At 38.8% G+C, this 110553-nt stretch overlaps 1 protein-coding gene across 4 annotated transcripts; it reads left to right on the forward strand.

The window, feature by feature from the left end:
* The first annotated feature begins 13743 nt into the window (after positions 1 to 13743).
* On the forward strand, positions 13744 to 71635 carry LOC121911432 (cilia- and flagella-associated protein 46). 4 transcript variants are annotated; one of them, XM_042432903.1, is made up of 59 exons: positions 13744 to 14037; positions 14118 to 14239; positions 16366 to 16497; positions 16865 to 16929; positions 17807 to 17971; positions 18858 to 18981; positions 19480 to 19574; positions 21156 to 21308; positions 21492 to 21591; positions 21982 to 22080; positions 22251 to 22441; positions 22679 to 22904; positions 23304 to 23421; positions 25265 to 25394; positions 25653 to 25777; positions 26157 to 26275; positions 27379 to 27491; positions 28956 to 29168; positions 31573 to 31774; positions 33876 to 34025; positions 35949 to 36059; positions 36855 to 37036; positions 37441 to 37572; positions 37673 to 37838; positions 38837 to 38909; positions 39224 to 39359; positions 39478 to 39661; positions 40046 to 40199; positions 41115 to 41338; positions 41462 to 41584; positions 41898 to 42059; positions 42316 to 42464; positions 44294 to 44392; positions 44466 to 44517; positions 47137 to 47289; positions 47607 to 47807; positions 47897 to 48003; positions 48245 to 48427; positions 49131 to 49269; positions 50507 to 50704; positions 51604 to 51792; positions 52329 to 52445; positions 54010 to 54192; positions 54541 to 54714; positions 55500 to 55597; positions 55943 to 56019; positions 56680 to 56846; positions 57120 to 57226; positions 57866 to 57942; positions 58398 to 58571; positions 64900 to 64979; positions 65377 to 65437; positions 65621 to 65653; positions 66010 to 66112; positions 66246 to 66358; positions 69879 to 69960; positions 70198 to 70334; positions 70513 to 70617; positions 70927 to 71635. In XM_042432903.1, exons 1-59 carry the CDS (start codon positions 13989 to 13991, stop codon positions 71028 to 71030), a joined length of 7800 nt encoding a protein of 2599 aa, XP_042288837.1. In that variant the 5' UTR covers positions 13744 to 13988; the 3' UTR covers positions 71031 to 71635. The 4 variants fall into 4 exon arrangements, with proteins under 4 accessions (XP_042288837.1, XP_042288839.1, XP_042288838.1 ...); XM_042432905.1 differs by having other exon boundaries at positions 70513 to 70602; XM_042432904.1 differs by having other exon boundaries at positions 57866 to 57936.
* Positions 71636 to 110553: the final 38918 nt, after the last annotated feature.

Below are 110553 nucleotides of genomic sequence, written 5' to 3' on the forward strand. Positions count from 1 at the left end.
ATAAACTTAGTCATCTCAGCATTTGAGCACAAAAACATCCCATTCTCAGTATTGTTGAAACATCTGAGATGGCACCTTGCACAACAAAAAAACAAAAGTACACATTGTAGATTTAATAGGCTATAGCCAGCAGTGTTTCCATTTTGATGTCTTTGCATCTGCTGTAAGCAGCAGAGAGGCGGTCTGTTCACAGAAGGTGTCTGCAATATCCCTCCACAACATCATATACATCAAGCTGGGATCTGAGCCTCTGGGATCTGTGGGGTATGGGTGCTAGTTTCACATGTTGAAAAGGATCTGAAGTAATTCTGGGAAGAAGAAAAAAGCTGAATCAGTTCTCATCAAAAAGATAAATGCTGTGCATGTTTTTCTTGCTTATTTTTTGCAGTATTCCCAAACAGAATAATGTTTATCACAGTGAATTGCAGAAAGTGATGCTGATGCTACATTTTAGGTGTTATGAGAGCATGGTAGTTACAGTATATTCATTTATAGTAAATATCCTGTAGAATAAGATGGATGAAATTATGTATTTTTAGAACCACACCGCATGCCAAGTTAACAAGAAACTTCTCAGAAAAACTATGATTTACAAAGGAAAAATACAACTGTCCAGCAGCTGAAAAAACAACATTTTCAACACTGCAGTCAACATTTATCATAGGAGTTTGCCTTCCTGGATGTCTCTTTAATCTGTCACTGTTTCTATATTGCTGTCAAGCCTGCGTATGCTCTGACTAAAGCCTGAAAGGGAACTGCTGGATGTCCGGGTCATGACTGGACTTCTCTGGCAATATGACAGGACCGTGACAGCTTGGCCAGCGTAACCCTGATGCAAGGAAACACTGACAGCATGACCTTCAGATATAAAATTGGCAAGGGTCGCGGGATGAAACAGGCAGTCAGCACTTGGCCACCAAGGTCAGTGTGTCGTCGAAGAAGGAGGAGGAGGATGGAGGGAGTAGTCTTATTATAGGGCCATGCATGCTTCAGAACACTCACAGCCTACAGGCTCCTCAAAAGAGTCAATTGAGCGACAGAGTTATGGAGAATGTGGACATGGGAGAGAGAGACAGGAAAGGACAGGGTAAGAGAGAGAGAGAGAGAGAGGGAGGGACAGTGAGATGCGATCTGGATAGTCTGCATAAGGTTGAACTTGACGTCTTGGTTCATAGGGGATAGATTTTCAGGAGCATAATAGCCCATCTGTGCCCTTACATAAAGTGTTTCCCTCAAGTGGGATTGTGAATTGAAAAGGAAATGCCCTAATCTGAGCCTTTCAGTATGGTGAAAAAAAAGTCATGTGAACTGTAAGAATGCCGGGACCAACCTAAAGGGCATGTGATGACAGAGAGGTATCATTCGTATCATAAAAAAGAGTACTATTACCTTGTTAAAATCCTTAAAACAACAGCTCCTCCTTCTCCCTAATTGAATCCAGAATCTGAGTATGTAAACATTTTAAAATTTTAACTGCTGAACACTGCCAACAATCCTGCTCTCCAATGTGCAGTATATCAAGTGTAGCAAGGTAGAGGAGCTGGAAGCGTGGGCCAAATTCAAACACGAAATGAAGGAAACCTGTCTTCTTGCCTCCACTGAAACATGGCTCAGTGAATCAGACCGGGAAGAGGACCTGACAATAAGTGGCTTAGTAGTCCACTTCAACTGGACCAGTCATTGGGGATTACCAGTAAGAGTTGAGGAGGGGGAGTGTGTTTTTACATCAACAAAAGTTACTATAACACTGTTGCGGTTCGGGAGAAGATATGTACCCCAGATATTGAACTGTTGACCATCTCACTCCGCCCTTACTACTTGCCTCGTGAATTTCAACAGCTGTTTTTCACGATTGTGTACATACATCCATGAGCCAATGCATCCACTACTGCACAGCTGATTGCTGACGTAACGCACCGGCTAGATTCAATCCTTGGAGATTTGAATCACTGTAAATTAAACAAGTCTTTGAGGACGTATGAACAGTTGGTTCAGTGAGCGGTGCTTACAAATCTTTGCCCAGTGCGTCCTATCACAACAGTGTATACCTTATGCCTATACAAACCCTCCTTCAGGCACCTCATGAGTGTGGAGAGAATGGTGGAGACTTGGCCAGAGGACAGTGTCTCTTCTCTTCAGGCATGCATAGACTGTACAAACTGGCAATGATTTTATGATGCTTGTGATGACATTGATGAACTATCTAACACTGTCTCATCATACACCACATTTTGTGTCGACCAATTAAACAAAAGGAAGCAAAAGGAATTATCAGCCAATCTGACTATGTTTCATTGAACTCACTGTAATGCCCTCAAGCCAGGGTTATAATGCGCCCCTTAGGAAAACAAATCGCTACTCTAGGTCCTTGATTCCTTCTGCTATCACACTGCTTAATGCCATGAGTCACTTTAAATGAATGCCACATTCTTTTAAACTTATGTGAATTATAACAGGTGTTTTTACCCGTGTTTGCTTTTCACCAGGCTCCTTGCGTAAGCCTGCATTTACAGGGTGACCTGAGGGTGCCAGAGTGTTGCTGAATGCTTCATTCCTTAAACTTATGTGAATTATTTTTGTTTTGTCTGCTTTTCGTCTGGTTCCTCATGTAAGCCTGCGGGGTGACCCATGGGTGCTAGAGTGTTCGCTGCTCGTGTTGTACCCATGTGCTGATCTGTTGTCTCTGACGTGTTGCTACTTGCCTGTGCATTTTTCTTTTGTGTGTGGACTGAGTAGGCTGTAGAACTGAATTGCCCTTCTGGGATAAATAAAGTCACCTGAATCCAAACGTATACTACCTCACTGTATATTCCATTCTCAGTGTTTGTGCACTGGAGGCTTCAGGTTTCCACATTGCACTTGTGTAAGTTGTGTACTGGAACACGATTGGCTCTAAACTAGTTGTGATATCACAAATCGTGCTTGTAGGTACCTGCCTTAAACTCAAATTTTAGGTGAGCATGGAGAAAATTTCCACTTCAGCAGATGAATGTGAAAGCAGCCTTCTAGTGTCAAACTCTGAACATACATCTTTCTGCACAGTGAAGCCCAAACATCCAACTGAAGGAACAAGAAGAACACATTTTTTGAGTGGAGGGGGACTTTAAGTTTAGTTGCTCTATTTTGAATATTCCATGTAGTGAGGGCCAGTGGGATGCCTTATTTTGGCATGTGTCCTGAGGCCAGAGCCAGTCTGTTGGGCAAACAGCCAAGGAGGAAATGAGAAACGACAGAGCGTTAAGGAAGTATTAAGAAACATAATGAATGCAAAAATACTCCTTCAATACATGTGCATACAATTTATGATGGACTAAATAAGTTTTCCTTCAATTCTGTTCTTTGGCACACTTCAAATCTTATTTTCTTTCAATCATATTGTGACAAGATAACATTATGCTTTTTTCAAGCACATGTTACTTTTCTTATCATCAAAGAGAAAAGAAGAAAGAGTAATGAGTGAGAGAGGGAGGGGGGGGCTGCTCCCTTAGAAATGGCTTTCATAATGTGACCGTGATGTGAACTTTGTCTTCAATATAGCATGCCAACAGTTCTCTATCCATCTATGAGCTGTAACTTCATAAGTTGGGTACAGCTTGATTCCCCGTTGCTCGCTGTCACATGTTTATGTGTATCTACAGTTTGTTTTTAAATGTGGGATTAGTGGAATAGAGGAAAACAAGATAAAATGGGGAAAGTGTCAGAGGGAAGGAAGCAGGGAGGAGGGAGGTTCTGGCTGGTTACCATGGTACCTGAGCTCAGTGATGTTGCAGAAGTATTAAATATCACTGAGGGTCCTTTTGCTTTTGATCCAACTCTTGCAGACGCAGGCTGCTCCTCCTCCACATCCTGGCAGGACCAGCACCTGGCTGGAAAAACATATCAGCCACCTGAGGAGAGAGATACATTCATACACAGTACCACAAATTTAAACAGATATGTAGGTCCCCATTAGCCAGGGGACCTACATATCTGTTTATAATCCAAGAGGAATGACAGTTTATATTTCAAGAGGAATGACAGGTTCCTCTTGAAATATTCATAAAATGTATTATTTGTCCTGATTAAAAAAAAAAAAAAAAGATCAAGGAATGTTTTCGACATTTCCAACTGTCAGGAATTTGCATCTGGGAGTTCTTGAAATGCACACATAAAGATGCCAAAACATATTAAAGTGACATGAAAACATTCATCTATCCAAGTAATCTAAACCATGGAACACTAAAAACATCTATTTATCCAGGAAATTTAAAGCATGGAACATTGAATCACACAAAAACAATTACTGAGAGCAGAGAACACCTAACTTCAACTGACATGCCTATGCATCACTGTCTATATCATTTATAATTTCACACATGGTAACACATATCACATAAGCAGAAGACGGTGAAGTGAAGCAGGCTGAAATTCCATGAAAAAACATGAAATGTAATGAGACATGTCATTCAAGTAGCATTGGTGGCAATGGTCTTCTTTAAAACTCAAGCTACAGTTCTAGCAAAAAATGTGTCTTCTAACAAGCATACCAGAGCTATCAAACCAAAAATATGATTATAGAGATCAGTCACAAATAAAAACCCATGTAAGTCCATGTATTGTAGCAGCTGCTAGGTGACAAACAAAAGCAGAACCAAGCCACCATGCCAGCATGCTAACAAGTCAGTAAACATGGTAATAAACAATCCACCTGCAAGTGTCACAGTCAAATATGTAAGGTACCAGACATCATAGGTAATATTATTAATTGCTTGGTTGTCTGCCTGTGTAGCCCTGGAAGTAAATATATTTATTATGCAGCAGCTGTGGTGTTTTAAATACTAACATTAGCATGCAAGCATGTTCAAAATGACAATGGCAACATGCTGATATTTATAAGGCAATGCTTACCATGGTCACCATCTTAGTTTAGAGTGTAAGCATGCAAATATTTCCTAATTAGCACTAAATACAAAAGCTTTGCAGGTATTTGGTCATATAACAAAGTATTAGATTAGACATTAAAAATTGGACCTGATGATGGACATGGGATGAAGTTACCCAATGTTATTACAATTCATCCTCAAGGGAACATGAGTGTCTGTTGCAAATGCCATCATCCATCCAAAAGTCGAAATTTCATTTTTCATGGTGGCGCCAGAGGAAAAGTCAGGGATCACCAATGTCAGTGGGTATCCTCTATGGACCATGAACATACCAGATTTCATGGTAATCAATCCAAAAGTCTTCAATCTAGACCAAAATGGTTAACCGACTGACAGACTATTATCTGTCTTGTACTTTCGGCTTGTACCTCATTACTCTTTTCCAATTTCAACACACACGTCTTAGAAAATCACGTACCACTTCTTTTAACAGCAAAATTCAAAGATTTCAAATAGCAATCCACCACCAGACCACTGATCTCAACCTATGGGTTTTTTTATAAATACACTGTAGCTTGTGCATTTACTGCCCACAGAAAATAGCCTCTCCTCATCATGAGTTACTGTTTCTTGAGTTGTGCCTCTATAGAGTGTATTGCTTTCCTGATCGTGGGCTGATATGGGGCTTTTTCCCTATCTTTATTAAAGAGCGGCACATTCGCTTTACACCTTAGAGCATCCCATATGGGCGTTTACTCTTTAACCGGGTTCATCCACTCCCGCCCTCCTTTGCTTTCTTATACGACTTTTGGAATAAAAGGACAGTTAATGTAGATACTAGCATCCATACTGGCTTACCCCCGTCAGTGTGCTAGAGGAGAAAATGACATCACCTTCATGACTCAGGAGTGGGAGTCTAGCAGATCGCCAAAGTCATCGACCTTGTGAAGTCGATTTTTTATTTTAATGGTGCTATTACTTCCTTCAAAATGAACCGGTTAAGTCACATTTGTGACACAAGAATACAGCCATGATAATATGTTTGGTTTTCAAGTCTTGAACATCATGTGAACATCGTTGCTAGGCAACTAACAACAAAATGGATGCTGCTGTATTCTTTTTTTTTTCTTAATCTGTATTTCATTGTTTAGGAATGGGAAAAGTACCAACAGTAACAGTAACTAATGCTAGCTAACACATTCAGACAGTAGAAAACTGAGAAATGAGCTGCTACATTTTTAAAACAGTGGTGAGGTTGTGTATGGTGTAGTTATATCAAAGTTTGCTGTTTACCATAGCTTACTGAAAGTTACTTTTCCTAACCAATGAAATACAGATTTTAAAAAAAGAAACACAGCGTCATCCATTTTGTCGTTAGTAGCCTAGCAACAGTGTTCACGTAACATACAACACTTGAAAGCCAAGCATATTATCATAGATGTACTCTTGTGCCACAAATATGATTTAACCAATTCAATTTGAAGGAAGTAATAAATGGTAAATGAGCTGAATTTATATGGCGACCTTCTAGCGACTTTCTGGCTGACCACTCAAAGCGCTTTACACTGCATGTCAACATTCACCCATTCACACACTGATGGCACAGGCTGCCATACAAGGTGCCAACCTGCTCATCAGGAGATCTAATCTAATACTCATTCGCACACACTCATTCAGGGTTCAGTATCTTCCCCAAGAATACTTCAACATGCAGACTGGAGGAGCCGGAGATCGAACCACTATTCTTCCAATTAGTGGAAGACCCGTTCTACCTCCTGAGCCACAGCACCATTGAAATTAAAAACTTACTTGAAGTCCTTGAAGGGCTGAAGCTGGAGCAGGAAATCTGTGCAAGCAACTATATATCTGAGTGCAAGGATACAGTTTGAGCAGAAACAGAGCAAATCTGTGCGCAAGCAGGGGCTATTTGAGTGCAAGGGCAGACTTTTGAGGGAAAGAATTACAGAATCTGAACGTGAAATCAATAAATCATGCTGTCAAATTGATAGACCACACTCTTGAATAAAGATAGGGAAAAAGCCCCATATCAGCCCACCATCAGGAAAGCAATACACTCTGGAGAGGCACAACTCGAGAAACAGTAACTCACGATGACGAGAGGCTATTTTCTATGGGCAGTAAATGCACAAGCTACAGTATATTTATGTCAGTGAGCATGAGTGATAATCCCTTGGGTGAAGTGACTCAAGGTGCACTTCTATGAATATGAGATATGGTTTATGCAGGTCAAGCTGTACTGAAGCACTGTCAGGCGACAGAAGATGAAAGGTAAAAATGCAACCAGTATGTGCCTTTAAGTGGTTTATTGATGCCTGTCAACGGGGAAGCAGAGCGTCGCTAATCATAACCAACGCCCTCACTGTATTCGGAACCGCCTACTAGGCCCACATACTACTGACAAATGCAGTATGCAGTATGTAGTACATATTGCAAGACTCAAATGCAAACAAAACTCAAAGTCTATGGGCACCCTGCAATTCTGTAAGACTGTGCTGCTCATTACACATCAGATGAGAAATGTTGCATAGATGACAAATAGAGAAACAGCTTTGCTATTCTAAGATTATTCCCATTAGTGGGACAAAAGTTTAGAGTCAAAAGGATTTATTTTGTTTCCATGGATACCACTAGCTCTAAAATGTTGACCCTATCCATCTCACTGAGTGAGACTTTTCTGAACAGCTTATAGGCTACTCTAATAAAACTGTTTGCACAGTAAAAGCTCCCATTACTTTGAAAAGCTTAGTAACACTGCTATTATTACCACGTCAAACCCTCAGCAGAGGATTGCCGCTACAGTAGGTGGTCAGATTATTTTTCTTTGTAGGATGAAAACCAACATTTGTCTAACTGACTCTGCAGATTCAGTCAGATTATCAGGTTGAATTGCTGTGTCATTTCATTTAATCATTCAGTCTGATATTGTGTTCATGCCATTCATTTTCTTGCCATAATTATTTTTATTATTAGTAGTAGTATTATTATTAGTTGTAGTAGTATTAGATCACATGTATCATTAACTTCTCATTTCCATTTAGGAAGAGACTGCCACTTGCCTCACCTGCAATGTATTGTTAAACTATTACTGTTTTATTTGTATTAGGACATCTTATATTGTTTGTTTTTTTAGTCCTTTTTATTGGTTTTATTTATTGGTTTATATTTAAATCTGGTTTTAGTTATATTCTGAAAATTTTATGTAGAACTTTTTAAGATAATTCCTCTGATTAGAGATTTTATTTACTGTGGATACTGGTTTTAGAGAAGGCTACAAACTTCAGTTGATATTTGCAGATTGTTGAGAACTTATTGTGAATAAACCTGTATTGGCTCGTGGGAAAACTGTGTAGACAAGTGCCTCCTACCTTAATTATATATAATTATATATAGTTTAATTATTAAATAATCATTGATTTAATTTATTGGTTTATGCTTGTTTTATTTATTTGCAGTGTTTGTGATTTGGTGACCAAGTTACCAAAATCATTTGATGGTGATCCATCCAATACGTATCCAATATAAAGTAGATACAGTATGTCACTCTGGAGCAATGTATTGGACCAATAGGCTGAGAGACAGTCTGACCAAAATTTTAATACTGAAAGTCACACCTCCACTGAGGCAAAAAATACATCCGCTGAATGAACAGTGTCATTTATCTTCCATGCATTTGACTGCATAACTGATTGATCACTTCTCAATGAATTCTCAACCTCCATCACATACGTTTGGGCTTTTTAATCAGTCTTTTGAGCAACTGCAGTAAAAGTAAACACTAAAAATGTCTAGTGGGGATTTAAGGACTTTAGGAAAGATCTCAGCAAGGAAGACATTTTTTTATTTTTGCAATGGCTATGAGATAATCACATCAACAATAACACAACCAACAAGCGAAGTACATTGGTTTTTGGTGCAATGTTTATGAGCACAGTGATCTTAAAGTCATCAGCAGAGCTGCCTAAAATCTGTAAAATTCATCTACCATCTTACTCTTTAGTCTTTATAGTACTTACAGCCCACCTATATGCATTAATACATACATTAACAACTTACAGGATTTATGTAAATTATATGCAGAAATGCAGCTTGAGACTAATGCTTTCCTTCCGTTCAACTTGATATTAATGACTAATCTGTATGGAGTGCAACCAAATCAGCAAATACACGCTGTAAAGGATTGGGCATCGTGTCAGTTATTGCTAAGTATCTATCCAGGGAGCCATCAAATCCAATCCCCACACAGATGATGTTCAAATAAATCAGTGACATCCGTCATCTCCAATGAGAGCGTGAGCAGCAAGTCAATACCCTCATTAGCTGTTTGAACACATGCTTGCGTAGATAAGAATGTGTGTGTCTGACGGTCCAGCTCTGACAGTCCAGATTATTTTCAAATGTCGAACTGTGTAAACTAGCAGATTGGGGAACCAAGTCATCCTAAAAGTGTGTATGCCTATTGTGCATAAAGTAGGACACTTGAAGAGTACAGTACACATCAACTGCTGGGTACAAATTCAGAGGAGATGCGACATTAACTCGCTCAGTGTTACAAAATCGGATTATAAAAATCTTGAGGGAATCAAATGTCCAAGCAAAGAACCTGTAAATGATTTATTGCTCATAATGACTTAGCCGTACTGGGGGGAGGGGGGTATTCTGTGCCAAAAACTGCTATATGGTGTATCAAATGTGTGCAAATGCTCCACAGCATGATTCACACCACTAATTACCCCTTTCTAATAGAAAACCTCATTCCTAAGGGGAACTGAACACTAACATATACTGAATGAAAAGAGACATCACAGGAATACTATAGTTTGCCAAATTTTGCTTGGACAGTCTGTTGATTTCACATTAATAACCAATTGATTTAGTGCCTGAAAGGATTTGAAATGGGCACTCAGGAAGAGCTTAGAATTTAGCCAGAGGCTCATTATCCAATCAATGACTGTTTTTGCTGTAAGTCAATTTTTTATTTTTTTTTTTTTAAAGAGGGCTTTGGTTCATGAAAAACTAATTATACCCAGCTCAATGTGGGCTTTCTCAGCAAATGCACAGTGAATTTTGGAATTGATTAATTAATCAATTAATTCAATCCCCTAACATCTACGCCTGCTTAAAATTCAGTGCTGATTAATTTACATCTTAAACGTGACTGGTCCTGCTGATTAGCCGCAGACAACACAGTGGTGCACAAAACACAAGATGTTACAGCTCTCTGTACACCCGCAGGTGTATGGCTGTACATTACAACTGTTACAGTGTTTTTTAACATTTCTGACTGGTTTCTATTTCCTGATGTATGGTAGAACAATCATTTACTTAAGTAAAAATATCAATACCACAATGTAAAAACACTTAATTACAAGTAAAAGTCCTGCATTTCAAAATCCTTAACTGTACTTAAAGTACAAAAGTATTTGTTTTGCAAGAAATTGGGTTGTGACTGGTATATTAAATAAATTCAACAGTCAATGCATACTGTAAGCAGCATTTGTAGCTGGACGAGTCGGAGCTAGTTTGAACTTCTTTATAGGGGTCACAGGATAAATCTGAAGGGCTGTGAGATGTTAGATTGGGTTGGAAAGAACATACTGGTAGTTCTGCTACATAATTTGGTTACATTTTCCTCAGTCTTTATGCTTTTGTAAAATATTGGAGAGATTTACCTCTGGGCCTCAAACAGTCAATTATTTGAAACCATGTGAGGGGAAATTTAGAGGGGAAGTGGCTCTTTGGTGGAACTGCTAGCAACTCTGACATCTCAAACGTGACAAGGAGGCATAACTAGACACTGATGTTGTGTAAGGGGCCACGAGCCAAAAAGTTTGGGAATTAATCTTAACAATGCAGTGTAGTTTCTAACCTCATTATTATGTTATTTTACATACAATGTTAATGTGAAAAGTAACTAGTAACTACAGCTGTAAAATAAATGTAGTGGAGTAAAAAGTACAGTGTTTCCCTCTGAAATGCTGAAAAATGTTTCGTGTACATACAGATAAACAAATCTCTCTTTTCAATCATAGATGAAGTGTTTTGGCTCTGAGTCTAAACGCATGACTTCTTTAAATAGAAATATAATGGGACTTACATGTATGCAGAGGAGCAGCTAGTCTGTATAAATTGAGCTTATGTGATCGCTGTTTGGCTGCTGCCATTCTTGTGTATGTGGGCTTCACATGTGCAAAATGTTCAATTATTAATAACAATTTGTGAGTTGATCAATAATTTATTACATTCCGCTGGTTTAACATCTTAAGGAATGTGGGGATTTTCAGAGATGCTGAAAGTTATCCCATCGAGGGGGGGTCAGATAATGCAAAAGAGTTTACTTCACACAATGGCTTTGATTCATTATGAATGAGAGGTGAACTGTGCATGTGTGTAGCTTAATGTAGGCAACTTTTACAGAAGACATGAAATGTAAATCAAAATCCCACCAATTCTCAGTGGCTCTAGATTTTGATTAATGCAGGAAATGTCCATGAAATATATTGTAACTTTAAAACTTTCAGATTTATCAAAGGTTCAAACAAGACACTAGGCAGAATACTTTTGTCCATGGCTCTCCATTCAGCACAGTGTGATACCAACCACCTGCTGTAAACATAGATTAGCCTTACCAGCATGCTCCTTTTATTTCTTAAAATAATACATTAAAAACTTCTAATAAATCTGTTATGACTCATTTTGTTCATCTATGCATGTTGACAATGAGCCTCCTGCTGAGAATCACAGGAGTCACAGTTTGCTTCTATTCATCTCTGGAAAATGCTAGAGTGATTAATATAATTTCACCACCGGTGGTGCATTGTTCATCTTTGTTCTCCACCTTGGTGTGCATCAGTGCCACTGATGAGATTGTGTCATATGATTATATCCTCATTCAATGTGGCTAGAGTCTGTGCATTAGTCCAAAGATAAGTCATAGACGCAGCTCGTGGATCATCACTTAATGGCATTTCAATTTCCCTTCTCATTTTACAAGAGACCATGATCCAAATATATGCTGCATTTCAGCAAAATTGTATTCATGAAACTTTATAAACAGACACCGAATGGAATCAGAATGCTGCTATTGAGGTAACTGGAGCTGAACATTTATTCATTGGATTGAGTTTCAACTCACTCTTCAAAGCTTCAAATTAAATTCTAAAAAAAGAGTCCAGACTCTTGTTATTCATGTAATCCTAGACAGTTAAGTCTTTCTTTGTGAGTATGAGCCTTTCCTGGAGCAGCTCCAGTGACAGTGAATTAAAGTCAGATATTGTGGACACAGTGAAAATGCCCTGTTTGTTTTTCCTGGGATACCGGCGCATTTTCTGTCTTATAACTGTTAGTACTTCTATTACTGTAAATAAAGCTGATTTGGCTGCATGTTTCTCCACTGTCAGTGAAGTTTTGCCTTGACATTACATGTTGAAGCCATGGTCCTGGTTTGTAGATTTTTATGAAGAGTTGCTCATGATGACAAATTTTATTTGAAATACACAGTTTTATAGCAATATAACACAAATACTGTAGAAAAGCATAAACTCTATTTAATTACATTATACAACAGTAAAGATTCTTCTAAGCTATATAGTAGGACAGGTCTATTGTTGCAACAGACTGTATGACAGCCTGGACAAACATATTTTGCATTTTCATAGCCTATTCATCATCATATAGCACCATCTGTGTTGGCCAGATTGCCTGGCTACTTGCTTTATCAAGACAGAAACATCCTCTTCTGCTTGGAAGCAATGATATTACCAAAAAAAACCCCATCAAAATGCAACTTATAGCTACATATGGACTTAAATAAAGTACACAGTATATACTTTTGTACACTGTTTGGACTCATGAGCCCTTACAGTGACCTAAGAAAAAGCCAGCAAGCCTTTGTGCGGTATGATGCACTACTATGATTACATAATCTCAGTAAAATGAGGCATGTTTCAATGGCAGTATCTGAGCACATCAGACCAAATCAATCCTAAATTGTGACCGTAAATAACAACCACAAAAAAGCCCACAGCTCCTCATCCACAGAGATTTTGTTCTACCTATTACCTCATAGAGCACAAATCAACAATGGATTCAGAGTAAAACTCACATTTACCCACTTTTATAAGCAAAGCACTGTAAATGACACGGCAGTTACGCAATTTCAAACAACAAATTAAAGTATAAACTCAAAACATTAAGTAGGTCAAGTGACTGAGGAAAAATCTTTTCCAGAAAATAATTATATATATCACATTTAAAGCCATTCCAAAGGGTGAATATTCTCTTTGTGTGTATTTTTAGACATGTCCCATGATGAATTGCTTAACAAATTTGCTCGAGGGCTGCTCCGGAGCTATCTCTGCTGCTTTGAAATACTGGCAGGTAATACATGATTCTGTCAATTAAACCTCAAACTAGGAGCCCCAAGTCCACTTTAGGGAGAGCCACAGTGGCTTGCCTTGCCTGATTACTTTGTCCCCTGTCACATCAGTAGCGGTATTTGGTTTGACCAAGTTAATTGTATTTCCACACTGAGTGGCCTGATTTCTAATGATGCACTTTGAAGTTACTAAGATGCGTTGGACCCACAAGCATGAAGAAGTGCTTTTTGTATGCATGTGTGTGTATGTTTGTGTGTCATGTGCACGCTGCCACACACACACATCACACACACACACACACACACACATATACACATTCACAGAAAGAATGAGATGGAGTATGGGAGGAGGGGATAAATAGATAGATAGATAGATAGATAGATAGATAGATAGATAGATAGATAGATAGATAAGTATATGCATTGGACTAAATGAGAGTGTCAAACCCTTTTGTACCTTTTCGTTTACCGTAGTTCAAACCTTCTCTCCGGTTGCTAAGTAACGCTCCCTAACTACAAACGCGGATGGTGGGATATGCTAAACCAAACTCTTAGCATTTCTGTTGACGTATTTGGTTGTTGAAACTAACTACTGGCATATTTACCTCAACACCTGAGTTAATGACCAGACTTGTTGTTTTTCTAACGGTTTAACAATTTCGCATTTTGTTGTTTAGCTAGTTACACATACCTGTACAGTTTTAATGGGATAACGTTAACTTTCAACCGACATGGACCTGGATATACGTCAGTATCTCACCAAGGCCAATGAGCAACAAGGTTTGTCATGTTTTAGGGGCAGTTACAGCTATAAAGAGTGGTAAACGTATTCCTTCACTGTTTTTATGTATTTTTTGCAGACTCTGGAGCTCTGCAGTCAGCGTACAGTTTGATCACGGAGATGAGAGCAGCTGGAAGCAGCGGACGAATTCCACGTAGTGCCCCAGAGTTGTACGTCCTGTGCGCGGAAGCAGCACTACAGGTAACGTAGGCCTACAGGTGTGTAGACCTGGTCAACATGTCAGCACGATCGTAGGCAGGATTTTAGACAGTTTTTATTGAGGTCATAAGTGGCAGCTCCTGGATAGCAGGCTCTGAGTCAGTTGAGTCAAGTGTATGGTTAAGGACAGGGCATACTTACTGTGTTTTCTAAGACAGTGGTTTCTTAGAAATAATGTCAGTCTAAAATTATCCCTGAAGTAGAATAATAAAAGTCACAATACTGTATGGAGGTAATATGGTCCCTCTTCTGGGTACCTGTCAGGAGCCTGGCTGCAGGTGGGACAGGGACGACTGACTAATCCCAGTATACAGGGAGTTGCAGTAGTCCAGGCTGGAGGTTGTAAAGGTGTGGATGACTTTCTTGAGATCTCTCAAGAAATGGCTTGATTTTGGCAATAGTAAGAAGCTGGAAAAAACTGTCTGTCACTACTGCATTAACTTGCTTGTCAAACTTAAAGACGGAATCAAATATCACACCAAGGTTTTTGACATGAGGTCTGACAAAGGTGGACAGGTTGCCATTACTGTTGGTAATTACTTTGATGGAGTCAAGGGGGCCAAATAGGACAACTTCAGACTTGCCTTCATTCAGCTTAAGGTAGTTTTGTGCCATCCAACACTTTATGTCCTCAAGGCAGTTCAAGCATCAAAGTTCAAGCATTACAGCATTAAAAACATACAACATAAAGAAAATAATAAGAGTTAAGATGAAAAAGCCTCCCCGAATAGAAAGGTTTTCAGGCCTTTTTAGGCTTTGATTAGTACAAATCACAATGTTAAGGGAATAACAGCTGTAGTCATAATGAATATAACGTATGTACATTCAGAATTCCAGTGTCTATACCATTCCAGATATGTTTGCCAAGCTCTTCTGTATACTAGTCAATGGAAAGGAATTCAGTTACTATATATGCTCCAGTATAAATGATAGTCTGCTGTAAATTCTGTCACAAGGTTCATACTGAAGCATCTGTGGACGTACATTAAGGGCAGCCAATGTAAGCCTACACATTGGCCCAGAGTCAGTATCAGACTCAGATGAGGAGTCAGCATTAGACTCTGATGCTGCAATCTTTGAATGAATGACTGATATGAGAAGGAATATGCCTGCAGCCATGCCCTCCAAGTGCTATGAGGAGTGTTTTCATGTTGTGAGGATTTCGTGACTGCTGAGATGTCGCATAAGACATGATGCTATAAGCAGCCCCCAAGAATAAAAGATACGCATCTGACTGGGAAGAATAGAATTCACTCTTATTAGCACAGTGAATATCTGCTGCTGTGAAGACATGCGAGCGTCATGTTCTGCGGAGGTTGCTGAATAATTCCTGACATTATTGGCATGTAGAGGGGATTTATTGGGTTTTACTGAATAAAGCAGGACTTTTGTGGTTGTTAGTTGACGTGAGACCAAATCAGTAAAGCGTGGAAATAAAACCTCTACAGAGCAAAGTCTGATCATAGATTTAATTTTTCATTGTTTTAGTACAGTAACTTTTGTTAGCTAAATCTAACTATTCTCCCAGAGGGGAATAGTAATGAATATTCACTAATATAGACCGAACTGTCCTAGGGCAAGGGAAACATATTTGAATAATGAAACACAGTGCTATTCTGTAATGTGATTTGTTCTTTCGTCTATATCATACAGCGAGTTTTCAGTGAAAATGCAGCTTGCCTTGAAGTCTGAGGCTTAAGTGAATGCTGAATTAGTCTGCATCCTCAGTAGGACTACATCACAGTGTGCTTCTGTTTTCTAGAGAAACATGAATATTCCAGTCACATAAAAAATCACAGTGATGCCGAGTTCATTACTGTAAAGTTTTACTAGTTTAACTGAATTATAACATGATTAAAAGCATACAGTATACAGGTAAACTTTCTGTTACAGGATCATCTTTTCCCTGACAGTTCTGCAATTCCTTGAATAAAAAGTAACAATGAGATTAGACTTTTTTTTGTCATTTGTATAAATGTGCATCACACATACATTTAGTCACATCTGACTAGTTTTAATAATGCATCAAACTAAGGAAACTGCTGATGAAATAAGGTTGAAATATTTATTTTGGTTGGCCTCTGTATGTCTCTTTTTCTGTGTTTCAGCTGGGTTGTTTGGAGATAAGCGCAGCGTGTCTAAAGATGTACTTTGAAGGGAATCCGCCAGCCAATCAATTTATGTGTCGAGCCTACCTCTGCCAGGGTCAGCAGAAGACTCCGCCGGCCACTGGGAGTGTGGTGAGGACAGTAAATTGGACACATTTCCTCGAGGGGGTTGTGTGTGTTTGTGTTTCTGTGCCAGTGAAGCACACATACACACACACACACACACACACAGTTACTGTAGAGATATACTGTACTTATTTAGACTAAAAATGGAGCAGTTGCCCCAGCTTCGTAAACAAGCACTTGTGGTTTCACTATCTCTTATTCAGTATGAAAGGCACATCATTGCCCTTTTTCTTTTCATAGTTTAGAGCACTTTAAAGATTGTCTTTGCCTTTTGTCAAACTGAGGCCTTTATTGAATTACCTGTCTAATCTTTGTATGTTTATATGATGTGGCAAGTTTTCACTCACCCTTTTTGCATTATTTTCTATTTTAGGAGGACTTTGAGGAAGCTGTGTTGTATTTTCTTAAAGCAATTGAAATTTCAAAGCATGAGCCAAGGTATGTTATCTTTTAGAAGCATGTTTGGCTTTCAGTGTCAGGAAAGTTGACTTAATTTGTACTATGTTCAGTTTATCATCTCTGATATCGCTTGGCAAAACCAGTGCTCAGGTGCAACTGTAAAACATAATCAAAGTAATATGTTCACATCAGGGAATGCCTTTAAGCTGAAATAGGTTATGAGGGTTCAGCCTGCTGCTAGATTATTTTGGGATATGAATGTTTGATTTGAAATATAAAACAATTCTTCATACTTCACCCCGACCCATTATTCACAACTGGCTGATCTGCAGCATGTATTCTTCCTCATTCTAACAGCTGACTGGAAGTCTCTGTGAGCAGGGTGAAAAGGGTAATAAATATAGATGTAATAAAATGAATCATATAACATACATTCCCATGTTTCTTGTTCTGAAAGATGTGTTTTGAAATATAGGCTTAGCCTTTGCAAGCAATCAGCGCTGAATCTTTTTGCTAATGAACTCATAACCTGTCAATAAAGGGGCTGAATGAGCAACCCAATTAACACCAAAGGGAATACATATCTAATCCATCCAGCCCAGACTAATGCACAACACGCTCTCTGGTGAATAAATTAGAAGCACTCTCTCTGTTCACACAGTTTTCTCTAAAACAGCGCTTTGAATTCATAAAAATCACTTATTTCACATAGAATGGCTGATACGAGGTGCTCTCCTGTGGCTCATTGGACGGTGGTAAATCCACACTCATTTACAATTCACAGGACTTTTGTGTTCAGAGATGACACTTGGTCTGAATTGAGTTGTACTGAGAGAGGAAATGGCTTGCGTGTGCATCGTATAAATAATGCAGTGTTCTCTGTTAACTTGTTCTGTATGCGGTTTGTTTCTTGCAGATACCACTTCATGGTTTTCAATGCCTCCGTGCTGTACTTCCAGACAGTGCGTCCTCTCCTGCAGCCAGGGCGGTGCCTGCACCTTGTTTCCTCCCTCAGGCAGGTGGTCCAGAGTCTGGAGGAGGTGGCAGACCAGGACCACAGCTGGAGGGCTGAACTCATGATGTAAGTGACCCCGCAGTGCCCCCCAAGTCTCATGCTGCTTTCATGGGGATGACGTACAGAGCTAATTAACAAGCAGTTCATGTGTGACCACAGCTTTCTGGCTCCCAAGTTAATTGAATACTGCCTTATTCTCCTATATGGAGTGGAGAATGTGTTCTAATGTAAGTCATCTTCTCATGTTCTCCCATGTTACCACAGGCCTAAATGTTAGTTCGTCTTTGTTCGGAGGACATAATGGATCATGCATGTTTAGTATAAAGCCGGTGATAGTCAGGGTACTAATTGGATTAGAAATTTTTGGCATGACCAAAATCACAACTGAATGTCATTCATATAAGATACGGTGGCCAACATGCACGGCTTCCTTTCAAAACTCACTGTGCCACTACAATAATGAATAGCATGGTGAATGACTGACTGACTGAAACAACTGACTGACGTAATCAAAATATTTGCAGCATGGCATGCCCCAGTAGCCTACTGGTTAAGACACATGCCATGTAACAGCGTGCACGGTTCGATTCCAGCAGCAGACCTTTGATACATGTTACCCCCCCATCTTTCTCTCCTTCATTTCCTGTCCAATCTCTCCACTGTCACTGTAATGAAGGCTTGAAATATATTTAAAAATATTTGAAACATTGTTAACTATAATGCAATACAGTTTAACAGCAGCTCAAACTGAAAAAGACCATATAGACACAGTGTAACAAAAACAAAACACAAGCTTAAAGATTCCTTCCAGACACATTTTAAGATATATAAAAATATTCTTCTTGGAACTACTTCAATAAAATCCTTAAAAATCCTTAAAATTGACTCACATCTCCATATATTATGGAAATATCCCAGTAAATGTTGGAGTTTGCTGTCTGCTTCTGTTCAGGCACCTGATTGAAAGTCTTGTGGACTCTGGGAAAATGGAGGATGCTGGAAGTTTTGCCAAAGTGACAGAAGAATTCATCAAGACACATACTCCACATCTTTATCCAAAACTCTTTACCTTGCTGGTAAACAGTGTTTTTTGCTACATACTAAAATGAAAACATTTTAAGAATTTTGTAATAGGATTCCTTTTGGGAGTTAACATATCAAGTGAGAACTTTTTGAAGGTAAGAAAAACAGCCTTGTTTGAAGCTCTACGTTTTTTGAGATAATTCAGTGAGTTTTGAGATGTATTTTTAGTATAAGATTGAGGAAAATGATCTGAACCCACGAATGAGAATTTTATCCTTCGGTGTATCTGAATACCTAAAACTAAAACTTGGTAAGACTTTATGAAAGTAGTCCAAACATTATACTTAACTAACAACAAGGTGTACAATGAATTCTCAGTAGATTATGTAACCAGAGTCCTGACTTTACCTATAACGCTATCCTGGACAATAAATATCTGCTGACTATTTTTAATGCAATTTCAACTTAATGTTGAAGACAGTAGGCTTTTAGTGAAACATTTTAGGAAAAAGAATAAAGTATGAGTTCTGACTTTTCCCCTTTCTCCTTAGGTACAACACAAGCTGTCTGAGAATGATATCCTCCTTGAAATGAGCAGGCAGTGTACTACCTTGGCGATCATTTACAAAATACAGCAATTTAAAAGGTAAGGAGAGTTTTTGTGTTTCATTTCATTAAATGTTTAGTTTTTTCTACACCTTTTCATTTTTACATGTTTTATTGCGCTAAAAGTGCTGCAGGATTAATTTTGCAGAGAGCATTGCTTTTGTTTTCTGTAATGATGACAGTTCATTCCATGTATTCATAGTTAAGGCTGTGTTGCACCAACAAGGATTCATTTTTAAACCCGATTAAATCATTGTTTAACTTTATGTCACACCAAACTTTAAAACTTAAAATGAACAAAGATTCAAGTTAAACCTCTCTTCAAACCTCAGTTTAGTTTTTGCTCTTAACCTAGATTAAATTAAATTCTGTTGCACCAAAACTTTAAACACCAATTTAAAATGTGATCCAATATTAACTTTAAATCTACGCTCGAGGAGGTTGAACTTTTATGGCTGCCTTTTTGAGATGGATTGAGCAAAATAATCTAGTTCTCGAAGAAAGTTAAGGGACAGATTCAACCCAATTGCTGCTGAATTTCTCTCAAGGTACCAATTCGGCAAGGAAACTGTTATGAAGCTGAACAGGAAGATTGGATCAACTAAACATGGCAGTGACAGAAATGCAGCTGTAGCACTATTGCTCCAACTCCTGGTAGCCTTGAGATTTTATGCCATGGTTTCCCCCTTCTTTTATACTTACTATGTCCTGACAGCACACAAATTAATTTTTATTGTCTAATTTGGGTAAGCAAGCATCTCCATATTGATCAAAGTCTATTTAATATCAGTTTACATCAATAAACTTGTACAACAGAGCTCTGCTTAATTTTAAATCTGGATTTACTCATTTTAAACCTATTAGAACTGATCTTAGTTTAAATTAATCTTTGTTGGTGCAACTCAATCTAAAATAAACATATTGTAGTTCTAATTGTCCAGGGAAGGATGCCCTTGATCTGCTTTAACAATGTAACAATCTTTGAGAAAACATTTGAACAACTAGGGAGGCAAAATTATGTTTGAAAGAGTTTGCTTTATCTTTTCTTCTTTAGAATGAAGTAGAGGCAAATTGAGTCATAAACTTTAGCAATTATGACCTTGTTGATGGTCATTGCAAGGTTATTACTTGTCCAAAAATTTTCAAGTCTACCATTCTGTATTTGTTTTTATATTTGCTCTGTTTTTTAAGCTACAGGACTTAATTTAATAATTAATTAATTAATAATTAGTGATCCACTGGCTCTCAGTTCAGCCTGTGGCATCCTATAGTGGGCCGATTAATCAAGCTGCCTGCGTACTTTACTTGTATACAATAGCTTCTGGTGTGGCATTACACAAGCTCAGTCCCAGCCCCCACCCCCTTTCTGCAGGCATGTACTCAACATGTCAGAGCCCCTTATGGCTCTTAAGCTCAGCCATAAACGTCGACAGCATGACTCAGTCTGACCCAACCGTCATCAGCATCATATAGGTTATTTTGCCTAAGGTTTATGTGCTGTTTGGTGTGAGTATATTAAAGAGGGGGGGTGAAAAACAGATGCATGTGTATTCTTGGACACATAAATGTATGTATATGTATGTGTATATTAATGTGCGCAAACACGTTTTCCTGTTTGTAGTGGGTTGGAAGAAATAAAAGAGGATGAGCTTGCAAAAAAGGATTCGGACAAGCTTGAGGAGATTTTCCATCTCCTGGTGGATTGCACAAAAGCATCGTCTATGCCTGTGAATTCGATTTCTCTACAGATTACACCCATCCAACCAGCCGACAGGTCTGTGACCCAGAATGTCCTGATTAAATCTCCCATCCAACACCTTTCTTGCTCCCTGTCCTCTTCATAAATCTCCCACTGCTGTAAAACCACACATGGATATCCCGGGGACAGTACATGGCTCAGATTACTGTTCTGAAGTATTGTGAATTGTATACATTAGGTTTTATCTGGGATTTGCAGAGTTTCCTTCCTCCTGGAGTTGGCTCTGCTGGCCTTGCAAGCGAAACATCAGAAAGTAGCTGCCGACTGTTTGAAAGAGCTCAAGTCGGTGGAAGAGGCTGTGAGTGTCCGCTACTCTCTTAAAACCTCAGGCAGTAGCAAAGCTCCTTTCTGTATCTTTACATATTTATGAATGGATTTTGACATCTTCTCTTAGGTAGGCCCTTGACAATACATTAGATTAATTAGCTGAGCACAAATCCAAGAGCTGAACTTTTTTTTTTTACTGGAAGGTTGTGGATTTTTTCTTAGAATTTTGCCCTTATTTGCCCTTATTTTCTTAATGAATCAAGTGAAATTATTACACAAGTAGCAACATCGCATGTACAAGATTTGATTGGCTGTAAAACATGGCTAACTGTTTGTATATGTGTCATCCTCTCTTCCATACACTGCTGAACACTAACTTTTGAAACTTTTGAACTTTTCACGTGTGTATTTCTCTTTTTAGAGTATTGGCCAACGCATAATAATGGAGTGTATCAACTGTGAAATCAACCTCCTGAAGAAAGAGGCGAAGATGAATGACTATTCCAAAGCCAGTGTGGAGGTGCTCCATCATATGCCATCTCATTTGATGCCATATCGTACTTTGCAAGAAAGCTGTCACATTTAAGGATTGGCACAACCTATTCAGCCCAATTCAATCCAAGTGATAGAAGTGTTTTGTCTTATCAATACTACAAGAGACATTCTCAATCTGTAGTTGTTATCCCACAGGCCCGGCTGAAGGAGATAGGAAAGCTGGATCAGTGGCTGCAGACTGCAGTGAGAGAGGGAGATCCCCGGGCCGTGCAGGCAGTGTGTGCTACCCAGTGGAGTTTCTGCCTACCCCTCTTACAGCACAACCTCAGGAGACACATTAAGACACCTTTGCTCAGAGTGGCCCAAATACTGGAAGACACACAAAGGTTTCCAGCTTCTTTAAATTCATCAATAGTCAGGGTTATGTGTGCATTTCTTAGGACTTCTCACTATTTTTGTTGTATCTGCACTTTACTGAACATACGTTTGGTTGTTTTGGTTGTATCATAGTACACACTTATGAACCTACAGGAACATCCCTTGTGTTTGTCCTGTAGTGTGATTTTTGTACTGTCATAATGTGTTATTTTATGCTGGAAATGTTTATGTGTTATTATCAACAGCATGTTGTTGGAAACACGCTGTCAGGTCCACTCAGAGTTGGCAGTGATTGAAGAGGAGGAGGGACGCCTTGAGGCTTCGTTGACTCACCTTCAGAAAGCCATGCTGTTGGATAATGGGACACAACAGGAAAGCCTGTCGTCAGCTTTCCGCCTCCTGCAGCTCAGAGGGACCCTCTACCAAACACCCTCCCAGACCGAGGATAAAGCGGCTATGCTTATGCAGCAGGTTCTCAGCACTTCTGTGTCACAGTCTAACAATTCAAAACATAATGGTTCTTTAAAGCTACGCAAGGCAGGTTTTTTATGTTAGAACAAACTTGGCTTATCAGTTGCAATCGCTGATAAGTACAGTGAAGGAAAAAAGCCTCCTATTCCTCAAAACTGAGTTGTTGTATGATTTCAGGGTATTGAAGTTAATTAAAACAATTGTGTGCAGCTTTAATGAGACAAGATTTCAGTAAGTGTAATTGTTGTGCGATGAGATTAAAATCATTTAACTTTAAAATATTGTTACCAGTCTTTTTGAATGTATGGTGCTTCACCTGGAATCTTAGCGTTCCTGAGAGTGTAGCCTACAGCTACAAGTTAACGCTAAAATCCCAAACCTTCTCTCTCTTTCTGTCAGGCTAGGGACCTCAAGCCTGAAGATAATACAGACAGTCGTCCCATCCTGGTGGATGTAGGTCTACTCTTGGCCCCTGCTTATTTCCAGATGGTGCTGGATGCAGACAACACCTCCAAAGGTACAGATTTCCCTTCCTTCCTTTCAGTTTTCACTTAGACACGATGATGTGCTCTTAACACATCTCTGACTTATAAATAGATACAAAACAAATGTCCACATTTACAAAGCCTTTTGCCTCTTTGCCTTCTACATGAGGAGTGACGCATTTCATTTATCAAACAGGCACATCAGCCTGAATGTCAGTTTCCCTCGTATCTCAGACACAATCTGATTGCAGAGAAGTGCACCTTCTCTTCTTTATTCATGGACATTTAAGGAAGGAATGTGCAAATAGCAGGATCATATATGATATTTATGGCTGATTGTGTGTTCCCTGGATTTACTAGGGTTGATACAATTGCTGTGCTTCTGTAGAGCAGGTGGAAATTATGCTGGTATGTTAAAAACGAAGGTTGTGGTGGGAAAGAGAAATCACAGGTGAGCACATCACAAACATATCTGTGGAGAAGTGTAGAATTAGTAAAGTTAGAAAAAGTAAATGTATTAATGAAAAATGAGTACAGATTGTATAAAATTTTTAAAAACTTTTTAGAGAGAAAATCTGCAGTAATAACAAATGAACACAGTGTCTGACTATTTTATAGCATCAAACGATGAGCAGCAGTTATCCCATCATGGATGACTCAGCCTGATAGAATAGTAACATCACTTTCTGCTCAACGCCATGGAGCCTCAGTCTTCGTAAAAAATACAACAAAGGCAGATTAAACGCAGATTTTGAGTTTAAATTGAATGAACTTCACAGAGCAAAATTGGTGGGCACTGTCATATCGTGGGTGCTATCATATCTAAATTTGTGTCTCATTCCAAAGGTCTTTTAATGGCAGTGTTAAACTTTGTTGCTGCTGAAGGTAGTGTGTGAGAAACAGCTTCAGGGTGTATTCCAGTGTTACTCATAGTGAAATCCTATTGACTGTATGCAGTGGATCATGAAGTGGAGCTCGGAGAGAGCCTTTGATCTCAGACTCATTCCAGACTCCTTGGTCCACAGCATCAGATGAACATTCAGCAGTCCTAATGATGCAGGGAAGATCTTGCCTCTGACAGCTGAGAGACTTCTGCAGGCATGGGTTAAAACCTTTGCTCCCTACAGGCACTTTTGTTTTTGCCTATAAACCTCATGCGACGCCCAGATCATTGTGTTCTGAGCTCCAAAGCCAGCACACCAAATAACCCTTGAGGCTGGAAGATTTAATTAATTACAGTGTGTAATGTTGCTGCAATTTTCTACTGTCCTGCAGACGTTCATCAATTAGAGGTGTGTGCATATGAGTGCGTGTGTAATTGTGTGTGCATGAGTATCTGAACTCTCAGGGTGAGTACGCACGCACTGGAGCATTTTGCTTCTTAACAACATTGCAGTCACAGACACAGACCTCTCTTCATAATCCAATCCCTAAAACAAATGCTTGAATGCCCCTGGTGCTGCTGACACAACTGCAGATCTAAATACAAATCTGCAACATGCTTTTTTGTTTTTTGTTTACTCTAATGTGTCTATTCTGATAGAACTATAGCCAGTGACATCACTGTTTGAGAGCATTGGAAATGGGCCATTTACTCCTGTAGCCCCTTTGTTATGTTTCCTGATGCTTACATGGAAATGGCATAATAGGGATAATTATGTAACTTCCTCAAAAGGATTACACTCAAGCTATACATATGAGTGCAGATTTTTTTCCATGTTCTATAAATTATAGTTAGGCCTTAAAGCTGTGCAACAAAATGACTAGACTTTTTGTTATGCATAATAGCCAGAATATGTTATTGATTCAGTATTTGGAGAAAATGCAGAACAGCATTAATAAACTTATGTATATTTTACTCCAAATATTGTGTAGTTCCTGTAGGCAGTGTTGGATCTGGACCAGCGGCTCAGCTCTCTGCTGAGGCTCAGCATCACTCTGCATCTGTACAGATGGTGGATGGACACCTGGCTAGACAAGCAGAGAACACAGACAACACAGAGAGGTGTGTGCACATTTACACATGTATGTGTATGCATACACGTGGATGCCTTTTTATGTCTATCTTCTTTCCAGGTTAAAGTTTTCTTCGTAATTATTTTTAGTTGCTAAGCTTCCCAGGAACCCAGTTGGAAAATTGCCTATATAATAAGCCTTTTATGCCTTGTTGAATTTATAACTCCAAGCTTTTATTGAGCATTACATACTAATGAATCTTTGATAATATTGGTCCTCTCTCTTCTTTCTTTGTTGGCTGTTCAAGGGTGAAGTTGTGGGCAACACTAGTAAAGACAGCCAGGAAACAGGAAGTTTGGGATGTGTGCCGAGCTGCTTGTCGATTCTGTTTGCTGTATGATGATGGGAGATGGAAGATATCAAAGGCTGACAGTGAGATGATAAATGATCCTCAGACTGACTGTAAAATGATAGAAATATTCTTAAAACTGAGAGAGGGATATTATAGTGATAAGAAGACAAAACGCAGGCATACTATGTAGATGTGTAATCTACTTTATAGAACTGTTCTGTTCATATTTCAGGATTTTGAAATGATCTTATCTCATTGTTCATATGTAAATCAGATCTGCAATAATATAGTATGGATGTGATTTACATGAGGTATAATTGGTTTTAGGTGTTGCAATAAAGACACAGGTAGGTAGTGGTAATAGTGACAGTGTTACTTAACTAAATGACTAAATACAAGAAGGAGAAGATTGCTGTCACTGAGAGAATTCATATCACAGATTTTGTCTATTCTATCCAGACTGTAGATGCTCAGAGGAAGAGAGCTGCGCAGAGTGTCTTCACGGTTGCGATGGAAGCCAAAGCTCCGTGAGGAACTTGTTGCGCCTTTTGGCTGAAATTTACTTCATCAGTGCTGAGGTATTTGCCCCAATTCATACTTCCAACTCAACACACACATACACACTTAAGTTCTTGAAGTGGGAATCCAATAAAACTGCTTTTACATCACTTCTATAAACTTGGTTAGTTTACTCGCTATTTGCAGACAAAACAACAAAACTATCAATATAGAGTGCAGAGACTTTGTTCTGTAATGTCTTTTTTTTGTTGTCCCAATCCATTATTGATGAAAAGAGGGCAGAAGTTCAGTACAATGATTTTTTCTGGGGATTGTCAAGGTACAACACATTTGTCCATAAGAGGATCATACTCTGGCAAATAATCAGTTATAATCTAGTCAGACACAAAAACCTCAGTCTGCCTGGCCTTTTTTATGACCCTTTTCCATTATTGATGCTTATGTATAAGACAAACAAACACATTAGGAAGACAAAACTCACATTTTATCAAATGTTATTTGGATGCAGATGTTGTTGTAGTGAGGTGCTATCTCTTTATTTTAATATGAGATTAGAGACCAAGACTGCTTGCAGTAGCAGACATGCATTATGGGAGTTTTTTAACAAGCCCGTGAGGTAGATGTTGATTGGTCAGAGTCAGAGATTATTGTGCTTGTCATATGAGCTTGTCGTATTGTGTAATCCCACTTCCCATCAAGCCTCCAGCTCCATGTCTTTATTAAGTCCATAGAGATGTTAACTTGACAGCACTTTGAAGAAAATGGAGATAACTCTCCACAGTGACTAGATGACCTTGCCAAAACACACTCACACTATAGCTTCTCTGTGTGCTCCTCTCATGTAACTCTCCCTTTGTTCTATGACACATGGGTATTTCTTTTTAAGAATTCGGTATAGTTAATTAATTAAAACATATCTACCTCTCAGTCTGATGATGAAGACAGGTTCCTGATGTCTTACCTGAGATGTCTGCCGCTGGAGTAAAATGCTCCCAAGTCATTTCTTTTTTCTTTGATCTGCTACAGCTCCAGCTTTAGAAAACTGCCATTCCCATAGTGGGAGGTCTTCTTTTCTCCTTTTATTATAGAGTTGTCAATACAGGAAGTCACCTTTAATATTATCTTTTGAGGTTGAGAAATAAATGGTCTCTCTCTTATTTAGGCCACCATCCAAAAGCTGCAGACCAAGGGGGTGCAGCTCAACAGCCCTGCTGTCCCCCAACAGGAGAGAGGGGTTTGTGTGTCTGAGGAGGATCCAGACTGGATTATTTACAGGTGAAAACGCATAAGCACACACACACATGCAGCGTCACAAAACTAGAATAAAGATCTTGTGTCTGTTTTCTATATATTTTGTCTATTTGCAGTGTCTATATCTGCTCTTATTCAATTTTATCACTGATTTAATACATTTTTCTCATTTTAAGTAAAAATGTTTAGTATGAGAGACTTTTTTTTAATTTTACATAACCATATTTAACAATTGAATATTTGTTCTATTGTAACATTTATTAAAATAAATATTATACTATTTATATGCAATAGCAGCATTAGGAGACAGCAAGAAAAGAAAAGACAAAAGTAGCTTTCAACAGCCATGTTTCCTCCAATGTTTTATCATTTTTATTTAATTTTAATTTTACTTTTGTTATGGCATGCTGTCATTAGATAAACAGTTTTGACAAAGTCATTCAATTTATTAAAAAAATAAAATAAAATAAATACACTATTTGTTCCAAGAATGTCTTCTATGGTTTGAAATCTGATCTTCCTAAAGTTGATATAATATTTATAATTTATAATGTGTAAATTAAGCTGCGATATAGCATTATACAAAGTCTACAAAACCTTTACTTGCCCAACTGTGGCTTTTAATAGATTCTGTTAGAGTGGAGGGACGACATATGTGTGTTTCAGTGTCTGTGGCGCTCTAAACCAGGCAGTGAATATGCTTTTAAAGTGAATATATTTGCATAACTGGTCAGAAATTCTGATGGGAAAGACAGGTTTTGTTTCCTCATCTCCTCTACCAAAACCATACATCGGATCTGAAATCATCCCCACACCACTCATGTGGTATGAAACAAAGTTTAAAACATCAATGATGTGATTATCTTTAAAAGATAAAGACCATGATGTTGTAAATGTAGTGTATGCCATAAAGCTCCAGGACCAGACACATTTCATCACCTGTTTCATCATTAGCTATTTCCTCACCACTTCATACTTCTAGAATCAGTGTTGTGGGAGTCAGGGGGGTTATCTTGCTCATCATAAATTATGCCATTCATAAATGAACATCAAACCCAGATGGAGTCTAAACCAAAAATATAATCTAGGTTTTATAAAGAGTGCTATAATAAAGTAAAGAGTAATAACTAGTCTCCCTGGATTGAAATCAGAGTTGAATAAAAAAACAGAGGAGGATTCTTAACAGGATCATTTTAAAAGGTTTATCCAGCACATACATAGACTGACCTTACATATCACATTCAGCAGTATAACTACTGGATTACTCTGCTTATGCCCTGCCATGATTCACAGGTGGCTGGATGAATAAAAAATAAAATGTGTGTCATGCAGTAAAACTTGGCTAATAGCATTCCACTTTTATTCAGCAAATTAAACGATGTATGTAAAAATAGTAGCATTATACTTCAATATCTTTCTCTCTCACACACATAACTTTCTCTTTCCATTCTGTGCTCTCTACTGTACTTCTCTACCTCTTTTACCTAGAGACTGGATCCAAGCCCTGTCTGCCTACGCCACCTCCAACTTCTTGCGGGCAGCAGAGCTCGGAGCAGAGATCAGGGAGCCGTGGGTGACGGCAAATGCAGCCATTTACCTGTGGAACTACAGTAACCACTTGCTGGCAGCTGGGGAGTACCAACGCCTCCTTCCCACCTTCCAGAGCCTGGTGGAGATGCTCCGAAAGACAGAATACACTGGGTAGACCTGGTCTCTAAATTAGTACTGCTTTTATTGCATGGTAGAGCTGCTGTAGTTAGGTCGCAGTTATTCTTGCTGTTGACATGTACATATAGCACTGACACCTGCCCACAACCCATAACTTTCACTGTTTGGGCTGGAGTATTTACAAAGTTGGTATTTCAGTCCAATGGTAAAAAAAAGAGCCAAGCTGCTCCACTGGCAATGAATAAAAGACTAATTTTGTGCAGGTGCTGTTGGTGTTATTATAAACAGGTCTTGAATGCACAAAATGTAATTTCTGCCGCTAGGGGTCTCTCAATCAAAACAATAACAAAAGACATTGTGAGGTAGCGTGGGATCATAGCAGTTGTTGTCTTCATTGTTAAACTACCAGCTTCTCCTGGTTACGATTACTACAGTTTTCATCATTCAGGATGTTTTTACTGGGAGCCAAATTATCCGCAGAGGTTTCCTTCTCTCCAAAACAAATGCACATGGGGATTAAAACCAGTAAAAACACTGAATAAAGCAGTTTGTGTTTCTCCCACACTTAGTGGGCACAGGACGTCCGGGAGGGGCTGCTAGCTGAGCTGCTGCTAACGTTTGCTCAGCTTGTTTCTCTGATAACTTAAGATCCAGACATCCGATGTCTAAAACTGTTCATCCGGTTAAATATATACTTAAAAACGACCAAGATCTAAAAAGTTTATTGTAAAAATGTGTCTTAAAACTGATGAAAAGTCAATTTATGACAGTTTCTGGCGGACAACCACAACACCGACATATTATCTTGTATGCGTTAGGGATGTGCAGTGTATCTGTATTTTTTGAGGCAGAAAAATTATTTATATTTGTATTTGTATTTGAATAAAATAGGAAATAGGTGTAAAAGTCCAGTTTTTGTTTTTATTATGCTTCTAATTTTAGGATATTAAATTTTAAAATAAGTATTTATGAGTAAACTATCTTACAAAAGAGGTCCCCAAACTGGGTCTCAAACCCAAGTCTCCCAGATCATAGACGACTGCGCTGACTACTGAGCTAAAACTTTACTCATCACCTCATTGCAGACAGACCTCTACCTATTTATACACCCATAACACAGAGACAGCACATCATGTAATGTGTAGGGAAGAACTTCAAAGGCAATTATTGCTTTGCAATTTACATTTATTGCCTGTTTTTTACAACCTAACTTTGTGGAAAAGAGAGGAGGAACAACAGGTTTTTGAGAGTCTCTTGTAAGCACTTCGCTTGTGTCAGTAGCTCAGCTTTATCTTTGGGGAACACTTCCAACTCCGGGAGCGGAGCAGAGGAGAGAGACTGAGATAGTAAAGTAACCGACCTGCGCGCTGGTATTTGAAATGTTTTGTTTTTTTTCTTCCGGAAAATAAATAATTTTTAAAAAATTTGTAAAAAACCCACTATTTGTGCTTTGCTGAACAACATATTTGGATTTGGCCACACGCCTAGTACGTGTATACTCTTTTGTAGACGCCATTTTGGTGGACCCCCACAACACCAACGCATGCATCTTGTGCGTGTTTACTCTTTGGTAGAGGGATGTGACGCCATTGACAGGCGACCAAATGAAACGGAGCGTTACCTTGATTAAAATTATGGATTTCTCTGGGTTTGAAATTTGTTGGAAACACTTGGGATAATGTCATTACACAACTCAACAAAATATATAACATTGGTCTAGTTGTTTTTAGACATTTTAATGCAGAATAGTTACATATTATAGCTTTAACTGGAATATCACAGGTGTTTGATGAAAACTCATTCATAAAATGTCAACATTTCAAGAAACATGAAGCATATGTCCTTTGTGAGGAGTGATGAGTGATGGCTGTACATTTTTTAAATTACTCAGTGGGTTTTGAATGACTTTTCTTAGCACTGCAGTAATTAACCCACAGTGGATTACACAGTCCTTCAACTCAGGTGAAACCTGAAAATGATTACTTTTTCATCTGATGACAGCAATATCTACATTTGTCCACCTCAGAAAATCATGTTAGACACTATCAAAGTTGACTTTTAAAAAATTGTAAATGTTTGCAAATTCATAAATGTTTGCAAATTCATTGTCTATGGCACTGTACCACACTCAGAGGATAAGAGACGGTTATGTGTGGCTCTTATTTTTGGCTATGGAATGAAGCTGTGAATGTTCATGAAAACAGACCAAACTGTCCTTGGGCGTAGCAATAATTATGTGAATTTTGGGAGTCAGTGACATTCACATGCAACAATGTGGCCAAGGAAACTCACATTTGCTGTCCAAATCTGTGGGAAAGTTTTATACTTTCAGAAAGAACTAAAAGATAAAAACATGTTGGGCCTTCAAGCTCAACTTTCAGTCCTTATATTTCCACAAAATGTCAGTTTAGAGCATTCTTTGTGTTGTATTTCTCAGGAATCGTGCTCTGTTTGTGCTGCTGTGTGATGCTGTGGCCCGAGGGTTGATCCAGCCTCTGTGTGGACCAGACAGCGGTGAGCCAGCCCCGACAGGAGACAAGGGCAAAAACAGAACTGAGAAAGGGATGGAAAAGGCTGCCAGTGTCCAGGGTGTTTTCTTAGACCCTGCTGCCCTGCAGGATGTCCGCAAAGCATTAGAGGTATGTCAGTGTGTGTATGTGGGAGCATGTGGCACCCTTGTGGGCGTTTGTATGACTAAATGTTTTAATTAGTGTAATAGAAGTATTTGTGAAGAATTGTTACTTTCAGTTTTGTCAAAGCTTCTACTTTATTGTTGCATTAGCTTTTCATCTCTTTTCATTTTTTTTATTTATTGATTGTTTGGTTTACAGGTGTGAGCCTCCTCCAAATCATGTTCCCATGATAAAAAAATCACACCATATATTTTTATAAAATCTCCACACTTCACTATACATTTGCATTAGAATGCCCTCTCTTGCCATACATGTATAATAAAACTCCCTATATCACCATTCATTTCCACAGCAACTTATGTCACCATATTTGCATTAAGAACATTAAAAAAAATGAGATTTGCACAATTGCACATTTGCTGATTCTGTCCAAAACTTCTGTAGAATATAAAAATGAATGCTGAAGAAGGGTAAATGAGGTTGAATACAAAAAGATACTGTATAATCCTGCATTAGGGTTCAGAAGCCTCCATGTATCATGTGACATGTAAACGCCAACAACCGGGAGCTTTTATGAGAGCTGCATATAAGACAAATTGCAAAAATGACATGCAAAATAATCAGAACAAATTTATTTGGAAATCTGTTGATTAGTTGTATTATGTTGCAGCACCGGCCATTCCTTTATGAGTCAGGGTGCTCTGAGTTGCTTTTTTTCAGTTTCACACTTTCCACTGTGAAAACAATGTCTGAAATCCCAGCATTCAGAACTGAAGAACAGATTGCAATCTCTGACAGGAGTTGAACGGAGTGTGTTGAGATTCTGAAAGGAGAGTGTGCATGTATAATCTCTGAATGGAGTTGAATCTTTGCAGGATGTGTTCAGACACTCAAAATGTAAGCTTTTGCACAGATACTTCATGGCAGACATAATATTGTAATTTTTTCACTTTTCAAATCACAGTTTAAAGTTTGCTTTGTATCTTTCACACCTTTTCTTTTAGTTTTATGAATCAGGAATGTGCTTCTGCTTCTTACAGATATTTAGTTGTTTTGTAGAACAGATGGGAAGCTTTTCTCATGTTGTTTTGGAGCTAAACAATCTTAATGTCACCCTCCATTACATGTGTAAACCTTTATTCCTCCATCCCTCTCTTGATGAGTGAACTTGCAACTATACTTTGGTAGAGTATTATGTCAAAAAGGTTATGGGGGACACTATAATAGACAATAACACAAGGAACAAAACCATTTTGTGTATACGTTTGTAACTGATGTTCATGGTGCTGATTTGAAACTCTCAGCGTAGACACAGACATTTTCCAGGTTTTATATCTGCACATCAAGAGCATGATGCCTTTCAGGAAATCTTATTCCACCTTCATATGATATCATGACAGATATCACAGACAAAACTTGAAGAGCTCTCAGGATACATTTTGTTCTTTTCTTTGCCCTTTTGACACACATTACTAATCTACATGTAGCTTTCATGACATAACGCCTTTGTGCTGCTGAAGTCTTATTTCTCTGTTCTGTCTGCTGCAGTTGCCAATTAAATCCTTTTTCCTTTCTCTTTTTCTATTCAAAGGCGCTACCATGAATATCAGCTTTAAGTCCAGATGAAAGTCTCTTAATCAGTGAATTATTAACTAAATTTCATCATATCTATCTATCTTTCCTTTCTGAAGGAAAGACTTTCTTAAAAGTCGCCCTGTACAATAAATTTTTTATTAATAGTCTACAGTAAAGTAAGGCCAGATACAGTGTCTGACTTGAACAAAGCCATTTTGAACTGTCTGAAAGTCTACTGTGTATGTCTGTCATGCTTGCAGCTGACAGGCTGGCAGTAGGCCTTGGGCTAAAGAAAGTTCAGGTGTGCAGAGTCTTACAGAATCTTACAGATACATAGCACGTTTTACAGTATTAAATAGACCCTTTGATCCACATAAACATATTTAATATCATTTAGGATTATCCAAAATCCTGACAGAAATATGTTGTGTGTCAAGTTCTACTCATCAAGCTTTTCAGACTGCTAATACTGCACCATACGCTTTCAGCTGAAGAAATTCATGCTCAGTTTTGTTTTCACACTTCCTCCAAGCTGTGTGATTACGCCCTTCGCATGTCCAACTGCAACATCTCAGGGGAGACTGTTCCCATCGCAGCGAGGAAACAGGTGGTGGCCACATGGGTGCAGCTTAAAAGGCTCTTGCAACAACAGATTGGATCAAAGATGGACACAGATGATGAGGTACTATTCTCTCTATCAGCCCAAAAACAATCAGTGGTTATTAATCAGTGTTTTGGGTTCTTATCAACATTTCAAAGCACTGTTCATATGACTTTACACTGTAGTCAGTATACAGGCATATTTTGCATAGGGTTACAGTTAGAATCATAACGGAAAATGATGCAAAATAAGCAAGCTATATATAGTTGTTCTCAGTGGCTTTGTACCTAGACCTGGCATAATAAGGTAGTGTTTTTTGGTAGAATTGTTTGGATGCTGTGTATTATCAGTGAATTACAGACACTGACTTGTAGTCTCTGCAGCACCTTTTACTTTGAGTTTTTCTCCATGTATCTTGATGCAATATTGGAAACAAAAGCCTGGCTTTGAGAGATAATGATACAAACACCAGAACTCTGTTTCAATTTCCAAAAGAGCAAATACATGCTCCAAAAGTTATTGTGTTGTTAAAACTCTTCACACAGTCAACAAAATCACAGACTGGTGTCTGAAAGGACAATACTTTAAGATAAAATAAAATAAAATAAAATAAAAAAAACTCCTCAGTCAAGATAGCAAAAAGAAAAACAACCGTCGTCAAAACAAAACTTAATACCTGCTGTCACTTTATGGTGAAAAACTGTAAATAAGAGTAACAAAACATTTTAGGCCATCTGTTCACTGCTCCACATCTGGCCACAATAATCCTACTGTGATATTCTCCCTGACCAGATTTCATAGGTATAATAGTTTGTGTGACAAATCCGACTATGGCATGACCTCAGTGATTGTCTCCAGGACTGGAGATTTGTGACTGGAATCTTTCCATGACCACACTGAAAAAAATTGTCACTTTCACTGAGAAATAGGAGACCTTTGATTTTGTTTCACAGGCTTACATTGTAACAAACAACTGTTGGTCCTCCACAGATATTTACCTTCTTCCAATCACATACCTCTACTCATTTGTGTCAAAAGTAAAGATAATTGTCTGAAAAGAAGCAGAGACAATCAAAACTTAGCTGATCACTGCATTTGCATTTTTAGAGCACAGCAGAAGTGCATCAAAACAATGGAGAAAACAAAATTGGCTCAAAATAACAACAAACAACAGAAACCCTCATGTATTGCAAATTATGGGATATAAAAAGGAGGATTAAGAAGTACAGTCAAATTATTTCCATATTTTTTAATGCAGTTATATTCTTTTTCACTCTATGTATACTATACCTGAGAAACCAATGGAAACTTTCATAACATCATCATGTCACATTCATAATATATCCTGTATTAAGGTCTATCCACAGCTCCTCCATAATGTGCTTATAATATTGTAGGCTTATGATGCTTGACATTTTTAATAATCTCTCTGATGTTGTAGGTGTTATTTCCGCCATATCCACATAACAGCATTGTATCCACTGGTATGTGATCAGGTCCGGATGTCACATTTCCTGATTGTACTCGTTTACAGTGGGACAAAAATGTAGAGAGAGCACTCACACAATTTGTCAGTTAAATGGACTGTTTGATTAGTCACCATAATCCTATGCCCATTTGTCAGCCAAGAATTTTCCGCCCTTCATTAAGTCCCTTCAGTCTGATATGCTTTGAGTCACAGCTAAATGATGTTTGTTTCTTGCCATGCAAATGAAGAAATGCAACGTTAATATAAATGGGGTTTATCTCTAATTGCAATCAATAAATCATTCATCAACTCATTTTCCACACAATGGCAAGTCATACATTATCAACGAGGCCATCTCCCCCAGTATTTGGGCCACATACAATATGATAATCATACTGCAGGTTCATGTTTAATTTATAAGCAAATAGTAATACGTGTATGTGTCTTTTCTATAATTAAACAAGGGCCTGCTGCATATTCAGCAGAGGACTACATTGAAATGTTCACTAAGTATTGTTCTTTTTCCCCTCTTGCAGTGTAAGAATGAGGAAGTGTTGGCGATGACACGTGTGCTGGTTGGAGTGGAGATGCTTCGGTGCAATAGGAACCCGAGGCATATGGAGTTCTCTGTTCCCAGCTTCTCCACAGTATGTACTTCTATGTTCATGTTTTCCTACTGTCGCTGTGCCCCAGATGGCAACAACAGATGCCAAGATGACCCATGTGCCCTACGCATCACATCATGTGTCAATATCTTCAAATTACTGTAGCTGTCTTGATTATCATGCTTTGGCCAATTATCAGTTGTGTTTGTCCTATGTAGTACTTTTTTTTTTTTTTTTTTTTTTTGAAAATTGCTCCCTCTGACACGCAAGACCCTTTGTCCCTTTTCTTCACCGACATCTCCTTTCATTCTGTCATTCATCCATCCTTCTCACCTTGGTTCTCTTTTCTTACCCCCTTCCTTTCTCCTAATTTTCATTTACTTCTTGCTTCTCTCCTCCATTCTTTGCTCCTCTTCTCTTCTTTTCCATCCACTCTTCCCATGCATGGCCCCATTCATTATCCTCATTCCTTCTCCATCCCTGATTCCCTCCTACTTTTCCTTTACACTCCTACTCCCTGCCTGTGGCTCTCTCTTCTCTTGCTTTCCTTCACTTTTTAAAATCTTCCTCTACTCCCTCCTCCTCTCTTTTCCCTTACCAATCCTCTCTTCTTCTTCTTCCTTCTTATCTTCTCTGCTCCATCATTTTCTTTGCCTATCCCCTTGTCACTCACTCCTCCGGGTTTTCTCACATTCCCTCCCTTCTTGCCGCACCTCCTTTCCCACACTCCCTTTTTTTTCACGTCTTTTCCCTCACTCCCTTCTCCCCTCCTTCCTTTTCCCTCATCACCTCCATTTTCCTTCCCTTTCCTTCCCTCTCTTCTCTCCTCACCTATAGCTGGTGAGCATGGCATCTGAATGCAGCTGGAATGATGCCGTGGTGGAGTTGCAGGTGTGGTGCCAGCTGGCTGCCTTCTGTCACTATGCCAAGGACCACAGCTTGGTGTTGCTCTGCACCAAGAACGCTCTGCAGCTGGAAGAAGCAGCAGCAGAGTGCCTCAACACCATGCCTTGTGTTTTGTGAGTGTAATTGGATGAGTACAGTGTATTTGAACACTAATGGAATTTGTGAAATGCTGGGTGGATTTGCCATATTGTAAAGTCGGTCTGTTTTAGTCTGATTCTTTAAAATACGCAAGAGCATTTGATATGAATGTGTGTGCTTTGTTATGGAAAACACTCAGGTAGGGGTGGGTGAGATATTTGCATGCAAAGCCCTCTGAGGGCCAGGTGACATCTTGTGCACATTCCAGAGTATTGCAGTTCATATCAATGAACAAGCATTTCTTTTCTTGGTTTTGCTTGAAGTTGCAAAGTTTAAATTGAGTTGTAAAGTTTCAGGTTTTCCTAGGGTATCAGTATTACATTTGGTTTGATGGACTGATTGATTGACTGATAACTAAAGCATTTCTTCGTATCCCTAGGTATGGCTTGCCTGCAGTGAATGAGATGCTGAGCAGTGCAGCCTGTATGAGCGGTTTGAGCTTAATCCATGAGTCCAGTGGAGATCTGCAAAGTTACAGAGAGGCTATGAACATGCTTCTGTTCAGTGTCAGGTGCTGTCCACAGTTTTTCAGTTTTCCAAAAACATTCTTAACCTGCTTTCTCTGACATGTAGCAATCTTATGTCTGCTTGCTATCTTCTCTTATCCATAGCTATGCAGAGAAGGCTGAGAATCCAACATTATGTGTAGCAGCTGCCAGGCATTACTGGAACACTTGTCTACCTCTGACACACACTCCTGAGGAAAGATGCCAGCTCAAAGAGCCCCTGGAGAAGATTCTGAATGCACTGGTCCATACCAACACTAAACATAAAAATGTATGAACCATTCTTTAGCCACATTTAATCACATGTTTAATCCATATTTGACTGTATGTTCTAGCAATTTTTCATCTTGGCATCATGTGTGAGCAGGGGCCTGAGTTGATTTTTTTATGATAGTTACTCAAGGCCTGGTAAGATTTCCATAACTCTTCCTCCAAACACACAGTCCCCCCCTCTGCAATGGGTAATGGTCCAGCCCCATGCAATTATACACTGTAAGGACAACATTAACTCTTATCACAGCATCAACATTAACTCTTATCACAGCATCAGACAAGTCTTGCCTGAAACGTTCGACGTTTAGTCATGCCAACTGCTGACAGGACAAAATGTCAGCCAAAAAGGGTATTAGTAACAAAATCAAAGGACAGCCAGAACCTACCTTTCCTGACCTTTTTTATTTTCTATTTTGTCCTATATTTTATTTTATTTTATTTTATTTTTTGAGCTACATTAGTTTGGTTGCTATAAAACTGAGTAAAATAGGCAGCAGAGTTCTCAAACACTACTTTGTTGTATTTAATTAATGATGAAATTGATGGAAAAAATGTTGTGAGGGTGCTACAGGGGAGAACTTGTTGGTGTGCTCCAGAGTGAGAACACATCTCCCCAGTGCTGCCTTGTGGACAGCAATCCAGCCAGGGGGCTAAACAGTAGTTCAACTGCAAAATAACTTAAAATCCATAATTAAAGACAGCGTATGTGAGAATTCAGAATGATTTTCATCTGTGATGTTTTTTTCCAACTTGACACCGTTCTTCAGCAGTGACAGTACCTCACCTGGAAAACTAAACCCAGTAATGTTCAGCCACTGAGTGTAAAAGGGGCTTTAAAGATAAGGGGGCAAGGTCACATACAGGGCAAAGTCAGATGGTAATGTATCTTGTACATCAGTGAGCTTTCACTATGATCAACCATCCACAACGACCGCAACATTCTCCTATCACTCTCGTAGCGACTTAAATATTAATCTTTTTCCCCTTCTATTCCAGAAACATGGCAAAGTGAAAGGCTTGCTGACCTTGACAGCACTTCGTCTTGAGAGTTCAAAACCTGAAGCATCAAGTGAGTGCTAAAAGGACCCTGAAAGGGTTCAATTGTAAAGTGGTTACTTTCCATGTTTGAGGCAATTTACACACCATTTTGCATTTTCCTCTGTACCTCTATACTGTAAATAGTGCATGGCATTAAAAATTGTATTTATTCACGGATAAACAATTACACTTTGGGGCATGTGTTATTTGCATATGGATGGTCTATTTTGACAGTTTAATTTCTTAGATCTACATTTATAACTACATTATCAACATACTTGCTTACATTGAATTACAGATCAATGGTCTAATTATGTGTTTCTGTGTGTGTGCCTCTGTGAGTAGAAGAAGGCGACCTGATCCTGAAAGTAGAAATTTACAGTTTGTTGCTCCACATCCACATTGATAGAGCAGACTGGAAGGGTGCCCTGCAGCTGCTGGATAAAGCTATTGGAGACCTGCCTCACACCAGACACCGGCTGTGAGTAAAAGCAGATAACACAATGAGGACTGGGTGAAGGATATGAGAGGTATCAGACAAGGTAGATACATACAGAAGAAAAACAAAAAACATCTTATTGTTTTCTTTGTTTTATCAGACCTCTGCTGAAACATCGTATACAGGTGAAGGCGCGACTGGGGGAAAGCGTACTGATGGACATGCAGAAGTTACAACATGAGGGAGAGCAGTGCTGTTCATTTATGTGGCACCTGGCGGCACTGTGTGCCAGCAATATAACCCAACAGCTGACCTACTACCAGAAATCTATCACCTCTCTCTTGGTAATACCTCTGTTCTTGCACCATTTTCACATTATTACCAAAAGCAGATGCTTCTGCAAATTAAAACAGCCAAATCACGTTATAATTTGTCATTTGGGGAATTCTAATCCTTAAACATATAATTTTTTTCCTGTGTTGTATTATGGCTGTATCCAAAAGCAGGAATGAGGCTCTAGCACCATCTTGTGGAGTAGTAATATCATTACAGCTACTTTCCAACAACCTCTGTTGCTGCAGCCTTGAAAAGGATAGAATGCCTGTATTAACCCGTATCACCCCTCCTTAAAACTGTAAACTGCTGTATAAAGCAAAAGAAAAATGTAATAAAAAGGCAACTTATTTTTTTTTTCTTTACTTTTTTGTTTTGATGACATCTGTGAACAGAGTGCAGAGACTCAGTGTCAGAAGGTCAGCCTCCTGCTGGAGTTCGGAGAGTGGCTGTACTGTCACAACTTCCCTAAAGCAAATGCTCAACACCAGGTTCAGTGGGCCATAGACATCCTTCTGCACATGGAAACAAAACAGGCAGAAGGTCCAGGTAGAACTTATTGGCTCATCTTGTTCATTGTATCATGGCACAACTGTGTGAATGACCAGATAGTTCTGTTAATTATGCCTCTGTGCACCCTAAACTCTGAAACTGAGAGAATGAACAGATTGTTAGAATTTCCCGTGAGGTGACTAAGCATGGAATGCAGATTTCTCAGGGGCCCTCTGCCATATGGGTTCGGTTTGTGTGTGTGGTTGCACGGGTGTGAATGTGCCTTTATACTTTTATTTTAGATAATGCCTGATGTTTCACAGCAAAGCACTGTGTTTTCATTGTGTTAGTCAAAGGGAAATGACATCTGATTAGGAAAAAGAGTTGTGCCACAGCTTTTTGATAGTCGCAGCAATGAGATTTAGTGTATCTACGTTTGCTTCAATTATTACTATGTGTAAACATTAAACCAAGCACATATTGTTCAGAGGACAAAGATCTGACCAGACAAAGAGACAGACTCCTCAAGGTCCCATGTTGATACCCACTAAGAATAGCATAACACTTTCTAAAAGATTACTGTGAGCAGTCTCTTTAATTTCCTGCTATGAGCCCATTAGATATTCCCTGAGAGACAAACTGAACATCCAAATAAAAGAAGTGGAAGCTTATTACAGAGATCAGTCAAAAAGAGAAAGAAGTGCAATTTGTTTTAGTGGAGGGTCTAAATTATCTCACCGAGATAATGTAGGAAAGGTGTTCTCTCTACAAAGGCTGAAAGCTTGATGTGTACAGATTAAAAAATCAATTCTGCTAGCAAATATGTGATATAAACAGGTCAATATAGTATAAATATTTTTTTCTCTATGTTTTTCTACAGTATATGGCCAATTATACTTTCAGGTTATTATTTATATCTGTCCTCTTTCCTTTTTGTCACAGTAAATTACATAATGTATATTTTCCCTCTAGAGGACAAGTCAGAAAACAGGAATACAAGCTCAGTGAAATGCGAGTCCCTGGTAGGAGTCCAGGGATTGTCATTCACACAAAGCTTGTCTAATCTGAGGGAGGTGCAGCGCCTTGACAGCTTGGTACGAGCACACACTCTGCTGGCTGTCATGGCAGACAGAACTTCACCTGAGCACCAGCTTAACCTACTCAGAGCATACACCTTTGTACTCCTAATATGGCAGGTATGGCATCTTTGCTTCTACATTGCCCAATTAATACAGAAGAGTCTTCTGTTCTTCAAATGCAAACCATGCTTGAGTTGAATGTGGAACATGCGTCTGTGTGCTCTGTGTGTCACTCTGCAGGTGTCCATGGCAGTGGTTTGTGAGATTTCCAGTGAGTTGGCAAAGAGTCAGCCATCCCAACCTCCTCCCTCTGCTGGATCCAAAAAAGGCAAAGACAAGGGCAAAGGCAAAAAAGTGAAAGATGTAGGTTTTACTGCAAGTGTATAACAATCAGTATAGTAGGAGTTCTATACTTTTAAAGAATCATGCAGTTACCCATGAATCATGCAGTTTCAGGGTAAGCAAGTTTCAAATTAACACATAGCACCTGATAATACATGACACAACACGGAAAATTTGCATATTATTTATATTAACTATTTGGGGCAATAAAAATATCCTTGATATACAGTATTCGTATTTACTTTAATTAATTTTTCTTCGTTTTAAGTGACTGCACATTTGTAATAACAGCACAATAGAAAATATCAATTCCCTTTCTCATCTGTTTGACTAGCCTCCACCTGCTGATGAGAAACCTAAACCTGTTGTCTTGGATCAGGCACTTCCTTCCACCCCGGGGGACTGGGCTTGCTACATCTGTCCTGATCAGGCCAGGGAGATATTCCGAACCAACAGCAACCCCCAGTGTATCAACATACACAGCATTACAAAGCAGGCAAGGCTACACGTGTCTCTTTCACATTTATATGAAGTGGTCTCTGATTTGTTTTCAACATAGGTGGGATTGTTTCTATTGGCTATATAGGATCAAAGGCTCAGCTGCTAAAAGTATCAACTATTACACTGACAGTCTCTCATTTTGGACAGTGGATAGTATTAATATGTACATTTATTTGGGTGTCTTATCATTTAATCTTTCCTGTAAATATCAGATTTTTATTTCTTTTTTTTTCTCATATGCTTGGCTATAGACTCAGAGCCTGTTTTATCTGAACCTGCTGGAAAAGGAACTCCACTCGCTCTCACTCAGCCACCTGACGCTGCCCATACTGCACCTAGCTGAGGCCTTTGCTCATGACCTCTTGGACAGGAGGAGCCTCTCTGACCTCTACCGACTCAGGTACTTTGTGTATTTCTTACACTGAGACTCATAGGTCTGGGAGATAGGTCTGGCTAAACTCACATATGAAAAGGCAGATTTTTTTAACTTGTCAAAAACAAGGTTAGCACAGGCACAGGTCTCCAGACTAACTTTTTCAGCACCGTCCTGGAGCCGTCCCGAAAAACAATTTTAACCGTCCTGAAGTGAATGTAAACTGTCCCAAAATCAAACATTGTTTCTTTACTTTGTTATTATCGTCTATAGTTGTTAGTTGTTAAATTAAAAATGTTGAGGAAATAAATAATTATTTGATTGTGCTCCATTCAAAGAAATGGGTTTAAAACAAAACTGAAAAGTTATCTATAAACTATAAAAAACAGAATTAAGAAAAAGTAAATAGGAGAACACAGAATTTGGACAAATTCTGTGTCTGCCTGGGGCCCCCAACTGATAGGGCCCCAAACTGCTATAGATTTGTTATGATGTTTAGATATGAAAAATATTTAATTATGTTACTATTCTAACTCATTATACACCAAAATAACTTACAAAAAGCCCCCGAAGAACTTAAAAATATGCACCTGTATACTTCTACTTCAGAGGAAAACATTATATCACTACATTTACCTGAGAGATAAATGTTACAGGTTACGTTACAGATTCAGATTTTACTCACAAAATTTAACAAATAAAATATGATGCACTATTGTTCATTAAACTATCCTACATGAAATGGTTAGAATCAAAAGCTCCACCTTGATCACTGGTTAAGTAATTTTAAGTACATTGTGCTGAAAACACCACATTTCACTCTTCACTTTTAAGTAAAATTTTGAATGCAGGCCTTTTACTTTAACAGTACTTTTTACTGTGCGATATTAATAGCTTTACTAAAGAAAACAGATTTGAAACATTCCCAGTTAGAGAAAGGGTGAAAGTAAGGCAGAGTTTGCTTAGAGCCCTCAAATCACTAGATCTGCCCCTGTTGATGTATGAGTGTTTTCTTTGACGATAAAATTATAAATATTTAAATATTAGAGATGCTGCTTTCAGTAATTGTTAACGTTTCCATGGTGAACTATGCCTTTGCAGCACAGTTTCATATTTATTCAGCCTACTATGTATACTGCCTGTTGCAGCAATCTCTCTTGTATAATCATTATCAGTGTCTGTATATTTCTTAGTATTCCCCATAGTTAGTTTAATTTGCTTAGTTGTGAGTCTGTAATTGGTGCCTGATGAAAAATGAAGCTGTCTGCTGCAGAGCAGCAGCAGACCACAGCTCTGCGGCTCTGTAGCTCTGCTCTGCTCACTGCTGTGCTCACATTTTAGAGTATGTAATTAATATTTTTCTCATTAATCATGTATTATTTCTCCACCCATGACCCATCTTCTATTAATCAGAATGTTAATTTTTATGACACCTGACCTGCCTGATCCGCAATCCATGCATCAGTAGTAACTATAGTAACAGCATGAGAAGATGTGCTCTGTTGTAGTCAATGCTCGGTTCAGTTTGTCATTTGCTAAGCAATAGTTTAAAATAAATAAATAAATATAAAATCCCTTTCGTTCCAGAGGCGTCCTGGGGAAGATCTGTGTTTGTCCCAAACACATTTTCTACGCTGTTAGTTCTGGAGCCCTACACAGGCAACTGGGAGACTGATGAGCATCATCCTGTGTGGCCATTATTTACCATTAGTTTGACAAAGAATGAGTGGAAGGATAGATGGGATCAGATTAATTAAAGCTAATTGTTTTGACCCCTGGCTAGATGTTTAAAAAATCTGTTTACTACTCAATGGTGACTCTCTTTGTCTCTGCTGCTCTTCTCTTCTCCCAATTAGAATTGTGAGGACCTGCTATCTGCTGGGCATGGAGACTCATTCACCATATCATGAGAAGCTCCTGAATCTAAGTAGAATCCAAGAACAAGAACAAATGGGGTACGTAAGCTCAGATATGAAGATTTAATGTTTGTACTTTAATGGCTTATGATATGACATATTATGACTGCAGGTCCCACAAAGCCATGGCTCTTTCACAGGAGAGGAGAAAACTTCACAATCAGGTTAGACTGCTTCTTACAAAATAAATCTATGCTTTTATTTTTTATGAAGAGAATAATTGAAGAGAAAGAAATAAAATTAAAAACTTGTTCACTCTAGATTTATTACAGTTTAGAGAATGACAGGCGGCGTGGTTGTAGATTTGGGTATGGACGGTAGGGACATGTCCCTATAGTCCATCAGGGGAAATAGGTTCCCACGTACCTGCATGACATTTTGTTGTAACCTATTATTTTAGGACCCTAATGGTGTCTACTTAAGAATTTTTCATGTTGCCAAGGTCAACTAATGGCCCATGGGATTTGTTTGGCAGCCGTCTTGAATTGCTGTCCACGCAAATGACGAAAAACGTAGATTTTCATAACTCCTGAACCAGACAAATGAACCCGTTTTTTCACATAATTTTGACCAGGAATCAAATGGAAAGGTCACAACATGGTGACATGGTACAACCTCTCTTTATATTCTCTTATATTAATTACAAGGTTATAAAATGGATGGCAATCACTCTAACTGATATAGATGGCAATCTGATAATACTAGCTAATTGAAGGCAAAAGTCATCAATGTGGACCAATTCTGCCCCCATCTCTTATTACATGTTGACTGCTCGTGTCGTCAGTGATGATGATGAGGGGGAAGAGGATGAGGTGGAGATTGATGATGAGATGGATGACGATGATGATCAGTGAAACAGGGTTTTGATGACTTTTGCTTTCAATGAGCTAGTATTATCAGATTGCCATCTATGTCAGTTAGAGTGAGTGCCATCCATTTAATAACCTTGCAATTGATATAAGAGAATAAACTACTTTCATTTGGCTAAACAAAATAGCAAAAGTTATATTGTTATAAGCCTAAAATTTGTTATTTGCCTGTTTTTCTCCAAAAAGAGTTGTTGTACCATTCCACCACTCCACCCGGCTAAGTCCTTGTAAGGTGCTGGAAAAATCAATGAATCCAAACTTGATGAGATAGATTTCTGCACACTTAGATCTATGCAGTATTCACTTTATATTACTGGCAGCAGCAGTAGCAGTAGTGGATTCAGTGAGGTGGAGAATCTGAAGCGATTAGTATTTATAGTTTAAATGTTCTTAACGTCACAGAATTGAAAACAACTTCACAGGACAAAACTTACATCATTTGCTATTATATTTAATTTCAGGCGTTAGGTGTTGTTAGCTAATTTGTGATCACTGCTCAGAGATGCTGTTAAATTAAATAACTTTATTACTGTTGGTGAAAATTCCTCCAAAAAGCAAACTAAGACATCTGATCCTTTTTAAAAAAAAACCAAAGTTTCAGTAACAGCTGAGCTTAGTAAATAAGAATGTTCTGTGATCAGTCCAAACATTCATCTTTGACATCAGTGGGAGAAATACTACTATTATTACTATTTAATGCCATCTCTCCCCTTTTCCATGAGTGGATCAGGAGCAGAGTTATTACTGCATATGTGTCATTAAGACATGAACATTATTTATAAGATGAATCTGATCGGTTTGTGACTGTCAGCTATCATTTTATCATGAAAAGAGACACACAGCAGCACGGAGACACAGACAGGTGATCTGCAGCCTCTCAGGTGAGCTCTGATGTCATGTTAAAGATCTGGCCATAAGTTCAGGAGTTGAATGAAAAATAAGAAAAATAGAAGTTTTTGAGATGATGTCATGAAACTCTTGAGCTGTGTCGCCCAAATCCACAAACTGAAACACAGACAGAATCTCAGGTGAGGTTTGAAAACCTTACAGCAGCGAGTTACAGAGCAGCACATTACCTACAAGCTTCTAAACATTTATTTTATTGTAATGTTTATTGTGACAGTCTATGATATGTTATTTTTAAATATTAATTTTGGTCTCCGATTTATAGTTAAGTTGTTTATCAATAAAATAAAATGTAATGATATAAGTCCAGTTTGAGGCAAGTCAGCAAATGCATTTTCAGTAAAGTAAACATTTTGCAGAGTCAGGCTCTTTATGTGTGTGTGTGTGTGTGTGTGTGTGTGTGTGTTCATGTGCCTATTAAAGAGAAGAGTGTTAGAGAGCAAGTACACATACATAATTATTTTGGCTGTTGAGGCTTTTCTTCCCGTTAAAGGGGAGTTTTTCTTTGTTGCTGTGGCCAAGTGCTTGCTCATGGAGGAATGTTGGCTCTCTGTTAATTAAATAAAGAGTACAGTCTAGACCTGCTCTATGTGAAAAGTGAGATAACTGAGATAACTTCTGTTGTGATTTGGTGCTGTATAAATAAAGTTGACTTGACTTGATGATCATGTTTTTAATGGTAATTATAGTTGTACATTTTCTTGTCCTTCAGCATATAAATTATCCTATAAATGTGTGTAAATTTGTGAATTCCATATTAAAATCTACAAGACTCATCTCGCATCATACAGACTAACAATTGGTCTACGTGAACACAGTTTAGATCCTAACAGGGAACATACAGTACAGGATGCCTTGGCTGCACAGATTTGGACTCTGTTTCTTGGTAGTTGATTATAAATAGTAAAAGGCTGTTAACAATTGAAAGGATTCAAAAATAATTTTCTGTTTGTATTTTGAATAATCTCAGAAAACAATGAGTTGTTCATAACGTTGGTGATTTTCCAGAAAGCTGAGATGGATGAAAAGGCTGGGTCTTGGAGACAGAGTATGGATGTGTGTGCTCAGGACATTTGGCTAGACAAAGCTGAGGTTTGCCTCAGCATGGGGCTCTATCAACCAGCCAGAAAGCTCCTGGCAGAGTCCCACTTGGTGGCTGTGGTGAGTTGAAGGAGAACAAGACTATAATGTCAGAATCTGATAGTAAAGTAGAATTTGAGTGATCAATCTTGCTAACATTGTATTTAAACAACATATATTGTTTTACTAACTTGGCATACCAGACCGAACAATTTTATGCATCTGCTGACAAATGTTTTTTCTAGTTGTATGAAAGAAAATGTCAACTTAAAATTTACTGTTGATACTTACTGTGCTGGTCAATAATATATGGCCATTAAAAGATTAGAACTATTTAAACATTGGTTCTGCTAATATTACTCAATTATGACTCTCTATTTCAAATTCCCTCTGTTCAGGAGCTTGGAGACCAGATTGCCATGGCAAGAAGTTTGCTCAGTCTGGCCACTTTGGCTTGTGAAGAGCAGAACTATGCCCAAGCTCTGATCTTGCTGGATAAGGCCCAAGCCCTGGGAGGGGATGAAGAGTTCTGGAACCAGCTCACCCTCACTAAGGTCAGAGCTGTAGTAGGCCAGAGAGACCAGGATGCACAAACCAAGGTATAGAATAACTACCAACCTTCTTCATTGAACTGTCCCTGATGTTGTTTTAAAAACACAATTTCTATCATCATTATTTTCTTTTACAGACTGATCAGATTATAAAACAAGGCTGTGGGGCTTTAAAATTGGTTCTGGAGCAGCGTGTAAACAGACTCCCAGAACTCACATTCTTGATCACATCATTAGAGATGAGGTAATGTCACCCTTCTGTGTTTAAACCTGCTAAATCTTGTGTCACATTTTAAAGGTGTAGCTGACCTTAAGTGCTGAACTGTGTCGTGTTAAAAATGTCTTTTACTTTGCTAAAGGAACCTAGACATTAATCATTGGCAATACAGTATTTGACACTTATTTGAGATCTCATCACATAACAACTATTTGAAAAGTGAGCCCTAGGAGATGATTCTTTTAATGAAATTTGTGCTTTGTTCCAGGGGTGCCATTGAATGTATATGTGCCACTGGTGATACTGAACCTGGAGAGACGCACTGCACAGAGGCTGTCCAGAGGCTAATAGCTGCCTGTGATAAACTCAAACAGTGTGCCAGTGGTTTCACTAAACTCAACTACAGAGAACAGGCTGCAAAGAGTAATGCAGAGTGTGCACGTGGTCTGAGGTTAGTCAGTCTGGAGTGACTCCAAACCTGGATTTAATTGTTATTGCGGCAACACTTCACTTAAGTCCCTCTAGTTGACATTTATAAACAGCATACAAGCATTTAATGCATTTGTTATAACACACTATAATGTATTATCAGCAGATATAAATGTTTATTAATGTATTTGCCAGCAACTATAACCTCTCCTGTGGGCACCCATAAGTGGAGGATGTTAATATGATAATGAATGACACTTTCACAATCTGTTATAAAATAAAATATGCTTCCCCTATATGTTCCATCATAGGAGAAGTAATTAATTTCTGACATATACTGTACATTAATTAACATTTAAAATGTGCAATAAAAATCTATCTGATTATAAGTACATTATAGTGTGTTATAAACCATTTATTGAATATTTGTCAAGTGTTACTGTAATTGCAAATTGAATATTCTGTAAACCATACCGTCTGACATTTATATGTTTTACTCTACCTGAGTTCATGTTAATGGTTTTTTGCAGGTAAATCTTGAAAGTTATAAGCACATGAAAGCCAGACTAAAATGTGATTTCGCTCTACTTTTTCACCTACAACTGCCTCACTCACAATATAGGCTCATATACTATACTGTTTTACTCTGTTGCTGTCTCACTGACAAAACCATTCTTTGTGTTCTCTGCCTTGGTCAATCTTTATCCTACACTACTCCTCTGAAGAGTCCTAGCCAACTGTACTACTGATACACAGGAGAAATGGCGCTTCCTGCTCAATGGCCTCTCCCACATTCAGTTTGCGATCACGGAGCAGGAACACGTAGTGCTGAATGCTCAGAGCCTGCTCCCCGCTCAGGAGGAGGTAAATGAAACACACACATAAATCCATCTTTCTTTGTGAGGATGCCTTCTTGAAAACCTTGGGAGGCATTTTATCTTTTTTGTGTTTTCTGTTATATACACTTTTAACTAATCACAGCCAGTCTACATAACTTTCTTTTAAGCATACTGATCAGCAGAAACAGCTGGTTAAAATAAAATAAAAACAAAAAAAAAAACTGTTCACAACTGTGGAAATTACATTTGCTTGACTAAAGCTGTCTGAAATCGTTGGCACATTAAGATCATGGCCAGATGGCAAAATTTGTGATCCTATTTAGAGAAGTATCTGAGCATGTCTTCCAGTGTTTAGAGAAGAAAGGATTTTCTTGTGAAAAGCCCTGTTTATGGCTAAATGACAGAGACAGATTTTGGTTGTGCTATCCACACATTTATTTCCTAAAGAATGTAATTTATGAAATCCCAATTTAGTGGCTGCGTGAAGTTATTAGGTCCCTGTTGTGCCACTATCATAATCTGGGGTTCCTGGCTGTGTGATATCTCAGCTGATTATTTGTGTGTTATGTGTGTGTTGCTGTTTATATCAGACCACAGGCAAACAATGTTCTGACAAAAACAGATAAAGCCTTGATTACTTTAACTTGTCAACCACAGATGGGTGTTAGAATCATATTTGATCCAAACACTACAAGCTCTTATACAAATGAGGTTATCTGAGGGCGTCAGTGCCAGAGATAGACTGGCTGCAACCTTGATTTGCATGATGATGGAATTATGAAAGAATCATGACTTTCACACCTGTTGCAAATCCATGTAGAATTGAGTTTTCGATGGAATATTGTGTGAATGTTTTTACTCGATTGTAGCAGTGTGCTTTCAGCAGATGGTGCTGCTGCCCTAGTAAGTTTAAACATCTATCCCTCATTGGAAACAGGAGACAACGTCTGTAATGAAGCCAAATGTTGAATTGCCCATTTTTCTTTTAGTTGGACTTTTCAGTCTCATTTAGACCATTGTTCAAGTTGGTTTGTCTAAGTCGCTCTTGATCTGTGAACTCATCATCTCAGCCCACTCTTGTGGACTTTTCTTTATCATTTAAAACTGAGTTCCTTTAGTTTTTCCCATGTGACATATGTCCTGATGTGTCTATTTTAGGTGTGTGTTACAGTTACCTTTATAATCTGCTGCATGTGTGCTTATTATTTTGTGTGTATTCTCCTATTTATATTTTTCTGCTTTTGATTTCTCCCACTTGCCAGAGTCATGGACTCTCACTGTTGGCCATGCGGAGGCTGCTACGCCTACGACTGGCCCTGGCAGATTTTTGCCTGGCGATGCTGGAGGAGCACTGTGAAGAGGAGAAACGCCAAGCTCTGGCCCGTGAGAGGAAGACCTCTGCTCAGATAGCACTAGAGGAGTTTACGCACTGCACACCTGAGCCTAACTCTGTAGAACAGGTTAGAAAGTGCACAAGAACTTAAAACCTGGGCCGTATGTGAAATCCTGCATTTATTGATATATTTATTAAACATAAACAGCCATATCAGTCTGACTGACAGGGCAGGGCTGCAGCAGTTTCCCTTCTGTCTTACTCCCTGTTTGCCAAAATTAATTTCTGGTTGGAGTGAGAGTCACCTTGAAAAAAACCTCCTTAGGACACAGGAAGTGACAAAATAACAAAATTCAAAATATGCTTTTAAACATCAACAAGTGTCATGTTGATAAATTTTGTTTTACTATAAATTTAGAGTGTACAGATTATTTAGTTGTGTATTGCTGCCACCAGAGGATGCTATTGTGCAAAGTAACATAAGGAGCTCCACACTTCATAGCCCTGTGACCAATGTTGGGGGTAATCTCTTACCAAAAACACAGTTATAGTACACTGTTTAAAAATCTCCTCCACTCTGAATGGGCATATTGACAGTCAACACATGTTTGGAAAACCAAATAGGATGTTAGTGATTGCATCACTGAGCACTCTGAATAGGAAACCACTCATTTAATATTAATAGTTCAAATTAGGCTGCTGAGAAGGGCTTGTAAGGCCGTAAGCACACAAAGTGTAGTCCTCCTTCTATTAGTCTTTATAAATGGTATAGTGTGGTATGGTAGAGTACTTGCTTCAAGTTTTTCCGCCTTACCCTCCTATAGTACCACTGCTTCTGATCCGTTATAGCAGTTTTACCATCCAAAATGAGTTACTGTTAAGTCAAGTCCTAAACATCAATTAATGCTTTCAGTCGAATTTTTTGTGTGTCCAAATCTCTGTTTGCTAGATGATGGTTCAAGTAAATACACTGCTTGAGATCCATGTCCTCATTTGACCTTCCTTTCTTGTGTGTGTCCTTTGCAGGATTGGTTGAGCGTGGGTAGTACTTTGGGGCAGTTGACTCTGGGCCAGCTGGCTGCAGTCAGCGCTCACTCCCTGGACAACATGGAGACCAGAGCTCGCTGCCTGGGTTTGATAGGGAAGAACCTGAGACTGCTGGCTGCGCAGGAGGACCCCATTTATCTGGCTGCTCTCTGGGACACAGACAAACAGGTAGCCAACACAAATGTTCATATATAAGTTTATGGTACATATATATATATATATATATATATATATATATATATATATATATATATATATATATATATATATATATATATATATATATATATATATATATATCATGTGTACATGATGAGTTCTCACTGGCTATGAAATATCACAAGAATGCAGGAATCTTTAGAGGTGTATTCCAGATAGGAAACCATTGAATTTGATACATTATCTAGAGAATGAAAGGGGGAATATTAGGGCACTTAATCAATTAATCAGCTAGAAATCACCCCGTTTAAAAGAAAGAGATCACGTAAGTTGTGGAAGTACTTCCACTTAATCCTGACAGAGACACACACATGAACACACAAAAAGTTGGTCCACGTGGTGAGAAGCTTATAGTGATCAGAGAGATAGATGTCTGCTTACATAATTTAAGACAGAAAAGCTTTGGTCTTCATAGTTTGTGATCATAAGAGGATTTTATACTAATCATGATCATTGTTCTGTGATCTTCAAATAACTTTGTTCAGAAAGAAGCCTGGTCTGACCCCAAAGTCGCCTCCGGTGTGGAGGAGGATTCAAAGAAAGAGAAAGAATCAAGCAGAAAAGAACCAAAGATGACCTCTGCCAAAAGTGCTGAGCTGCAGGTACAGACCTCCTGACAAGTGACCCCATCACTCCTGACTCATCTCTAATCTAAGATCTTTATACTGAGGTTCACCTCTCATCTCAAATCCCCTGAAGGTGAATCTTGGGATGTTCAAAATGAGAGAAATGCCTTCACAGACAGCTTTAATCAGTTCATTTATTTTGCTTTTGTCATTGGCAGACTGATAAACATTGTTGCCAGGCAAAATGCAGGGAACCTCCTAGCCTTATGTAGCAACATGAACTGTAAAATGTAAACTATGCTTTGCCTTTGATACTATTGTGAAATGTTTTACTGTGGCTAGTGAGCCCCTGTGCAAATGTAAAAACAAATCCTATGATATGACATGGTTGGAATGAACACCTGCTGAGCTGCACACTGATGCAAGAGAGATCTTTATGCCTTGGGCAGAGGCTCCAAAAATTACACATGGGCCCATGTTTGGGGTTAAAAACATGCCAATAATAGAATTAAATGTTCTTTTAGTTTCATTAAAATAAATATAGAACTTATAACTATGACTAATAGTAACACCTAATTTTTAAAAGTGTTTTAAGCTATGGTAGAAACATGACTGTGACTTTGACATTCAGTATATGCATAGAACAAAGTTGAGTCTTGATGTAAAGTGATGTGTAGTGAGGTCTGATGAAATGTCTGAAGGTATAACAGAGCTATAAATGTTGTGTATAAGCCCAATATGGTGCTGACTTTGACATGTAAAGATTATAGAAAATTTTGGTGTAAGAGGCCTTAAAAACTTATTTTCTCAATCAGCTTCTTAGTGTGAGTGATGTGGTTCTACTTGAACGTGCAATTTTCTGACAAAGTTGGAACAGTTTTGCATATTTCACATGCTAGATGTCTGTTTTTCTTTTTTTTTCCTGCGCTCTTCTCATTGGTTTAAAGTGGGCAGGGCTCAGGTAGAAAAAGGTGATGTCTCGTTCTTCCAAATCAGGAATTCACAACATTTGAATCAGAATTTGATGACAGTTGATGGGCTATTTGGCCGCTGTCAGTCAAATCAGATCAAACTATACCTACAAAGTCCTGATGAATTAGATTAACTGAGTGTTTGAGTGTTATACTCTTAATAGATAATACCTAAAGACCTTGTTTTTGTACTTCGATTGTTCTATTAGATTCGATACTCCTGAGATTTGAAGCCGTTTTTTCAGCATTTACACAAGTAGCAAGGAGTAAGGTCAGATAAATTTGCGACCATTTTACAGGTGACTCATGATGATAACTTAGAAAGATATAAAGTATATTGATAGTTTTGTAACTGACATCACATGTACGCTTGTATATAAATGTAACGTGCCCTATTGATGTTAAGGTCTAACCGTATTCCCCTTCCTACACACTATACCTGTGGCAACTCTGCCTTAAGAGACTCCATATTTTATGAATGGTGAATGTTTTAATTCTCATGTTGTATGTGCATGTATGTTTGTGATTGATTGACTGATTATGTGGACTTACCTGCATTCACTTTTATAGTGTTGTAGTAATGTTTATGTGCCTGCATGTTTGAGAGCTGTGATGTCTCTGCTGTGCAGAGAAGGAGGTGTAAAGCTCAGCAGTTGTTGGCCCAGGCCAGGAAGGCACTGGCTGAAGCTGTCAGCCTGTGTCTCCAACACAAGCTTCCTGCCCCCATCCTGGCTGATGCCTCTCTCAACATGTTGGAGTGTCATGGCCAGTCGGATCCTGGAGTGGCAGGTCAATATCTCGCCATGTTTCAGGTACAGTGCTATGCATCGGATCATATGAGTGTTTTTTTAACACAGTGCCTGCCAGCAGCACCTGTATTGAGAGTGCAGTGTATGTATAATCTACAAAAGATACATACTAATCATAGGTTTCGCTTTCACTCTGTCTCATCATTATTATCTGGCTATGTATACAGTAGAAAGTTTCACATTTAAATACTAAATCACTAATACAGTATGTTTCTATTACAACACAGTCTCTTGCATCTGGATCCATACATCATCCTCTCTTTCTTAACGGTGTCCTTCAGGATATCATAACCTACTATAATTCCTACTATTACCAAAAGCCCCTTCATCCATCTTCTGTTTTATCCCTAGAGCTGCTGCACTGTTGCTGTAATGGCTGAGGTCCTAAGTTCCGCCTGTGCTGACACCAGTGCGTCCCAGCTCTCGGCTCTTTTCAGCCTCCACAGGAAACTGCTCCTCTCTGAGGAGGAGAGGCCCAGCAGCATGCTGAAGGGAGTAGAGGACTCCCTCAACAGCTTCTCCAAGGTACTGGGTCACCAAACACCCACCCACCCCCCCACTGATGATTTATGAAAGCTGTCATAGCCAGCTCGGTAAATTCCCTTGACAGGGGACACAGCATTGGTGTTGTTATAGCCTTTGCTCTGAATGTACTGTAGAATTCCAAAATCACACAGAGTGGTGGAGCAGCAAACACACTTCTGCTTAGATGTTTCAATGTCACACAACAATGTACGGTAGCTGGTATGTGGGTCATTGCGCTTTCCTGTGAAAATAATACAAGTCAGTAAGAACTTGTGCAAGTTAATGTGTTGATTCTGCTGATGTCAATATGAAGACTTGCATAATATTATATAGTGGAGATTATAGTCTTCAACTTACCTCAAGTGTCTTGTTTAAATGTGTTATTACATAGACACAGTAGGTCGTGTGACTTTGATCAATACTTTTTTATTATATATATACCATATATATATTATATACATAGTATACATGATAAACATTTTATGTAATAACATTAACATGACTAACATGTCATAACTATATCAATGAGATTGTCTGAAAAATTATTAAATGTAGATTTGAAAATGTGAAATGAAGCCTTCTAATAGTTTTTAAATAAAGTAATGAATAGTAAATGATTGTTCATGCATCACAGTTGTTGGTCTGTGCTACAGGATTTTTCATGTTCTGAAATCAAATCTTTAAGATTTCCTTATTTGCTTTCTAAAATTCTTTTATTCAGTTTTTTAAAAGAAATATTTTAAAGACACTTTGAGATTGTATATCATACTCTCAAATTTCTGCAGGCCTTCAGCCAACTGACCATCAATCCCAACCACCTAAACATCCTTCCAGAGCTTCCACCCAACCTGAAAATCCTGTTGCTTCAGCACTCTGAAGATGGGTAAATTCTATCTTTGTCTCTGTTTTCTCTAACTGTGTTCCTTTCTTTGCCTTATGTAAATTTTGGCCCTTTCTGCCTCTGACAGAATCATGATAAATGAGTAAATGACTGCAGATCACACAAGTCACATTAAGTTTAGGCTACAGTCATGTCTGGTGCACAAGGACTTGCTATGTTGTAGATCTGCCACTAGAGGGCTGATGGTTTGAAACTGCTATATCTGTACTTAAGAGAAGGAGTGCATCTGTGTTAGTTCAAATGTATTTTAACTTGTGCATCAGTGCATACTGTTTACAGGTCAAGTAAAAAGTATCTGTCTGTTTGTTTGTGTGTTTTGTTTTTTAGGTCAGAACTTTATGGAGCTTTCTATGAGATGACCAAAGCTCTAGAAAATCAAAAAGGAAAGACTGTGCAAGTTACAGGTCAGGAACCTTTGCATTTTTTAAACCAATATTCCTAATACTTTTTTGTGAGCCATTTCAAACAGAACACTTACATTTCTGTAAATTTATACTGCTTGTAATTTGTCCAGAGAATATGGTCATCATAACACATACAATACTGTACATAGCATTGTTGTCAGCATTTACATGGAGCCAAATCAACTTAGTATTCCCATGTAGCATTTATATGCAAGACAGATGAAAAGATCAAATTTAACGAAGACAAGGAGAGAGGAAAAAGCAATGAAGTGTAGAACAAATCACCTGAATTTCCCTTTGACCTCTTTGCTACTGGCCTGGCATGGGACACCAGCTTTCATAAGTCATCACAGGGTATTAGCATACTGTATAACCCCCTCACATGACCTTTCATGGAAATAGTGTGACATAAGATGTTGTGGGAATAGTGAGGGGTGGGGGGAGCTGGTATCTAGACTCATTTCCTGAGCATGAGGGCGAATTCATGAAACAGAAAAGAGGAAAAAAACAAGATAACACAGATGAAGAGAGAGGGAGATCTTACAAAAGGAGCAGCATGAGCAAGAGGAGGGGCTGGGGGTGCTCACGGGGACCAATTACAAGGCCTGTATGTGTCTGTGAGCATGCATGTCTGACTGTGTGTCAATTCTGTTGTTACAGGTACCCTGACATGCTCTAGGGTGGTCAAGGTTTCAGTCTGCCCGGGGGCTCTGCTGGCACTTAGGGAGCAGGTTTGGGCCTTTGGCCAGGAGACCAGACCTGCCTTCCTTAAAGAAGCCTGTTGGCACAGTACTGAGGGCAGGCAGGAGGCCCCTGACAAGCATCAGGTTTTTACTCTTGTGTGTCTTGTTGAGGCCTTTGCTGTGCTTTTACTCCATTAAAATTATCCACTGCAAGCATCATAAATAAACTCACGCCACTGCAATTATTATCCTCTCATGTCTCCTCTTGCTTACTGGGGAGACATGGGACAGCTGACATCCAAGCATTGTGTAGCTACAATAAAAGTGTGTGTGAAGGTTATCAATAGCCTGTAACAATAAATACTGCATCACAGCTCTTGAAACTCTCATTGATTTCTTTCATGATCCCCTATACAGAAAACTGCTGCAGAGAACAAGTTAGCACCTCGCTTCAGAAAAATTGTACAAGATATGGAAGATTATTTGAATCCCCTTCTCAGGCAGTTCGACTTCTCTTGCTTAAGGTACTGTATATGTCATCAGATTCCCCTTTTTGTCCACTACAAAGGCTTGACAAATTTCATTTCATTTCCTGAGCCTGAGGAAGGGAACTTTGTGACTTTGAAGTGAAGATTTTTAATGTCTAGAGTTCCTCTGCAAGTTATCAAAGGAGTTATTGAATGATAGTGGAGTGTATGATCTGAATTATATACATTTTATCTATGAGTGTACTGTATGTGTGCATACTGTATACTGTTGATTTTGCTTAAAAGTGTGTTTACAATAGATCTTTGTCACAGTACTCATTTTGACTTATCACACACATGTGTTCCAGTGCTAGGATTAAATGAAGCAGAGCATTTATTAATGTTATCAGTTAGACTTGTGGTTTTAATGTCATGGCAGGTACAAATGTCCTCTGTGAGAAAAGTTTGTTCAAGTGTGTTTTTAAAGCAAAGTGAGACTGGTCTGTCTGATAATCTTAATTGGTCAGGTCTGTTCATTCACAAATGCATGCAGCAAGCTTACATAAAGCTTGTGCTGCATGTCTATATTTCTTGCAACTTGTCACATCTTACACTATCTGGTTCATGTCTTGGCTTGTTAGACATAAGGTTGTGCAGCCCTACTGATCCTCACCTGTCCTTATCTCCTCCTGTCAGGCCCCAGGCTGCATCAGTACCAGTCCCTGAGATGGCCAAAACCAAAGATAAAGAAGAGAAAGGCAGCTCAGGTAAAGGTACTGTATGTTGGGTGTGGGCTTGTGTGTGTCTTTGACACCCCAGGGCCTTGTAATTATCTGTATGTACAATGTATCATATGAGTCATCTTTTTTCCAGCATCTGCTGCATGTCCTAGTTGTTCATTGGCAGCCCATCAGCAGGTTTCCATTCAGGCAGGCCACAGCTCATCCCCCTCAGGCCAAAGTCATTGCTGTACATGTGATTTAATGTGATACACGTTGATTTACACACACAACATGATAACTCAGTATTTTTACAAGGCACAGTCAGGATTAAAGTGACACTAAACTGTATTTAAACATATGTAAAAGAATTCAAAATTGCTGGAACAATCACCCTGTACCAGTAAGAAATTGTGGAGCAGTAGTTCCTTAGAGGTTGTTACACATCTTTATATACAACATCTGTATGAAAGTGTTTTGTGGGTTTGTGTGTGTGTGTGTGTACACAGTTAAAGTACCAATGGAACCACGGGAGTTTGTGGTGTTGCTGGCAGACAGAAAGCTGATGGAGTTGCCACTGGAAGCTTTATCTTTCCTGCAGGAGGAAAGCCTGGGCTCTGTGTCCCGAGACTTCTCTCTCCAGCTTCTTCATAGTCGCCTGCACAGAGAAGAGCCAGAGAAAGGTACCAAAGCAAGCATCCCCACAAACCTGCATCTTAACGATCAACAGCCAGCTGATGTAAAAGAGCAGCTAGTGTAGTAGATTCAAAGCTTTATAATTGTATGGTTCCATTGTTTTATTTATAGACACTGAGTAACATACCTGTGCTTAGGAAAAATGAATGTCAGCTAAATATAGAAGATACATAATAACAGAGATAAGATTTTAACATTTGAGTTAAACATATTTTTACAGCTGTCCAAACAACAAGCTTGCAAATGAGGCATTTGTGAGCCCTGATTGCTTGCAGCGATACAGTACCATTAATGATGTTTGGACTGTCTGTTAAATATGGCTTTGACAATTCATATCCAAGTACTGTGTACTTCAATTAGTGTAAACAAAAGGCATGACTAATGCAGTACTTGATATAACGCATGAATTATTAGAAACCTGTGAGAATATGGAAGTGCAACTGACTTGACTGGATGGTGACCACATCATTTCAGGCAGGTTTAAAACCCATCAGGAGAATTCCTGCTCAGTGTTCATTCAACCAGTTTTTACTAGCTAATTAAACAGGCACCCTGTTGAAATTCTCGCATTACTAATAGTTTTTTAATTGCTTAAAGAGTGTTTAATCAAGACCTATCATCATTCATTTCCCCTAAATTCTTTTCACTAAGAAATCGTTTGTTTTCTGTGTTGAAGATTAAAAATGATCTGTCTGCATGATTTAGTGAGAGGAACTTATTTATCTAATGATGAGGTGCAAGTATGTCAGATGTTTTCCAACAGATCCTTTAATCATTCATTTAAGACACAGTTTATCACAGTTTTATCACAAACTTGCTCATTCTTATTTTGTTGGTATCGCTGCAATGCTGCCAAATTAAGTACAATTCTAACAAGTTTCTTCAAAAGTAGGTTTCTACTGTATGCGTGGTACATACTGTAGCATAGATACACACAGTGACAGGTTAAGAACAGTAAATACACAACAAGCTATGGCTTACGACAGAAGACCAGAGGACCCGAACTGAAACTTGAATGTGGCTTACCCCAGAGTCACAGAAACTGTAAGAAGCATCAGGTTTGTGTGGTATAACTGTCTTATCTATAAAACTGTTAACAAAAACAGTGAGGTTTTGTTGTATGACTGGATGATTGCCTCAAGGATTCCTCATCATATTCTAGTAACTAATAGCTTACACTTGCGAAAGCGTTTTGACGTTTTGATTTAGGCTGCAGGCAGCCATCCATAGAAATGGAATTTGTTCAGGACAGAAAGGTCATTTCACATCCTGTTGGCATGCAGAAGTTCATGCGGACATCCGTGAACACTATGGCCTGCTTTGCTAAAGTGGATGTCCATTAACTGTGGCCATTTTGCTGTGCCTGCTAGAACAATTTAGAATCAGGACTGCAGGTCTGATTATCCAGGGGTTTTGTATGTAGGTGCTGGCAAAGGGTGACTGGTGACTGAGCAAATCATGCTTGAAGTTGAAATTACCACACCTTGTTAAAGCTGTCAGCCTAAAACATGAAGTGTGGGTACAGCTGAAAAGCAAAACAACACCCCCTTACTGAGTCCAGAACCTGGTGGGAAGGACTGATAGACTGAAAGCAAACTTTAATTGTAGTTAATGAGCAGTCCTTCTTGGACCCAATAATGACTGATGTTTTCAATCTTTTGCCTCCTTAACCCTTTAAATTGCTCTCAGTAGTTTAAAAGTAACACAGTGTAGTCTTTGTTCCCAGGTTATGATCTGGTGAAATAAGTTCTGGGCTGACATGTAGCACAAAAAAGAATCATAAAGGAATAGTAGTTATCACTTTTTTTTGCCTGACACAGGCATGCAGCACACTCTCATGTGCATCCCAAATGACAGGCACACAGAGAGTAAAAACGGATAACGAAAAAATTTAATTTAATTGATAATATCCATCACATTGTGTCATTCTCCAGTCTCTCAGGGTTTTATTTTGGAGGTCTGTGATTGTAAGGTCCCAAGAAAAAAAATCTAGTTGTTTTTTGGCAATAATTCATCAATCCTTGGGGGAATTATGCACATTCATATTTTGGAAAGGAAGGAGAAAGAGCACTGAATTTGATGCTGGAGACATCTCTGCCTTTTTAAAGGTTGAATCATTTGCATAACTTGAATGAATGTACAAAGGTTACTGTTAAACTAGTGTGTATGTGTGTGAGACTTGACACTTGCATATGCTGTGTACAGGAAACTACAACAACATGCATGATACATCTCTCCATGCCTGGATCAAATTCATGGGTTATGAAACTGAAAAAAAAGTGGAATCGTGCTGGACCATGATTACCATATTTTTGACATCTGCAGTTTACTATTATGTCAAGAAGATATAGTGCCTGAAACCTCTTTTGAAAGGGCTATTTGTTATTCTGTGCAGTGCTTTGGATGAAGTATGCACAGGACAAATTAGCACTAACTATAAAAAGACTGCCTTCAGGTGGGAAATGTTTGTCTTGTATGAATGTCTGTTCTTACTCACGCAAATTTTTACTGTGTCTTAGAATTTTTGAGTGAATCCAACTACACTCAAACAGTATTGACCACGCTAATGCCATGTTAATTATTTAAATGCATGCAAATCACAATAGATGTAAGTGTAGGGGTAGTGGAGTTGCACCAAGATGTAGTGTCAAACTAAGTGCACTTTTATTATATTATTTTATTAATAATATCAAGAGAATTATGAAAAATTGAGCAATTCTTCTTGAAAAACACTTTAAAGACACATTAATTGAATCTCCTACATGTAGATTTTGGCCATTTCTCAATTTGGCAACCCCTTGACACTGACGACACTTAGAAGTACATGACTGAGGCTGTGAGATTTTTTTCAAGATGATTCTAAGCACACTGCAGTACAGTGGCTCAATGTGGCAGACTCAACAACTCAGCATGCACTGTCCCTAAAACAGCTATAAACTGGCTGAACATCTGCAGTGGCGTTTTTAAGTGGAAAAAAACAACAACTACTACTACTACTTTGGACAGAGGCATGACCAGAAAATTGCATGATTTTACAATTTGACATAATGCTTCATATCCCTCCTGGAATGATATTTTGACTCTTCAACAGGATAATACGGAGCCCCCTTTGGGTCACATGATAGAAACAAAAACTTGATGTATAAATCCGTGTGCATAGATTTCTAAACCGTGCCCTCAGATTCACAATCTGTGTGCATAGATTTCTAAACCGTGCCCTCAGATTCACAATCTGTGTGCATGGATTACATGCCCTCTTCTGTTCTTCATTGAATGGACCTGACTTACATCGACTGCGTTGACCACACCCACCCAGTAAATTCAATTTTATCTAGATTTAACGGCAGATTTAACGATGGTAAAATCAGTTAAATTGATTTCACAGCTTTTATGTGTCAAAACATACAAACACAAAGCTAAATCAATTTAACCCATTTTACCATCGTTAAATCTGCCGTTAAATCTAGATAAAATTGAATTTACTGGGTGGATGTGGTCACTGTAGTCCATGCAAGTCAGGTCCATTCAATGAAGAACAGAAGAGGCCATGTAATCCATGCGCACAGATTGAGAATCTAAGGGCACAGTTTAGAAATCCATGTGCACAGTTTAGAAATCTATTTGAGCAGATTTACACATCAAGTTTCAAGGTTTTTTTTCCACCATATGACCCCAGGGGGGCTCCGTACGATAACTACAGTACACTACAGGACTAGATAAAATATGACAATGTGACAGAGCAAAGCTGTTTGTGGGCTGTAGAATAGCAATAGGAAGAGGAGGGGGGTGGCATTTGCCAGGAACGCCTGTTTTAAGTAAATGCAGGAAGAAGAGCAGAAGGTGACTGGAGTAAGAGGGGGAACAGGGGTAGACACCGGCATAAGTAAAGGCAAATAAGTATCTCACTAGTCACAGGATTAAACAGTTCAGCGGCAGTGAGTTTTGCACCAAGCCTTTAAAAATCCAGCCAAGCCATAAAATCCAACCACAACCATTAGAAAAATTACCTGATGGAATTACATTAAAAATGCATACCACGCTTTAACAGCAAGACAGACTTTCATTCACCAATTCAAAACTCACTTGAAGAGAAAGGAGTTACAGCGGTTCCTCCTCTGGGCAAACTTTTGAGTGACTCAACTTGAGTTAAAATCCTGTAGCTGCTGTTTGCATGCACTGGCAATTTGGTTAGCGTTAGCTACATTTGACACTTGACCAGATGCCATCCCCTCCAAATAACACACACAGACAGCAATAAAAGCACCTTCTTGGACAAGCTAGCAGTTAGCCAGTTCTTCCTGGAGAACCACCCCACATTAAATCTGTGATTATTTTTGCCTGCAGTTTGGTTTATCACAATGTCCCGCGACTGGTGAGCGCTGAGGCGTTTAATCTCATGCTTTTCATCAAAAGGCAGAGTTTCACATTTGTGTTCTAGAAGATAATCCACTTTGTTCACAATGGCAGTTGCATTCCAGGAGAAATACAACTTATGCTAACTGCTCACTACAAGCGAATAAGACAATTTACTAAGCAAAAATAGCCAATCAAATAGCAGTGAGGCAATAAGCAATCAGCCCACTTGGCATCAAGTTTATGCCACCTGCTTATTGCCAAAGGCTTTGGGCATGCATATTGTTGTTTTCTGATACTGAAAGCATTTGATGTTGCCAGAGTGGGCTAACCCTTTTAAAACTATTGTATCAAGCCACTGACCTCAAATTTTATAATAATAATAAATCAAAGCAGCAACTGAGTATTTTATGCCATTCATTAATATGAAGTAATAAATAATTCATTTCTTAATTAGTCAGTGCCACTGAAACCACTTTTTTCTGCCCCAAATGACCCATCGCCACTGAACATCTGGGATGACAGACAGCAAATTAGTAATTCTTTTACTCCTTTAGATGAAGTCAAATGCGTTTATCTTTTAGTGACAAAAATAAGGTTGACAGTTTGGCTTGAGCTCTGCATTAGAGGTTGGTACTAGTGGCAGCATTACTGCATTTTCCAATAGACGCATTCTTTGAGGAGACTGGATAGGTTCATCAAACATGATGGTATTTTTGCCTTCATGATTTTGAGGTATGTTATTGTACAGTACAGTTAGCTTAAAGGACCAGTGTGTAGGATTTAGTGGCATCTAGCGGTGAGATTGCAGATTGCAACCAACTGAATACCCTTCCCCTCACCCTCCACTTCCAAACATGTAGGAGAACCTGTGAAAGGCCCTCGCTGGAGCCAGTGTTTGGTTTTTGTCCATTCTGGGCTACTGTAGAAACATGGCGGTGCAAAATGGCGGGCTCTGTGAAGAGGACCTGCTCCCTATGTAGATATAAAGGGTTCACTCTGAGGTAACAAAAACACAACAATTCTTAGTTTCAGGTGATTATACACAAATTAAAACATACTTGTGAATATTACATTCCATTTCTGCGAAGTCCGTTCTGGTAGATGCCGCTAAATTCTACACAGTGCACCTTTAAGCCAAAGCATGGTTTTAGAGACAGGTTTTCATCTTCTGTATACCATGAATTTCAACGTTTCAGCTGTAGGAATTCAGTCAAGTATCTCTTCATGAAATAAGTGTCGAAATTTGGACCTGCTGGTGGTGCAAGATAAAAACTTAAGTGATCAGCAATGTTGTTATGATTCATCTTCTGGAAGCCTTGAATGTCAGCTTTATTTCAAACTATTTAATAGTTACATTATACTCACTTAGCAGATTCCTTTGTCCAAGGTGACTTAAATTAAGTGCATTCAAACTTGAGGATGTCAGAGTCCTACAGTACAAATTAAACGTACATGCTAAGTGTTAGCATGGGTTGTGGAAGTGTAGCTTTAACAGGTGGGTCTTAAGCCTGCAGTAGAAGATGTGCAATGACTGGGTATGGGAAGACTGCATTTTGGACCAAAGTGTTGCATCAACAGATGGATTGACGGACATTGCCACTCCTTCAAAAGAATCAAAACTGAAGAACTTGAGGATTACTACTCCTCTGTGACTGCAACTTGGTGTTGACTAAACCCATTATTTGTTTTGTTTATTTGAAAAGAAGGGTAGATTTGAATCAAATGAATGAGGTAATTAAATTGGTAATCAATGCTTAATCAGTAGTCAGTGCTGTCATTTGCAGAGGGTAGTAGATGGTGCAGCCACAAGGAAACTTATAGAACAGTTCCTCAGTCACCAATAAATGTCATTGACTTTGCAGATACTGAGAAAGTTGGTTTTTTTTTCCTGGTCCTAATGCTGTGTAATCTACCCAACAGACAAGTGTATATATTAATTCTGCTTCCTGTTTGTGACAGTTGAAAGTGACAACAAAAAGGAGACCAAAGGTGGCAAAGGAACCAAGGGGAAGGGAGATCAAAGCCAAGCCATCAAAGTGGTGAGTTCAGTAAATTAATCTGGACCCACCAGATACAGACAGCAATATTACTTTTACCTGCTGTCAGCACTGGCAATTATTTAAGTCCCTCCTGCCTCTCTTTTAAGTATGGTTTTTCAATCAATTACATAATGTGTTTTCATAAAGATCCTATTTCTAGCGTCTGTAGCATTTATCCTCTGTCATGCACCACTTCTGCTTTTTCCACCAACCCCCTTCTTTTTGCTCCCATTTCCTGTTTCACTCTGTCTTCTCTGTCTTAAGATCCACTCTTGTATCCTGTGTTGCAAATGGTATTTGCAGATGTGCATGTGCCAAATACATGTGTGTGAATATACTGTGAATATACTGTATACGCAACATGTTTGTAACTGCGCTTGGTTTGATTGAAATACAGATACCTGCCAATCGTGTCTTGCCTCCTAACACCTTTCCAGTGGACACACGTAACTTCAAATGTATCTTTTTTTAAGAATGTCCTTTTAAAATTAAATTTTGTTAAATATTATTCTAAATATCATTTTAATGTGTAGGCTAATGCTGTATCTTAATCCGGCTTTGATATCTTAAACCAAATTTCATTTGTGCTCTGGGAATGTCGTTGCACTCTTCGATGATGATTCTTAACATGCCTCCAAAAGATATTGTTGACCCTTACAATGAAGGCAACTTTGGTAAGTAAATGTAATAGATCCACTGAAGTTGATTCAGAGAATTTACATCACATACTTACACAGTTAATAAAAAGTTTATTGGTGTTATCGCCTCTTAAATAAGTGTGGAAATGCACTTCATTGTGGCAGATAAAAATGCTTGGTGCTTATAAATAATTACAATGTAGCTCTGGCTGCTTTTATTTTAGTGATTGTATGAGTGGTGTGTACTGGAATTAAGCGTACAGATCACTCTACAGTATAGGTCCTTTTCTGTGGCCTTATATGAATCCAAATGCAACTGCCATTTAGTGTCACACCTTATGCAAGTAGAAGGTCTGATAATATTTGCATGTTGATGTCTGTATGTGGCACAGAAGGGACCAGTCTGTGCAAGAGGATGAAGGAGATTTTGGAAACCCACAGCCAGCATTGTACCCATCTGTGGGAGGGCATCATGGGCAGCAAACAAACACCCAGGTTAGAAGCTTTAAGTAGAGCAAATCAATGCAGCATCTTCTTTTGACTTTTGCACTGAGCATACTGAGCACCTACTGTATTTGTTATATTGCAATGCACCTAATCACTTCTACTCCACTCCATATATGTCAAGTCTGTCTGAGATAGAGCAGCTTCTGTACAGATGCGGTGGCTTCATTTACCTGGGGACAGAGCGCTTCATGGCAAACATTCCACCTGCCAAACTAGCAGCCCTCAATCTGTCTGGTACAGCAAACACACACGCACACACACACACATTACATTTTCCCTGTGAGATATTTATGTAATGGGACCTGAGAGCATCTTATATGAATTAATGTATGTTGTTTTGTTAAAGTGGGAGAGAGGATTAAAACATTGCATGTCACCTTAGCTGTCTGTTTTTGGATGATTGCAAATAACGTGTCAATTCAATTTTAAAAAAGTGATTTTTGAATTTACCGTACCATTACCAAATTATCATATACTGAGAAAATTGAGACTTCGCCTGTAACTCTCATGCCTGTAGGTTAGTATTTGTCTTATTTCCACTATTGCTACATGGAGACCTTTTCTAACAAGAAGAAAATCAGCATTAATGTTACTACAGCACTTAATAAAAAACAGAAAATATGAAAATGACTGAGAAGCAGTCTCCGTCATCAAATGTCTTGTGCTTCTGATGTCCACAGAAATACACATTTTATAAAATCATGCAGCATCTTGAGTTCTCTAAAGCATTTTAAATGGTAAATTAAGAAGAAAAATGATGCAAAATAATGAATGAATGACTGAATTTTAGAGCAGAGCTGTTTGCGTAATACGTAAGCAGTAAATGGAGCAGTAGGCTTAATCTCTTCAATGAGGTTTTACCATCGGATCCACAACTTCACTGAGTGTAAAAAACAATTAAACTGCAAAAGTCTAATGAAGATTAATGATTCGGAATTATATTGGTGGATCATGCTCAGGAAAAGCAGTTGCAAATTGATTGATAGTGCAATAATGTTTGGCTCCTTGTAAAAATGACTTTAACAATCTGGACTCTGTGGACTGCTTGTTGTACAATTCATTCAATTTGTTTAAATGGCTCTAACACAATTTATTCCATCAAAACCAAGTGTTTCTATTTCTCTTTCATAAAGTCATAAAGTCATACAAGATAACACATCTGGTGACATCAGTTAAATAATGGCAGTTGAACTGAACTATTTTAAGACCTGGTGTCAGTGTCTTCTACATTGATTAATGACTTAAGAACTGTGAGTCTGTATTTTCAGATAAGAAGCCTCTCTGATAAAACTCACACCAATCCCTTGACTTTTTTTTCTTGGGCTAGTCTTTAAAGAACTCCTTAACTACAATCAGGAGACAAGAGGACTCCAAACTCCATACAAAAATTAGAGATGCCTTTTCCCCTCCTCAGTGTCCTCATCGCCTTTCAGCTCTTGACACCTTCAAAGACATTTCACAAAACAACTATGGTCCTACCCTACATGGCTCCTTTCCTCTCCTTCACTAGCAAACAAAGGTATTCTGAGGAGGGGTGGACTCTTTCTAGCGTGATTGACAGAGTGTCAGGTTGGCCTTACACATCGCCCCAGGCTAGACATATGTGCCTCCTGCTAGCCTAGCGTTAGTGCTGCTAACTATAGTGTGACTGACACCATGGTCTGAATTCCAGCTGTTACTTCACAACACACCGGACCATTCCTACTTAATTGGGCATCAGGATATGATTAGGCGATGGCAGAAAAAAAAGGTGTCATACAGAACATGCCGCACCATCTGCACTCATATCTTATCTGGGAATTGTGTTAGTTCATCACTGCATCTTTATCTTGTTTAAGTAACAACATTTCTTCCTAACAGGGCTCTTGTATGGACAAAACTCAATGACTTTAAAGCTGCTGTGACCACAACTGCATGTCTGAGACTCAGATCAGAGTGAACTGCCACTCTGGCCCCGAGCAGTTGCTTAGCAAAGGGGAGGGGGGGCAGCAGTGTCTCGCTTCAGACGCAGACATGACTGTATAGGTAGTCAGCCAGAATAGCTGCAAGACACTGGCCATCCTTGCTGCCATAGAGAAAATGGTGGACGACCTCGCTGACACACACCTGGTGTCAGACACAGTTTTTCACACCCACAGGTCTAAATTATACAGAAAATTATACACTTTATATACTAAAACCCTTCTATGCTTGTACCCTGCATGTTTGCTTAATTTTCCATGTCAGTTTTCTTCTGTTCACTTAGTTGTCAAATTTGATTTCCACATATGAAGGCCATTTTTAACTGCATAGTAAAATCAGCTAATAATTTCTCCCAGTCAGACATTAACTATATAGAAAACTCGAACATCTGTGTCATTTTACCACTTTTATAGTAGGCCTGTTTCATCAAAAACCTCACCCTTGCCTCTGTTCGATAGTGTACTTTTGCAAAGAGAGAGAGCTCGATAGTGGGGTTTTCTGTTCCTACTCTTAGTTAAATACTCAAGTCAACTTTCAGGTCAAGTTTATTTATAGAGCACATTTAAAAACAATCAGAGTTGACTACAGTGCTGTACAAATTATAGTGCAAGGCACAACAGTAGAGAATGAAATGCCATCAGTAATTAACGGCATGAATAGAAGACAATGAAAGGCAAAGATAAAATACAAGGCAATATCAAAATATATGCACAAATGTAAAACAGAAAACATAATACAAAGTGTAAGATACATTTATAAATAAATAAAAATATAAAAATACTAAAATCATCAAGAGCAGCCAAAGGCCATTGAAAACATGTAAGTCTTGACTTTTGTCTGATCGAAAGTGAAAGAAGATTCCAAAGCTACCGCATGAGCTCCCTCACCCACTAGCCTCGATCGTGGAACAGTCAGGAGTAATTGATGTGAGGATATAAGAGGCTTAGATTTAGAGTAGGGGCAGAGAAGCTCTGAAATTTACTGAGGTGTCAACCCATGTATGGCTTTAAAAACTAATAAAAGAACCTTGAATTCAGTCCTGTATTTGACACGCAGCCAGTGTAAATAGGTATCTATTGTCATTCTAACAAACATTTAAAAATGGCAATTCTGCATTCATACACCAGCTGAGCTTCCATAATTCTTAGACATAGACTCATGGGAAATGATCTTGAAACAGACCTTTGGCTTTATACTGTTACAAGAGCAAAAATAGAATCATTCAAGGATTCAAGGAAGTTTATTGTCATTCCAGAACATGTTGGTACATGAAAGGAAACGAAATTAGATACTCATCAAGTTCTCTATTCTGTATAAACGTCAAGATTTTTGCACAAATGCTTCCAATAAAAATATTTGAAACAAAAATAGAATCATCATCTTAATAATTAAAGCATCTTTGATATTCTTTTCAATAACATGCTGCACGTCTTTCTTTTACATCCTGGTTCTCTTGCCTTGCCTTCTGTCACTTAACTTAGATTGTGTTTGGTTGGACACATGAGGACAGCTGAAAACAGCTCTTCTTATTTGGGGCAGAACATGATTGACTGCCTCAAGGCTGCGGTTTATGCTCAATATAGAAGAGTTATGAAGGATTCATAACTGCAAGCAGAGTGCATTTCTGCATTGTAAGAAACAGCCAAACATGTGGCAACTGAGGCGCCTAGTATACAAAATGTGTTGTGTATTGTGTTTATGAGGAGTTTTACATGTACGATATACTTTTAATGCAGCTGTTAGTGAATAGTCGTCGTTTCTTGATAATGATAATGATGTTTGCTCTCTTCAGAGTGTCACATGGCTCTGCTCTTTGACCTGGTCCAGAACAATGCAAGTGTTCTCCGCCAATCAGACCTTAACATGCACAAGAGGTAACAAAATTGCTTTATTGATTTAAGTAAATTAGTTTTTCAAATAAATTTCCCACCTTTTTCTTACCACAGACACATTCCTTCATCCCCGTCCTCTAATGTGTTTACTGGATTCACTCAGTGACAACTGATGTATTTGTCTTTGGTAGTATTTTGGCTCTATGGTTGGAAGTAGTTCATAGAAACAGGGCTTCCCCTCTGTTTGTCACACAAAATCTTGCTATTTTCTTCCTGCAGTGCTGGACAGTTTGCCTTGGAGAAACCCCTGGAGACTGCTCTGCTGTTGAGTTTGAATGGCGTGAGCTGTATTGTCCTCAACCAGTGGCACAGCAGCCTTCAACAGAACACACGCAATATGGCTACTGTTCTTGACAGTAGGTTTTACACACACAAATAAACAGCAGATGTTTGACAGTACAATTTATCTCTATTACTGTCAAACATTTAAACATTACATTGTATTTTAGTTGCTTGTAAGGTTGAATGATAATGGCTCTGGGCATTATTAGCAGCTACAGTAATACTGTCTGCATGTGTCACCATGTGTTGCAGATCTCTTGAGGGTCAGACAGACCTCTGGCCAGACTGTTCATACCTTGAGGAAAGGGGACTTTCACAGTTCAGAGATACCACATCACAATGGTACAGGATCATACGGTACAGTACTGTATATCCTGCTCTCTACCTTATTTAGCCTCACATTTGCATTTCCATTTACTGTAAATATATTCATGTCCATGTATTTACGTGTGAGCACCTCACCCCATCCCTCACACCCACACATCTCTTTCTGTCTTGTGTATGAGGCTTGGGCTTCTCCGCAAAGAGAAAAAAATGAATGTCGAGCAGAATAATTCACATTCTGAATCCCACTAAGCTGGTTATAGAATCAGCTGTATATACACTAGAGAGTATGATTTAATATAATACTCAAACATAATTACTACTTTCTCTGGTTCTCTGCAGATCAAATGCTCCTCACTGAAGATGATGTTCAACACAAAACAACTCTCACACCATCAGCCTTCAACTGTATACTTTATGGACTCCCTAACTTAATTGTCACATAATATGCTGGATACCCTCAATTAATTTCTCACTTATATTGCACAGTTCAAAACAATTACTGGCATAAATGTCAGCTGGATTTGAAAAAATTGCTGTATGCGAAAAACTATGAAGACGAAAACATTTCATAAAAGATTCTTTACTTACATTCTCCACTGAGTAATTTTACAAGTCATTTTTGCACTTGATGTTTTTAATATTGTTTCACCGTACACAGCCGAAGTGAGATACAAATATCAACATGTCTGGCTCCATAAACTGAGACTATAGCTCTCAATGATCTAGGAGAGTGTAGCTTTCAGAGACTCCCCCTATTATTAATGTATTATTAAAATAGCAACGTTACAGCTGAGGATTGTGCTGACATGTTGTACCTTCAGGATCTCTGCCTTGCAGATAACACTGAATATATTGAGTGTGTAGAGTAGAGTGTCTGTCCACATCAGTCACTATGATTTTCATTGCGTCATTAATGTGTGCCAGCATCAGACTTTATCAAACTGAATGTGAGAAATGATTTTGGAAATAAACAGTTTGAGAGGGCTGACAGCCCTGCTGTAACAGGACAAGAATGGATGAAATCCTACAATAAAAGGTCTCAGCTAGAGTGAAGTGTAACTGAACTGTTATTGCTTATATAATTATGGTCACTAATTTTAATTTAGAGAATGCCTTTATCATGTATTGCAGCTAAAGCTTAATCCTGTTGTATTGCACTAACTTAATTAATTAGCAATTAATTTAAAAATTCCACAACATATAATAATTTTCTCACTGTTGGAATTATGTGACTTGAAGTTTAAATGCTTCTCTGTTTATTTTAACGTTTAAAGCAGGATCACTTTAAGTTTGACATCCCTTTAAATCTAATTCACTAGACTGAGCCCCAATGAACTAAAACCTAAATTTACAACAGTGGCGAGTATAGTACTTTATAGTTCAGTAGATTCAGGGGCGTAAGTTGACTATTACACAGATCAGTATTTATCCCAGTGTATGTAAAAATTGAGAGATTTTGTTCTTCTTGAATTGGTACATTTATTACATTAAAACACGTCACACAGCTCTTCTCCAGTGCTTATGATGTCTTGTCTGAGCTTCGTTCTGGTTTCCGTATATACAGTCCATTGATCAGCCGTGACTAACATAGATACAAAACAATAGATAGATAGATAGATAGATAACAATAGATACAAAATATAGAAAAAAAAACTTTTTAAAACAGTTATTCAATACAGAAATGTACGAGAGATATGTAAATGATCATAAATAAAATACATACATACATGTTCTTCAGAAAATACTACAGTGTCTTTAGCAGCAGCCAACTGTATGTTCTTTAATTTTATTCAGTTATTTTTCAAAAACTAATTAACTAATTTCAAAGACAATCTTAACACATCCTTCCTTAAACTATATTTCCTGTTGTTCTCAAAAGTCTTGTTCTCTGAGAACAAATATAATCCAGTAGACTCTAGAAAACTGGCTTCAAATCTAATTCCTCTTTTGATCCTCTGGACACACAAAGCCAGCTGTGTAGAAATCGTGGCAGAATTGAGCTCACTTGTACCACCTTCAAACTCTAAGTCAACAAAATCAAATTAATATCAAATAAAGCAATGTCAACACTATTAGTGGTGACACAAAGTCACAGTTTTCTGGTCTGACCTTGGTCGAAATATTCTTGTGCTCACAAATATTGTTTGGGCATCTTAAGGATGAATTGCTTCCTTTAATCTTTGTCTCTCTCACTGTTTGTTTGTGTGTATATCGAGGTGAACATTTCTCAAACCTGCATTGGAACCATGGAGTCACGTTTTGAGGTGAACAGAGGTTTTACTGGGTGGGATCAGGCCCTGCAAAAGGGTAAAAGACATTTTACTCTCCTGGATTCCCATTTTGTATTTGATTGAAAAGGACGCTCAGTTCTTGTTTTCTGTGTCTGTTTCTCAATTTTATATGAGCTTCTATATAAACATCCTGATTGATGTACAGTATCTGCTGACTGAAACACAATGAAGGCTTTAAGTGTCATCTCACTGTCTTGTCAGAGGATGTATTTGTATTGACTGACTCTGCTTAGCAACATTGAGACTCATACTGATTTCTTTATGTCAAGCCCAAATGCTGCCCTGTGTCCACAATCATACATTGATGATAAGATTACAGAGCTTCTCCTATGTAGACACATGGTACTTTACCCTTTAGAACAAATCACTCATTAGCAAATAACACTTAAGAAATGATTGTTTCAGCTTATGTCTGCATTGCAGACATCTGGACAGCTGATGACATTCAGAGCAAGTTGCTGGATGCAACCTTTCTTATTTCCCTTATTCTGATAAATAACTGCTGCTAACTGTCTGTCTCAGCAGCTTGTTTGTCTTTTCACTCAGGGACAACTCAGCGGTCACCCCTCTGGGCAGCCAACAGATGTCTCTGTCATTTGCTGCTGTGCTCCCAGAGTTCAATATACTCATACATGATCACACACCACTTACATTAAGGTTTCTAACAGCTTTAAGAGAACATGCTTGTTTTTGCGGATGCTTCAATTCAAGTCTTTAATCAACAGTCATTTCTGATCTGGTGAAACACTGAATATTTACAGTATGTAAATTGTGTTATTTGACATTTATTGGTGTGTAAATGTTTTAGAGAAATCAATTGCCATAAAAAATGAATGGTTTCATGAATTATGAAAATGAATAATTCAAACTGTACTAGTAGAGCACACTGCTACTACTACTACAACTACAACACACTACTATTTACAACCCTCACATGCTTACAGACTTTGTTGTCCATGTCTCAAAGGACTGGCTCAACATTATTATTGTTTGTTTTGACCAAAGAAAGTCAGAACTACATCCAGAGGATGTTCTTCTGCAGCATGTTGTTTGACATTTGTATGCACTGTAGGTATGCATGTAGGTCAGTCAGAGTGAGCGCTTCACTGTGAAGCAGACTTATCACAGGCTGGAGGCAGAGGAGGAGAGGAGAAGCCAGAGACACAGGGGATCATCCACAGACAGAGGTATTACTATGTTGCAGTCAGTCATCAGAGTATGATGATAGCTGCGGGTACATAGTGTCATATCATCAGGAGATGGATGCAATGAACTACTAGTGTAGCTAAAGTAAGTTGGATATTATAGAGAAAAAGAGCTGATGATTAGCACTTGAATGTATAAAAGAGGAGATGTGGTAGATCTAGTTGATAGTGTCTCAGGTGGTGTGCTGTGAAGGCAATTTATCAGCAAAAACAGGCAAGATTTGTTTGGTCAAAGTTCAGTCAGATTGTGTGTGATGGCCTGGTTAATATTTGCTCCCCATTCATTCTAATAAAGTAAAATTATGGATTCCATCAGGGTTATTTCTTCACAGAGTCACTATAAATTGCTTGCTAAATGAAAAGGTTTGGCTGGGTAAAGCTAAAGATCAAAAATTATTCTATCTGTGGTTTTTGCTCTTAAACTTTATTCTTATTTTCCATAGTAATACAACAAAAAGACATAGAAAAGTGAAAACAAAGACTGATTTAAAAAAAAAAAAAAAAAGCACCAAGACTCGGGGTCCAACAATACAAGTTCACATTAAGGGGGAAAAATCCCATAAACATATACAGTCCAAGGAAAACATAAAATAATGTCCAGTGCCCATACCAAAATATTCTCTTCTTTCTGAAACCAGAAAAATGCCTGGCAATGTCAGCATAGTGATTAATCAATTACTAAATTGATGAATCAACCCTATCATCCCAGCTTCAGAGGAAAGTCTGATATATAATGTTCAATGCAGTAAAAGGAATTTATGTTTATTGCTATATGCCCATGTTTATTCATGGTTCTTCTGAAGGTCTTATAGGAAGTAAGCTGCCCGCTCAATATTCAACAGATCTATATACTCTATATTGCTCTTCTGACCAAAAGTCTCTTGAGGGACTAGCTGGGTTGCGCTCTTTCCACTTCAGTGGAATGAATCTTTTAATTGACTAGAGCAGTGCCCTTTCAAAATGTGCCTGTTTGGAATGGGCCGATTGCTTGGCCTCCGGCCGCTACTTCAACACATAGAAAAATTAATACAGTTGATGTGAGGTGTGAATGAGTATATACACCAACAACATGAAAGAAACCAACATTCTGTTATACACAGATGTTATAAGTAATAACTCTAATAGTAAATAAATGTTCTTATCTCATTTCAAGTAGCCTAAAATGAGGGCTGCATTTAAAAATAAAGTAATGTGCACCATAAAGTAAAGTGGATCGATCATAATGGGCTCTTATGTCATCCCTATTTTCAGTCGGCAAAGCCTTGAAGCTCCACCCTGCCCCTGCACAGAGCTGAGAGACTTGCTGATTGCTGGTTTATTCAACGTTTATTATTATTAAATGTCTCACCTTTCCAAATTGCACAAAATTTGACACTACTCCCTTGGGTCCCCAGCCGTACACCTACCAAGTGTGGAGTCAATCAAATGAACAGTTCTGAAAAATAAGCAAAGGACATACATACAGATATTCCTTCCTTTAGTAGATATATAAGCAGCCTAGTGCCCCGCTCGCTCTGAAATTCCCCTCTGATTTATGGACTAACCAATACACATTAGACTACAGGACACGTAAAATAACATATACCTCTACCATCTTGGCTCTAGGATTGAAAATGAAACACACTTGTTCTTAAGCAAACCTAACAAAAACTGACGTAAAGGTGGATCACTTTACTAAACAAGTCTAAAACCTCTAAATATTGTTTGTCACTCATACCTGTATTACTTCATCCTTCATCCCACTTTGTCCAGAGAAAAATGATGAAAGATTACAAATAAAGGGTATGATGCAGTCCTTGAGTGTACAGCACTGAATCACTCTCACAGCCCTAAAGGACTAACCTCTCAAAAGTCCACTTTAGTCTTCTCTTAAGATGGCGGCAGGGATTCAGAAGCCAAAACACAACAGTTGAAAAGCACCAGGTTTTGCAACAGGAGGCAAATGCTTCTGGCTCCTTTCTATGTTCAAATAGAAGCAGGGCAACCTGGGACCACATCTTGAGAGGGGGTAATGAATAATTAGTAGAGGAAAAAGAATCAATGGAGTAATTTTTCTGATTTCCCTGAACTCCATTTCTGTTAGCTACATCAACTAAAACAGATCTCCCCAGAGTTCTCAACCCATTCATTTTAGTAGAAGGGGTAGGGTTGCTTGAGTTTAGGTGCAAACAGATCTCACCTCACAGAGGTCTATCTGGGTGAACATTGACCAGGGAAATACTGAAACACACCAAGCCCAGACAATATGAGAGAGATGGTGTTAGTGGTCTATCTGGGTGAACATTGACCAGGGAAATACTGAAACACACCAAGCCCAGACAATATGAGAGAGATGGTGTTAGTGACCTCTCCCTCAGAAAGTCTTTAGGTCTTTCAGTGGACCTCATTTCCGTGTTCCACGAAAATCAATCAGGAGTTGCCAACCTTAAACATGTTTAACATCCTTTAATGCCGCACAGAGGAGCGGGAAGAAAGGAAGCTACCCAGAGGAGGCTCAGGCAACTTTACACAAGTAACACACAAGTAACACCTACAAATACACGTTCTTTCCATTATTTAGTTTTGTTTTCATTATTTTTCATCCTTATGTTAATATTACAATGTCTGAATAATGAAGGACCAAAAACAAAACCATCTGGCATCTCTTCATCAACCAGGGGGATTCTTCTTTTTTGATCTTTTCTTTCATCGCTCACAGTTAGTCCATCAGTACCCTAGATTATACTATTTGATTATTGATTATTATTATTATGATTTACAGTACCAAATTTTTTTCTAACTCTTTCAAGGTTTATTCTAAAAATAAGTGGTTGAAAAGCAATAGCTGTCACTCCAATCCACCCAGTATGATGGCCAGCATTTTGCCAAATCATCTAAGTGAGGGAAGCAAGGTGACAAAGAGAAATGAGATGCATCTCTTGTTAGTGTAACCATGGGATGCATAATCGGAGAGGTGCTGCATGTCCGGTAGAGTGCAACGGCAAGGATCTATCTTATAAGAAGATGAATGAATATGTGGAAGAATATGTGGAACGCTAATGTCAGTTATAACTGGTTCTCATGCTAACTAATAGCCCATGTACTACCCTCAGTATTTCCCTGTTTCTTGCCATATTTTGCAGGTTAACTTTGCCTCTGGTGTGACTGTACCTTTGGCATATGTGTTTCCTTCGCTTAGCTAGACTTTACGCACCATCACCTACTTTATCAACCATGCCACTCAATACATGTCAGGTGGGCACTGGAGGCAGCATTTACATTAACTGTGGCAAGCAAGCACCTCCTGTATGTGGAATCTTAATGTTGAGCCACATGACTCTGACACACAGCTGTTCTGACAGTCAAGGCTGATTGATGTGACCCTGTGAAGTATCAACGAAACCTCTGCTTCTATATTCAAGGCCTGAGCAGTCTGCCTGCTAACCATGGGTGACTAGACGAAGCTCTGATTTATGGTAATGCTTTATTTGACAGCCTACCTATATTTTCCGTCCATTAAGTCAGGTGTGTTATGTGGTTATATGAAATGGGACACATCTGAAGTCCCAGTGGCTCAAGAGAGAAACAAGCAGACCAACCTTGATAAAGGAATGTGTCCTTAAACTTGTTTTTTGATTTGATTCATTTTTGCAGACATTGATGGTAAAAGGGTAAACGCCAAGGTGATGGGCGTGATTTTGGCATAGTTTAGCCAACATGACATGACAGGAACTTAAGTTTGTCAGTAGGGCTTTCACATTTAAAGCCCAGTCAAATGTAGCTTTTCACAAACACAGTTTACAATCACAGATCATAGACTATGCATAAGATTCTCTACCACTACTGGGTGGGATATTTAAACTAGAAAAGAAAACCCCTCCAGTCAACCAGTTCTTAAACTTTGGCTTAATTAGTTTACCTTTTGAATGGAAATCTAGCTAACATTTGTTTTGAAACTTACCTTTATCAAGTCCCTCAGCTTTATCCATTGATAAAATGTGGCTCCTGTACCTGTAATGAAATCCTTGCCCTGGACAGCACAGTCACTCTTTTTTTCACTTTGCTGGTTCACTGGATGCATGAATCATAGACTGAACAAAGCAATACTCAACTCAAAGCAATGAGTTGAGCATTAGAAGGGCATTGAAAGCATTTGTTGTGTTTAATTTAGCAAAAAAAAAGAAAAGCAATCTGACTCCTGTGATTTCCAGCAATCACACTAATTAGAAATTAATGATCAATGTATTTTGCTGCTCTTACTGCTTTTTTAGATGCAAATCACCTGCTAGAAGTGGATTGTAATTCACAATCACAATGAAAAAAATAGCTGCTACAGTTTTGACACCTGACACCCATTAGCAACTCTTATACTCATTAAACATTCAGTAGAAGGTATATATCAGCATGTTCTGGAGGTCTTAACTGCTGCTGCTATCACTTAACTCTCTTATAAGTTCCACTGGTTGGGACTGGAACTGCTGGAAGGGATGAATTATACAGTTGCATATTTTGCGGTTGGTAGATTTATTGATAAATAGACCTCTTTGCTGAGTTTTTCCAATATCTGCTTTTTTTTTTCTTTTTTTAAAAAAATAATCTTTGTCTACTAGCATTTTGACCAAAACCTTTTAACATCAGGCCTCTTTCCATCATGCCCCAAGGTAGGGTTTAAAGGCACAACCGATTCTAAAACAGGCAGATTGATTAACTCTTCACTTTAAACAGGGAGGGGAAACACAGCCAGCAATCAGGCATCATTTTATTACTATAATTCCCCATACAGTTTTACAGCACAGCAAGATCTGGGCTCCTCACATTTGGTCTACATATTCATAATCATGTTATCTATGCTAAAAATGCAATTAGACGGCATAACCATATCAGAACAGCAAGGATTGTAGCTTGATCTCTGAGCCCCCATGCTTTATTGATTTTATAATTGAATGTGTTGAGAGAAGCTGTGCACTGTAAGTCTGTGCTCTGATGCAATTGAAGTTTATTCAAGTTTATTGACATTTCATATTGCTGTGATATTTTGATTTAATTTAATTATTTGTAATTTGAGTTAATCATGCTGCTTGCTTGTGCAGTCTGTCGATTTGGCTGCAGCACAGGTCAACCGATGTGTGTTTTGCTTTCTTTCACATGCCTCGTAGTACTGCCTCTCTTGTGGATCTTGCGCATCCACACAATGAGATCAGAAAGGCTAAGTGTGTAGCGAGAGTTGATGAAGCATGGCTGACACTCCTCATTCTCCCACAGCCCTACACAACCAACACCTGGCGGCGTTATGCTAACTTCACTGCCAAATAGTATCATTCATACTCATGTTATGTCTGCATGCACATGTCACATGCTGGAGGAACTCCCTTCAGCAGAGTAAGAAAATTAACAGCTAGCAAAATCAATTGCCTAGCAGGGCTCACAACACACCCTGGATTAGGAGTAGTTCAGTCTAAGGCAAATTTCACCATTCCTATGAAAATAACATGTTCACCCATAATCAGCTGAAACTGCTCAATGGTCAAGGAATTGTTAGCCTGGCCACAAGTGTTCATGAAATTCCCAACGCCAGTGATAGTACCTCACTCACTGACTTTCCCAATCTGTTTCAAACAGCAGTTAGAATTTTTAGACAAAGTACAGTGCCAACAAAGCTACAGTCACTGCCCCTACAGGAATGAGACACAGTGTCTCCTACGTTTACAAAGTAGCTCATGTGGACCCAACCGCAACCGATGACTGAACGCATGTGCAAAGAATGCATGGCGTATTCCATATCCAAACTCCATGTCCACAGGGAAACATTCCACTGCATATTGTTCGGGCATCGCCCCACTGGTGAGTAAAGGCTCTAGAGTACTGGTTATGTTACATATCAATTATGTGGACCTGACATTTACACAGCTCTCCCAAGTAATTGGGGTAGGTTGTGCACTTTGGTAACCTAAGCAGATTCTACATATATTCTCATGGCCCAAACCCAAAATACACAAAAGAAGAGGTCCATTGAATTCATGCCAAACGATTCAATATGGGGTTTTGATGTTCTGGAAGACCACAAATTATGGTCTGAAGGCAATAAAGTAGCTTTAGGATTGTTCTCTTGGGCGAGAGTAGCAAAGAATATATTACAACTGGTTCTTCTTTTTGAACAGAGAGAAGTTTTATTTTGCTCCTGGCGAAGGAAGTGTGCAGCCGGGTTACAACATTTACATTGCAAAACATGAACTAGTTTCTTCTTCGCCTAACTTTCAACTGGCCACTACCTCAATATCACCATGCCACCTAGTGGGCTAGCGGACTAGCATTCAATAATCTCAATTTTACATTTACAACAGTCACTATAGCCACAGATACAGCAATTAGTGATTAATTGGAGGCCCTTAGACTGACAGCGATGCAAAACTGCATGGTTCTAGACCAAACCACTGCTGCGCAGGGAGGCGTATGTGCTATTACTGGGACATCATGCTGTACCTTTATCCCAGCTAATGGTGACGATGAGCAGGCTATTCAATGAGGTATTTGCAACATGTCAGCTCTGGCTAATGACTGTATTCCTTATTCTCTGTTGCCATGCCACCTGTATAGTGCCTATATTCAGATCCATGCTCACCAGAATGTTCACTCAATATGATCACTCAATATCCATTAAACAGATGGTTCTGCAAGAACTGCCATATTATGATGAGGATATAAACCAAAATCCAATTCCTGATGAATGCAGCCAACAATAATTTCTGACTTTATTTATTAAGAATAATGAGAAGGGGGGAAATGTGAGGGAAATTATTGTATGAATATGTATAAATGCTTGTGTGAACTTGTGAAAGGTGAAAATGCTTAGTGATAATCATAGAAATCATGTTTGTGCATCTGAACAGTATGTTCATGTGTGAAAAAGAAACAAAGAACATCTGTTTATTCTGAAACAGATCCTGCCATGTCTGTTTGGGTATAATCATGCATAGAGTAGTCACAACAACTCCTAGAGGTTGGTGTGAAACTGATTAAGAAGTATGCGTCCCTGTTCAGGGTTCACTCCTCTACAGCAGCTCGTTTGTCTGTAGTGGGTATTCGTGAGCCATGCTCTAAGCATTAAAGAAAGTGTGACAGTTCTATATCGAGAGTTGTCTCTTTCCTTGATGAAGTTAAGTGGGTAAATTCCCATGACAAGCTCTAGGACTTTATGTCTAAGATCACATGATGAGCCATTATGATATTTTGGCCATAATATGATTTTTACATGTGAGGAGGAGGGGAGTGGAGAGGAAGTCCCCTTTACAGTTATCATTATATCACACCTCAGAAACTCAGAGATTTACCAGAGACACTACATCAACATGAATCAATTATTTAGACTGCAAATAGAATATGTCATGTTTGTGCTCACTTTTTCTGTCATAACTGTCAGCGTCATTAGAGAGGCTATAAAATATTCAAACACACATAGATAGTCAATAAACTAAAGTAATATCAGCTGTGATGGAACTACTGCAACACAATAACAATGAAGTTTGGAAGGAAGCAGACCCACTGCACAGCACTACCAGTTATTCTATTATATGATATTTTCCGTTATATTCATGTCAGTACTGCTGAGGTAGAATCCCAAATTGACAGAGAAATGTCATACTTTTACTCTCCACAACCATATATATTTGCACACATTTGAAGGACATTGGACAACCAGGTTTGCAGTTTACATTAATGTGGTGCAACCTTTTTTTGAGGGATAGTAAGGGGAAATAATTTCTTCGTTGCACTGCTGCCTCATTTTGCGCATAAAAAGAGCAATATATGGGTGCATCATTTAGTAATAATATCCACAGATGAAAACCAGTAAAATGTATGATGAACCTACTGTAAAACAAAAACCACAAAAAGTGAAAGAATACCTATTGCACTTCTTGAATTTGGCACTTGTGAAGTTCCCCTGAGCAAAGCATGTATACCTGCTGGAGCTGCTTGGGATTCAACAAGTGTATTTAGGCATGTAGAGATGTATCATATTGTATTTACAGGACTGTTTATTCTCTATTAAAGTTAAAGAACAAAGGTGAGTTGCCAAGTGTAACATAACTGACCTTCTTTGACTTCCTCTATTTTGCTGCAAATCTGAGATATTCAGAGGAAAGATCTATTGAGAGGGGAGACTGACAAGAAGCAGAAAAGGTCAGATTCAAAAGGGACATTGTCAGAAAAATGCAGATTCTTACTGCACATTTCACAAAGGTTTATATTCTCTCAACTCCCCCCCCCCCAACCCCTTACTGCTACATTCTCTGTTTCTTTTCTCTTATGGGTTCTTTCTTTTATCACCTCTGCCCTTATTATTTTTTACTTTTCTTCCCTTTTCCTTTACCTCTTCTTTAGCTGTCCCTAATAACATCATGGTGCTCAGTGGATTCTGGCATTTTCACACTAACAAAAATGAATCCATTCTGCATCTCATTTATAGTCCCCATAACAACCTTTCATACTCAATTTTCTGTGAAGGCTCTGCTGTGCTGCAGGTATTGGTGCAGTGTTGGGTTTGCATGTCTTGATATACCTCAAGGACCCATTCACCTCTGAGATTATAAAGCTATGCTGTACATTGTTTTATTATGGCAGCATGACTGTTCGGCCTCTAGTTTCACAGTGGTAAACTTGCACAAATAACACACTCTGATTTTAACGTAATCTTGCTTTTGTTTTGGTCCAAACTGCTGCCTGGGTGTGGCATTCCTGATATGGGTGAGTTATGAATATTCTGCCTTCTGCCTACAAAAGTTAAGTTACCATAATAAGACGAAGGGCCCTATTTTTGTGCTGGTGCGGAGTGCAAAGTGCTGCAGCACACTGTTATTTTCTCACTGAGGTTATTTCCTTGACGGCACCAGGTTGGCATCTTGGTGACTCACTGTGCACCACAGTGGGATGATAGGCACAGTTGAGGGTGTGGGGATGCCAGTCCAGCAGCACACTGCAATCTTGGTACCAAGAATAAATGCGTCTTACGCCACTCACCTGCTTGGAGCAGATTGAAAGCTCAGTACATTTGTGTTCCATATTATTTTGCCGCTTTATTTGGGTGAAAGCAGACTTATATAAACCTCTCTGAAATCACACAAACCGCTTTTTTTGTGTTTTGTCTTTAAACTTTCCAGACAGTTTCTTTTCTGGTAATGGCATTAATGACTGATTGACTTGAATGATTCTTACCAGCATCTGTCATCCACAACAGCTAGCATCCTTTACTTTACCTGATGACTCTCTGTAAAGCCATCTGAAGGCGACAGGTTCAATCTGCAGTCTCTAATTGGAATGACACTGCACATTGTCAAGGTACAATTACCTGGTTAAATTTTGTGCAACCAGCACCAGACTGTTGCAAAATCACAGAAACCAGGCCACAGTTTTGCCTGGAGCTCCACGTTTTTCTCCACAATATAGGTAAACATGTGGCAAGTAAAATCATGAGTTATTATGTACAGAAAACACGGTGGTTACTGGAACATCAGTGTGTCCAGCATAGTGAATTTAACTTAAAAAGAGTCATCACCTGCCCTTGGCAGTATATTTTAGCTGCTGTATTCATATTTGAAACTTTTTAAAACCTGGACAGCAACAAGTTTTCTCTGAGAAAAACTCTGCAGGATTCCCAAATTGTCAGTACATCATGACTGAGAGAGCCCTCTGTTTAAAGATGATAAAAGTAGCAAATGTGCCTCCATATACCCACATATAATGTATGATAATGTATTCTTTCTGATCCCACCCTGTATCCAAGTGCACCACAAGTGCACCCGGCACGTCTGGCCACAAAAATACCAAATGTGCGCTGGACATGCCCCTGGTGCTTTGTACAGGGCGCACTTGACTGCAATCTTGACTGTTCACGAAAATAGGGCCCTAAGAGTCTACAACCAAGCTAGCGGAATGGGAGCCTGTTGTCAGGCACAGGGGTGCTATGAGCTAAATGCTAACATCAGGCACTACATGAAAAGTCAAGGATCACCAAATTCATTAGACTTTATCCACTGGGGACCTTGAATGTCTGCACCAAATGTCACAGCAATTGATCCAATAGTTATTGAGATATTTTTCTAAAAATTGTAAATGTCAACCTCGTGGTGGCGCTAGAGGTAAACTCAGCGGTTCGGCAAAGTCAGTGGGCAACTTCCTCTGAGGACTATGAATGTCTGTACAACATTTCATGGAAATCCATCTAATGGTTGTGCAGATATTTCAGTCTGGACCAAAGTTGTGGACCCACCAACTGACCATCAGACTGACATGAGCATCCCTTGAGCCATGCAGGTAGCGTAGAAATAAGGAAATTACAAGAAAGTAGACAAGGAATGTAAAGTATGTTAATGATGTTTGATGACATGTGATTCCACTGAGCCAGACAATCCCTGTAATCCTGTTATAGACAGAACTTTACTATCATTTCCCTAAAGACTGTGGCTAATTTACATCATCACCATGTCCAGACAATTGAATGTATAATTCACTGCCGCTACATTCTGATTATTCATAGAAGGAACAGCTAATGGCTCTGAAAGACCAAAGTTGCTGCTCTTCCTGGTTTGTTTTTTGATTTTTTTAGTGCTGTTTTTAGTGCTGCTTTGATGTAGAAGTTACATGAATACATACCACGTCAATGCCATGTTATTCAAACATCAAACATCTCCAAAAAGGTGCAGGCATACTGTTTCAGTAACTAACAGCAACTCATTCAGAAGTTTTAGTTCTGTTGTATCGAGACATGCTGGAAAGCTGTATCTGTATTCCTGCCACATTCCTCCCTCTAAGCCTTCAGGCAGAAAGTCAGATGGGGAAGTTTATTCTCATACTGGGAAACAGAGGGAATAGTAACTGAATGAAACAATTACAGGACTTTCAGTGCTATGGATGCTGTTTGGCTTCTCAGTGGCCATGCCTGCCTTGAACGTTCAGCTCTGAAAGTGAACAATGGGCCTCATGCATGAATCGTGCGTACGCCCAGATTTAATCTTAAATTGTGCGTGTAAACACTTTAAGAACTTTTGTGGCATTTATCAGTACTTGTGTACTTCCTGCTTGTTCTTAGGTAAAATCAAAATTTCAGAGTGTCCTGGACCACGAGTAAGTCAATACACACAAAAGTCTCTAATATCTTCTCTTGATTTTGTAGGACCAACTACGAGATGATCTCTACTCGGGTGGATTGTCTTGATGATACAGGCGCACTCTGAGAGGTGGATGGGGCACTAAAGGCAGATGCATCTTAATAACAAATAAAGACCATTAATACATATGTATTTTGTTTCATTTGTTCATATACCAGTGATTTAAAATGGGCATGTAGCTTAAACAAAAATGGGCGTGGTACGCTACAGATTAGCTAAATTTCATGTGGTTTTTTGTTTTTTTTTTTAATATGTTTAATGTGGAATCAAATGAAGCAATCAACTTAATTAAATTCCCTTTGAAGATTAAAAATTTGGAGTAATGCTTACCATTGTCTTCAGATGTTGCTAGTTGATCCTGGGGTATGCTGTCTGGTGCTGGCGGGATGTTTCCTGGTTGTGGCAGGTCTCTGACCAGCAGAATATCAGACTGCACCCTGACAGAGAAACCTCTCCAATGATGGCTCTGATGCGCTCATCCATGTCTGTTGCCTTGACAGTTTCCAGGCCCCCTCCAGTGACTGTCATAGTATGTCTGGCAGCAGACAGTTGTTTTTTGACATCCATTTTCAGATCAAACCATTTTTTTTTAAATTTCACAAAGACTTCTTTCCTCTGCACATATAGCATTCATTGCACTGGTGATCTCTTACACTTTTCTGGGCTGATGACCCTATTCCTCACACTTGAATTTTTTTCTTTTTTTCTTAACAAAACTTCATCAAGTAGAGTTTCTATCTCTGTAGACAAAAAGTTTTTTTTCTTTTAACTGCCCGCTGATGACATTTTCTTTTCCTTTTTTTCTTTCTTCTTTTGTCTGAGTTTAACATTACGTTGTCAAATTGCTGTGGCTTGTTGGTTTGGTGGTTTGCACACGGTGCCCTTGCTGCCCTTATATAAGTTTATTGGGGTGTTGCTTAATTGCAAATTGCCTGGCACACACATCCAATTTAAAATCAAATGCAATTCAACATATGCAAGTGGGAAAAAACAGACTTGGCTGTCCGCATTTCATGAATCCCACCAAGGATTTTCTTATTTTCCTCTTATTGCCTTGTGCAAGAACAAATATAAGACAGATATATAAAAATATATATACATTCATGCATGAGACCCAATATTTTCAGACAAAATAGCATAATAATCCACAGTACAATGGACACATCTGTAAAAAAGTACTTATAAATAATACAGACACTGCTTCTGTGCAAATAGCCTCTATGCTACTAGAAAAAAGATCTGTTTACTTTCTCTGTTTAAGATAATTTTATCATGCTCCAGCGTTATTACATCGTGTAATGGTGCAAAAAAGAACCAGAGCTATATTTGAATATCACCACAAATTTAGCCACATATGCAGTGGCTGCTCCAGTCCAGACTGGATATACTGTCCTCAGCAAAATAATCAGTAGCGTTGGTCACTTATTCAAATGCTTAAAACCTACATATTAGGGGAAAAAAACCTGAATAGATGAGTGATGAAACATACTGAAAGGTATACAGATGCCTCCATACAGGACACAGGGGTCACTGAATGGTTTGATAAGTGTGAAAAAAATGAAAATATTATATCACAGGCATATTGTACCTTTATTAGAGAGACACAGTAGAGGGGTGACAGGAAACAATGGTGAGAGAGACAGGGAGTGACATGCAAAATTTGAATATTGTTCAAATTACTAAGTGTAATATGAAAAGAGTAATGTGCTACTTGTAACCCACAGAGAATTGTCACACTACTCTGGCAGTTTCCCTCAGTTCTACAGAGCTCTTTAGTGTCTATCAACTCCTTGTGTTGGTTTTATTGCCTGCAACCTTACTGTTTTGTTCAATCTCACACACAAGTCATTTCCAGCGGCAACAGAGAGCTTTTTTTTCAGTGAAAAACACTACATATGCAGCACTAAACTGCAGACAGACAACTAGCTGTAATGGAGCTCTAAGCAGCTAAAGAGCCAGATATTTCCCTCAGGAGTTAGTGGAGACCAAAAACAGGTACCACAGGGGAGTGGATAGTGACATTTTCATAGTCTTGAAAAACATCATGTGGAAGAAATTGGGGTAGATGGTTGGGCATAAAAAATGTCTGATTTTGACACCACAGTTTGCCACCCATCTCCTACCAACAGTCAACATGGTTTCTTTTAACCATGACCACAATCTGTCCTTAACCAATTTGTTTTAATTGCTTGATCATTGAGCGAAGAGTTCATTTGCAAAAACATGATTTAGGTCGATGAATGCATGTTTTTTAGATCAGAAAATACTCACATAAACTGGTCATGAAATGGTCATGTGGGCAGACTCATCGGTATGGTATCATTAGGTGTGAGGAATTGTTGCTGCTGAGCCAGTAGTTCATTTTTGAACCCACTCAAAGTAAGTGTAAATTTCAATTAAGGATAATTTCTGTCTGCTATAACCCCCAAAACCAAGCTGTGAGAGGATTTTGAGACCATGAGAGGGGAGGCAATTTTCTGCAGTTAGCGACAAGCTAATAAGTAGTGTGTCTAGTGTATATTGCACTGCCATGGAGTGGAGTCATTGTACATGAAACTGTCTTTTTGTGCAGGAGTCAATATCCATACAGCAGCAGAAGAGGAGTGTATTGGATGAAGCGACGGGACACACTGGTATGTGGTAAAGCCCATTCTACGTGTCCATCTTTTCTTTCTTCTCCCACTCCTCACTTGCTTCATTTGCTTTCCTCAGCCATCAAACAGTTATTTAGACACTTCAGGGTCTAATCTGTGTCAGCTCAGTCCAGATGAGAATCCACTCCCGACTTCAATTTCACCTTTCAGTCATGCTTTGTATGCTACTGAGGTCCCATGAAGGTATATTAGAGGCAGCTAACACACATCGGTCCTCAAAGTAAGGCATTAGTGTCAGTCGTGCTCATATATAAGAAGTGACTCTGACATCCTCCCCACCCTCTACTTATAGGCAGGGGGCTCATAGGGGGTACCAACATGATCAGTGGATAAAAGGCAGTAAATAATCATAGCAGCGACATATAGGGACTGTAACATGTAAACAAAATGGAAGACTCCCTGCTGGAGATGAACACAACATAGGTTTTCTCAAATATTGTGTCATCAATCCTACAGAGTCACAATGAGCCAACAGCACATTGCGGCACATGGCAATGTGACTGGATGGATTTCTTAATCTTCAGCAATAGAAATACAGTCACATAATACTTGATGATATAGCCTGGAGCCTCCTCTCTGTAGACCTGTACATTAACTGAACTGTTTCATTAGCACAGATATGCTGGTCTCAACTTCAGTTTGCTCATCTTGGGTTTCCACCACTCCACTCTCTTATCACCGTGGGTGTTTTGAGGAAATTATGATTCTGATTGAGAGAGATAAGCTAAATAGAATCTCATGGCCACTCATTAGTGGACTAAAATAGCTACTTAGTCAAGTAGAAGAATTTCATTTACTGGCTGCTGACTATGCCCAGTGCAGTGATTGCTTTCTCATTTTGTTAACTGTTCCCCATTGGCTTCAGGGATCCGCTGCATTTTTCCTTCCCTTTTCATCCATTTGATTTTTTGATTGCCAGTGTAAGGCTCTGAATGCTAATGGTATATTATTGCTGATGTTAGACACTATATGTGCCACATGTGTCCGCTTTGCTGATTTTAGCAAGGTATTTGTTCTGTAACACTCTACAGATGTTGACTTTCAGGATGCACATTAGACTGTAAAGTCGTAAGAATAGGTCATTAACACTGATTTAATAAAGAGAGGCTGATAGTCATATAAACCATGTAAGTGCAGCATACAGTGGAGCTCATGAGATGCAGTGCAGGGGATTATAGAACACAGTAAAAAAGTGGTTACTGTAGCACAGTCGAGCCTCCTCCTTCTGAGAAAAGGCTACACCCCCTACTGTGGCAATGTGGTTGATGTTCTGGCCATCACCTTGTGAGCATCTGACATTTATGTTTTTGGATTGTAAGTTTGTTATGTGCACAGTGTCTACGCAGTGCGGTGACCAGTGAAAGACTCAACACTCTGTCAATAGAGAGGGAATTCTGTTAGAACAGCATGACAGCCAACATGTAGGTTCACTTTCATGTTGTCTTCTCTGCTTTAGAACTGTTGAGACTCAGCAAGTACGTAAATGAAAGATTAAATAATAAAATAATTTTTTTTTTGCCTCCAAATCACTGATCTACATAATATGACAAGGCTGCAGATTTGTTTACAGCCTAAGTGGTAATCTGAATAGTCATCTCACTTGGCCTGCTGGATTTCAAGCTAGCATGTTGCTATGTCCCGAGATCCAAAGATGCAATGTAAAAAATGTTCTTTACAGAAACAAAATGTATAAAAAAGAGAAAAAGCTTTAATAGCAATGAGTACAATCTTAAAATCAATTCTGAAAAAAAGCCAATGAACCATATGCTAAAAGATGGATGAATTATTGGTTATAAGTCAGAAGGTAAGTGTTCATAGTATTACAGGAGTCTTTTCAAGATGATTGGAATCCTATTTGTATCACTGCAATTTAGTATTGAATTTATTTTTGCAATGTTCACTGAATAGGACAAGAAACAATAGACAGGTTTTCAGTCAATACATCAATACAAAATTTCTCAAGACAGTATTGCATTATAGCAGCAAAGACAGGTTGAATATAGCTGAAGACATTCTGCTGTTGTTTCGTTATTTCTTAACATCTTAAGCGCCTGTTCAGACTCACAAATACCACTGCTTTGGTCTTTTAATGAGAATACTATGGTCCACAGTATCAGACCACAGTAACAAATTCTTCTCTAATAAGACAACCAGGGATTCAATAAGCAGAATATTTTGCCATGATTGATCACACACTGATACACTTTTTGCCTTTTATGTGTAAGAAAACTAAATGCTTGTATTCATGAAAAGAATCTGAAAGATTTGTGGCTTTTAAACAGAATTTTATTTCCATTAAATTTTACAACTCTTTTATAGAGAGGCATAGAAAATCTGTCATCCAAGTGAGTCAGGAGATTGAATGGCGGCATGATTGGAAAGGCAGAGAGATGAAGAGACTAGATAGAGGAAATCACCAAATTTCTGTCAGAAATACCTTTTGGCTCCTAATCTATTATCCCATCTCTAGTTGTGGTTTCTCCTGCAGCTGCATTCAAACTTATTATCAGCCTCTGCCTTCCATTACACCAGTTATTGTGGAAAAGAATGCATGCACAGATCTCATTTCTACTATTGTGTGAAACTGAGGAGCGTATCCAGAGACAGCAAAGATCTCATTGCATCAGCGTGATGAGGCCCCCAGGCTGGGTCAGTCTAACTGATTAACCAGCCAGCAGCATGTCAGTCATCGCTGTGGAGAAACACACTGATGGATCGTGGTCGACACTATGAGGATGGAAGAGTGGCCCTCAGGCAAGGAGCTGCACTTGTGGCACCCCTCTGGGGCTTTAGACTCCAGGTGTTGGCACGCAGGCCAGTTCCTTCCTCCCCCCTGCTGTCTCACCCCCATTTCTCTGCCTGCACCTCTCAGCGAGGGCATGGTGACTCAGGAGAAAACTCTGGTTGGCCATGCATTTCAATACAGTCTGGGTCCACAGTGAGAACTGTGAGGCCATGGCTGCGATGCAAGGAGAAAAAAAGAGTAAAAGGTACATCAGAGGATGGAGAAAGATTCCGCTGAGTTCAAGCTATAGACTGTATATAAAGATAAAGGGCCCTATTTTCATGGAGGCGCAACGACCAACGCAAGCAGCGCTCTGACTATTTCCTGACCTTGAAATTCACTTTACCTGTCTGGTGTTTTGGTGGCCAGCGTAGAGCACACAGTGCACAGGTAGGAGGATGGCACTTAATTAGTCTCAAAACCTGCGCATGTAAAAACCAGGCATGTGCATGTGATACAAGTTCACAAAATGGTATCCGCCAGCGGAAAACCATCCTCACGAGGAAGCATTTCTGCTCTGAGTGAACAAATGCAGTCCCTCACCAGGGAGTTACCAATATCCTTAGGAGTCATTATTTGGGGCCATGAAAGTACCAAATTTTATGTCAATTAATATGTCAAGCTTTTTCAGTGTTCTGAATTATGTGAATAAATTAAAAAATGTAAAGGCAAGACAGTGCAAATCTGTCCAACGTTGCATATTGTAGCTATAGAGTGTGTCTTAAACAAATATAACGCAGCTTTTAAAAAGGTAATTTTGCTGCTTCACTTCTTGTAGTAGATGATGCTGAATTAGGGGTGTGAACACTTCATAGGCCAAATCTGTCCTTTCAAATGGTTTGCATCTTACTCTGTACTACTCTGAAGTAGCATTGCTGCCGGAAAGCTGCCGTGCCTCATCAGCTGTCCATCTCATTGTTGTGTTCTCAAATTCAACTTCTCTGGTTTCACTTTGCACTACAGATTATACATAAATATAATAGTCACCATCTGCCACCGAGCTGTGTTTTTTTAATTTATTTCTGTACAGTGATTGCTCATTCTTTAAATAGGTCAAACGGAGTGTATGGATGGTACTGCATGTACCTTTTGCCTATTCAAAAGTAGGCAGGAACACCAAGCAAATCTTATGCACTTTTATGAGTTTGACTCTCTGTCTGATGTGCTCTGTATAACAACTTAGATGGATCATTTAAGACACATTTTTATAATGTTCTCATTGAAGTTGAAACCCTTTTACTATGACATACCCCCCCCCCCCCCCCCCCCCCCCCCCCCCCCCCCCCCCCCCAACCACACACACACACACACATACCCACACAAAAACTGTTACCTCTGTAAGAACTACAGTACAATCTTCCATCATTATTGTAACACATGTCATGTTATACATTTTTGACAATCAGGGAGAGCTAGTTGACGAGAAGTCCAATAATTTGATCCAACTTTCGTGCAGGTTTCTTTTCTCACTATTGCTTGCTCCAATTCCTCTCTCAATTTCTACTCTTCCCTCTCTCTCCATCAATCAACAGGAGGCGCTCTGCTTTGATGCTGCAGGATTTGGCGGACGGTGGAGCTGAGAGGGGACATGCAGGGCACAGGGAGTTTAGAAGGTGATTCTCCCTGTCTCCAGGTCTGCATGACCCTGAGCAAGAAAGACTGAGACAGGAAAGGGAAGCTGAAGAAACAGATCAGACAAGAGGAACAACTGGCCAGCCTCACTGCTAAATTCTCTCTCAAAGTCAATACAGAGAGTAAGATAGTTGTCAATCACACACACACCAGCATACTGTATTAAGATAAGATGAAACTTCATTTATTCTCATGGGAAAATTAGGCTGTCCCTGCAGAAAAGTGACATCATTCAGCAGTGGAGACACAACTAGAATATGAGGACAAAAAATTCATAGAAAGAGATAATAACCATAATAAAACAATACATTGTCATTTAAATACACTGACAGTTTGAATTAGGTGAGAAAGCTTATTATTAAATAATTAATGAGAAGGAAAATTTAAAGGGAGATTCTGTTCAGCATCCAAACCACACACACCCACCCTCCCTGCAGCTACCACCAGGTTGTTGCTGTGAATTTAAAAAGGTCCATTTTGACTTGCAGGACTCAAATACAGGTTAATATATATATATAGATAGATAGATAGATAGATAGATAGATAGATAGATAGATAGATAATTTGACCCATGGCTGGTCAAATGGCAAGATACATCATGTCTTCTAATTAAAGGATCAATATCTCTTCTCTGCACCATACACTTTATTCGTCAGACTCCCAACTCGGCCTTAGATGTATTATCTGGATTACAGTGTTTGTGTTTATCCAGTCACACCAAAATGCAAACACAGCATGTCATTGTAGAGATACTCCCTGTGGTGTCTCGCGTAATAAAAGCAGCTTTCATGTGCAGTGTTTGATAAATGAACTCTTGAACAAATCCCCATATTACAGGTGAATTTTGTTTGTTGTTGGTTGTTACAATGTTCACGATAATTACAGTCTGGATGTATTGTAAGCTGATGTAATGTATCTTTTAAAGGAGTTTCATATTGCAGATATTGTGGCAAAACTGACTGAATTTTGTCTACCTATCCTATCATCCTCACTTCCTTTGTTTTTCTCTATTAACTAGTCCTGTTTGCTGTCAGTGGAGGAAGTCAACTTTGCCCTCCTTGGTTGTCTACTGGAGCAAGGCAGAATGATTGACAAGATTACAGCACATCTGGAGCAGGTGTGCTTGAATGTCTGTGTGTATCTTTGTGTGTGTACTCACAATCATGCACTCATTCTATGATGTGTATGTGTGTGTTTATGTGTATTTAATGAAACGGATGATTGGCAAGCTAGAATGTAGTTTATGGTTGATAACATTTGAAATGGGTAACTTAGTCTGATTTGTTGTGGTACACTGAGCATTTATTGTTTTTAATATTTTTGATTATTTTACTAAAAAAAATATGCATGCATATATATAGTGTATATAAACAAAGATTTAATTGATCTTTGTATCCATTTACTGTACCACTATTATGTATGATGTATGCATGTAGAATAAGTATGGGTTTTTTGAAGGTCACCAGATGACCCTGATTCCCTCTTGTCACAGCATCACTGGCTCTGCTGCAGCTCAAATGGAGTATCAAGTATCAATTTGGAAAACTCGAGGCAGCTGTGAAAAATCCAACCTGATCTCACAGAAATACGTGAAATGACCACAACCTCTTACCGCATTACGTGGTGATGGCTGGTATAATGGAAACAATGTCAACGGAAAGTCAATTAGGATCCTTTGTTGTGGTGGACACATGAACGCCCTGGGTGGTAGTTAATATTGTTTTATAGTCTATAAAACTTTACTTTATTGTTATTTTTATTGTCATTTGACTGAATTTATCATAGTGCCTTAGTTATGATTTTTTCTTCTCTAAAAACATTGTATTGTGTCTGATATAATGAGGTAAGTTTGAGGGAATGCCAGAGCTTCAGCTGTGTCAAATAGATTGTTTTCTTTTTAAAAAGGAAATTATATCCCTCATTTATCGTTTCCCTTATTATCCCCTAATAATAATTTTAAAAATGATGATGATGATGATGATGATAATGATTGTGAAGGCCACTCCCCCTGCATTGGAATGACAAATTTGTTAAGTATGATGTGATGACATTGCTCATCTGTGGTTAATTTGACTTTTTGCTGTATTGTGAATTTGCATATAATTCAGTTTGATATGATTTGAAATTGCATATGTACTAGAGCTTAGGCAGAACAGTCAGTTCTTGAAGTTGATGTATTGGAAGTAGGAAAAAGGGGAAAGTGTAAGGATCTGAGTGGCTTTGACAAGGGCCAAATTGTGATGGCTAGATGACTGGGTCAGAGCATCTTCAAAATGGCAGGTCTTGAGGGGTAGTCCTGCAATGGTCAGTACCTAGCAAAAGTAATCCAAAGAAGGACACCCGGTGAACCGGTGACAAGGTCATTGATGCCTAAGGCTAATTGATGCGTGTGGGTAGTAAAGACTAGCCTGTCTGGTCAGATCCCATAGAGGAGCTACTGTAGCTTTCTATGTATGGGGCTGCGTAGTAGCAGACCAGTCAGAGTGTCTGTGCTGACCCCTGTCCACCACCAAAAGCGCCTACAATAGGCACATGAGCGTCAGAGCTGGACCATGGAGCAATGGAAGAGGGTGGCCTGAACATTTTCTTTTACATGATGTGGACAGTCAGGTGTGTGATGTTTACCTGGGGAAGAGATGGCACCAGGGAAGAAGGCAAGCCGGTGGAAGCAGTGTGATGCTCTGAGCCATGTTCTGCAGGGAAACCTTGGGTCCTGGCATTCATGTGAATATTACTTTGGCATGTACCACCTACCCAAACATTGTTTCAGACCATCATGGCAATAGTATCCCCTGATGGAAGTGGCCTTTTTCAGCAGGATAATGTGATCTACCACACTGCAAAAATTATTCAGGGATGGTTTGAGGAACATGACAAAGAGTTCAAGGTGTTGCCTTGGCCTCCAAATTCCCTAGATCTCAATTTGATTGAGCATCTGTGGGATGGAAAAACAATTCCGATCCATGGAGGCCCCACCTCGCAACTTACAGGACTTAAAGGATTTGCTGCTAGCGTGTTGGCGCCAGATACCAGAGGATACCTTCAGAGGTCTTTTGGAGTCCATGCCTCAACGGGTCAGAGCTGTTTTGGCAGCACGAGGGGGACCTAAAACTTTTGCACAGTACTGTATGTGTTACATAACAATGTATTTAGACAGATACAGTATGTTTGTGTTTCCTTGCCTAGGCTGTTGTTACACAAATAACTCAATCTAAAGTACCTGTGATTTTGCTATTGCATTTTTTATCAAATTGCACAGCACCAAGGGATCTGCATGAACACCAGCTTTGACACCCATCACTGTTTCCTGTGAGCCACAAAATTACAAAACAGGTCCAGAATAACAAAAAATTATGCCTGAGAAAACTATCAGATATGCAACCATTCACACCTATTCCAGCCCTGCACAGCACGAATGTGTGTGTGTGTGCGTGTGTGCATGCATGCACACATATGTATACAATACAGTAACACTCAATATTGGCAAAAATATATTCAGACAGCCCCAGACCTTATGAATTCAAGGACAGAGGTTGCTCATTTAGCTGTAGTGCTGTATGTAGTCAGACACTTGAGAAATGTACACCTCGAAATAGAGTGAACCAAATAGATGGAGACAGTGAAGCCTAACCACAGCAACCCTCAAGCACCCTGTGCCCTCAATTTAATATAGACCCTAAGCAACATGCTCATTCCATCTGAGAGCAAGCTGCGATGTTACCTGTTTATATTTACATTTTTACTTAGATATTTATGGGGTCCTGGCAAAGAAAAGTAGGTAATTCAGGACACAATCATTTTCAAACCGCTGCACATGATAATGGGGTCATGATTTCTTCTCGAAATGATGTCACATGCTCAATGGCCAGAGAGCTGTACTGTGTTCAGTCAAATTATAATATTATATTTGGTTGTTTCTCCAAATCAAATTTAGTTGGAGCGGGATTGGAGAATAAGAAGTAGAAATACAAATGGAGGAGTTACAGAGTGTGATCTCCTTTGTCGCTTTAATTCATTATTATTGAAGGTAAATGAATCACCTGATTGCTTTTTTGGCTGAAGCGCCAAAGGAAAATCACAGTCACATTGGGGCAGGAAGAATAAACTGAACTACACTGGTCTAATTGCATTGGGATTCATGTCCTCAGCCTACAGTGCATTGCTCTGTCAACTTTTATCTCATTCGCCCATGACATTACTTTATAAGAATACAATATGGAAAGAGTTATACAACTCAAGAAATCTAATTAAATATGGCACCAACCATAATCCAACTGGTCACAAGCTTTCTGTTTTCTTATTCCAAAAAAGGCATTGACTATAAAGACAACAATGAGAAAGAGCCTAAATTTCTCTCTAAAAAAGTCAATAAGAGAACAGAGATTCAATATATAATTATGTTTCTAATGTGCATCTTTGTGAACATTTTGTGAAATTTTTGTTTCAGGGGAAATTATGCCCTAAAGAAAGGTATATTTAAGGCTCTGATTGCTTTGAGTGACAGCTGTCTCAGAACATTACACTCACTTGTGTTGATTGCCACTTGCTCGCCACACCTTCATCACAACCAGTCTCCACTGAAAAAATTTGGATTTTCTGACTTTCTGGAATAAATTTTATAAATGTGTATGTGGACATAATGTCACATAATAATGACACATGCATGTGTGTGTGTGTGTTGCCATCCAGGCATTGTGACCATGGCAGTAGGCACAAAGCCACTGTGAGCTTTCAGACCTTCAAAACAACTGGATTATTTTGCATGTGAAAACCTGTTACTGTATATTTGTTTTTATTTTTTGTACTATTCTCCTGTGGGAGAGGAGTGGGAGGGTGCAGTAGAATTAACATGGAAGTTCTGTTTCCCATGGAGGCTCTGTCAGAATAACCAGAGGTCAGCCATAAAAAGATCCCGGGGTCACAGTCTTTCTTATCACACCAACACAACGCAGAAGCCCACCAGTTACAGAAGGACAGATGTACACCTGCTTGTGGCATGTCATCCATTGCAATATTACTATTATTATTATCAAATTAATGAAATTCAAGTTGACAATTGCTTGCTCCAGCATCCTTGATAAGGGTCATCCAGGTCATCAGCATTAACACAACAACATATCTTCCGGTTTATCCACACTGTTCCGTCAACTAATTTTATTTGTATGATCAGGAGAACATGGCCCTGTTTCCCAGCATCAAGGGATCGATTAACAGTGTCTATGCTTGACTCTGTAAATAGTCACTTCTCCCTAAACAGGACTTAGAGGTGACTGTCTTGAAACAGCATTTAACAGTTCCTTGCTGTCATTTCAGTGTGTGCACAGTTGCACTCCTCTACTACCACAGTGCCTGTTGGCTCTACAGGACTATCCACACTGCTTCATCATCTAATTCTATTTGTATGATAAGGAGAACAGGGCTCTGGTCCCCAGTACCAATCGATCATCCAAGAGTGTTTTCCAAGAGCAACTCTGTAAACACCCTATTCAAATTTGACATGTGTGACCCAAAACTCAGGAGGGCTCATGCTATATGCTATATGAACATGCCTGGTAACACCATTTTAAAATCAGTGGTCCATGGTGCTGAAAAGCCTATGTTAATTTAACTGCCTGTAAGCCATGTTACATATTAATAAAGCTCAGTAGGAAGCACAAATGAAACAAAGCATTTACATCAGGAAGTCTAATGTACACTTGACACTCATGACTCTCATGGCTCATTTGATGTCATACAAGCGTGTGAAAGTAAATATAATTAAGCACAGACTTAGGCTACATTTTGATCAATTTGGCTTCTGCTCGTGGCAGGTGTCGAAACACAAATTAGAAACTATCTTCAAATCAAGCAGCCATAGGCAGTGAAGGCACTGTGGAGCACAGCTGTGCACACATTGAAATGACAGCAAGGAGCTGTTAAATGGTATTTCAACTTGTCTACCTGATAAAAGCAAGATTGCCGGCTGACAGAAAGCCTGAGTAGATAACCAAGTGTATTCAGGAGGTGATAACAATTGTGAGCCAGGAACAAGATGTGCGAAGAGGAAGATATTTTCTTCCAGCTCAACTTTTTGCTGTGAACTTTATAATAATAACATTGAAAACAAACTAATTACAGTATATATTTTATTTTGTAATCTGTAATCTCTGTGAAATGATTTCCCTTTTTACAATTTCTTCCATTTTACTGGCAAACATTTTTTTTCTTAATGTAATTCTTTTATGTTCAGCAAATTCACAAATACATCCAAAGAACTAACCCTGTAGAATAACGTGCCAAACTGAAGCCCTTTTCCCAGCAGGTGAGAGAGAATATTCATATAGCTTAATGTCTCAAGACTAATTATTTTAGAGCCTAATTTAGCAAGTATTTAAATCCATTACCTATTCCAGCCAAAATCTATCATTGACATTTGGATTTATTTTTAGTCTCCATTTAAATCACTGAAGGTACCAACAACACGGGGCCTTTTCAACCAGGCCCGTTTCATCAGGATTCACAATTTTCTGCCTTTGCCTTTTTCCCGGGATAAAATATTAACGCTGAAGGCTTGACAAAATGATGACATCTTATCAATTAATGATGGGTTTAAAAGTGCAGGGGATATAGAAAGCCCTAATGTCCTTTTTCATTTTGTGGAAAAAAGACTGATGTTGTGGAATATTTATACACCAGCAATTAGACCCGGCTTTTTAAAGAGTACCAGCTCTGACAAATCATTCATCATGTGAAAGCGACAGTTCCATTCATAGTGTTGTTTTGTGCAGCTGGGCTGCATCCATCATCAGAATTGAATAATTAGCAAATGTGCAGACAGGGATTCCCATGGCTTTCTTTTTGTTTCACTTATATTCTTTTTCACCCCATTTACCCTGAATTTGCACTAAACCTTAATAGGTAGATCACTCAAAAAGAAAACTTTATTTAGCTATTTGCATCAGAAATTGGCTAAAAACTTAATCTATACTGTTCTTATTATTTGTTATTTGGTAAAACCATGTTTTATATTGTGTATATTACAGTTCAAATGAATAAAGTTACATATTATGGACAACTGTATATTAAAAAAGGAATTCCTATTTTCTCCACCCTAGTTTTCATTAATATGAGTAAATACTCTGATCTGCCTCTTAAAGCTGCCCTAATCAATAATTTTATATAAACAATAAACCAAATGGCCATGTGAAACGTGAAAGGGGTCGCTTATAGTGATGGATCAATGGATGAGTTATGGCCCAAGTCTACAATTCCCATCTATGGAGCATTTTAGCGTTCAGCTCATTGTTTTAGTTTGACAGTCTGCAGCTTTACTGTTTGGTTCAGTCTCTACTACTCTCACTAACCTTGTTTCCAGCGGCTGTTTTCAACATTAAAGAGCTCATAAACCCACCTGCCCAGCACCAAACAGCAGACAAATGCATTAATTGATGTTTCCTTCAGGAGTTGTGGAGACCAAAACTAACTAAACTTGTGGAGACCAAAATTAAACAAACACAGCTCCAAATGAAAACCAATGCTGCTCTGTGTCTGCTGGCTGTGTAAATAGGCAACTGTAACAACTTTATAAGGTAATTATATTTCAGTGTTGTGTTCCCAGCTTGTTGCGCTGCCCCCAGGTGGCCAAAAATAATCAATTAATGCAGGTTTAACGGTTCTGCAAGTTCTGCAAAAAGCAAGTATGGCAGCTAAATGTATAATAATATGTAAGATATTCATTTTTTGGTGCTTTTTTAAACTCTCATTTGAGCTTTGTAGAGCCATTTTTCATCCACTGTAGCTATTTTGGGAAGGCTGAGAAGGAGCTGTGCCAGCTAATTTAATGGGTGTTATGTTTATTGTGCTGTGTTGACATGTGAACGTCATCAGTGCTTCAACTGATACTGTATGTGTTGGAATTTTAATTGGGTGCTCTATTCCTTTAAAACCCCTAATCCTTTCGCATCGTACGTTCAATTGTACATCTTCATAATCCTAATATGAAAAATGAATGTATTGCAAGCTAATTTGATTTGACAGTAGGCTATTGTTTAGTCATGTTTCTTCGCATCTGGACATTTTTGAACTGGGTTCATAGACAGATTGATGTAGGGTTGACCCCATATCCCCCCTTTTTTAGTGCATGCCTATTATTTTAGAAGATAATAATGATATAGCCCTGAAAAATACTACTTTTGTGAATCTTTGTGTGAAAAGTGTTGGTTAAATATTTCAAGCCGTAGTTTTTGATGGTGTTTTGTTGGATTGCTCCACACTGTACTGTATGATGTACATAATACCCAGTGGAGTTGTGTCATCACTAGATCACCACTTTTTCTACTTTTCCTTCCACAGTATTGTCTTTGAAATACTTGATGTTAAAACTAGTGTGTATACCCCCAAATTATATAAAGATTTCAGTCCTTCACTCAACAGGTAATCAGATGTACCATAGAGCAGTGGACTTTAGAGCTGTGATGTTTGGCTGTCTGTAAATGTTGTTGTAGGTCAGGGGTTTTCAAAGTCTGAGACTGTGGGCCTCCCCTCAGACAAAGCTTGGAAAAAACTATTTGGAGCCCCCCTGGGGAGGCTTGCCTCCTACTGTGAAAACCTCTGCTGTAGGTGTTGACCAAAGTAAAGATTGACAGGGCAAAATGTTAGACCTGAGTGCTCCATTGATTTATTGAGCAGTTCCAGTGTGTAATCGTCCTTACATAGAACAAATCAATCATTAGCTTGCTTATTAGTTTTACTAGATAACATTAACTACACATTTGTTGTTTGTTTTGGCCTCAATCAGCTGCAGGAAAACTAAAGCTAACGTACTACTTAGCCAGCGTTACTAAAGGACTAATTTAGGTTTAGCTAACATTAATGTAAGCTAAAGTTGAAAAGGAAGACATAAGAATGCGCAAAGACATTGATTGTATTAATCTGAGAATATGAATCTCAGTGCTGCTGATTCACCTGCTTATTTTGCTTCTTTTTCCAGGACAACATGATGGCACGGGAAAGGACACAGGATGAATGGTCCTGTGCCGTCATGTTGTAGAAATAAATAAGCAGTAAAATAAGCAGATGAATCAGCAGCTGATTCATTCCTTTAATTAGGAGCACCAGTTGCGAGGGAAAGAAAGAGTTGGTCTCCCACCAATAACTTTCGTATGACTTGTTGAACCTCCAGACCATTATCCCATCTCTCCAACTGTAACTGGCCAATGGGGATGCAGCCCTGTAACACACACCTACACAAGGACTTGAACTTGTGTCAAACTCAAAACTGAAAAATTCAGCCGCCAAACTGAAAAAAGTGACAGCAATCCTGATTGGTGAAATTGTTTTTCATAGTTTGTCCATTACATGTTTGTTTGATTCTTGAAAGATTCTGTTCAATTATTATGAAAAAAATCAAATCTCATACAGTACCTGCTTCCTTATTAACATTAACAAATTAGCTATTAACAAAAAGGTCACCGCATTTAGATACATTAATTGAGGTTGCTTATAGCCAGCATTTTTAATTGTAAAATACTCAGTTTAGTACAACTGCTTAAACTGGAACAAAGGTGTCAGTACTCTGAACCAGCAGCCAGCATAGCAAGCACACGCATTATTTGGGGGCACAAACTGTGTGTAAGAAACTTTAATTTTAAGGTACATTTTTTATTTATAATATGAAACATGTGCACAAATTACTTGTTGGGCTTCATACAGATCATTTATGGGCAAAGGATCTGGCACAAAAGTGGGAACTCTTTACATTAGTTAAATTTTCAAACTGAACTGGACAACACATCATCCCTCACACAGCTGCACATTTCCTCTTTTTGCGACTTACTTGGGCAGGAAACAAGCCTATTTTTCCCAACACACCATATACAACATGTAGTGGTGTAGTTACTGTGTAGTCGCTTTCTATATTTCATTTTTATTACGGTGGTACTGGGTTATATGTGATAGCAGTTGGACAAAAATGTCACGTGTCGCTACTCTGTACCTTGCATCACCATATCACTTCATGCAGACTTACAGTACAGACAAGAATGCCAATGAGGCACAAAAAGAATCATGGGAAATTAAATCACAGCTACTGTATATCACTCATGCACTTGACACTTACAAAAATTACTTTCACCATGACAAACGCTGTTAGCACCTGGGGATGAAATGAGATCAATTTCCTGTGGCTGAATTTGCTCTTGAATACAGCACAGTTATGACAGCAACACAGGGAAAGTTGAAAACATACCTTGACAACTAAAAGAAATAGCCATTTCACTTATTTTCACACAACAATTCTACAGGCTTTGCTGTATATAGTAGACATATAGTAAGTAGATATGTACCTCAGAAATGTGCCTTTTGGTGGGCATTCTGTGCTTCTGTACTTTTTTAATCAGATGGATGCAATTAAAACCCAGATTAGAACATATTATTTTGCCATCACTCTCTTGATGTGCCTTATGCCCTCTCTTTCACACACAAATACACACAAGCTCTTACTAAAACACACTTAGACATCTTTATGAATTGGACAAGCCTAAATACATCTGTCAGTACTTACAGTAAAAGCTTATCATGTAATAACTGTACTTACAATCAGCAAGCTGCCTTTGAATCTGTGATGCTGGATGAATCTATCAGTCATTTTCATTTTTCCCACTACTCACTTCAGTTCAGCTGCTTTGTGAATGATTTCCCCCTTGACACATGAGCAGCTCCCTGTCATCAGCAAGATATGGCTTCATTTTGCTGGCAGTGAAGGATTTGTTGTGCTGAGCTTAGTGGGGAAGCACACATCTACCAGGAGGGCATGAGCATAGCATCATGCCTCCGCAAGGCATGAGTTTTACAGTAACTATCGTAAAAATAGGTTTTCAAGAATTCTGGTCCAATCAACTGAAAATTCCCTTTTGGCATCTAAGAGCCAGAGAGAGAGCAAAACCTTCTTAAGTTCTAAAGTGATTTCACAGCACTAGAAGAGGCAATACAATCCATCCTCTGTCACTCTATTTAGAGGGCGAGAGTGAAGCAACAAGGAGCAAAGGGATCCTAAATCACCTGTGAACTGCAGGCTTGCAAGAAAAGCAAGGCATGCAGCTCAGGGCATTAGAGTTCAATTGCTTAGTTAGATCTCAGGACTCCCACTGAGAGCATAACGACACCCACAAAGTCCTTAAATACAGCTATCAATCCATTGTTAAAGGACAGCCCTGTAATTAGTGGGTCAGAAAAGCAGAAATTGCCTTTGATATTTCCCATCTCCTTAGGCTATCACTGTGCCCCAATGTGAAAATGTATTCTCTGTGCAAAATCGTTATCCAGCTGAATTTTTCCTCATTGATTTTATTGATTTGCATCCAGGTTTTGCGGCATCATGTTCTAACCATGGCTGGATTTTGTCTCGTTGAACCCTTTTTCTCCTTAATTTCTCCAACCTGGTCAATTGGGTCTTGAGGTCGAGCTCTGGTTAGATATGATCAATCACAAAGTGGATAGTGGCTTGTGCACAGTGGGAGTCCCCTTGATAAACGATTAGGTATTTGATTTTGTGTCTCGACAGCCCCTAAGGGTTCACCCGAGGCAGGCAGAGATGAAAGATGGGATGGTCACATGTGTGCAAGAAATGGGGGAAAAGTCGTCTGTCAAACTCTTTGACCCACTGGGATTTATTCCCAACGCTAAAACATAGATGGTAGAGGTAGAGGTGTTTGATTTTATGGACTTGGGTTTGGAGAGGCCTAGCAGTAATGCCATCTAGAGATTGATTCAGTGTGGACTTTTAAGTGGGTCAGGTTTTGAGAATCTGCTTTGTCATTGCATCCAAGGCAAATTCCTAGAAATTGTGCTGGACTTTGTGATTTTAGCATGCTGGCCACAGCTACAGGTCACTTGATGCCCTCTGGTCCAGTAAGAAACGTTTCTAAAAGCAAAGGTTGTAAAATGAAGAAAAAACCCTAACATGCATGTTGTTTGGCCAAGAAATCAGAAGCTTGAATCTGGACTGTGAAGCAATTATGGCATAGTGGCCAAATGCAAAAAGACTTTCCCATTTTCATTGAAGAGGCTGTAAAACCATGAATACCTTTTTCTGAGTATATTAAACACCCTGAAATGGCTCTATGGATTGATTTGTTTAATCCATAAAATTTGTCTCTGGCATGCATACTTTCAACCAGCTCGGTCAGGAAAGGACTCTGTCTACTGCAGAAGTCTAACACAGAAGTCTACTGAAACCTGAAAAACATATTCAGCGCAAGCACTCATAGAAATGAATGGGGCCCCATCTTCAAACATGATATCCAGTTTGAGCAACTTTGAAAGTGAGCAACTTTGATTGGAATGAATTGGGAACCTCTTGCAACATTGTATCCAGTTCTCAGCAATGATCAGCAATGATCCAAGAAACTGACCTTAAAGTGTACTAGTTCTAGTCAAGTCAAGTCATTTTATAACGCCAAATCACTTTCAGCACACGTCTAGACCGTACTCTTTAATTTACAGAGATCCAACATTCCCCCAGGAGCAAGCACTTGGCGACAGTGGCAAGGAAAAACTCCCCTTTTACAGGAGAAAATCTCGAGCAGAACCGGGCTCTAGGTGGGTGGCAATCTGCCTTGACCAGTTGGGTTGAGAGAGAAAGAGTGAGGGGGAGAGAGGAGAGAGAGACACAGAGAAGCACAACAACAACAATAATGACAATAACAACAATAATAGAAATAGAAATATGACTAAAAATAATAGTTGTAGCAGTGGGCGTCAAGCTGGACCATAGGGATAGCAGGCAGTCCATATCCATGTTCTAGTGGGATAATAGGGTACAACAAGCTCTTTAAGATATGATGATGCCTGACCATTAAGGGCTTTGTAGGTGAGGAGAAGGATTTTAAATTCTATTCTGGATTTTACAGGGAGCCAGTGCAGAGAAGCTAAAATGGGAGAAATATGATCTCTTTTTCTAGTTTTTGTCAGTACACACGCAGCTGCATTCTGGACAGGCAGGAGAGTTTATAGAGACTTGTTGGGGCAGCCTGATAATAAGGAATTTCCATGATCCAGCCTAGAAGTAACAAATGCCTGGACTAGTTTTAGACAGGATGTGCCTGATTTTTGCAATGTCACATAGGTGAAAAAAGGCAGTCCTTGAAATTTGTTTTATGTGGGAGTTAAAGGACATATCCTGATCAAAGATAACTCCCAGATTCCTTACGGTGGTGTTGGAGGCCAGGGCAATGCCATCTAGAGTAGCTATATCATTAGATAATGTGTTTCTAAGGTGTTTAGAGCCAAGCACAACAACTTCAGTTTTGTCTGAGTTTAGTAGCAGAAAATTGCAGGTCATCCAGGTCTTTATGTCCTTAAGACAGGTTATACATATCAGAAAATTGCTGTTATTCTAAGTGTGCCAGTGTGATGTCAGCATCTTCAGTAGAGAAGACAGATGGGTTCAGAGAGCTGTCCATAGCTCTCACCTTCATTTTACCCTCTTCTCATCACTGTATTCACACAGATGATGGACGGCACCTGTCAGTGTTTTGACTACATGAGAGTATGAGCACTTAAATTGATTTATGAGAGGGTTAAAAGTTCCCTATTGGTGAATTTCTAAGTGAGACGATGGGAAGGTGGCTCTTATGTTTGAGCATCTTCATGTAACATAAACACATAAAACATAGAGGATATTGATGGCGTTGATATTTTACCCATCCATGTTCATATTTGCATGTGGACGCTACATCTGTCATATAGTGGTGTCGATGGTTCATTCATTTTTCCTAAAGTAAAAGACTTGACTGCTGTCTCCTCAGATCTGAGTTATCTTCAAGGCCATAGCACACAATATGAAAACTGCATTAAGCTAGAACTGCATCAGTCATTATTTTTACAATAACAGTGGATCAAATGGCAGCTCCTTGTTTTGGTTTTACAGCCTGCAACGTCACTGGTTCAGTCTCAGTGCTCTCATGAACCTCGTTTCCAGCTGCCACAGAAAACAAAGTTCTGATAAACTCACTGTACGCTACCTGTCCCCCCAAGTGCCTGACAGACCAAGTTAGCAACTAGCTGGTGATCATCCTGGAGCATCTACCTGCTACAGAGAACTAATATTTCCCTCAGGAGTTGATGGGGACGAAAACAGAGTGAAATGAAGAGTGAATGATTGACTTACATTCATCAGGAGTACAGAAACAGGAACAAGACATGCACTAAAAACGCTTTGATCTACAGTTAAAAATAAAAGGCACTTTTGTGGCTATTATATTTTTCTCATAAGGACTTTTTACATCACTACTGAGCTGAGAGAAAATAAAGGGTTTTCTTGCAGTGAGTAGGATCAGAAATTACATTACTCTTAACAAATCAATTTTATGAAAATTTTCTCTGATTTCAGTTGTTGTGAAGAGAAGAAGAGAGAGGGATCGCGGGGGGGGGGGGGTTTGGTTTGATCACTGAGAGCAGTGGTTTGATCACTGAGAGCAGGAACTAGTGTTTCTAAGTTTTCTTATATGCTGGGGGTGTTTACTCCCGCCAAGTTTAAAATGTCAGTAAGTGCTTTCTGGGAGTAGCCACTCTGTCTGTCCCCTGTGATAATGGCAGCTGAGATCACACAGAAATCACATTGTCACATTAAAGTGAAATGATAAAGTGGCTCTGATGGATAAGCACAGATTCATAACCCTGATGTATCAGCTTTTGATGTATCGACTTTTGACTTTCAACTTGTACATGTACTAGTTCTTTAGTATTTCTATTTTCACCATGTCTAACCTTTTTTTTTCTTTCCCTGATGGAAATGGGCCTTAGTCTTTCTAATTTACAGGAATGAGTTGATGAACAGTCAAGTATTAATAGCATATTATTAACCAACCCAATAGTGGATGTAGGAGATATGAAGGAATAAGATGAAGGAAAGGGTGGACATGCCTGTCTACACATCTGTAGTAGATATAAGACCACTCCAATTTGGTCAGTGTGTTCAACTATGTGACACAGTATTAAGGACATTTCCTAATAATGTCATCATAATAGACCTTGTAGTGGGGTCCAGAGATATATTTGCAGCTCTGTACTACAGGGTCAGTAAATACAATTTGTGATGTGTGGCACTGGCTTTGGAACATACAAGTGGTCAAACATCCATCATCACAAGTAAGTTGCACATATTGATGGGTCCAGTGTAGGAGCAGGAGAAGACCTTGGAAACACCTGGGAGAAGAGTGATATTGCAAGAGAATGAAGACAGAAAATCTTAGCTAGGTTTCAAAGCTGTTTTTTTCAGCACTAGAGGCACTTGGGCCTTTGACATTCAGTTTTCTTTTATATTTTTGACAGAGGATGGACCACTTACAGATTAGATTGAAGGACTGTGCTCATGTAGTTCCCATGTTCTCTCTAGCTCTATCCATTTCAACCTTGCAGAGCACAGTACAAACTGTGTAGTATCTGACTGAGCTCAGTGGAGTGTAATTGAAAAAAAAATCCATACAGTACCACAAATGAAACACAATTCTTCAAATTTGATATCTAACCATGAACATCAACCCCATATTGTCAAACCACCCACCCATCCATCTCATCTTAGCTTGTCCTCCACCAGCCACAGACTACAACCCCCTCTATCACTCCCACTACAGAGTAAGGGGGAAAGAAAATTTAAAAAAACAATATATTGGTGACAAATCCATAGAGAGGACCTGTTGTGAATATTGTAAAAACTGAAACCTTTGATCCGTCCTACTGAATCCTCTTTTTGTGTAGTTCAAGAATATATCTCTTCCCTGTTGAAAGTACTGTGCCTCAGAACAAGTGGTGTCATGTAAAATGGAGCATGAAAGGTGAATTTAAGTGCCCTAATTTATGATAGACTATGTGCTTTGATATATGGGTTTGTGTCTACATACTTGTAGACACACCCAACAATATCAGGATTATATACTGTACACCTAATACCTAGTGCATAATATGACATATTACTATATTCATTCATGAAAATCTATTTCAAGCACAGACACTTAATGTCAAGGAATTGACCATTTATGGCCAAGACTTATACTTTTATATCGGAGAAGGAATTATTTTGGGGGAGCTCTCAAAAAATCTGAGAAGCAACAACGATTCTGTTGGCAGAACTAGTTCCCTCCTACTGAACACATACATGAACATCAAAACTTAAAAAAGCAACAATACCAAACATTTAGCTTATACGGAGGAGATTAGTAGTGGAGGGAGCTGCAGCAGCAAACAGTGTTGGCACAAGTGGAGTAATTGTGTGATGTGTCAGATTAAAATGGCTGCACTTGTATGCCTGCATAAATGTGATTGGACATAACAAGTCAGCTGATTTAAAGCATGAATGAAGCAGGTCATGCCAATCAGCTAATAAAAGTGCGACTTCAGTGGTCTGTCTGAACTAACACAATGCCAAATGTTAGCAAAAGCTATAACATCTTGGATTAGCTCAGACAGACAGTTTTTCAACATTAATACTGACTTCATAAGATATCTAAGGCTATAAGATCACCAAACTCATTTATATGACAAGAAGGCATGACTAGGTTGCCGTAACACGGGCTAAAAAATGTTTGGCTCGAGCTCTGATAAGGGATGCTCTGCTTGTCACACTCTGTCTCAATGCATTTATGTTGGACAAAGTGAAAAGTATTGATGACAGCCTATAGTCACTTCAAACCTTCCTTTCAAACCAGTTTCAGGCTCCTCTGGCTAGAAAACTATACAAAACACTCACCTTCTGAGAGACCAAAACACCTTTGAACTGATGACACTGAACATTCCAGCAGGTATGGTGCTACACCAGGACTAGAAGGTGCTATAGCCACATCACATATCTGTGTAGTCCCAGTTAAGCATTTTATATGTAAAAGTTAATAATGAGCCATTCTATTCCCAATCCGATCCCTGGCTCCATGCTCTCTGTCGCGCACAATAGGCTGCATAGTGTGAGCTAACTTCTAGCAAGTTAGTCACTCATCTCACCCTGCTGCAATGGACTGAGAAAGAAACTCATGAGCCACGGCGTGAAAGAGAACTAGAGTAATTCGTCACTGTTAGCTGCTCCACAACCACCATTAGCTGCACCATTAGCACAGTCACCCGCTCCCTCTGATTTAAGCCAGTCACCTGTTGAAGAACCAAGGTGTTCTCTTCTTCAGACATCCCTGAGAAACAAAATGGCAAGCCCTTGACTCAGCAACCATGCCTGCCTGTCAATACATGCAGAAAGAATCAAGGCCCTGGATGCCTAGATTATAGACTCAACTGAACCTTGACAACAGACCTTATATAAAACAACACTTGGTGAGTAACTGATTAATTTATTATAAATATGCCATAAGATATTATCAAGTGGTATTAAGTTGGGTGATTTTGTTTATTGTGCACCTGTCATAGCCCCATCTATTATAATGAATTTGCAACTGAAAGGCCTTATATTCATTGACAGAGCACGCCTGTCCAGTGATGAGAACATGATTCAATCGCATTGATCTGGATATGGATCGAACAAGAAGACACGTCTACAAGTATTTTTGTAAAAGAAATATAATTGCTAAGATTGTGATGATAGCCAGCTCATTTTGCACAATGTGTGCACAGTTGACAGGCATAGGGTATTGTTCCTTTCATTTCTGACATTGTGATAGACATTTAATCCATAACATTATAACCAATGCACAGCAGGACACATGTACAGTATATCGTCAGCCTACAAGTTATTAATGTTTGCAATAGAAATAAAATCAATAAGATTGTGATGATAGCCAGTTCAAGTGTGTGCACAGTTAACAGGCATAAGTTAAATGCATTGCACTTCTTGTTGTGGCTGCATTTGGATATTATTGATTTCATTTCTGATGTTGTGATAGCCATTTCATCCAAAACATTAATACAAACGCACAGTTATCTGATTATGCATGTGGAATAAATGCACTTCTTGTTGTTGTCACATTTTGGATGTATTGTGTTATTATTAATTGTGGCTGCATGGGTGCTGTCCGGTGCTGAAGTCTTTCACCTTTGCACGTGAAAGATGTTTTTGTCATTGCATTGTGGTCACTTGGGCTTATAGCTTTTTGTTGAATATTGTTTGGCCAAATTCAATTAAAAACTAAATTTATATTGAATGTGTGAATGTGAATATCTGCTTTTACTGACAAAACAAGAACTTCCTTGTAAAGTAACTCTGAAGTCATGAAAATTGACTGTTTTCTTAGCACCACACGTATTGGTCAAACTCCCTTTCAGCACTGGGAGAGAAAAAAATCC

This window comes from Thunnus maccoyii, chromosome 14 (assembly GCF_910596095.1).
Source record: "Thunnus maccoyii chromosome 14, fThuMac1.1, whole genome shotgun sequence".
Classification (NCBI taxonomy): domain Eukaryota; kingdom Metazoa; phylum Chordata; class Actinopteri; order Scombriformes; family Scombridae; genus Thunnus; species Thunnus maccoyii.

Excerpts from the sequence above, each read along its gene's own strand:
- LOC121911432 (XM_042432903.1), top strand. The coding sequence starts at position 13,989 with ATGGACCTGGATATACGTCAGTATCTCACCAAGGCCAATGAGCAACAA. Across the intron at positions 25,395-25,652 it reads AACACAGACAACACAGAGAG|GGTGAAGTTGTGGGCAACAC; the intron begins GTGTGTGCACAT and ends TGGCTGTTCAAG. Across the intron at positions 55,598-55,942 it reads CTTCAGCACTCTGAAGATGG|GTCAGAACTTTATGGAGCTT; the intron begins GTAAATTCTATC and ends TTTGTTTTTTAG.